The following is a 144,179-nucleotide window of genomic DNA, read 5'->3' as shown; positions in this document are numbered from 1 at the left end:
TCAAGAAAAATACCAGTAATGGTGGATGTGCTAGTGAGGGGTTCTGATTCATTACTGGCCGGTATTGTTAATGGGCTATTGAATGCTTCTGGAACATGGTCCATTATTATATCTTGATTGAGTATTTGTAAACCTAAATCAAATAACGTAGTGGTATTTTTGAGATGCTCAGAAATCCTTGAATTGATATAAAACCTCCATAAACTTGTTCTAATTCAATAGTATATCTGTAACAAGTTAATATAGATAATCCTTATAGCATGCGAAATTAAGTATGAAGTAACAATGTCCAAACCAAAGATACTATCAGACAAATTATATACTCTCTAAGTCTTGCACACTTTTTGATAAATCAATTTTATCTCTCCTTAAACTAACTTTTTCCTCTGATATTGCAAGTAGGAAAATTTTGTTTTTCTCGTTATGTACACATGTGTGAAATACTGAAATAATTAATATGTTTATATTGTCATTTTCTCTCTCTTACTTACTACCGTTTCTTTTCTTCTATTCGTCGCTCACTTCCATTTCTTTTATCCTGTTTGTCACTCACCATGGCCATCTCTTTTTACTGACTTCCATCTCTCTAATTCTGATGTGGGCGATTAAAAATGTGGAAGAGAGGAGATGAGGGGAAGAGATGGAGAAAGAGAGAGAGGAGATGTGGGCTATAGAAAAAGTGGAGAGAGGAGATGATGGGCAGAGTAGAGAAAGGGAGAAAGGAGATGTGGGTGATTAAAAATGTGGAAGAGAGGAGATGAGGGAAAGAGAGAGGAGATGTGGGCCATAGAAAAAGTGGAGAGAGGAGATGAGGGGTAGAGTAGAGAAAGAGAGAAAAGAGATGTAGGTAGAGACACAGTGAAAGAGAAAAGAGGCAAATGTCGAGCAAGAGAGAGGGTTGAGTTAGTAACGTTATTGATTTTGGAAAAAACCAATACCCTCAAAACGACAATTATAAAGAAAACGGAAGGAGTATATATCAAGACAAGAACACAAATGACGTGGTTCAGTCAATATACCAATGTTCACAGGGTGGTAATGTTGGTTTCAGATGAAACAAGAATGACAGAGCACTGTCACACACCCTTTCACTTGGATGCCATGTCGTTCTTTAATGTATGAAAGGGACAAGAAAACGTTCGTTAATGAAGATTACAATTTGTTCACATAGTCTCATTATTTTTTTGTCAATCATCCTCCACGGTACTCATCATAAGCCAACTTTTGATTTCAATCATATTTTAATTCAGCAAGAGTCCTTTCTATAAATGCTTGTGTCAGACACATTGAATATAATTCCAATGAAATTAAATCATTGGTGTCTGTCAATGTCAAATGTGTTAATCAACTCAACAGAAGCAAGAAATTTCAATTCAACTTCGAGTTGATTGTTGTGTAACTAAAAAGCAATATGGCTTCCAACAATTTCTTTTCTTTCTTGAGTGAATATAAATATATAATCAAAAGCAACCTTGCCAAGGTGAGCAGGAAAAACCACGATTCAAGTCTTTCACTATCACAAAAAATGGGAATACAAAGTCTTAACTAGAGGTATACAATCATCATAAACTTCACAAATCCAACACCAACAATCTCAGCAAAACTGGAAACAAAATATCACAAATTTGCATTCAGGATATGCTGTCCGAGAAGCAGATGCAGAAAGGGAGAGATACAGAAAGCTCAATGTCAAGTAGCTAGCTGAGTTTTGAGATAAGATACATTCTGACCATTTGAGACTTGTCTTGCTATAAATCTTAACTTTCATCCCATTTGACTCTCCATGTGCATGCTTTATTACCACTCTTTGGATTTATATCATTGCAAAACTAGGTTCCTGTCTATGCAGTAGATGTTGTTTGAGGAGTTCCCAGTAATAGAGTGATGAAAATTTGATAAAATAAAGGGGTTGGCATTGCTAAAATAACTCACCAAAAAATAAGCATTCAATTTGACTGAGCACAAGTTCCTGTCTATGTATTACATGTTGTTTCAAAACTGAAGTAATTGAGATTTGTCACGTCTTGTTGCCATATGGTAAATATCTCTTTCAGAAGATACCTTCTGTTCATGAGATAACATGACATAACTTTAGAAGGAGATTAACAATTATCATGACAGAAGAATCATAATATCTTGTATCTTAAGCAAAACAGTTTTTGCTCTTTTGGAAACATGATCTGAAATATGTCTACAGAAATGCAGACGTGAAATGGATTACTACTTTCAAACAAAGGACAACAAGGCTTCATTCTTTACATGAAACAGAATAATATGACTAACCAGTAAAACTTATAGAGCAAGTTTCTTGTCATAGATAACAGTAATTTCTCATAAAAGGAAGGTTTATGATCATTATTCATCAATATGTAGTGCAACAATGAAACCGAAGTACCTTTGGGCTGTGCAAAAGGATTCTGCCAAATAATCATTCATAGGACTCTTCATACAGGCAACCCTTGTTGATGATAGTTAGGCTGAAATTCTGGGCTGAGATGCTTAATTGGATAACACCATGATTGCATCCACAAAAGGCTGAACATATATAATGAGTACAAAACTAGAAAGAAGATGATAGAATCCAAAAAGACTAAAATATGTTTCCTTTTCCAACGGAGCAACATGAAATTTCATTCAAAAATTTCTCTACTAGTGAATTACAAATAACAACTAATTGCTTTACCTACTTTGCTTACCTGCTTCCAATTCTCCTATCTCATTCATGCTTCTGGACTCCATGGTTTGCCAGACTGTAACATCATGACCACAATTCACATAAATAACAGAAAACCTAAGTATGAATATATCAAGCATAGATATTCTTAAAGTAGAATTGACTGTCTCCAACTATGAGCAAAACGTTTGCGAGGAGAAATACCTAAACATGGTCAGGAAGTCATCGACAAGTCCTTTAATGCAGCCAGAACTCTAGATGTGAAATTCAGGGTTAAGATGCCTTGATAACTTGTTGATTGCATTATAGCTGCCCAAGAAATACAAGGACTAACTGTTTCAACAAATTTGGACAAGGCTGTCTTAATTTAATCTATAGCCTGCAACAAACAAAGAAAGAGAAAGGCTTAGCCATACTTACAGAACCAACACCTAATTATACGATAAAGCAATAGCCAGTGAAGTATAATACCTTTTGTTGCAAAGTAATGCAAAAAAAAAAAAAAAAAAAAAAATGCATTCAATTTGACTGAGCGTAAGCTCCTGTCTATGTAATACATGCTGTTTCAAAACTGAAGAAATGGAGACTTGTCACATCTTGTTGCCACATAGTATATATCTCCTTTAGAAGATACCTTGTGCTCATGAGATAACATGACATAACTTTAGAAGGAGATTAACGATTATCATGACAAGAATCATAAAATTTGTCATCTTAAGCAACACAGTTTTTGCTACTTTGGAAACATGATCTGAAATATGTCTACAGAAATGCAGGCATGAAATGGATTTCTACTTTTAAACAAAAGACTTGAAACCTTCATTCTTTACAGGAAACAGAAGAATATGACTAAATAATAAAACTTATAGGGCAAGTTTATTTGTCATATATTACAATGATTTCTCATAAAAGGAAGATTCATCAACATGTAGTACAACATTGAAAAAGAAGTACCTATGCAAAAAGATTCTACCAAATAATCATTCATAGGATTCTTCATACAGGCAACCCTTGTTGATGATAGGCTGAAATTCTGGGCTGAGATGCTTAATTGGATAAAACCATGGTTGCATCCACAAAAGGCTGAATATATATAATCAGTCAAAAACTAGAAAGAAGATGATATAATCCATAAAGATTAAAATACGTTTCTATTTCCAATGAGTAACATGAAATTTCATTAAAAAATTTCTCTACTAGTGAATTACAAATAACAACTAACTGCTTTAACCACTTCTCTTACCTGCTTGGAATTCTTCTATCTCATTCATGTTTCTGGACTCCATGGTCTGGTAGACTGTGACATCATGACTGCAATTCACATAAATAACAGAAAACCAGAGTATGAATATCTCAAGCATATGTATTCTTAAAGCAGATCGAATTAACTGTCCCTAACTATGAGTAAAACATTTGCAAGAAGAAATACCTAAACATGGCCAGGAAGTCATCGATAGATTTTTTTTACGCAGCCAGAACTCTAGATGTGAAATTCAAGGTTAAGATGCATTGATAACTTCTGGATTGCGTTTGTAGCTGCCCAACAAATACAAGGACTAATCATTTCAACAAATTTGGACTAGGCTGTCCTAATTTAATCTATAGCCTGCAACAATCAAAGAAAGAGAAGGCTTAGCCATACTTACAGAACCAGCACCTAAATATATGATAAAGCAATAGCCATTGAAATTTAATACCTTTAGTTGCCAAGTAATGGCCAAAGCAGTGAAACCTGTAAAGCCAATTTTGATACTTCATAGGAACAATGATTATGATCCATCAAAAGAACTCACCAGGAAAACTTCCCACAATGATTGAAAGGTCATTCTCAGCAGCGTGCAGACTCTACAAATAAATGTTATATTAAAAAGATTAAGCAGAATCTGGTGACCTACAGTTCCTCTGGAGTCTAGACAAATATTCAGCAGAAAATTAACACCAAAATGCCCTGTTTTTTTCTTCACTATCTCTATTCTTTGTAGTCCTCAGCATACAACAATCAACGGAATGGCCAAGTTGGTAAATAACATTGGAAAATGGAGAAGCTAGGCTTATAAGAGTGATGGACCCGCAAGGGGAAGACTAATGGATCAGAAGGAAATTCCCTGGAATGAAGGGTCAATTTTCAAAGTGTTACATATTGCTTGATAAGGTTTAAATAATTTATTAGTAAGTGTTATTACCATATATCTCCCTAGTTCCATTGTACATATTTTTAATGACGGCAAAGGAGATGCATTGTACTCCAACCTTGACATTTTCTTAATCAATGACAACTTTTGTTGCAAAAGAACTCAAGTGTGACAATTCATGAATAACTACTTGTGGAAACTAGTTTAGAATTTTAATTAAGAAACAGGTTGATATTAAAAGATAAAATAAAACAAGACAAGAGAGAATGTTTTATGTGCTTCGGTCAATAAGTCCACGAATGATGATGTTACTAGGTAAAACATATTTACAAGGCACACCCCCTGCAATAGCTTAGAGTCCCAAATATATCCAATCTCAAGCCACAATCAATCCTTTAGAGACTATGCATTTCTCCACATAAAATAAGCCAGCACTTTCATAAGCTTATAAAGAGGAAAAACCAACATGTCCTTAATGAAGAATTTGCCAAATTTGAGCCAATATTCAACCACTTCTTTGTTTCATGACACAATTTAAGCAGTATCTCTAAGTTAATGCTCCCTCTTCAGCAAATATTAATCACCACAAATTAATGCTGACATGCCTTGTTTTCTCTTTAAAATGTAATTCTTATCTTATCTTCAATAGACATCAAACTTCTTGATGACATACAACATTAATGTGGTCAAACTGAATAGTTAATTTTCAAGAAATCCTGTCACCGTGATGTAATTTTATGAATGACAACCAAAAAGTGGCTGAATAAGTCTTAAAAACAAACATCTTCTGTTTTCCAGATTAAAGAATGTTGGTTAGATTATAAATGACAGCCAAACCAGAAACAAATGACAAAGAAAGTACCTGTCGGATAGACACCATTGTGTAGACAAAAGGAAAAATGAGCTAATTCTACCAAGCTTGTGTGGTACACTATTGTCTGACATTAATTCTTGAAGAATATCATTACATGTTGAACTTGCTTTACTGCATCAAGTATGAGATATTATAAAGGTTTCAATGATAGGAAAAAAGCCTTCCAATAACTTAATAACCAAATGATATCTGGAACAAACCATCATCAGGATTAAGGAATTCTGCTTACTGGGAAAGAAGGAGCTATAGCTATCATAATCTGCAGAAATGTCAGCAATAAGCTGAAGGTCTAATTATAAAATGTTTATCATCTCAAAGTTGTTCTTAAAAAATGCTCTTTTCTCACTGATTTTCAAAAAAATTTAAATTCTCTACTATAAGCTGGTCCATACCTGCGATTTAGGAGTTATTTATGACTAAATTTAATAATTCATGAAACTAACGAGTTTGTGATGTAAAACATGCTGGTCAAGTAAATTAATTGAAGAAGAGCTGCTAAAGATCTTACTCTCACCTTTAAAAATTGACACCATCTAATCACTTGTTCTATTTTGTCTTTCATGTCACAAACATCTACATCAGTCAACAAATCAACTATCCACTCCTGTAACATTTAATTGTGATACATAGGAAGAATAAAAATGTAAAGAAAAATTAAATGCCGGTTATATAAAATACCATTAGCCTAATTACTTACACATCAACAAAATAAAGAGTCGCTTAAGAAAACCATGCATAGAGTTACTGGAGCTTTGTCACACCTGCTTGCATGAGATCCGAAAACAGATCATAGCATGAGATTATTTTCAAAGGATAATAAATTATGAAAGGAATGACGACTCCACAATAAAATAAATGTAATATGCTGTTAATGGAACTCAGTTTTTGTTTCAAAGTAGTCATATGGACAAAGATTTGGAAATTTTTTCCTGCAAACGAAGATTTATTCAATGAAAGAAGAATGCTTCTTAGAATTAAGTTTCAATCTAGTGCTGCCAGTTCGTAGCATGTTTTGTGCATCTCAAACATGCTACTTGGAATTTTCATACATAAAATCCATGTTAACAAACACAAAGACTGGTGTGAACATCTCAAACAAAGTACATACATGTATTCAATTTATTCATCTTGATAAATTTGGAAATCAAAATCTCTAAGACAATGTAATAACTATACAAGAATATCCTTGAAAAATGTTAAAACAGGATTTGATACAAACTAGAAGTTGATTTCTACTTCAAAATTTAAGACTTGATACATACTGAAGGCAACTTTTTGTCACATATGCAGTGATAACTCACAAATAAGTGCAATTTCGGAAAATAAAGTACCTGAACCAAGGGATTCTGGAAAGCATGGTAACTCTTGTTAGTGCAGGCAGCACTTGTTGATGATATTACTAAGTAGCTGAGATTCTTGGACAACTCATGAATTGCATTGGTACGAAGGTTGTAGTGATATATATTCAGTCAAAAACTAGAAGAATGATTATTGAAATTGAAAAGATTGAAAGTTGTTGCAAATTTCTAAGACAACATGGAAGTTTGATCAAAATTTTCTCCTCTAGCTAAATCACAAATAACAACTAACTAAAAATCGTAATATATAAATTACCTTTGCATCAGCAGCAACCCAGTATTCATGAGAATTCATCAACCTTATCAATTTCAGAGCCTTCATCAACTGTGATAAACATGTGCGCAAGTCTTTTGCATCATCACTTCTCCCACCTTCATACATTCTCCCCTCTCGTCATAGTCCGGAAGTCCAAAATATTCAGTTAAGCAACCTAAAGGAGGATAATGATAACATGGTCTCCTTCTGTTCTATTTTGGCATCATCCCTCATCATCCTGCAGGTTAGATGAACACACAGATTTTGTTTTAAATATATCTCCTACAAGCCATTTGCTCTTTACAATTTTGCAGTTAAGTAGGGTGACATCATCGCCTGAATCCGTGTTTAGGTAAGCTTATTAATTGCACCAAACTTTCAGGTCAAATTTCTTTTCAAGCAATGAAAAATGAAAATCCTCGTCCTTCTATAGTTGAGCAAGTAAATTATTAAATAATATATATATTATAATATTAATTTCTTGTCACATAGATTTTGTTTTAAATATATACAATTGGAATTGATTAAATCTCTTACTACAATAATTGATCAATTAAAGTAAAACTGTTGTATGGTCGGTTAGTTAGAAATATCATGAACAACTAATAAATGATAGAAAATATGTGTATGTATAACTAATTGATTGATATTATGCTTGTGCTAACTTCCATATTTTGAAGTTAAAAATCCAATAGTAAGTGCAAAGGATGTTAAAATTGATTTTTGAGTAACATTTTGACTTTATGTTGCTTCTATTATTTATTCAAAAAGTTGTAAAAATATTAACACCAAAGTATCTCATCCAAAATTTATTCATCATAAAAATGAAGCTAATCGGTAAGGAGAGGAGAAATTACCTGTGGATTGATCACGATTGTCCCTTTGCAGAATCAAAGTTGACGTTAAGACTTGAGAGATGCTGGTCAAAACTGGATGAGATGATGTTGATGAGCTATCAATTTACTCAAGTTCTTTCGGGAATATAACAACCACTAATTTCAGATTCTAGTAGTCATTTTCTTGTTATGTTCTTCACTTGAACAGAGACCCTACATTGGTTCAAATCCTATTATTTTGAGTAGATAAAATGAATTTGTTACGTTTACGAAAAACATAAAATATCAATGCAAACCAATCCTTAAATTACAAGCTTTATATTAATAGTATAATTAGATTCATTAAGATGATTAAAGAGTACAAAAATGGTGATTGATAATTAGGGTATTAAATATTATAAGATGTGAGTTATTCCCCCCCGCCCAAAAATGATAAAGAATGTAATACAACAAGTAAATTAAAAGGGAAAAGAGAGGAAATTATCTGTGGTTTGGAGAAAAATTAGTGTTGAATTCATAATTTCAGAGAACTTAATCAGTATCAGACGAAGATGACAATAAGCTATTGGTTCTCTGTTCTTAGGAGAAGAGAACAATTATCTATTTCCTTCTTCAATGTTGTCATCTGATGAAGGTGGTTTGGTAGAGACTTTAATTTGCAGTAGAAATGAAGTTTCAAGGTTCGAAGAGATGGCATGACTATAACATCTTCATCTCCTCTCTTTCTAATCCCGTAATTCCACTCTTCCCATTCTGCCATCCCCCAAAAGGAAAGATATTTCAATTTGGGAAACGCTATGATCGATGTAGAAGATGTCTTGGCATCGCTCTCTATTCCCAATAACTCATTACCCACTCTTTTCATACTCTTCATTCTATTTATCAAAAGAATTTCAAAGGATGATAACTTACCCAAAGGAGACAGATGCTCACAATTTATCCAATCGAAAAGACATAACTTTCTCAATTTGGTTAATGACATAATCCAATTAGGGAAAATTGTGTTGCCACTGTAAAATTGTAGCACAAATATCTCTAAATTTGGATGTGGTTGAAACTCCTCAAGAAGTTCTTGATTTTGCTCCATATTCATGCTCCCCTTAAAGTCTACCTATAAATCATGCAAGTTTTGTATTGTTCTGGTTTGAAACTTGGTGATTATATCATAATCATATAAGCATGAATGTGATCCCTATCAAGTTTTAGCATTGCTTGATAATTAATAAATCATTCATGTAATAGAGAAGTAAGTAAAAAATATATATCATATATATTATTGATTCCTTATCAACTCAAAACATAATTTCATATGAGAATATTAGTATGTTTATATGGGCTTTGGGCCCAAACCCAAAAAATTGGGTTGGTTTTGTTAATTGTAATTTAGTACCGCATATGAAAAACACATCATATGAGATGAGAATATGTGGATACTACTTGAACGGTGAAATATTGTCACAAAAAAATTCTTATCAGTTTTACAGTTATTCTCAAATACAAATCTAAGTTAACTTCAATTCTAGAACCAACCCCAAAATTCAATAGAATTCCCACAAGTAAATTCATGGAATCAATTGAAAATGATTAACCAATTAGTAATTTCTCTTTCATGTAACAGGTATTGGGCCATTATAAGGCTTTAGATTATTCAATCTCATGATTAAAATAAGTCAAAAATATCACCATTTACATATTATATATAAGCAATGTGATCTCACTTCCCCACTTAATCCATAAACAAATTTACGAGCTAACATAGAGATAAGTACTTAAAGAACACCGATACCTCCAGGTCCCTGCGAAATAAATGACGAAGATCAATGAGAATTGCTCAACTGTCAGATGAATGAAACCAAGAAAGTACCAGCTTATTCCATTTTCAGCATTATCGGAAGATAATAAATTTGCTTTCAATTTATACATAAGTTTTGTGACTCAAAATTCCCGGACTGTTCACTGAAAGGCAGCTAGCGGTTTAAAGAGACCTAGATGGATGAGCTTGAAATTGAAAGAGGCAGTTCACAGTTCAAGTCCACGGAACCATGTTTCACATCACCTAATAGAAAATGTTAGTAGATTATATACATAAACTTTGGTCCTTTATTAATAAATATATGTTTTGAAACTTCGAACCTGAGAAAGACAAAACTGACTGAAACAGAGCAGTTCCTTCATGTCATTGAGCTCTAGCATACCATGTGGCTGGCTAGCGTTACATGCACACAACTAATTAAAAACAGAACTCTGTGCCCTTAAACTGCAATACGTTATTATTTTTGTGAGCCCATGAGTTCTTTTTTCTTTTCTGAAACAGGGTATCCATTATCCAAACTAGCTTACGTGTACCTTGACTAATTTCTATAAGCAACTAACATATCATCTCATTGCCATGACCTATGAGTTCTTGAAAGTTCAACAAAGCTAATCTCTATCGACCTTTTTGCAAGTACTAAATAGATTTTATTTCTTATAATCTAGGAATAATGGAGAATTAAATTTCATTTCCAATGTCACTAAATAATGTATCCTATGATGTTGCAATAATTTTCCAACAAATTAATCTCCAAACACAATCCATATTCACACCATTTTTTCACCAAATCAATCAAAATTAACATAAAACAAAAATAGATGCTTGGCACATATAAAACTTTAAGGCTCTAGGTCCCGATTGAACCTAGAAGTCTTCTATTAAGAGTTGAAACCTCAATTTGGCTAAAATCAAATTGATTTGTTTTCGGTAATCATCAATTTGGGTTGAATTGATGTGAAGATTTTCAACTAAATGAGTTGAATCATCAAAGGGCTTTGTCCTCTCCATTACTTCCCATGGGCTGTGCTCTATGATGTGGTTTGTTGGACCACTAACATTTCTATCTACAACCAACCTTATGTGGGGCTCCTGCGTAATCACTTTGACATTTGGAGAAACTTGGCCCACTATGGGAAGACCAATTTCACCAAAAGAATTTTCATTAAGATAAACTATTTCGACCCCCACTTAATTTCTCTTAATGCTCCTCTTTTTGTTTCTTCCTCTTCAATCATAGTAACTATATTTGCATTCAAAGCATTTGGATTTTTTTTTGGACTTTACACAAATGTTTTTCAACTAAAGTGCATCTGCTAAGTTGAAAATACCCAAAACTTATATCCGGATCCTAATATTTTATTATGAATGTCAGATGTTGTAAGAAAAGTATAGAGAAAATATATTTTACTGACCCAAGATTGTTAATGATAATTAGGTAGTAAAATTTGAGGATTTTTGAGATATTTACCCTATTTTAGATAGTGAATTAACCTATCTATCATAGGTTTAGTGAAATTATTGATTTGGCATCCATGAATGATAATTAGGTAGTAAGTTAAGAAGTTGGCAATTTGAATTGTTCCCCTATGATTGAATTGATGTGAAGATTTTCAACAAACTGAGTTCAATTATCAAAGGGCTTTGTCCTCTCTATTACTTCTCATGGGCCATACTCTGTGATGTGGTTTATTGAAGCACTGTCTCTTTCTGTTAACCTTTCTATCTGCAGCCAACCAACCGTGTATGGGGCTCTTGCAACCTACTTAATCAGTTGGGCATGAGCATTTGGAGAAACTCGACCCACTATGAGTGATGTGACCCATAATGAGAAGACCAATTTCTCCAAAAGAATTTTCATGAAGATAAATTATATTTGACTCCCAATTATTGTTGTCTGTTGTAATTTAGGCATTGCTGGATTGACCATGGTTATGTTGTTGTGCTATGCATTTTCATTTGGTTACTCAATCTTAGTTCTAAAAATTTCAAGAAAAATACTAGTAATAGTGGATGTGCCATTGAGGATTATCTATGCTCCCTTTTCAGCAAAATTCATAGTGCGATACCTTAATTTTTGTTCAAAATTTATATTCTCTGGAAAGAGGCAACAAGAAGTTGATAATGTTTAGTTATTGCAGATAAAAATAAAGAACAGATAAAAAGAAAATGTTTCAAAAATTCACCAGTAGGTCACTTGCTCTGGTTATTCTCTCTTTCATGTCACAAAACGAATGAACAGTACACAGGTTCAATAGTAGAATGATACGTTTTCTTGAGCTCCGAAGGCAGCAGCTGAAAGATGAAGGGATTCCAAGAGATGCCTTTTCTTTGTTGAAAGCGCAAACACATTAAATACACTTCAGTTACTTCTAATGCAAGGTACGTACGAACTCTCTCTTAGGGTAATTTCTTTGTTCGGGCCATAACAGTAACACAAACGGCCCAGCCCGCGGGTCATGGATGACACACAGCACAAGTCTCAGTAGTACAACACTCGCTGTGTTGGGATAAGAATCAGTCCAAGTGTGGATCTCATCCTATCAAAGAAGAAGACAATAAGCATTAGATCTTTAATTCAGTGTTATGAAAATTCTCAAATGGGATGTCCACCGTTTTTTTATTTACTGAAATCTTGTTGTAAAGAAGTGCAGATAAACAAGAGAGTTGAATGGAGTGTGACCCGCTAATGCTGCAGAAGAATTGTTTAGATGATATTATGGAAGAGAGTAGAGAGAAAGTGGACAGGATATCTATGTTGCCAGAAGCGTTATTTCATCATATCAGGTCATTTCCCCCATTGAAGCAAGTTGTTCGAGCTAGTGTTTTCTCGAAAATTTTGGAATTTCATAAAATTTTCTTCAAGAAGTTTTAGCATTGCTTGATAATTAATAAATCATTCATATAATAGAGAAGCAAGTAAAAACTATATCATATATATTATTGATTCTTTATCAACACAAAAGGATATTATTTAAAAGGTGTAATATTATATTTTAAATGCAAATATCGTCTAAAAGGATTTAAGTTTTGTTTTCATGAAGTACAAGGACTTCTTAGTTCTAGATTTTTTTTTTTTTTTTTTCGGTTTATCGGTTTTAGAACAATACTACAAAATAATCAAAAAAAATTCTTACAATGTTATCTATGTTATCCTCTGAAGACAAATAAGCTATAGCAGATCCCACGAAATATAATTTCTGATTCTATGTTCTCATATTACAGTACTGGTCGAAGCATTATATTACTCAATCCTGAGCTTTTTAAGGTGTAATCAGCAGAATGTCTCAACTCTAACAAAATTGATCTTCCAATGTTTTTGTCTCAACATCATTCAGTAATTTAGTAAATCAAAAGAGTAATTGGGTCAGTTTTTAATGCGCAAGGAATGAAGGGATGGCATTACTGTGATATCTTCTCCTCCCCTATTTGTCATCTCGAAATTCCACTTTTCCCATTCTTCCATTTCCCCAAACATGAGAGATTTCAATTTGGGGATAACAATTAACAAAAACTCATTACCCACTCTTTTCACACACTTTATTGTACCTATCGAAAGAATTTCAAGGGATAATAACTTACCTATAGGAGGCTGATGCTTACAGATTATACAATTCCAAACACATAACTTTCTCAGCTTAATTATTCAGTTGTTGCCCCACTTTAACATACGTTTATTTTTGGATATTACATAATTTCCCTTTTCAAATAGAGTAATGCTACAGATACTGATGGGTGTGCACTGAATTTGTGCACCGAATAACGTGACAAAATTCTGACCGTTGATTCATTATAAGTTAATATTAATTAACGGTCAAGATTTTGCCATGTCATTCGGTGTGTAACTTTCGGTAACTCTATCATTTTCCTTTCAAATATTTCTGAACATACTTTTAGTTCATATATTTACACATTCCTTATTATTGTGTTTACTACATATTGAATTATGTTTGTTATAATATAAGCTCAGTCTTAAAATAGAAGGGAAATAGTAATCACACATAACACAATAATTTACGTGGTTCGGCTTTAAGCCTACATCCACGGACGAAGGCAAAAAAGGAATTTTACTAACAAAATGGAGTACAAAAATTTTGAAACAACTCTTAGCCCCAAACCCAAATACACCCTCTCATACTTTAAAACACTCTCTTATCTACAAACTTGAGTTTTGATCTGCTTGTGCTTGAACTGCTTCAGAAACTTAAGAGATTTCTTTGCACTAGTTATATTTATATTGATAACTATTGCATGTCAAAGTTTACAACACAAATGTCTTGCATTAAAGCTCCTACTACATCGAATGCCAGACGCTACTGATTGTGGAAAAAAGAAAAGGAAGAAAGAACACATTCTCCTGACTACTGAGCTTGTATCATGCATCACTACTGCTCAAGAAACCTTGATGCCTGACCCTAAGAATCACTTTCAGAACTCAGAAGATACCTTGTGTGCATGAGATAACAAAACAGAAAATTAAAAGAAATGATAGCACTATGAGAGTTTTTGCATTAAAGTGGTTTTTAACACAAGATTTAAAACAATTTGATGTTAATTCAATGAAACAAGAATAATTAAAACAGGGGAATTACCTTATTTCATAGTTTGTATGAACATCATTTCTTCAAAAAAGAATTTGATATCTAACTAAACAGCCCAAAAGAAAACAGAACTTCTATCATGAGATTGCTTTAAGTGGAAAATAAGAGAAGGAAACATAATTTGTTATTGAAACATTACAAACCTTCTTCTTCTAATCACTTCCCCTAAATTCTTGGTTCTCCTATTTCATCCTTGCTCCTTGAGTCCAATGTCTACCAGACTGTATCATGTTCTATTCACATAAACAACATAAATAACAAATATGAGCATCTCAAAATGAGATTATAAATATATTTACTTAATGACATAAGATTAATTAGACAAACAGAAACTAAAATACCATGTAATTTCTGAAGAAGGCAACTGTCCATCGCTTAAGAGCAAGTATTTTGCTTCATCACTTCTCCCACCTTCATACATTCTCTTTTCTTGTCATAGTCCTGAACATTTAATTCCTGACTCTTATGACTGCGATTCACATAAACGACCTAAAAGGCGAGAATGATTTTCTCAGAGGCAATTTTATTCAGTCAACTGATTTATGATGAATTAGGCAAACAAGAATATCATGTTCTCCCTATTCTACTTCGGCATCATCCCTCCAATGAACTGGATTTTAACTATCCCACAGTAATTAAGAAGTCTGCAGTTTGTTCAGAGTATCGAAAGGAAATATCAAATTAATGAAACTTAGAAGATACAGTTATATTCAACAATTAAATCGCAGCAAAAGCAATATCAGAACTGATGATGTCAACAACTTTGGACTAGGATCTGAATTTATTGTAGAGCCTGCAACATTCAGGAATGAAAAATCCTTAGCTAAAACTTAAAGAACCAACACATAATAACATAATCAAGCTTTAGCTAGAAAAATTTGATACCTTTGGGTGCAAAATAATGGCCAAATCATCTAAAGCTGCAAGCTCATTTTGACGCATCGTAGGAGCAAAAGATGTCAAACTCATCTGAAAAACTCACTACTCCGTATAAATCATCAGTGATTCTGCCCAAACTCCTCTTCATGTAAGAAAAGGCCCCTTTTTCCTGATTCTTGTCATTGCTCTATGCATCATATGGAAGATCATCTTCAATAATATGCATAATTATACAAACAATCAACCACTTGATAGATGGTGCAATTGAAGAAATACTAAACATCTCAAGACCTGAATTCCGTGTTGCAAGTACATTTAAAAACTCACCAAACAACTTCTGTACATAAGGCATCCGTAACTCTACCGAAACTCTGTTTTGTATGAGAACATGCAGCTGTTTCCCCTGATTCTGGTCATTTCGCTGCTCATAATGCTGGAAGGCCATCCTCAATGATATGCATACAATATAAACAAGCAGCCTCTTGACAAGATGAGGCAAAATAAGAAATACCAAACATCTCATGACTTATTTGGATACCATGTTGCTAGCATACGTGTATTATTTTGGCTTCATTCCTCCATTGGACTGCATTTTGTTGTGGCTGCAGCGTTTGAGAAGTCTGCAATTTTCACAAGGTAACAAAAAGAAATATGAAATTAAAAAAAAAAAAAAAAAAAAATTAGAATGACAAGCATTGGTTGCATAAACAGCTATAACTGATAAATGAAGATTAAGAAATAGCTCAATTTGCTAAACAAAGTACCTAAACATGGTTTGGAAATCATCCACAACTACAACAAAGCTAGTGTTCGTTCATCAAACTGATGTGAAACTTCGGTCTAAGATGCTTTAGAAACTCTCGTTTTTTCTCGCATTTATAGCTGCCCAAGATTTACAAGAACTGGTGATTTACAAGATTTACATGAACTTTACCATTAAGTTGAAGAGTCTCTGAAGCAACACCACCCCACACCATGGCTCCAAGTCCTCCATTAGCAATCGGAATCGCATCGGTCCAACAATTGGCTAGCCCACTAAACATGACCTTCAACGGCTTAGAACTCTCCCATCCATCTCCAATACTCGGGTTCCACAAGTTTCTCTCTATGGCTCGCCGCACCAGAACCCACTCTCCCTCCTCCATCACTAAACAAAAACATCCACCACCAAAATCTTAAACCAAACCCAGAAAAAAGGGAAAAATGACGATATCAACACCCATCACCAAATATTCTTCAGCGGAATTGTTGTGAAGAAAAACACAACAATTCCGTCGAAGAATACTGAAGACGATCGAACAAACAAAGCGAAGATTAGACTATTGAAAACGAAGAATGACGATTGAACTTCGAACACCGAAGAACACCATTCACGATTGAACATAGAAGAGAAGAATGAAGTTTAGTTAGAAACAGAGCAATAAATATTATTGTAAAATAAGATTTTGAATTACAAAAAGGGGAAGTGGAGGGAGATTTACCAATGGGTGAATAGCAATTGCAGCTATCTGAGAATGGAACAGCCATGTTTGTTACAGCTTTCATCTTCACTCCATGATTCCAATCAACGGATAGAGACTTTTGGAATGTGAGAGATCTCGCTCCTATCATCTCCTGTCTCCTTGTAAAGTTCTTCCAGAACAGGGCAATGAACAATCTCTAATTGCTGCAGTGTTGGTGTTTGAAGAATTTGTTCTGGCAGTGCCGTTAATTTATCACACCATTTAATTGACAAAGAATGAAGGCAGGGCATGATGGTAATATCTTTGTCTCTATTATTTGTAATATCATAATTCCACTCTTCCCATTCATTATGACTTTCTAAATTGAGGAATTTCAATTTGGGAAAGGCAACAATTGATGATGTGGTATCATTTTCTATTCCCAAAAATTCATTACCCACTCTTTTTATACTTTCCATCAATCTTATGTTTAGTGATTCAAGAGATGGTAGTTTTCCCAAAGGAGGTAAATGGTCACACTCGCAGCAACCATAAAGCTCTAACTCCGTCAACTTGGTTAATGATACCATCCAATCAAAAGACATGGATTTGCCTTCAAAGTATTCTATCCGTAATTTCTCTAAATTTGGAGGTGGTTGTAATGCTTCAATAATCATTACATTCTCCTCATTTCCTCTTCTCTCCTTACACTGAATACGAAATGATAAAGTCAAATGAAGGAGATTATTGGTACTCTGAAAATTTGCAAGTTTAAGTGCATTACTATCCCTCACATTTACCAACTCTAACTCTAAAGATGGGCCCAGTTTCAAGTTCTTCAAAGAATCAAGACTAGTGCATGCTTTGTTACCATCATCATAATCACCATTAATAACGAATTTATTTAATGTCTTTAGACAACTCAATCTCTCTACTCCTTTTGGAATGTACCTTAATGACCTTGTCCCACCAATTAATAGATGCCTCAAATTAACTAACTTTCCTATCCCTTGGGGTAGCTTTCTAAGTTTTCCACAATCAGTGACATCCAAGGTTTGTAGATTATATAAATCACACAATACCTCAGGCAATGTTTCTATATCATCATTCCAATTCAACTTAAGGTACCTCAAATGCACTAAATATTTTATTCCTTTTGGAATTTTATAAAAACCGTAACAATTACATAGATTTAATGTCCTCAGGCATGTTAATTGCTCAAAATATCTAGATAAGTCTGTTTCATAAAAGTATGCCCTCTCAACTACAAAGCTATGCAATTTTTTTGGATTAAGAATAGATCTAGGAATTGAACTACTACTTCTTGCGTATAAATGTCGAACCCTTTCATAAGAAATATCTGATTGAGGACTTGCACCACTCTCAACTTCTATTGCAAAACATTCATTCTTTGAAAGAAATTGAACTAAGTCATGCACTATATCATGCATCTTGCATCCTATAATACTACCATCATATTCACTTCTTTTAAAATCTTGAAACAAAGAACGCATTGCTAAGTTTTCAAAATATTCTTCACCAACTAACTCCATATCTTTGTTTGCCTTTGACTTTAGATAACCTTGAGCCATCCATAACTTGATCAATTCATCCTTCCATATTACATAGTCCTTTGGAAAAATAGCACAATATGAGAAACACTTCTTCAATATAGAGGACAAATCATAGTAGCTAAATAAAAGAGGTGGAAAAATCCTTTCTTCTACCACTTCTAATTCCCATATTTCACTATTTAAGACATTTTCCCACTCTTCAAATTTTCTTTTAAAGTGCAAAAGACTACCTAAAGTCTTTACAGCAAGAGGCAAACCTTTACACTTTTTAACAATTTTTTTACCGATTTCTTCAAACTCTTTATTGGTTGCTTCAAAAATTGCAAGTTGACTAAACAAAGACCAACATTCATCCTCCGATAGTACCCCTAGTGAGATTATTTTGGTGGTTCCAATGACATTTGCAACAATCTCCTTACGTGTGGTCACCAAAATTCTACTTTCTAGAGATCCACATTTGAGAGTGCGTTTTAAATTTTCCCAATTTTCATAATTTTCAGTCCATACATCATCTAAGACAAGAAGAAACTTTTTTCTTTCAATTTGTCTGCCTATTTTTTGCATTACAGTTTCTAATTCAACTAATTGTGATGGACTACTTGTGAGAGATTCAAGGATTGCTTTTGCAACCCTAAGCTCATTGAAAGGCTCAGAAACACACACCCATATTTTTTTATCAAAATGTGTGTTCACCTTATCATCATTAAAAGCTAATCGAGCAAGCGTTGTCTTGCCGATTCCTCCCATCCCTACTATCGAGATTATGGGGAGGACTTGTTGTTGACTACTTTGACTCAAGAGCAAATCGACTAGTGAATTCTTATCATTATCTCTTCCACGAACCTCTTCTAAATCAATAGCGGAGGTGGTGATTTGCCGTTCTACTTCTTTGCTACCCTCGGCGATTGGTCTAAAGTGGAATCTCTCTCTCTCCTCAACAACAATATCAAGTTTTCTACCAAGATATTTTATATTGATAACAATTTTACAACGCATAAGCAATGGCTTACCAACAAGATAATGGAGAACGACGGAACATACCTTTTTCAGAGGCTTAGAAGCATGTTCAGCTCTTTTAATTTGTAATTTCAGAAACTTCGTGTTCAACTCGTCCAAGACATCATCTATGTCATAGGACACGTCTTTGAGCTTGTCTAACCAATCTCTCACAGCGTTCTCCTTCACTTGGCGGATCTCAGCATCAGCCAGCACAGCTTGAATTGCCCGGAAATTGCTTTGAAGCTTCTCAACTTCTTGCTTAGCACCCACAAGCAAGCTTATCCCTTCTGTCGCCTGTTGATGAATGAATGAAGCCAGCTGTTCCAAGGCTATGGAAACAAGAGCTTCAGCCATATTGAATGATGGTAAGTGATTAAACAAAGATTGATCAGAAATCGAAATATTTGGTTTGCTTATGTTGTGATAATGCTGCAATTTACTTCAACTTTTATACACGTGGTGAGGACCCATGAGTGGAAAACGAGGAACGGTGATGACACATTAATGGCGGTGAAAAATTCAATTACTCCAGATTGCACCAAACTTTGAAATTCAAGAGGGGTGATATCATGGGTTTCGTAAGCTGATTGAAACATGAGAAATGGTCAATTTCTCCAAATTGAACCAAACTTTGAGAAAATCAAATGGATCGCATGGTGTCACGTTGTCTACATCATCTAAAAAATTATTTCCATTAAAAGTATTTTTACATGTTATAAATGAAAGAATCCTTGTTAAAATCATTTCCAAGTTCACACTCTTGTTTTAATGCTATATTAAAAATAAAATTGATAAATTTTCTACATTATAAAAAAATTTAAGGAAAAAAAAGGCTAAAAGCAAGGCTTAACTTTGTTGATTTATCCCCATAACATGGATTATTCTTAATTATTATTATTATTATCAAAATAGTGATATAACCAAAAAATAAGGTTTAAGGACTCAATATATTCACTAACCTAAGGTCTGAAAAGAAATGAAATAATCACTTAATTAACCCCTAAATCAAGCGGCTTCATAAACAATCAAACTATTATATAAACAAAGAAAATAAAGAAAAACGGATAAAAGTAATTAGTTGTACTCAACTATTAAGATGAGAAGAGAAACACACACAGCTAGCAAGTAGCAATAAAGAATATAGTTGAACGTTGCAATCAAATTCAAAACTCTCATCTGAAAACTCTAAACCAACTTTAATAAATTTCAATTTTCGCAAAGAGAAGATGACGAAATTGAGTTGAAATGTTAACCAAATGTAACCACCAATCCTAAGTCATAATTTTAGTGTTTTTTTAACTTCCTTCTTCACTGGTGATGAAAAACTCTTTATATAACTCAAACTTTTTATTATAAAGAGTTTATTCATAGAAACAAGAGTCCAACAAATTTTTTATTCTTTAAATATAAATTAAAGAGTGAATTATTTCACTCTCTATCTTAATTTTAAATAATAAATTACAAGTTTTTATGTATTTTATTTATAATGTATCTCTCCTATTTAGTTTCTTTCTTAAAAAAACATTTTCTCTTAAAACTTAAAGAATCTATTGGTTTTGAATAAAAAATTTATTCTTTATATTTAAAAATCAATTAAAATATTTTTGATTTTAAAAAACACCCCTGGAGGTACTCTTATCTTATGCTTCAGCCTTTTTTACTAGTCATATAATATCAAAACAAAATTATTATTTTAACGAGGGACACAAACACTTGGACAACTCTATTAAATACTAAGCGCACCTTTGTCGATTAGTACTTTTTCAACTGAGTTTGAGTGTTGCTTCACCAAAATATATATATATATATATAACGAACAATCATGCACAAATAACAAATCTGTAAAGAGAAAGGAACACGCACGATTTATAAATTCTTTTTTTTTTTTTTTTTGTTTTGTTTTGTTTTGTTTTGTTGCTTGTTAAACTTCCATAAAGTTGTCAAAAAGTCTCATTCACACTAACGGTGATTTGAGCTGTGAAGTGTGGCATTCATTTTCAAAGTTCATCCAACTCTATTTCTTCGTGTCACTAAGCAAATTAATCATCCCTTGTTCATCATCTTTGGACAATGCTGGAAATAGAATGAGTTATATATATTAGCATCACTTTTTCTATTACATTTTATCTCTCAAATAACCGAATTTCTCTCCAACTTCTACTACTTATTCTCAGAATTGCAGCTACAGTAAAAACAAGTCAGATTGTCTAAAACTTTTGTTGTTTCAGATCACTTTGAAGATTGTTTTTGGATGGGAATGACTAACTTAAAAAACATGTCTTATGATGGAACTTTATCTATTACCTTTACATATCGACTTCAAAACCCCACAAATATTTATTTTCTATTAACTTTGTGAGAAAGATTGTATCATTCTAGTCCTTCGATTAATAGTGAAAATTTTGTGTTATACCATTACCGTGAACGTAACCCAAATGGTGAACCATGCAAATCGTTGTGCCTCATTTACTTCTATCTGTTTTCTTTATTTTCTTTGCTTATATATAATTGATTGTTTACCAAGCCACTTGATCTAGAGGTTGATTGATTGATTATTTCATTTCTTTTTAGAACTTAGGTTATTCTCTTTTTTATATTTTTGTTTTAATTTTTAAACTTTAATTCTTACATAAACCCTAAATCTAATTTTTCTAAGTCATTGAAATATATATTTTTTTATTTCAAATATTCTTTGTTTGATGAAAATATGTTACTAATATTAATGAAAAAATAATCACACAATAGGATGAATTTGAATCTGAGTCTGAAGAAGTAAGTTTCAAATTTGAAATTGGAAAAAAAGAGGTATAAACAAAAAACCTATTTAAGAAATTGTGGAAAATTGGTGAAATCAAAAACCCTAATTAAGTTTGTGAAAAGTGGTCAATTTGATGAGGGCGAAAAATACACTTCCCTTAAGGTAAAGGTAAGGTAATTCCATTGAATTGGATCATTATCAACTCTATGTTCTAAATATGATGTTGTAATGAGGATCCCATCCATCCTAGATTTTACTATAAATTAACAAAATATTAAGCATATAATAAGAGGCCATGTTAATTTTAAATATGAATCTAAGTCAATTGAAATCAATCGATTAATTTATATGACTGTTATATTTCAGCCTCAATCAACAATTAAGACGAGTTAATTTGATCAACGCTCTAAAGTTAACTGGACAACAATGTCGATCTATATATTCATATTGAGTCTTAAAATTGATTAATAAATTAAATAAATAAATAAAACTTGCCGTTGCATGTAGCTGAGCTTTGAATGGCTATTGCCATGGTTTTGTTTATTTATTTTCTTACAATTGTTATATTAATCCACGTATAATAAATGCCAAAGTTCCAAACCAAACCGCATTGTATCCGTCAACTTGTCAATTTGTAAATTTTTTTTATATATATTAAGGAAATTAAATACTAAGCCTGCCTTTGTTGACTAATACTTTTTCTTTTGATTTTGATAATAATTTACTATAAAAAATTCTTTGTTTTCATTACATTCCAACTTAATTGATATGAGCGATTTCAATAATATTCATAATCAGTTCAACAAAGGGACAAGTTCGATGAAGCTTTCACCATTTGGAGTAAAGCAATTTCAATTCATAGTCATTTCAATTTCAATTTATGTATTGATTAGACAATCAGAGCTTAAGAGTTGCTTCACCAATATAAATTAGGATTTCAATGCTACAATTTAAAGTGAGAAAACATTATCGACATACTTAAATTTCAAGTTTAACAGGTTTACAGATGTTAGAATCCCATGAATACCTATTTTCTAATAATTTTGTGAGAAAGACGGTATCGTTCAATGTTTTTTATTCATTTATAGTGAAAAATCCATGTGGTATCGTTCAATGTTTTTTATTCATTTATAGTGAAAAATCCATGTGAAAGGTAGGGAGTAGGTAAGTAAAATAAGATATGGTGTTTTATTAGTGCTAGGTGATTAAATGCCAAAGTTTGGAAAAAAAAAGTGGTTTAAGCCTCACTTTCCCCAACCAAACCACATAATTATGGATCAACTTGCCAATTAGTTTATTTCTTAACAAATTAATTATAATCTAAGGGACACTTGACGTGATCAACTGTTAATTAAAGAAATTATCTACCCAGTGAGCCTACCTTTATTTTATATATTTATTTATTTTTTTTCTTGATGATCGGGGCTATTCGGACCAAGTTTACGTATACTTTAACTAATCCTCAAGACTCATTGAACATCTCATTAGTTCAATGTTTCAAGCTAAGTCACAAATGGATAGGTGACCTAAGATGATTTGAATCAAAAAAATCAATAAAAGGAGTAAACTTTTTTTACTGCGAACCTACCTTTATTTTATTTATTTATTTTTTTTTTCTTGATGATCGGGGTTGTTCGGACCAAGCTTACGTATACCTTAACTAATCCTCAAGACTCATTGAACATCTCATTAGTCCAATGTTTCAAGATAAGTCACAAATGTGATAGGTGACCTAAGATAATTTGAATCCAAAAAATTAATAAAAAGAGTAAACATTTTTTATTGCCGGCCAACGCCATGGGGTTTAGCCCACCTTTGTTAATGACTAGTACTTTTCTTCATTTTTGTCTATGTGAGAGGTGCTTTCGTCGGTCCTCTCCTAATTTTAGGCAAATATTTTATCTGAATAATATATATTAGCGTATTATTATTAATAATAAATTATGTCACCTCTATATACGAAAGTACCCTAAAATATCCATATATCATCCTCACAAGATGACACGGTCTCCCCTCTGTTCTATTTTGGCATCATCCCTCCAATGTATTGAATTTTAATGTGACCTAAGATGATTTGAATCCAAAAAATTAATAAAAAGAGTAAACATTTTTTATTGCCGGCCAACGCCGTGGGGTTTAGCCCACCTTCTAGTACTTTTCTTCCTTTTTGTCTTCTCTTACTGTAAGAGATTCTTTGTTTTCATTTTATTCCAACTTAGTTGATATAAGAGGTTCTATTCTCTCTTTATTTTAGGCAAATATTTTATCTGAATAATATATATTAGCGTGTTATTATTAATAATAAATTATGTCACCTTTATACATGAAAGTACCCTAAAAAATATCATCGTCACAAGATAACATGGTCTCCCCTCTGTTCTATTTTGGCATCATCCCTCCAACGTACTGAATTTTAATGTGTCTATAGTAATAACAAAGGAAAATATCAATTTTAAGAATTTTAAAAGAGCTAGTTAACAGTTGCACAAAACTACTACCTATACATTAAATATTAAGCCCACCTTTGTTGACTATTACTTTTTCTTTTGATTTTGATAATAATTTACTATAAAAGATTATTTGTTTTCATTACATTCCAACTTAATTGATATGAGAGATTTCAACTATAATATTCATATTCACAATCAGTTCAACAAAGGGACAAGTTCGATGAAGCTTTCACCATTTGGAGTAAAGCAATTTCAATTTCAATTTATGTCTTGATTAGACAATCGAGCTTAAGTGTTGTTTCACCAATATAAATTAGAATTTCAATGCTACAATTTAAAGTCAGAAAACATTGTCTACATAATTGAATTTCAAGTTCACCAGGTTTACAGATGTTAGAATCCCGTGAATACCTATTTTCTAATAACTTTGTGAGAGAGACTGTATCGTTCAATGTTTTTTATTCATTTATAGTGAAAAATCCATGTAAAACGTAGGGAGTAGGTAAGTAAAATAAGATAATGGTGTTTTATTAGTGTTAGGTGATTAAATGTCAAAGTTTGGAACAAAAGTGGTTTAAGTCTCACTTTCCCCAACCAAACCACATAATTATCGATCAACTTGCCAATTAGTTAATTTCTTAACAAATTAATTATATTCTAAGGGACACTTGACGTGATCAATTGTTTATTAAAGAAATTATCCACCTAGTGAGCTCACCTTTATTTTATTTATTTATTATTTTTTTCTTGATGATTAGGGGTGTTCGGACCAAATGTGGTAGGTGACTTTAAGATGATTTGAATCTAAAAAATCAATCAAAAGAGTAAACATATTTTACTGCCGGCCAACACTATGGGGTTTAGCCCACCTTTGTTAATAACTAGTACTTTTCTTCCTTTTTGTCTTCTTTTACTATAAAAGATTCTTTGTTTTCATTTTATTCCAACTCAATTGATGTGAGAGGTTCTTTCGTCGGTCCTCTCCTAATTTTAGACAAATATTTTATCTGAATAATATATATTAGCATGTTATTATTAATAATAAATGATGTCACCTCTATATATCAATACATGTTAACTGAAACTGATATCAAACCAATTAGATTTGTATTTAGAGACTAGTTGTTACATATTTTAAGACCATTCTACTCTGGTGTATATTGTATTAATTGGTTACGTCAGAGCAACGTCTTGCTTGGATTAGAGATGTGAAATATTAAAGCTTTGCAGAATATGTATCTGTCTTGCGGCCAAAAGTTATGTCACTGATTTCAGCTTGTGCCAATCACTTTGATGTCTTATAAAATAGCACCAAGAATAAAAGGGAAAACTGGGAATTTTTCAATTTCTATTCTATACGACATCCAAGAAAGAACAACTCATATTTTGCCCAAACCCTCTGCATCACATAAGGGTAGGCAATTATTTCCCCTGATTCTGGTCATCACTCTGCACCTCATGTTGAAAGGTCACTCTCAGCAGCATGCAGATTCTACAAATTAATGTCATCCTGAAAAGATGCGGCAATTTAAGCATAATCTGGTGACCTACAGTTCCCCTCGACTCTTGACAAATTTTTAGCACAAAATTAACAACAAAATATCAATTTTAAGAATTTTAAAAGAGCAAGTTAACAGTTGTACAAGACAACTGCATAAACATTTAAAGAAATTCCAAGACTGATGATTTCACCAACTTTGCACTTGGTATCTGCATTTATTCTAGATCCTGCAACATTCAGAGAATGAGAAAGCCTTAGCTAATATGTACAGAACCAACACACAAGTACAGACAATAGCTAGCAAAGTTTGAAACCTTTGGGCACCAATAAATGGCAAATAAATCCGTAAGAGCTGCTGTCCAGTGTTGACACTACACGAACCAAGGATTTTGTGACCTCATCTGAAACTCTCCTTCATATAAGAAAAGTACATGTTTCCCCTGTTTCTTGTAAATGCTTTGCACATCATATTGAAGGTCATCCTCAATAGGATGCAAATACTACAAAGTAACAGTGTCCTGAGTACAAACAATAAGCCCCTTGAGTACCAGTACCTGGTGTCTGTGCTTCATACTTATAAGACCATCATGATAACCCCCTTTCTATTGTGGCTATAGTGATTAAGGAGTCAGCAATTCTAAAAAGTAAATAAGGAAATATGAAATTAAGCATCAACACAATTTGGAAAATGAAGTACCAATACATGGTTTCAAAATCATTACAGCTATTCTGAATAAAGGCAGCACTCGTCCTTCATCCTAATATGAAACTCAATACTAAGATGCTTGGAAAGCTTCGTTGGTTGCATTAATAGCAGCCCAAGAAATATGAGAACTGATGATGTCAACAGCTTTGCACTAGGATCAATATCCAAAGTTATTCTACAGCGTGAAACATTCATAGAATCATAAAGCCTTGTCCAATGCCTACAGAACAACAACCAATTTCTATACTCAATTTCTCTAAACTTCGAGGTGGTTCTAAGGCTTCAAGAACTTCATCATCATATCTATCCATTCTATTAGACGTACTATCACTAAACTCCAAAGTCAACTTTCCTAATTCTTGTGGAAGTTGTTGAATTGTCCAACATTCACTGATATTTAAGTTTTCTAGATTGCATATTTTACACATTGTATCTCGCAATTCTCTTAAATTCCAACAGATACTTAAACTGAGGTATGTCAAACGTACTAACTTCCTTAATCCTTGTGGAAGTTTGGGTAAGAACGGTGACTAGTATCTAAGGTTTCTATATTGGACAATTCATACACTGTCTCTGGCAATTCTTTTAAACTCCAACAACGACATAAATTGAGAAACCTCAAATGCGTCAACTTTCCTGATCTTTATCTTTATGGAAGTTTGGTGAGTTGAAGGCAACTACTCACATCTAACGTTTCTAAGTTGGATAATGGAACCAATGCCTCTGGTAATTCTTTAACCTTCTTACAACAACTTAAATGGAGGCATCTCAAATGCACCAACTTTTCTATTCCCGGAGGAAGTTTATGAAGGCAATGAAAAATCAAAACAGATGAGATAAAAGTAATTAAAGAAGGAGAAAACAGTTATGGGTCACAGAAGAAGAAAATAAAGTGAAAACTCCAAAATATATGCAGTTTGTATAATTCTATTACAACGTAGGACACACATTCTACACATACAAAGCAACCTCACTAAAACTTCTACATACTAATTTCGATATGAGGTCTCTAAACCTCTTTCATTTTTTCTTGCAACAGCCATGGCTACCCAACGGTGGCTTGCCCAACTGCCTACACACATTCAAGAGATGGCAGTTTTCCCAAAGGAGGTAAATACTCACAAATGTCGCAATCATAAAGCTCTAGCTCCCTCAACTTGATTAATGATACCATCCAATCAAAAGACATGGATTTGCCTCAGAAGAAGAATTTATATAATTTCTCTAAATTTGGAGGTCGTTGTAATGCTTCAATAATCATTACACCCCCACCCACCGACAATGTCAGATTCTGGCCACCATCGTCGGAATCTGGCATTACGACGCAGACCGATCGCATATGGCTGAAAAAGACCAGATCTACGGTCAGATCTGGTCGTCGACGGCCGCAAAATGCTAGATCAACAAATTACTAGCTAGTTCTAATCGTTTGTACGCCGTTGTGACAAATTCCAGCTACCACTGATGGTGATTGTCGGAATCTGGCAATTATGGGTGGGTGGGGGTGTTTTTATTAATTTTTAAACATTTTTTTTATGGGAGTGTTTAATTAAATTAATAAACTTAAGGGACAGCAGCCATGACTTTACTTTAATTCCTTGTCCACAATTAATGCTTTCTACATCAATGGCGATAATTATAATTCTTGTAATTTAGGCATTGCTGGATCGCCATGATCATGTTGCTATTTGCTATGCTTTCTCATTTGGTACTTATAGTTGTTAAAATTTCAAGAAAATTACCAATAATGGTGGATGTGCTAGCGACGGGTTCTGTTACCTCATGGCCTAGCATTGTTTAGGGTTGTTGATGCTTGGCAATCATGGTTAAAAATTATTCTTGAATGAAAATTTTGTAAACCTAAATCATAGTTTAGTTTTCAAGAAAACCGAAAATATAAGTAAAAATGTCCAAATAAAAAACGATCAAACGTAGCTAAGGAAAAAAAAAAAGTCGGCGAAACACACAAAAAGCACAACGATTTACGTGGTTCGGCCAATATGCCTACTGTCCACGGGGGGGATGTTGGTTTCACACTATATGAGATAGAGCAGAATTACAAACACTCTCACCTTCCAATAGTTAGGATAAAAAAACCAACCTCACCCACAAATAAATCCTAAAGAGATTGTTCTATGTAAGAGCAAAAAATCCATGTGTTTCTCTCCCACATCTCTCTTGTTTCTAACTCCGCCCTTGTTATGAAACAAGATTATCTCAAGGCTTAATAAGTTTACAAAAAAAAACACCATATGCCCTTAATAATGAGTGGCCAAATTTGGCCAATATTCAACCATCTCTTGATTTCATGACACAATCAAACACATCAGAGGATTATGTATGCTCTCTTTGCATCTCTTGGTTTCATGCCAATTTCAACAACATCCGGAATTATGTTCAAAATTTTTCTTTCTCTCCATTGTCTTCAGAGCTCATCAAATTTTTTGATGATAACGTCAGCATAATCAAGACCATCCTATTCGAAACCTGTCAGGTGATGTACAATGTTAAGAAAACTCTAGTAGTTGAAAAAATAATAACCAAATTGATCAGATAATTCTCCGTAACAAACTTAGTATTTTTTTTAGACTAAAATTGTGAGAGACATTACCTTTTTGACAACAGTGATCTTGCAGATAAAAGAGCTCATTCTTCAAAGCATGACATTTGATATAGTGTTGAACTTTCTTTACTGCATCAAGAATGAGATATGAAAACAAGTATTACATAATGAATTGAATATATTAATAGCTAGAAGACAACAAAACAAACCTTCATGAGTTGTAAAAGATTTTGCTCACTAAATTTGGGAGATGGAAGAGCTAACTGACATAATCTACAGGGGCAACAAAAGTTGATAACGTTCAATAATTGCAAATAAAAAATAAGAAACAGTTAAAAAAATCTCTTCAAAAATTTCACTATTTTGGTCACTTGCTCTGCCTATTTTCTCTCTTCATATCGCATACACCAATGCAATTGACAAATCAAATATCTTCTCCTGTAACATGCAATTGTGATAGGAATTCACAAAAACTAATTGCAAATATATAATTTGCAATTTCTACTCATTGACAACAACAACATCCGTTGGTGACACATTTAGCAAATTAAAGTACCTGAATTTGGGATTCGGGAAGCATATTATATCACGATATGAAAGATCCTAAAGGAGCTTAACTATATGCCCTATTCCTTCCAACTTTGTGTCAAGAACCACTTTGAAACTATATTTGTCATTTTAACAGTTATAAAGTCAACTTTCACAGGACCGCAAGAAGGGTTTCATCAAGTAGCAGTTGGTTCTGAAGTCACTTTTACTATAGTAATTCTCTAGGTTCCACTCAGAAAATATAATCTAAATTTCATCAATGTGATTAGAAGCCCAAATTTTGAGAATGGGGTTGTAATTTCTGCATATGCTTTAATCTAGTTTGCATTTTTGAAGTTATAAGTCAACAAGAATTGAAATGAAATACATAGTCATAACTGTAATTTAGATTGAAGTCCTCAGGTGACCAGTGCATCAAATTGCATTCATAATTTAATTCGAGTTCACCAGCAACAACCTTAAGCCAAGTTGGTCAACAATTTAATAAATAAATACATATCAGAAAAGCTAATGAAAAATTTGATCAAAACCAAATTGAAACGGACAAATGTATCACAGTCAAGCAGCCATGGCTCATATGCCCCACCTTCAACTCAAAAATATGTGGAAACAAGAGTTCAAGAACTATTCAACCCGCTTGGATAAAGTTATATAAGTAAGTGGGCTGATGTGCAGCCTATTCTTATTGCTATGTAATAGCGGACACAGTAATTTAGAGCTTTACTACGATTTGGAATAATTCTGCACAGATTCATCCATAGTTAGCCTTACTATTTAATGTTTTTGGAAGTACTACTTTCATTCACATCTATAGTTAGCCGCATTCAAAAAAAAAAAATGTGTTCTTAAGCATGGCATCCTGACAATCATGAAACTGTGGTGTAGACTCTATTGGTGACAACTAAGCATGTCCAAAAGAACCCTATCATGTCACAAATCACTGCAAAATTAAAACGGCAAGCTGTTAATGCAAAAAAGTTCAAACCTATTGAGTCACTCATCACTGTAATTATGTTGTTAAACACCATAGTTAAACCAAACTCTTGATACCTATTTAAACCAAACTAAATGCATAAACAATTATATGGTCGGAACTCAAAATCCGCTGGAGGGGGCAAGGAAAGACCACCTAAAAAAAGAAAGCAATACCCTACATTAAGGAATTTGAGAGGCCTTCGATTCCAGTTTAGCATAGATACTCAAAGGCACATAAAGATTCATATGCCTTGTAGAAGTAAGAACACACTCTTCCGCATCAGCAGCCATGGCAGGAGCAATAGAACATTAGCTTTTGTCAGAATATTACGCCATAGGGATGGATGGCATATTCAAACCTAGGCAGTACATATAATTTATATAATTAAAGAAATGACTCCAAATAATAATAATGAAAATAACGAGAATAATGAGAATTAAGAAGGAAAATACAAGATAAATTCAACGTGTCAAACAGCCTCTTTCAAGTGTTTTTAAGTACCTGAAAATGACCACAAGATGTCTTATATTGCCCAAAGAGATACCCCTCTCGGGTGCCAACACCCATCTCTTCTGATGGAAGATCCTAAAATTGCACAAACAGTAAATCAGGCATGGAGAAGTGGGTCATACAACTCAGAGACTCCAAAACAGATTGAAGATGAAAAGAGATCTTCTTAAGTTACCTTGTCAGACCCAGATATCTATAGATCTCATTCATGAAACTTTGGCAAAAGCGCATGATCAGCCAGCATGAGTTTCACAAAGAACTGTAAGAGAAACTTCAGAATTTCTTAGAAGGTTCCACTGAAAACCATCTCAACATACAACAAACATCTTACCTCATTATCGCTTTTTCCTTTAGGATCATAATCACTTCCACCTGCTACCCCCAAGTTTGTATGGTGATAAAGCATTCTTTAATGTCTGTAAAACAAGGAACTAGAGATACTGTATAGCAGTTGAAGCACTTAAACAATTTTCATCATATTATAACTATGAAAGCTACTTTGTGTTTACAAAAGAATTGAAAACACCTCCGAAATCCAAAATTTGAGTTTTGATCAGCTCGCGCTTGAATTGCTTCAGAAACTTAGAGATCTTTGCACTAGTTTATATTATATTGATCACTATTGTATGAACAAAGTTTACAGCACAAATGTCTTGGTTGAAAGCCCCAACTACACTGAGGGCCTGTGAAAAATATGGAACAATAGGTGCAAGACATGCTCCCCCAAGCATGCGATTTATTAACCATCTAACGAAGTCAAAAAAGGAGAGAATGGTTTTCAGGCTTGTCACTCTGATCAAATATCAAAAATATGCCTCATTAATCACAATAATAAAAATCACATAACCAAAAGGAAAAAAAAAAAAATAAAAAAGGGAATCAAGATGAAAAATTACCTGATGGTGCAAAAAAGAACAGAAGAAGGAACACATTCTTTTGACTACTGAGCTTGTATCATGCGTCACTACTGCTCAAGAACCACAAGAGTTATGGGTCCTATTGGGTGTGTGACCCTTAATGCCTGACACTAAGAATCCCTTTCAGAACTCGAGAGATACCTTGTTCCATGAATAACAAAAACAAAAATTAAAAGAATGATGCATTATGAGAGTTTTTTTTTTTTTAAAGTGGTTTTTAACACAAGATTTAAAAAATTTGATGCAACCAATAAACAAGATAATTAAAACAGGGGAATTACCTATTTCATAGTCTGTAGACATCATTTATTGAAAAAGAATTTGAATCTAACTAAATGGCCCAAAAGAAAACAGAACTTCTATCATGATATGCTTAAGTGGAATAAGAGAAGAAACATAATTGTTATTGAAACATTAGAAACCTTTTCCTCTATCACATCTCCTAACTTCTTGGTTCTCCTATTTCATCCTGCTCCTCGAGTCCAATGTCTGCCAAACTGTATCGTGTTCTATTCACATGAAAAAACAAGTATGAGTATCTAGATGAGATTATAAATATATTTACTTAATACTTAGCTAATTAGACAAAAGAAACTAAATACCAGTGATTTCTAACAAGGCATCTGTCCATCCGTAAGAGCAGTATTTTGCTTCATCACTTCCCCCACCTTCGTACATTCTCGTTTCTTGTCATAGTCCTAAACATTTAAATTCCGACTATTTTGACTGATTCACATGAACGACCAAAAGGGCAGAATGATTTTCTGAGAGGAAATTTATTCAGTCAACTGATTTATGATGAATTAGGCAAACAAGAATATCTTTCTCCCTGTTCTGCTTTGGCATCATCCCTCCAATAAACTGGATTTTAACTATTCACAATATTAAGAAGTCTGTAGTTTCTTCAAGGTATGAAAGGAAATATCATATATGAACTTAGAAGAACTTTACAGTTATACAACAATTAAATCACAGCAAGCATATCAGAACTGATGTTGTCAACAACTTTGGACTAGGATCTGAATTTATTGTGGAGCCTGCAACTCAGGAAATGAGAAATCCTTAGCTAAAACTTAAAGAACCACAAATAATAACATAATCAAGCTATAGCAACAAAGTTTGATACCGTTGGTGCAAAATAATGGCAAATCATCTAAAGCTGCGATCTGATTTTGACGCATTGCAGGAGCAAAAGATATCAAAACTCTATCTGAAAACTCACTACTTCTCCAATATCATCAGTCGCTGCCAAACTCCTCTTCATGTAACAAAAAGCGCCTTTTTCCTGATTCTTGTCATTGCTCTGCGCATCTATGGAAGATCATCTTCATAATATGCATAATTATACAAACAATCAACCTCTTGATAAATGGCACAATTAAGAAATACTAAACATCTCAAGACTTGAATTCCGTGTTGCAAGATATTAAAACTCACCAAAAACTCCGTACAAAGGCATCCGCAACTCTACCAAAACCTCTTCGTATGAGAACATGCAGCTGTTTCCCCTGGTTCTGGTCATTTTGCTTCTCATAATGCTGGAAGGCCACTTCAATAGTATGCATACATATAAACAAGCAGCCTCTAGACAGATAGGCAAAATAAAAACACCAAACCTCCATGACTTATTTGGATACCATGTTGCTAGCATATTGTATATTTTGGCTTCATTCCTCCATTGGACTGCATTTTGTTGTGGCTGCAGCATTTGAGAAGTCTGCAATTTTCACGGTAACAAAAAGAAATATGAAATTAAAAAAAAAAAAAAAAATTAGAATACAAGCATTGGTTCCATAAACAGCTATAACTGATAAATAAAGATTAAGAAAAGCTCAATTTGCTAACAAGAACCTAAACATGGTTTGGAAATCATCCAACATATGCACACAAACCAGTATTCGTTCATCAAACTGATGTGAACGTGGTATAAGATGCTTTAGAAACCTCCTTTTTGATCGCATTTATAGCTCCCAAGATTTACAAAGACTGGTGATTTCAACAACATTGCAATGGGATCTCCAAAATTAATCTAGAGACTGCCAATTCATAGAACAAGAAAGTCTTAGCCCATACAAACAGAACAATACCCAATATATAATAAGGATTGCCATCCAAGTTTATACCTCCGATTGCAGAACAATAGCTAAAGTTGTGAGAGCTGTGATCAGATTTTCAATTAAGATCCCTGTTATCATACAAGAACGGATCATCTCAAGTTGCCAAAATCTAACTGAGAAAGTTTAGCAACCACCATCTGCAATGACTTTATATGGACATATAACACAAAGGTTTAATCAACCCTAGGCACCAGGTCATCAGTCAAATCTTCTTTCATTATCTGTCAAGAGAGATGGGAAAGCTGAATTACTTCCCAATGCCATAGTTTCCCAGACTTTCTGTCAGCAACACACAGTGAAAAGCGATTTCAACCTAAAAGAACAAGTGATGGCATCCTACCATTATTATCAGAAAAAACCACCAATTTAAACATTTGAAGCAGTTTAAATGACTCTTTGCCATCTACTTGATTAAAATAAGAAATTAAATTAAATTAAATATTCAGTCTTAATTTCTCACATTCTTTTTCTTTACAATAAGTGATAATGAACTAAATCAAACGTTACTATACTCTCAAAGTGTGTTTCTGCACTAAAAAAAAACAAGAACAACGGAAAGCAGGACGAAGCCAAACTTTCTTCAACAACACAAACGAAGATAACTTTACTTTCCCATTAGTGACAGTCTCTGAAGCAACATCACCCCACACCATGGCTCCAAGTCCTCCATTACCAATCGGAATCGCATAGGTACACACGGCTCATGAAGAGACTTTTGGAATGTGAGCGATCTGCTCCTATCATCTCCTGTCTCCTTGTAACGTTTCCGAGAAGGGCAATCAATCTCTAATTGCTGCAGTGTTGGTGTTTGAAGAATTTGATCTGGCAGTGCCTTTAATTTATCACGCATAATTTCAAGGAATGAAGAGTGGCATGATTGTAATATCTCTACTATTGTAATCTCATGATTCACTTCCTTTCCATTCTTAGCAAAAACAAATGGAGAATTTCAATTTGAAAGGCAACAATTGATTGATGGCATTATTTCTATTCCCAAAAATTCTTACCCACTCTTTTATATACTCATTACCATTTTTAGTAATTCAAGGGATGGTATTTTCCCAAGGAGGTAAATGCTCACACTCATCCAATAAAGCTCTAATCCTCAACTTGGTTAATGATACCATCCAATCAAAAGACATGGATTTGCCTCAAAATTCTATCCGTAATTTCTCTAAATTTGGAGGTGTGTTGTAATGCTTCAATAATCATTACATTCTCTCATTTCCGCTTCTCTCCTCTACTGAATAAAAATGATAAAGTCAAATGAAGGAGATTTTTGGTACTCTGAAATCTGCAAGTTTAAGTGCATTACTATCCCTCACATTACCACTCTAATCTAAAGATGGGCCATGTTCAAGTTCTTCAAGAATCAAGACTAGTGCATGCTTGTTACCATAATCATAATCACCATTAATAAAATTTTTTAATGTCTTTAGACAACTCAATCTCTCACTCTTTGGAATGTACCTTAATCTCTTGTCCCACCAATATAGATGCCTCAAATAACTAACTTTCCTATCCCTGGGGTAGCTTCTAAGTTCCTACAACCAGTGACATCCAAGTTTGTAGATTATATAATCACACACATACCTCAAGCAATTTTTTTATATAATAATTATCCTTCAACTTAAGGTACCTCAAATGCACTAATATTTTATGCCTTTTGGAATTTTATAATTATGCCACTCAAATTTAATGTCCTCAGACATGTAATGCTCAAAATGTCCATTAAGTTTTTCTGTATTGTTCTCAATACAAAGCTACGCAATTTTTTTAGATAGAATAGAGAAGGAATTCATCAAATCACTTCTTGCTATAAATGTCGAACCTTTATAAGAAATCTTAATTGAGAAATGCATCACTCTCAACTTCTATTGCAAAACATTCATTCTTTGAAACAAATTGAACAAAGTCATGCACTATCATGCATCTGTATCTTAAATACTACATCATATTCACTCTTTCAAATCTTGAAACAAAAACGCATTACTAAGTTTTCAAATATCTTCACCAACTAATTCCATTTCTTTGTTTCCTCTACCTTAAGAAAACCTTGAGCCATCCATAACTTGATCAATATATCTTTCTCTATCACTAGTCTTTGGAAATATGGCACAATAGAAAGCATTTTCTTAGTTTAGAAGACAAATCATAATAGCTCAAGAGGATGGGGGAGAGTGCTTTTTCTATCTCTTCTGATTCCATAAATCACTATCTAAGACACTTTGCCACTGTTCAGCCCTTTTTTTTAAATTCAAAGACTTCCTAAAGCTTTATAGCAAGAGGCAAGCCATCACACTTCCCTACAATCTTCTACCATATCTTTAATTTTCATATTCTGCGTGTCTTTCCATAATGCAACTGATAAATAATGACCATAGATTCCTCATCACCTAATCTTCCTATTTGGATGGTTTGGTGCTTCTCTATTTTTGCAGTATTTCTTTACGTGTGTCACCAAAATTCTACTCCTGAGAAGCAGACTGAAGAGCATTTTCACTTGTTCCCATTTCTAAAATTGTCAAGCACCATCATCTAAAACAAAAAATTTTCTTCCTTAATAGATTGACATATGTCTTTTCAACACAGTTTCTAATTCATCTGTCTTTTTTTCCACCTAAAAAGATTCAAGAATTGCTTTGGCAATCAAGCTCATGAAAGGATGAGAGACACACCCCAATTTTCTTGTCAAAATGGGTGTTGACCTTGTCATCATCAAAACCATTGAGCGAGAGTTGTTTTCCAATCCCTCCCATCCCTACATAGAAATGGTAGAGATGGTTGATCTTGACTACTCTCAGCTACAAGTAGTTTTATTAATGTATTCCTATCATGATATCTTCCATAGACCTCTAATAAATTAAAAGAGGTAGTCATTTCGTGCTGTGCTTGTCTAGTGCCGTAGTCAAGCTAAAATTGAAACTATTCTTTTGCATGGCAATAACACAAGTCCTTTTTAGATTTTATCTTGCTAGCAATTTCATGACGTAGGAAACATTCTTGAAAGGAACATACAGTTTTCCAAAGCTTGGAAGCATCATCAGCTTGTAATTTTTGCTCGCCGTGATCCACTCATCCAACACTCCTCGATGTCATATGAACGTCTTGAGCTTATCAACCAATCTCCCCCTTCTCCTTCCATTTGTCTACTCTACGCGTCTTCAACACAGCTTGAATGGCCTGGAAATTGCTGGTGAGCTTTCCCAGCTTGTCTGCAGACGCAAGAAGTTTCACCTCTTCACAGGGCTAGTGAAGCCAACTGACCCAGGATGTGGAGACAAGCGATTCAGCCATAGTCAAAAGATGGTATGATTCTTTAAATATTGAAATACTTGGGTTTAATTGTGTTGTGAAATTCTAGCCTTCCATTTGTTTTTTATAGACAGAAAAGACTACAGAATCTGACGCTTCATTATATAGATGAAATTAATGGCCACTCACATGGAGACGTGGAAGTTATGCTCCAGCCATATTGACTAGTAATATCAAAACAAATTATTGCTCTCAACAAAAAATTATTCCTTTCGTCTCTCTCTACAATATATTATAGGAAAATGATTTTAACCCCCCACCAAATTGAATATAATCCCCCACTGTTAATGTAATTTTACTTGACAAGTTTAACCCTAAATAATGACATAATTATTTATAAATACACGTAGTCTCTAGTTTATAACTTTGTTTTAATTTTTAAACTTAATTTCTTACATAAACCCTAAATCTAATTTTTCTCTAAGTCGGTGAAACTTTTTTTTTTAATTCCAAAATTCTTTGTTTGATAAAAATATATCACTATGATGCAATAGTGTTGATTGCTAAGCTAAATCATGCCATAATCAGCTAAAACATCAGTAATTGATTTTATTATGATTTCATGTAATTACAACCTTGATTATATTTCCTTAATTGTTTTTTTTCTCACTTGTATAAATAAATCATTGTAATACGATTAAAAAACTACAAGGTACGGATTCAATTGTTTGATTTTTATAGACCACAAGAAATTTGACTTCAAAGTTAACCAGTTAGTGTCTTGGTGCAACTCACCAATTCTGACGATTCAATTGTTAAGCTTACGTCAACACGGATTCAGCCAATGAATCATCACCGTTCAATTATTTTGGAAAAATTGACCACACAAGGTGATCCGTTCTTTCAAGGTTGTTTTAAAACGTATTTTTAATAAAAAAATATTTCTAATATTATCAAAATAATTTCAGAGTGAGAGAAATAGGATAGACAAAAAATAGGAAAAATAAATTTTTGACGTCACCCCCCACTTAATTGTAAAATTGTAAATGGTCTGTGATCTCACGCTTTGTGTTCCATTCAATGAATCATCACCGTTCATTACTTAGGAAAAAGCCAACGCATAAGATGTTTTCACTCAGTCGTCCACCACATTTCTCTTCAAAAATCTATTCTCTGTGGTCCTCAGCCTTCAGTGTGAACAGGAAGAGTGGCCTCCAAAGACACCATTTGCCTTGGCCTAATCAATTCAGTCAAGCTCTCCTCATCTCTTGTGCTTAAGCCTGTCAAATAACATTTTAATTTATCAGAAGAAATTAACTGTTGGACATTTTTGATGTGTAACCAGGAAAAAGTTGGTAATTGTGCCTAGATTATATACAATGCTATTAGTCCAATACTTGCACATCAACAGGACCAATGATTTCAGAAGAAACCATGGAGTTGATGTACGTTTGTCTCATCTGCTTGCATGAGATCAGAAAACGAACATAGATGAGATAATTGCTGCTTGCTTGCAACCTTTTTTGTGCAACTGAATTCTTATAAATAAAATCCACGTTTAAAACTCAAAAGAGGGTGTAAAACATCTCAAACAAGAGCAGAAGTACCCTGCCTGAAATATCCATATACCATCCTCACAAGGTAACATGGTCTCCCCTCTGTTCTATTTTGGCATCATCCCTCCAAGGTCCAACGAACTGAATTTTAATGTGTCTGATATTGAAAAGTCTGCAGTTTCTTTAGAATAACAAAAGAAGTATCTTTCCTTTAAACCCAACAATGACATAAGTTGAGAAACCTCAAATGCGTCAACATTCCTGATCTTTATCTTTGTGGAAGTTCAGTAAGTTGAAGACAATTACTCACATCTAATATTTCTAAGTTGGTAATGGAACCAATGCCTCTGGTAATTCTTAACCTTCTTACAGCAACCTAAATGAGGCATCTTAAAAGATTCTTTGTTTTTATTATATTCCAACTCAGTTGATGTGAGATTCTTTCGTCGTCCTCTCCTAATTTAAGCAAATATTTTATCTAAATATATAATGATGTCACCTCTATATACCAATACAAGTTAACTGAAACTGATATCAAACCAATTATATTATATTTAGAGACTAGTTATTACATATTTTAAGACCATTCTACTCTGTTTTAATTGTATTAATTGGCTACGTCCCAGCAACGTCTTGCTTGGATTATAGATGTGAAATTTTAAAGCTTGCAGAATATGTATCTGTCTTGCGGCCAAAGTTATGTCACTGATTTCAGCTTGTGCCAATCACTTTGAGTCCTATAAAATCCCCAAGAATGGCACAAGCAAGAAGTTTCATCTCTTCAGCGGCTAGTGAAGCCAATTGACCCAGGATTGTGGAGACAAGCGCTTCAGCCATAGTCAAAGATGGTAATTGATTTAAGATATTGAAATACTAGGTGTGTTTAATTGTGTTGTGAAAATTCTACCGTTCCATTTGTTATTTATAGACCAAAACCAGACCACAGAATCTTTCAGCAGATGACTCTAATCAACATGTTGCTTTGATGCTGGTTAAGGTACCAAACTTTTCTCCAAACAAAAGCGATTCTCATATTCTTTTCTTTCTTCATATCCAACAATGTTAGCTTTCTAAAAGCAATGCCACATTTATTCTTTTCTTTTAATACATTCTTTGCTTTCATTCTAGTTAAATTATAGAATGTTAGTATCGTTTTAGTTTATTAAATTCCCCCTGTTCTCTCTCTATTATTATAAAGTGAATGATTATGTGGAATAATAATGTATGATAGACTGTTACTTTGTTTAGCTTCTAAAAATCCAGAAGGAAATCCATCATAAAACAATTTGTAGTGCTTTATTGATTTAGAAATTGTAAAAAAAATTATTTATAGGACGCAAAGAATCCTTGTTGTTGCTTCGATGCTAGTAAAGGTATGTTGTTGCTTTCTAACAATCTAAAATGTTATATTCTTTTCTTCTTAAACAAGGGTCTTGATAAGATCATTTTGCTCCTAAATCTTCTCCCTAACATTTATCTAGTAATTGCCAAAGGAAAAATGTTTCTTCCCTTTATTTGAATCTCTCAACAGAAACACAGAACAAAATTGTTAAACATGATTTGTTTACTCATCATTTAAGAACCTGCTTTAATTTTAGTATAATTGCTTAATTTTTTTTCTGTTTGGAAAAGATAAAACATGTAAGAAGGGTCTATATAATGAAGAACAATCAAGCAGAGGTGAAGAATTATCCAAGGTCTTTCAGTAAAAAAATAATCTTTCTACTTTGCCCTCATATTTTAAAGTGGTATCATTCTCGTTTCGCATTTTAATAACTGAATGGGTTGAATGACTGATTAATCCCTTGTACCTACACCTTTGCATGTAATTTTTGTTCTTGATAAGATCAGATTTTCATGTTTTTCCTTTTTTAGTTGTTTATTTATATGCTGATCAGTCTTTATTGGATATATGTCGGAATAAGATCTTATCAATTAGCTGTGACAGATGTGCATTGCACTTGCAGTAAGAAATCAACAAGTCTTTCTTGATTTTGTTCAATGAAAATTTAATATTATGTTTTCTCTATATTTGATTAACTAATGCAATTCCAGGAATTTATCATCATTTGGTGACTGATATTATGTTTGAAGCACCAGAAACTACAAACCTCATGCTAGTCACTGAAAGTTTTTGTATATTCATTTTAAGACTTCCTTTGTTCCTCCATTTCCTCTTCATTCAATAATGTCTTCTCAATGCTTCTAACAAATGTTTCTGGTTACCATTTACTTGTTTTTCAGTTTGAGTTTTCATATAAGAAGGAGATAATTTATTAAGGAGAGATTCCACAGTGCTGCAAATCCCTTCCCTTTGCATGTTCGCATCAGTGCATTTTTTAAGGTGAAGATTGCTTTATGAGTGTCAAGGTTGCATAACAATAGGAAAACTGTCATTTGACATATTTTTCAGTTGAAGGCACTTATAGCATGAATTGGAATATTCTCCCCAACTTCTACTACTTATACCCAGAATAGCAGCAACAGCAGAAACAAGTCAGATTGTCTACTCTTGTTGTTTCACATCACTTTGAAGTTTGTTTTTGGATGGGAATGATTGAACTTTATCTATTACCTTTACATATCAGACTTCCAAACCCCACAAATACTGATTTTCTGTTAACTTTGTGAGAAAGATTGTATGGTCAATTTGGGTTGGATCGATGTTAAGATTTTCAACTAATTGGATTGAATTATTAAAGGGCTTTGTCATCTCTATTACTTCTCATGGGCCATGCTATAGGATGTGGTTTATTGGACCACTCTCTCTTGGGTTTAACATTTCTGTCTACAACCAACAATATGTGGAACTGTTGCTTGATCACTTGGCATTCGGAGAAACTTGGCCCACTATGAGAAGAACAATTTCTCTAAAAGAAGTTTCGTGAATAGTAACCACATTTGAGCCCCACTTTATTGTTTAGCCCTCCTGTTTTTTGTTTCTCCCCTTTCAATCATAGTAATTGTCTTTGAGTTCAAAGCATTCAAATTGGTTTTTTGAGTTTACACAAATGTTTTTAATCTGAAGAACGTCTACTAAGTTGAAAGAACCCAAAACTTATAATCATCCTAACATTTCACTATGAATGTTAAATGTTACACCGAAAATACGGAGAAAACATATTTTTAAATATAAAACCAATGGAAAATAATATAAGTTGTATAACACTACTATTCTCTTTAGACAACGAGAATCAATTTATTGTGTTGTGGGGCTGGTACATATGGGCAGTAATTTGAAGTGAAGAAGCCATGACTTTACTTTAATTCCTTGTCCACAATTAATGCTTTCTACATCAATGGCGATAATTATTAATGTCTATTGTAATTTAGGCATTGCTGGATCGACCATGATCATGTTGCTATTTGCTATGCTTTCTCATTTGGTTACTTATAGTTGTTAAAATTTCAAGAAAAATACCAATAATGGTGGATGTGCTAGCGACGGGTTCTGTTACCTCATTGGCCTAGCATTGTTAATGGGTTGTTGAATGCTTGCAGATCATGGTTAAAAATTATATCTTGAATGAACATTTGTAAACCTAAATCATAGTTTAGTTTTCAAGAAAACCGAAAATACTAAGTAAAAATGTCCAAATAAAAAACGATCAAACAGTAGCTAAGGAAAAAAAAAAAAGTCGAGGCGAAAACACAAAAAAGCACAACGATTTACGTGGTTCGGCCAATATGCCTACGTCCACGGGTGGGGATGTTGGTTTCACTATATGAGATAGAGCAAGAATTACAAAACACTCTCACACCTTCCAATAAGTTAAGGATCAAAAGTGAACTCAACCTCAAACCACAATAAATCCTAAAGAGATTGTTCTAATGTAAGAGCGAAAAATCCATGTGTTTCTCTCCACAATCTCTCTTATGTTTCTAACTCCGCCCTTGTTATGAAACAAGATTATCTCAAGGCTTATATAAGTTTACAAAGAAAAAACACCATTATGCCCTTAATAATGAGTGGCCAAATTTGGCCAATATTCAACCATCTCTTGATTTCATGACACAATTTCAACAACATCATGAGGATTATGTATGCTCTCTTTTGAGCATCTCTTGGTTTCATGACACAATTTCAACAACATCCGGAGGATTATGTTCAAAATTTATATTCTCTCCATTGTCTTCAGAGCTCATCAAATTTTTTGATGATAACGTCAGCATAATCAAGACCATCCTATTCGAAACCTGTCATTGTGATGTACAATGTTAAGAAAAACTCTAGTAGTTGAAAAAAATAATAACACAAATTGATCTAGATAATTCTCCGTAACAAACTTAGTAATTTTTTAGACTAAAAATTGTGGAGAAGACATTACCTTTTTGACAACAGTGATCTTGCAGATAAAAGAGCTCATTCTTCAAAGCATGACATTTGATATAGTGTTGAACTTTCTTTACTGCATCAAGAATGAGATATGAAAACAAAGTATTACATAATGTAATTGAATATATTAATAGCTAGAAGACAACAAAAACAAACCTTCATGAGTTGTAAAAGGATTTTGCTCACTAAATTTGGGGAGAATGGAAGAGCTAACTGACATAATCTGCACAAGGGGCAACAAGAAGTTGATAACGTTCAATAATTGCAGATAAAAATAAAGAACAGTTAAAAAGAATATGCTTCAAAAATTTCACTAGTTGGTCACTTGCTCTGCCTATTTTCTCTCTTTCATATCGCATACACCAATGCAATTGACAAATCAAATATCTTCTCCTGTAACATGCAATTGTGATAGGAATTCACAAAAACATAATTGCAAAATATATAATTTGCAATTTCTTACTCATTGACAAACAACAAGACATCCGTTGGTGACACAATTTAGCAAATTAAAGTACCTGAATTTGGGATTCTGGAAAGCATATTATATCACGATATGAAAGATCCTAAAGGAGCTTAACTATATGCACTATTTCCTTACCAACTTTGTGTCAAGAACCACTTTGAAACTAATATTTGTCATTTTAACAGTTATATAAGTCAACTTTCACAGGACCAGCAGAAAGGGTGGTCATCAAGTAGCAGTTGGTTCTGAAGTCACTTTTACTATAGTAAATTCTCTAGGTTCCACTCAGAAAAATATAATCTAAATTTCATCAATGTGATTAGAAGGCCCAAAATTTTGAGAAATGGGGTTGGTAATTTCTGCATATGCTTTAATCTAGTTGCATTTTTGAAGTTATAAGTCAACAAGAATTGAAATGAAATACATAGTCATAACTGTAATTTAGATTTGAAGTCCTCAGGTGACCAGTGCATCAAATTGCATTCATAATTTAATTCGAGTTCACCAGCAACAACCTTAAGCCAAGTTGGTCAACAATTTAATAAATAAATACATATCAGAAAAAGCTAATGAAAAAATTTGATCAAAACCAAAATTGAAACGGACAAATGTATCACAGTCAAGCAGCCATGGCTCATATGCCCCACCTTCAACTCAAAAATATGTGGAAACAAGAGTTCAAGAACATATTCAACCCGCTTGGATAAAGTTATATAAGTAAGTGGGCTGATGTGCAGCCTATTCTTATATGGCTATGTAATAGCGGACACAGTAATTTAGAGCATTTACTACGAATTTGGAATAATTCTGCACAGATTCATCCATAGTTAGCCTTACTATTTAATGGTTTTGGAATGTATCTACTTTCATTCACATCTATAGTTAGCCGCATTCAAAAAAAAAAAAATGTGTTCTTAAGCATGGCATCCTGACAATCAATGAAACTGTGGTGTAGAGACTCTATTTGGTGACAACTAAGCATGTCCAAAAGAACCCTATCATGTCACAAATCACTGCAAAATTAAAACGGCAAGCTGTTAATGCAGAAAAAGTTCCAAACCTATTGAGTCACTCATCACTGTAATTATGTTGTTAAACACCATAGTTAAACCAAACTCTTGATACCTATTTAAACCAAACTAAATGCATAAACAATTATATGGTCGGAACTCAAAATCCGCTGGAGGGAAGGGCAAGGAAAGACCACCTAAAAAAAAGAAAGCAATAACCCTACATTAAGGAATTTGAAGAGGCCTTCGATTCCATGTTAGCATAGATACTCAAAAGGCACATAAAGATTCATATGCCTTGTAGAAGTAAAGAACACACTCTTCCAGCATCAGCAGCCATGGCAGGAGCAATAAGAACATTAGCTTTTGTCAGAATATTAACCGCCATAGGGATGGATGGCATATTCAAACCTAGGCAGTACATAATAATTTATAATAATTAAAGAAATGACTCCAAAAATAATAATAATGAAAAATAACAGAGAATAATGAGAATATAAGAAGGAAAATACAAGATAAATTCAACGTGTCAAACAGCCTCTTTCAAGTGTTTTTAAGTACCTGAAAATGACCAGCAAGATGTCTATATTGCCCAAAGAGATACCCATCTCTCGGGTGCCAACACCCATCTCTTCTGATGGAAGATCCTAAAATTGCACAAAACAGTAAATCAGGCATGGAGAAGTGGGTCATACAACTCAGAGACTCCAAAACAGATTGAAGATGAAAAGGAGATCTTCTTAAGTTACCTTGTCAGGACCCAGATATCTATAGATCTCATTCATGAAACTTTGGCAAAAGCGCATGATCAGCCAGCATGGGTTTCACAAAGAACTGTAAGAGAAACTTTCAGAATTTCTTAGAAGGTTCTTACTGAAATACCATCTTAACAGAGAACAAACATCTTACCTCATTATCGCTTTTTCCTTTAGGATCATAATCACTTCCACCTGCTGCCCCTCCAAGTTTGTATGGTGATAAAGCATTCTTTAATGTCTGTAAAACAAAGAAACTATGATACTGTATAGCAGTTGAAGCACTTAAACAATTTTCAATCATATTATAAACTATGAAAGCTACTTTGTGTTTACAAAAGAATTGAAACAACTCCGAAATCCAAAAATTTGAGTTTTGATCAGCTCGCGCTTGAATTGCTTCAGAAACTTAGAGATCTTTGCACTAGTTATATTTATATTGATCACTATTGTATGACAAAAGTTTACAGCACAAATGTCTTGTGTGAAAGCCCCAACTACACTGAGGGCCTGTGAAAAAATATGGAACAATAGGTGCAAGACATGCTCCCCCAAGCATGGCATTTATTAACCATCTAACGAAGTCAAAAAAGGAGAGAATGGTTTTCAGGCTTGTCACTCTGATCAAGAATATCAAAAATATGCCTCATTAATCACAATAATAACAAATCACAACTAACCAAAAAGGAAAAAAAAAAAATAAGAAAGGGAAGTCAAGATGAAAAATTACCTGATGGTGCAAAAAAGAACAGGAAGAAGGAACACATTCTTTTGACTACTGAGCTTGTATCATGCGTCACTACTGCTCAAGAAAACCACAAAGAGTTATGGGTCCTATTGGAGTGTTGTGACACCTTAATGCCTGACACTAAGAATCCCTTTCAGAACTCAGAAGATACCTTGAGTCCATGAGATAACAAAACAAAAAATTAAAAGAACTGATGGCATTATGAGAGTTTTTTTTTTTTAAAGTGGTTTTTAACACAAGATTTAAAAAAATTTGATGCAAATCCAATAAACCAAGAATAATTAAAACAGGGGAATTACCTCATTTCATAGTCTGTATGAACATCATTTATTGGAAAAAGAATTTGATATCTAACTAAATGGCCCAAAAGAAAACAGAACTTCTATCATGATATTGCCTTAAGTGGAAAATAAGAGAAGAAAACATAATTTGTTATTGAAACATTAGAAACCTTTTCCTCTAATCACATCTCCTAACTTCTTGGTTCTCCTATTTCATCCTTGCTCCTCGAGTCCAATGTCTGCCAAACTGTATCGTGTTCTATTCACATGAATAACAAGTATGAGTATCTGAAGATGAGATTATAAATATATTTACTTAATAACTTATGCTTAATTAGACAAATAGAAACTAAAATACCATGTGATTTCTAAACAAGGCATCTGTCCATCGCTTAAGAGCAAGTATTTTGCTTCATCACTTCCCCCACCTTCGTACATTCTCGTTTCTTGTCATAGTCCTAAACATTTAAATTCCCGACTATTTTGACTGTGATTCACATGAACGACCGAAAAGGCGAGAATGATTTTCTGAGAGGAAAATTTATTCAGTCAACTGATTTATGATGAATTAGGCAAACAAGAATATCATTTTCTCCCTGTTCTGCTTTGGCATCATCCCTCCAATAAACTGGATTTTAACTATTCCACAATAATTAAGAAGTCTGTAGTTTCTTCAAGGTAATGAAAGGAAATATCAGATTAATGAACTTAGAAGAACAATTTTACAGTTATATACAACAATTAAATCACAGCAAAAGCAGTATCAGAACTGATGTTGTCAACAACTTTGGACTAGGATCTGAATTTATTGTGGAGCCTGCAACATTCAGGAAATGAGAAATCCTTAGCTAAAACTTAAAGAACCAATAAATAATAACATAATCAAGCTATAGCCAACAAAGTTTGATACCGTTGGGTGCAAAATAATGGCAAATCATCTAAAGCTGCGATCTGATTTTGACGCATTGCAGGAGCAAAAGATATCAAAACTCTATCTGAGAAACTCACTACTTCTCCACATAAATCATCAGAGATTCTGCCCAAACTCCTCTTCATGTAACAAAAAGCGCCTTTTTCCTGATTCTTGTCATTGCTCTGCGCATCATATTGGAAGATCATCTTCAGTAATATGCATAATTATACAAACAATCAACCTCTTGATAAATGGCACAATTAAAGAAATACTAAACATCTCAAGACTTGAATTCCGTGTTGCAAGTATATTAAAAAACTCACCAAAATGACTTCCGTACAAAAGGCATCCGCAACTCTACCAAAACTCTCTTTCGTATGAGAACATGCAGCTGTTTCCCCTGGTTCTGGTCATTTTGCTTCTCATAATGCTGGAAGGCCATCTTCAATAGTATGCATACAATATAAACAAGCAGCCTCTAGACAAGATGAGGCAAAATAAGAAACACCAAACATCCCATGACTTATTTGGATACCATGTTGCTAGCATATGTGTATTATTTTGGCTTCATTCCTCCATTGGACTGCATTTTGTTGTGGCTGCAGCATTTGAGAAGTCTGAAATTTTCACAAGGTAACAAAAAGAAATATGAAATTAAAAAAAAAAAAAAAAAATTGGAATGACAAGCATTGGTTGCATAAACAGCAATAACTGATAAATGAAGATTAAGAAAGAGCTCAATTTGCTAAACAAAGTACCTAAACATGGTTTGGAAATCATCCACAACTATATGTAACAAAGCCAGTATTCGTTCATCAAACTGATGTGAAACTTGGGGCTAAGATGCTTTAGAAACTCTCCTTTTTGATCGCATTTATAGCTGCCCAAGATTTACAAGAACTGGTGATTTCAACAACATTGCAATGGGATCTCCAAAATTAATCTAGAGCCTGCCAAATTCATAGAATGAGAAAGTCTTAGCCAATACAAACAGAACAAAACCCAAATATATAATAAAGGATTTGCCAGCCAAGTATAATACCTCTGATTGCAGAACAATAGCTAAAGTAGTGAGAGCTGTGATCTGATTTCAATTAAAGATCCCTGTTACTCCTATCAAGAACGGATCATCTCAAGTTGCCAGGATCTAACTGAGAAAGTTTAACAACCACCATCTGCAATGACTTATATGGATATATAACACAAAGGTTTAATCAACAGCCCAGGCACCAGGATCATCAGTCAAATTCTTCTTTCACTATCTGTCAAGAGAGATGGGAAAGCTGAAATTACTTCCCAATGCCATAGTTTCCCAGGGTTTCTGTCAGCAACACAGAGTGAAAAGCGATTTCAACCTAAAAAGAACAAGTGATAGCATTCCTACCATTATTATCAGAAAAATAATAACGCCACCAATCCAAACATTTGAAGCAGTTTAAATGACTCTTTGCAATCTACTTGATTAAAAATATAGAAAATTAAATTAAATTAAAATATTCAGTCTTTAATTTCTCACATTCTGTTTCTTTAACAATAAAGCGATAATGAACTAAATCAAACGTTACTAATACTCTCAAAGTGTGTTTCTTCACTGAAAATAAAAACAAGAACAACGGAAAGCATGACGAAGCCAAAATTTTCTTCAACAACGCAAACGAAGATAACTTTACTTTACCATTAAGTTGAAGAGTCTCTGAAGCAACATCACCCCACACCATGGCTCCAAGTCCTCCATTACCAATCGGAATCGCATAGGTCCAATGCCTGGCAAGCCCACTCAACGTAACCTTCAACGGCTTAGAACTCTCTCCTCCATCTCCAAATACTCGGGTTCCACAAGTCTCTCACTGTGGCTCGCCACACCAGAACCCACTAAACCAAACCCAGAAAAAGGGGAAAATGACGACATCAACACCCGTCACCAAATATTCTTGAATATTGAAGACGATCAGAAAAACAAAGCGAAGATTAGAATATTGAAGACGAAGAATGACGATTGAACACAGAAGAGAAGAATGAAGTTTAGTTGGGTTTAATCAATATTAGAAATATTATGAGAAATTTAATAATATTTGTTTTTAAGGCAATTTCAACCAAATTTTAATATTTTCGCATTTATATGTACCAAAACATAATTTTGCATTTATTTAAGTTATGTAAATAAACTTTTCATGCATAAAAATAAATTATAAATCATTTTTTCATGCATAAAAATAAATAAATTAAATTGATCTAACCAGATGAATACTACTCTTAAAGATAATGATACTTTGCATTTATTTCAGTTATCTAAATACTTTTATCAATTTTCTTTTATTATAATTTTGCATGTCTTTAAAAAATATTATAATAAATGCAAAATATCATGTTAGTGAAAATTCTAAATCAGTTTTTCATGCATAAAAATAAATAAATTAAATTGATCTAACAATTGGTTAAATAATCAATGTAATTCTCTAAATAAGAGTAATAAACAAAACATTATAATAAGAGTAATAACTTTTTAAGACATGATATAACCAATGTAATCCTCTAAATAAGAGTTCTACGGAAAATAATAAAAACAAAATATTCATCCATAAAAATAATAAACATTATTGTAATATAAGATTTTGAATTACAAAAAGGAGAAGGGGAATGAATTTACCAATGGGTGAATAGCAATTGCATCTCTCACATTCCAACAATCTACCAATGACCAATAGAGACTTTTGGAATGTGAGAGATCTTGCTCCTGTCATCTCCTGTCTCTTTGTAACGTTCTTCCAGAAAAGAGCACCAATGAGAAATCTTTAATTGCTGCAGTGTTGGTGTTTGAAGAATTTGTTCTGGAAGTGCCTTTAATTTAAAACAATATTTAATTGACAAAGAATGAAGACATGCATGATTGTAATATCTTTGTCTCTGCTATTTGTAATCTCATAATTCCACTCTTCCCATATATGCAGCTCAATGAAATGGAGGAATTTTAATTTGGGAAAGGCAACAATTGATGATGATGATGATGTGGCATCATTTTCTATTCCCAAAAATTCATTACCCACTCTTTCTATACCCTTACTCCCTTCTATAATTAGTGATTCAAGGGATGGTAGTTTTCCCAAAGGAGGTAAATGCTCACACTTGGAGCAATAAGAAAGCTCCAACTCCTTCAACTTGATTAATGATACCATCCAATCAAAAGACATGGATTTGCCTTCAAAGTATTCTATCCGTAATTTCTCTAAATTTGGAGGTGGTTGTAATGCTTCAATAATCATTACATTCTCCTCATTTCCGCTTCTCTCCTTAAATTGAATATGAAATGATAAAGTTAAATGAAGGAGATTTTTGATACTCTGAAAATCTGCAGGTTTAAGTGCATTACTATCCCTCACATTTACCAACTCTAACTCTAAAGATGGGCCCAGTTTCAAGTTCTTCAAAGAATCAAGACTAGTGCATGCTTTGTTACCATAATCATAATCACCATTAATAACGAATTTATTTAATGTCTTTAGACAACTCAATCTCTCTACTCCTTTTGGAATGTACCTTAATGACCATGTCTCACCAATTAATAGATGCCTCAAATTAACTAACTTTCCTATCCCTTGGGGTAGCTTTTTAATCCACCAACAACGAGTGACATCCAAGGTTTGTAGATTATATAAATCACACATTACCTCAGGCAATTTTTCTATAGCTCTATTATTCTCCAACCTAAGGTACCTCAAATGCACTAAATATTTTATTGCTTTTGGAATTTCACAATTATAGCCACTGAAACTTAATGTCCTTAGACATGTTAATTGATCAACATATCTAAGTAAGCCTCCTCTTTCAACTACAAAGCTACGTAATTTTTTAAGATTAAGATTAGAGTAAGGAATTGAACTACTTCTTCTTACATACAAATGCCGAACACTTTGAGGAATTGCATGACTCTCATCTTCTGTTGCAAAACATTCATTATTTGAAATAAATTGAACAAAGTCATGCACTATATCATGCATCTTGCATCTTAAAATACTACCATCATATTCACTTTTTTCAAAATCTTGAAACAAAGAACGCATTACTAAATTTTCAAAATATTCTTCACCAACTAATTCCATTTCCTTGTTTCCTTCTACCTTAAGAAAACCTTGAGCCATCCATAACTTAATCAATATATCTTTCTCTATCACATAGTCTTTAGGAAATATGGCACAATAAGAAAAACATTTTCTTAGTTTAGAAGACAAATCATAATAGCTCAAGAGGATAGGGGGGAAGAGTGCTTTTTCTATCTCTTCTAATTTCCATAAATCACTATCTAAGACACTTTGCCATTGCTCAACCTGTGTTTTTAAACTCAAGAGACTTCCTAAAGTCTTTATAGCAAGAGGCAAGCCATCACACTTTCCTACAATCTTTCGACCAATCTCTTTTAAATTTTCAAACTCTTCCTTTGTTTTTTCAAAAAATGCAACTTTTGTAAATAACAACCACGATTCTCCATCACCTAATTTTCCTATTGGGATAATATTGGTGCTTCTCATTATTTTTGCGGTACTCTCTTTACGTGTGGTCACCAGAATTTTACTCACTTGAGAAGCAGACGCAAGAGCACTCTTAACTTTTTCCCATTTCCTAAAATCATCAAGCCACACATCATCTAAAACAATAAGAATTTTCTTGTCCTTAATAGATTGACATATGTCTTTTAACACAGTTTCTAATTGATCTGCATCTTTTTTTCCACCTAAAAGAGATTCAAGAATTGCTTTAGCGATCGTAATCTCACTAAAAGGATCAGAGACACACACCCAAATTTTATTATCAAAATGGGTGTTGACTTTATCATCATTAAAAACTAATTGAGCCAGAGTTGTTTTTCCAATCCCTCCCATCCCTACTATAGAAATGGTAGAGATGGTTGATCCTTGGCTACTCTCCGCTACTAACAAGTTTGTTAATGTATTCCTATCATTATCTCTGCCATAGACATCTAGTACATCAATAAAAGAGGCAGTCATTTCGTGCTCTGGTTGTGTAGTGCCCCTAGTCAAGCTAAAATTGAAATTATCCTTTTCCTTGGCAATATCACCAAGTCTTTCATTTAGATCTTTTATCTTGATAGCAATTTCATGACGTAGGAAAACTTTCTTGCAACAAAAGCATTCAGAGGAGATGCAAGAACATACCTTTTTCCAAAGCTTGGAAGCATTTTCAGCTTCCTTCATTTGTGATTTTTTGTTCGCCGTGATCCACTCATCCAGCACGTCCTCGATGTCATATGAGACGTCTCTGAGCTGATCCAACCAAATTCGTACACCCCTCTCCTTCACTTCTCTGCACTCTGCGTCTTCAATCACAGCTTGAATGGCCATGAAATAGCTAGTGAGCTTTCTCAGTTCGTTACCAACACCCTGAAGAAGGGTCACCTCTTCAGTGGCTAGTGAAGCCAATTGACCCAGGATGGTGGAGACAAGTGATTCAGCCATAGCCAAAAGATGGTAATTGCCTTAAGATATTGAAATATTTTGTGTTTGGTTGTGTTGTGGAATTTCTAGCCTTCCATTTGTTATTTATAGCCCAAAAAAGACCACAAATCTTTCACCAGATGACTCTAATCAGCATGTTGCTTTGATGCTAGTTAAGGTACCAACTTTTCTCCAAGCAAAAGCGATTCTCATATTCTTTTCTTTCTTCATATCCAACAATGCTAGCACATTCTTTGCTTTCATGGTAGTTAAATTATAGAGTGTTGGTATCATTTTAGTTTATTAAATTCCCCTTGTTCTCTCTCTCTCTCTCTGTTATTATAAAGTGAATGATTTATGTGGAATAATAATGTATGATAGACCCACCATTTGTCAAAGCATATATTGATCTCTTCAAACAATCTAAAATGGTTATTAATTTATAAATTGTAAAAAAATTATTTCTTTCACTTTATATTTATAGGACGCAAAGAATCCTTGTTGTTGCTTTGATGCTATTGAATATATGTTGTTGCTTTCAAACAATCTAAAATGCTATATTCTTTTCTTCTTAAACAAGGTCTTGATAAGATCATTTTGCCCCTAAATCTTCTCCCTGACATTTGATAAGATCTAGTAATTGCCAAAGGAAAAATGCTTGTTCCCTTCATTCAAATTTCTCAACATAAACACACAAGAAGATTATTCAACCTGATTTGTTTATTGATCATTTAATAACCTGTTTTAATTTTAGCAGATTTACTTAATGTCGGGGATACTTTGTTTCTGTTTGGAAAAGATAAGCATCCAGTCTCTTCCAGTAAAAAATTAATCTTTGTGCTTCGCCCGCATATTTTAAAGTGATGTCATTCTCCTTCCCCATTTTAATAAGTGAATCGGTTGAATGATTGATTAATCCCTTATACCTACAGTTTTGCATGTAATTTTTGTTCCTGATAAGATAAGATTTTCATGTTTTTTCTTTTTCTGTTGTTTATTTATATAATGATCAGTCTTTACTGGATATGAGTCAGAAAAAGAGCTTATCAATTCGCTCTGGCAGGTGTGCATTGCACTTGCAGTAAGAAATCAACAAGTCTTTCTTCATGTTGTTCAATGAAAATTTAATATTATGTTTTCTCTGTATTTGATTAACTAATGCAATTCCAAGAATTTATCATCATTTGGTGACTGATATTATGTTTGAAGCACCAGAAACTACAAACCTCATGCTAGTCACTGAAAGTTTTTGTATATTCATTTTAAGACTTCCTTTGTTTCTCCATTTCCTTTTCATTCAATAATTTCTTTTCAATGCTTCTAACAAATGTTTCTGGTTACCATTTACTTGTTTTTCAGTTTGAGTTTTCATATAAGAAGGAGATAATTTATAAGGAGAGATTCCTCAGTGCTACAAATCCCTTCCCTTCGCATGTTGGCATCAGTGCGTTTTTGAAGGTGAAGATTGCTTTATGAGATGTCTCAAGGTTTTTACGTGTATAGTATAACAAGGGGAAAACTGTCATTTGACATGTTTCTCAGTTGAAGGCACTTAATAGTATGAATTGGAATAATATTACTTTCTACCAAAATTGACACCAAAATGCCCTGTTTTCTCTTCAAAATCGCATTCTCTGTTGTCCTCAGCCTTCAATTATCAACAGAATGGTCCCAAAGACACCATCTTTGCCTTGGCCTAATCAATTCAGTCAAGCTCTCCAGCATCTCTCCTGCATAAACCTGTCACAAAACATTGTATTTTATGAAAAGAAATTTCCTTTTGGACAGCTTTGAGACAGGCAGTTCACTTTTAATAACTCCTTAAAACCACCCTTTAACTGCACAATTGTTAACTGAATAATTGTCTTAACTGAATAATTGTGGCATGTGGCCACTTTAAGTCTGACAGATTTATGATAAATTAGGCAGACAAGAGCTATTTAAAGTACCGTGAAATATCCATTTATCTTCCTCACAAGATAACATGATCCTCCCTCAGTTTTATTCTCGCATAATATCATAAATTAGGCAACTTGATGTCGTATAACAGTGATAACTCATAAATAGGCACAATTTTGGAAAATAAAGTACCTGAAATAAGGGATTCTGTAAATCATTAGTAGCTATTGTTAGTGCAGGCAAAACTTGTTGATGATATTATAAATTACTGAATTCAGAGCTGAGATTCTCGGACAAATCATTGATCGCACTGATAAGAGGGTTGGAGTGATTATATATTCAGTCAAAAGCTACAAGGATGATTGTAGAAATTGAAAATTTTAAAAGTTGTTGCAAATTTCAAACAATCAAACAACTGCAATCAATCAAACTTCTTGTTGTTTGAGTTATGGACATTAATGGTCATTGCTAGACTATTTTCGTTGCATTTGGTACACGCTATACTACAAGCACATTGAGGCGAGGGACAACTATTTGTAATAGAAAGTGTAAGAGACTGCAAGCTCTATGTCAAGCAGTCGAGTTTCAGTACACACACGAGATAGGATGCATTGACCCCATTTGCAAATTGCTCTTGTTATGACTCTTCACTTTCCTTCCAGTTATCTGAATTTGCAAAACTAGATTCATGTCTTTGCAATACATGTTGTTTGATAAGTTCTATGTGCTCAGAACGATGAAGATTGATAAATTAAAGTGTATAGTTATCCTAAAATATCTCACCAAGACATGAGCAATCTGTTTGACACCATCCCTCAAACGAACTCAATTTTAATTTGTCTATAGTGATTGAAAAATATGCATATGCATAGTAACAAAAGAACATATCAAATAAGTGAATTTAAGAGAAAAAGTTAACATTTGCATCCAGGGCTGATGATTTCACCAACTTTGCAGTAGGTATCTGCATTTCTAGAGCCTGCAACATTCACAGTATGAGAAAGCCTTCGCTAATACTTACACAACCAACACAAAAGTACCTGCATAATAAAGCAAAAGCCAGCAAAGTAGTAATACCTTTGGGCACAAAATAATGGCATATCAGAGAGAGCTGCTATCCAATGTTGACACTCCATGGAAGCCAAGGGTATGGCGACCTTATATGAAACTCTTTACATAAGAAAAGCACATGTTTCCCCTGATTCCAGTCATTGCTCTGCACATCGTGTTGAAAGATCATTTTCAAATAATATGCATATTTTAGGAACAACAAACCTTTAACATACCAGACATCTCATGGCTTACTTGACGCTTCAGTATCATGTAGCTTGTGTCTGTGCATCATACTCATAAAAATATCACGATAACCACCAACCTAATGTGGCTGTAGTGATTGAAGAGTCTGCGAATTTTACATAGGAGATAAGGAAATATGAAATTAAGAAAACATAATATGACAAATCTTTGTTGCATAATGTAATTAAACATGAGCACAATTTGCAAAATGAAGTACCTAAAAATGGTTTTAAAATCATACTGCTAGTCTTGACAAAGGCAGCACACGTTCTGCATATTAATATGAAACTCAGGACTAAGATGCTTGGAAAACTTCGTTGGTTGCATTCATAGCTGCCAAAGGAATACTAGAATGGATGATGTCAACAACTTTGCACTAGGATGTCCAAAGTTATTCTAGAGCCTGAAACATTCATATAATGAGAAAGCCTTAGCCAATGTTTACAGAACAACACCCAAATATATAATAAAGCAATATCCAGAAAAGTTTTGTTCCTTCAAATGCAAAATATTGGCCAAAGTAGTATCTGACTTGAACACTCCGCAGGAGCCAAGGATATTGCAAACTCACAACAAAAACTTCCGTATGTAGCTGTTTCACAACAAAATATTGGCCAAAGTAGCTGTTTCCCCTGATTCTGGTTCTGGTCCTTTCTCTGCACATCATGTTGAAATGTCATCCTTAATATGATGCAAATAATACAAAATACAACCTCTTGAAAAGATGAAGAATTAAAAGAAAAATCTCATGACTTACTCTTCCTCCTTAAACATATTCAGCACAAAACTCAAACCAAGATGCCTGGTGTCTATTAGCCTCAGAGTTTTCAGCATGCATTTTGGATCAATTCAGTTCATCTTTCAAGCACCTCTACTGCATAAGCAATTAAAAAAAAAAAAACATCTTCATTTCGAGTAGAGTGATAGCAAAAACAGCGGAAGGAGGCAGCTAGAACTGATTTTTTAGTAAACTTTTGGATCAAAAGCGTTTGTATATATAGAGTTGTTATAAATAACAATTAGCTTAAAATGGAGGAGGAGCGGAAGTTACCTGTGGTGAAGAACTCGATTTTAACTTACAAAATTCATTCTGACCAAGTGGAGCCTGTCCTCTCATGCAACAATAGGTTGGTTCAGAATCATCAACCCTTTCCAGAGGATTTAAGAAACAACTGAAAGAGATCTTGGGCCATTCGTTTCAAAGCATCTTAAGATATTTACTTTCTGTAGTGTTGACATTTGAAGAATTTGATTTGGGCAGTTCCTTCAGTTGGCCGCAATCCCTGATTTTCAAATATTGAAGACATGGCATGATTGTAATATTTTATTTCTTCCCATTCTTATAAGTTGTCTCTAAGCAATTATCTTATTCTTTGTTTTCTTCATGCATATCCAACAATATTTAGCTTTGATGTTTGTGTAGCAATGCTCATATTCTTTCCTTTCTACATTATTTAAGCTTTAGTGTTCACAGCTTTTCTTCAATCTTATATTAATCTCACCATGAGAACTTTTTAATATTCTACATCCTTTATATAGAATATTGTCTTTGTCAAGGTTGAGTGTTATTTTAATTTAGAAGATATACCCTGGAAGATATGCAGATCATTCTTTCTATAAACTCCCCCGTTTTTTTCTGTGTTCTTTGTATAATGTATCAGAGATTGTCAATTCTGTTGCTTGCACAAATTCAGAAGAAAAATCCACGAGAAAACCACTTGGCAGAGCTATATAGCTAGTTTGACGACAACTGATTTTTTTAAATTTCAATCTGTATTCAAATTATACGCTTCATTTGTAACTTGAAACCTATGTTGTTCTTTTGTATATAAAAGGAACGACTAAGAAGGGTTTATCAATCTTTGAATAGAATTTCTTTTGCTCTACAATATGCTATTCATATTAATTTACAGTGCTGGGTTTCTATGACAACAAGCTCATGCAGAGACAAAATCAAGTAGTTTATTTTCAAGAACGTCTAGCCCATACCCCGTCACTCTAATGAACAATTGTCAAAGATATGCCTTGTTGATCGCAAGAATAATATATAACAATTAACCAAAAAGTGGAAAGACAAAATTACCATTAAGTCAGCCTATATCGTTTGGACAAAAGAGGAAAGGAAGAAGGAACTCATTGTGCCAAGCTCAATAGTCAAAAGATGACAGAAGCTGCTTAGGCAAGACAAAAAGGCGAAAGTCATTAATCCCATGTTAAATGTTTTACAAAAAATACTTTAATCTTAGTGTTTTCCAGCAGCCTGATGAAAAAAAATTTACCACCATAAGTTGATCCTTTCATGTGATATATTTGTTCAACAGTAGCTTTCTATGTTTGGATTTAATATGTATGCTTCACATACAAATCTTCTGGAATATGGGACTGTCAAATGGTTTAAGTTATTATTATGATTTTTAAAAAACTTGAAGATGGTTCATGGTTGCATATCTAACCTCCAATTCTTCTTCCATGCATCATCTTAATTACTTCAGAAACTCTGAAAATAAACTTCCAAGGTTCAGAGAAAAGAATTTGAATGTCTGATTAAATAGCCAAAAGAAGACAGAACTTTGCATTATCGCCAACATGATACGGGAATAGATATGTAGTATTCACAAATTCCTCCTTCATAAATCGGCTCCTTCTTATATGAAAACTCAAATTGCAACAACACAAGTAAAATGGCAATAAAAAAAAAAACAATTGTTTAAGCATGTAAAAGACATTAACAACTGATTAACTATGCAAAGAAAATAGAGAAGAAATCTAGTCTTAGAAGTGCACAAGCAAAAAGTTTCCATAACTAAGTAGAACTCTACTTGGTCTCAAAATAGCGTTAAAACCTTGGATTACAGAGTTAACCAACAACAAAGAAAGTTGATTGAGCTTCAAAATTGGTAGAGACATTAACAACTGATTAACTATGCAAAGAAAAAAGAGAAGAAATCTCAAAATAGCTCGCTCCTGGCGTCCAATGGTGGGCTGGGAAGCGTCTTGGATGGGTTGAACTCAAATGACTCGGGTTTAAAAAGTGTGCAAATGGGTGGTTTTGGGGGAGAGTTTTAATTCGGGTGGAAGTTTGGGTTGGGCATCCGAGTTGGATCTCTAGGGCGATAATGGTGGTGTGGTGGTGGTGAGAGTTATATTTTTCAAACCATAAGGGATGTTGATTAATGACCCAAAATTTGGGGACTGTCAAGATATTTACCCTCTTTTAGGTAGTAAATTAGCCAATTCATCATAGGTTTAGTGAAATTATTTTTTTGTTTAATAAGTATGGAGTGGGATTTCAAAATTGGTAGTTTTAAAAGATAAGTTGATGGAATGGGAGAAAGAATCATCAAAGGGCTCTGTTCTCTCTGTTACCTCTCATGGGTCGTGCTCTAAAATGTGGTTTATTGGACCACTCTCTGTGTGTTTACATTTCTATCTACAACCAACCATATGTGGGGCTCTTGCTTTGTCACTTGGGCATTTAGACAAACTTGGCCCATTATGAGTGATGTGACCCACAATAAGAAGACCAATTTCTTACTGGCCTAGTATTGTTAATGGGCGATCATGGTTAATAATTAAATCTTGAATGAATATTGGTGAAAAGACACAATCAAACAATAAGTTCAAAAAAAAAAAAAAAAAAGGTCAAGGCAAAAACACAAAAGGGCACAACTATTTACGTGGTTCGGTCAATATGCCTACGTCCACGGGTGGTGATATTGGTTTCACTATACGAGATGGAACAAGAATTACAAAACACTCTCACACCCCTTCCAATAAGTTTAGGATCAAAAGCAAACTCAACCTCAAACCACATTCAATCCTAGAGAGATTGTTCTAATGTAGGAGCAAAAAATCCATATGTTTTTCTGCATAATCTCTTATGTTTCTAGCTCCTACCGTGTTATGAAACAAAATTATCTCAAGGCTTGTATAGGTTTACAAGAGAAAACACCATTCTGCCCTTAATAAAGAGTGGCCAAATTGACCAATATTCAATCACCTCTTGGTTTCATGACACAATTTCAGCAACATCTTGAGGATTATGTATGCTTCCTTTTGATCAAAATTCATAGCGCGATGCCTTAATTTCTGTTCAAAATTTATACTCTCTATTGTCTTCAGAGCTCATCAAATTTTTTGACGATAATGTCAGCAAAATCAAGAACATCCTATTCAAACCCTGTCATTGTGATGTACAATGTTAAGAAAAACTCTGGTAGTTGAAAAAATAATAACACAAATTGATCTAGATAATTCTCCATGACAAACTTAGTCATTTTTCAAACTAAAAATTGTGGAGAAGTACATTACCTTTTCGACAACAGTGATCTTGCATATAAAAGAGCTAATTCTTCAAAGCTTGACATTTGATTGAGTGTTGAACTTTCTTTCCTGCATCAAGAAATGAGATATGAAAGCAAAGTATTACTAGTAAAAATGTAATTGAATATATTAATAGTCAGAAGACAACAAAATCAAACCTTTATGAGCTATAAAAGGATTTTCCTGACTAAATTTGGGGAGAATGGAAGAGCTAGCTAACATAGTCTACACAAAGGACAATAAGAAGTTGATAATGATCAATAATTACAGATAAAAATAAAGAATAGTTAAAAAGAATATGCTTCAAAAATTTAACCGGTTGGTCACTTGTTCTCGCTATTTTGTCTCTTTCATATCACAAAACACCAATGCAGTTGACAAATCAAATATCTTCTCCTGTAACATGTAATTGTGATATTTAGCAAGATAAGAATTCACAAAACATAATTGCAGATTGTATAATAACTTCCCATTTCTTACACATTGACAAACTAAAAGACATCCGTAGGTGACACAATTTAGCAAATTAAAGTACCTGAACTTGGGATTCTGGAAATCGTATGTAGCTGCTGTTGGTTATGCAAGTATTAAAAGATTCTTGGACAACTCATCAATTGCATTCATAAGAAGATTGAAATTGAAAATGTTAAAAGTTGTTAAATTTTTTCTTTCTTTTCAATCACAAAAAATAACAACCAACTAAAAGTGTTACCTGTACTTCAGTGGCCAAATACTTCAGAGAATTCGTCAATCGTATGAATAGCAGTACCTTCAAATACTGTGATAAACGTCTCCAAGATGAAGCCGAAATCATTTGTGAGAGCCTACAATGTAAAGGAAATGAGAAAACTGTCGCCAATACTTGGAAAATCAACACATGGTATGATACGTCACAATTTTAGATATATAGTGAGAAGTTTAATAATATTTGAAACTAGAGTAATCACATAATCAAACCAATGTGATCCTCAAATCACTATTTAACTTAAGAATAATACTGATCTTGTTTCTACAAAGTAAACATGGAACAGAGCAATAAACATTATTGTAATATAAGATTTTGATTTAAAAAAAGAGAAAGGGGAATGAATTACCAATGGGTGAATAGCAATTGTGGCTATCTGAGAATCGAACAGCCATGTTTGTTGCAGCTTTCATCTTCACTTCATGATTCAAAACGATAAGATAGAGATTTTTGGAATGTGAGAAATCTTGCTCCTGTCATCTCCTGTCTCCTTGTAACGTTCTTCTAGAGTAGAGCAATCATCAATCTCTAATTGCTGCAGTGTTGGTGTTTGAAGAATTTGATCTGGCAATTCCTTTAATCCATAACACGCTTCAATTGACAAAGAATGAAGACATGGCATGACTGTAATATCTTTGTCTATACTTTTAATCTCATGATTCCACTCTTCCCAGAGACCTAATTGTGAGAAATGGAGGAATTTTAATTTGGGAAAGGCAACAATTCTTGATGATGATGTGACATCATTTTCTATTCCCAAAAATTCATTACCCACTCTTTTTATTCTTGGCATATCACCTATGGCTAGTGATTCAAGGGATGGTAGTTTTCCCAAAGGAGGTAAATACTCACAATTGTTGAAATCATAAAGCTCTAACCTCTTCAGCTTGATTAATGATACCATCCAATCAAAAGACATAGATTTGCCTCCAAAGCAATATATCCCTAATTTCTCCAAATTCGGAGGTGGTTGTAATGCTTCAATAATCATTTTATTCTCCTCATTTTCTCTCTGAATACGAAATGATAAAGTCAAATCTAGGAGATTTTTGGTACTCTGAAAATCTGCAAGTTTAAGTGCATTACTATCCCTCACATTTCCCAACATTAACTCTAAAGATGGGCCAAGTTTCAAGTTCTTCAAAGAATCAAGACTAGTACATGCTTTGTTACGGTAATCATCACCACTAAAAACGAATTTATTTAATGTCTTTAGACAACTCAATCTCTCTACTCCTTTTGGAATGTACCTTAATGAATCAGTATCAACAAGTAATAGATGCCTCAAATTACCTAACCTTCCTATCCCTTGGGGTAGCTTCGTAAGATCACCACAACCAGTGAGATCCAAGGTTTGTAAATTATATAAATCACACAATGCCTCGGGCAATTTTTTTATTACAAGATTATACTTCAAATTAAGGTACCTCAAATGAACCAAATATTTTATTCCTTTTGGAATATTATAATTGCAATGACACAAACTTAATGTCCTCAGACATGTTAATTGCCCAAAATATCTTGATAAGCCTCCTCTTTCAAAGGCTGCCCACTCAACTACGAAGCTACGCCATTTTTTTATATTATGAATAGAGTAAGGCACTGAACTACTTCTTCTTATGAATACATGTCGAACACTTTCATAAGAAATCTCAAATTGAGGAATTACATGGCTCTCAACTTCCATTGCAAAACATTCATTCTTTGAAACAAATTGAACAAAGTCATGCACTATATCATGCATCTTGCATCTTATAATACTACCGTCATATTCACTTCTTTCAAAATCTTGAAACAAAGAACGCATTACTAAGTTTTCAAAATATTCCTCACCAACTAATTCCATTTCTTTATTCCCTTCCACCTTAAGAAAACCTTGGGCCATCCATAACTTGATCAATATATCTTTCTCTATCATATAGTCTTTTGGAAATATAGCACAATATGAAAAGCATTTTCTTAGTTTCGAGGACAAATCATAATAACTCAAGAGGATTGGGGGGAAGAGCTCTTTTTCTATCTCTTCTAATTTCCATAAATCACTATCTAAAACACTTTGCCATTGTTCAGCCTGTGTTTTTAAACTCAAAAGACTTCCTAAAGTCTTTATAGCAAAAGGCAAGCCATCACACTTCCCTACAATCTTTCTACCAATATCTTTTAAGTTTTCATATTCTGCCTGTGTCTTTTCATAAAATGCAACTTGATTAAATAATGACCAAGATTCCTCATCACCTAATCTTCCTATTTGGATGATTTTGGTGCTTCTCATTATTTTTGCAGTATTCTCTTTACGTGTGGTCACCAAAATTCTACTCCCTTGAGAAGCAAACTGAAGAGCATTCTTCACTTGTTCCCATTTTCTAGAATTGTCAATCCACACATCATCTAAAACAAGAAGAATTTTCTTGTCCTTAATAGACTGACATATGTGTTTTAACACGATTTCTAGTTCATCTTCATCTTTTTTTCCACCTAAAAGAGACTCAATAATTGCTTTGGCAATCCTAATCTCATCGAAAGGATCAGATACACACACCCAAATTTTCTTGTCAAAATGGTTGTTGACCTCATCATCATTAAAAACTAATCGAGCGAGAGTTGTTTTTCCAATCCCACCCATCCCTACTATAGAAGTAGTAGAGATGGTTGATTCTTGACTACTCTCAGTTAACAAAAAGTTTATTAATGTATTCTTATCATGATCTCTTCCATAGACCTCTAGTAAATTAATAAGAGAGGTAGTTATTTCGTGCTCTGGTTGCCTAGTTCCCCTACTCAAGCTAAAGTTGAAACTATTCTTTTCCATGGCAATAACACCCAATATTTCATTTAGATCTTTTATCTTGATAGCCATTTCATGGCGTAGGAAAAGTTTTTTGCAATAAAAGCAATCAGAGGAGATGCAGGAACATACTTTTTTCCAAAGATTGGAAGCATTTTCAGCTTCCCGCATTTGTAATCTTTTGCTCGTCGTGATCCACTCATCCAACACGTCTTCGATGTCATATGAGACATCTCTGAGCTGATCCAACCAAATTCGTACACTCCTCTCCTTCACTTGTCTCTGCTCCGCGTCTTCAATCACAGCTTGAATGGCCATGAAATAGTTAGTGAGCTTTCTCACTTCGTTATCAACACCCTGAAGGAGGGTCAGCTCTTGAATTGTTAGTGAAGCCAATTGATCCAGGATTGTGGAGAGAAGCGCTTCAGCCATGGTGAAAGATGGTAATTGATTTAAGATATTGAATTATTTGGTGTGTCAATTGTGTTGTGAATATTCTAGCCTTCCATTTGTTTTTTATAGACCAAAGAAAGACTACAGAATTCTGACGCTTCAATTATTGCAAATGAGAAAATTAATGGCCACTCACGTGGAGACGCCTCAATTGAAAGTTTCTGGATGATGCACAGCAGACGTAAGAGGCTGCTGGGCACTTTTTGAAGCAAATTTTCTCGAGTGTAGGGACAGTAATACGCTTGAACTTGCAATTATTGCTCTGAAGCCTGAACCAAAAATTATTCCTTTGGTTTTGGTCTCCTCTACAATAGAAAATATGATATGGTGTGCTATATTTTGGGCCTTCGACCCATTTATTAGTGTTTAAGGTAAGCAAAGTGACTTTCAATATTATCCCCCACTTTCAAATGTAATTTTTATTCGGCAAGTTTAACGCTAATGACATACTCTTATTCTCTGTTTTATATTTTTGTTTTAATTTTTAAACTTTAATTCTTACATAAACCCTAAATATAATTTTTCTAAATCATTGAAATATATATATTTTTTTATTTCCAATTTTCTTTGTTTGAAGAAAACATATTACTAATATTATGGACAAGGTAATCATACAATGGGATGAATCTGAATATGAAGAAGTAAGTTTCAAAGTTGAAATCAGATACCCTAAAGGCATCTTGGGAAAGCAATATTGAATATGAGGCACCATTGCAATGTGAAAACTGAAAGGGCTCCATCAAATCACCTTGGCCGCTTTCTCTTTTCAAGCGATTGATGTTTTTGGTGGTTGTTGGATGTTGATTGCACTAGCTTGGTAATGTGGCCATAGGTGTAAGATAATTCTTGTTGGTGTATGAGAAGACTTGGAATTAGATCTTGATTGCATTGAAACTAGGATATTGTAAGGTGGAAAGGAAGCCTGAGCCTAAAGTATTTTCTTTTGAATAAAGTCTGCTCCTTAAAAGAATCAATCAAATTCTTATATAAGATGCCATATGAAATTTAGAGATGAATCCAGGTCAATTGAAATCAATCGATTTATATCATTGTTATATTTCAACCTCAATCAATCAATTGATCGGCATGCAGGAACTACCCTGTTTCAAGAATTGAATTCTTTATCAGGTTCAAAGTTTAAGAAGATAATAATTTTTAATAAAGAACCAAATGTTACTAACGGTTCTCACTCAGGTGATTTGAGATGTTAAGTGTGGCATTAATTTTCGAAGTTCATCCAACTCTGTTTCTTGGTGTCACTTAAGCAAATTAATCATCCTTCGTTCATCATCTTTGGACAATGCTAGAAAAGGAATGAGTTACATATATTAGCATCACTTTCTTTGTGACATTTCGTCTCTTAAATAACCAAATTTTTCTCGAGCTCCTACTACTTATACCCAGAATTGCAACTGCAGCAGAAACAAGTCAGATTGTCTAAAACTCTTGTTATTTCAGATCACTTTGAAGTTTGTTTTTGGATGGAAATGACTAAGGTAACAAACATGTCTTATGATTGAACTTCAGCTATTACCTTTACATGTCAACTTCAAAACCCCACAAATACTGATTTTATATTAACTTTGTGAGAAAGATTGTATCATTATGCTCCATTGATTAATTGTGAAAATTTTGTGTTATACCATTACCATGAACATAACCCAAACGGTGAATCATGTAAATCGTTGTGCCTCATTACTTACATCCATATTCTTTATTTTTGTTGCTCATATATAGTTGATTGTTTATCAAGCTGCTTGATCTAGTGGCTGATTTAGTGATTATTTTGTTTCTTTTTAGAACTTAGGTTAATGATCATAATCGCTTAATTCAAAACCAGTGTCAGACATCTAAGTAAGCAATTATAAAAAGTTTAAGAAAGAAATTGACACGACACGTCTCGACTTTCCACATCCCGTAGGATCTGAGCACTCCCACAAGACTTGGATAACCGAGATGTTCCATGTGAGAAAACTGTGAAACCTGAAATCCTGTTTTTCTGAATACACTTTGCAGAAAATAATCTGTACGAAACATATTTAGAAAGTTTGCAAAACATAAGTGCATAAATCCATGAAATCCAAAAACAAAGTATTAAGTCTTGTATAATTACAGTGAAAACGTGCAACTATTATAGGAAACAGAAACTCATCCTTGAAGCATAAACCATAATACACATATGAGAAGATGTCAACAAGTGGCACATAAAACTATTACAGGAATCATACATGCATACGTGAATGGGATCGTTGCTTCCATTGCATATTAATAGAATCATATTGTTTTCAAGATTTGCGTAAGAATTGTTGTATGTTATCATTATTGCTTATTTTTTTTAAAAGAACTTTTACGATATACTGTATTTTGATTCACTTCCTTGAACTACATCTGATTCTGAATAAAATCTCAACATTTGGTATTAGAAATTCATACCACAACTAGTACACTAGGGAAATCTGTCATACCTGGTGGATGTCCCACATATTAAGGGACGTATCTGTCATACCCAACAAGATCTATCATCACACAGGCAAAGCCTCTGAAACTGTCATAGCTGGTGAACCACACAACACCCAGGCAAAGCATTGATAATTGTCATACGCATGCGCAGAGCCAAAATCTGAAACTGTCATACTCGATGGAATCTTGCATCGCTCGGGCAAAGCCCAAATCTGTATCATTGGAGGACGGGTACTTTGTAGGGTGGTTTTAGAACTACAATAATCTCATGCATATTCTTAACTGACATAACTCACGAACATATCAAATCTTGGCTTATAAATTATGCATATTGACATAATAATTAACATATCACATCCAGGGGTGAAACTGAAAACTTTTAAACATGTTGACAGTTTAACTCATATTCAAATTTACTACAACATCATATCACCATGCATAAATCCAACACAACCCATGGACAGTCACCCCTTTTTAAGCTGGTTAATAACCGATATTAAGACATTTCTACAATAACACAACGTTTTATCTACAAGTCTTTTTCCAACTCAAAGGGAATGAATCTTTATGTTGCATTTACATGACATGCAACATAAAGATTCATTCCCTTTTGAGTAAGACCTAATAAATTTTTACACAAAAACTTGTCCAGCCGTGACAAGCAAAGATAAGTTAAACAAGTTTTTCACTTCCAGCATTCAACCGAAACCATGCAGCAATATAAGCCACCAACTTTCATATAACAGCAAAATATTAAGCAAACAACACATCCTAACACACCAGCCGAACCCACATAAAGCAATATGTCACAAAACACATGCTTAGTAGAAATTTTACTCATAAACAGTAATCAGATCTCAACATGCAAAGGTATAAGTTTCAGCTTTTTAGGAAAACAATTTAGATCCACTCACAAATTCAGCTCAGCCGAAACTCAAATGAATTGTCAAGCACTCTTCTCTTCCGTACCTACACCCAAAAGCTCAAAATCAAACACTCACTCTTAAAGCAAAGAAGAAATAATTAAAGAAATTGCTTGCTAACCCCAATCCCAACGCAGATTTGGAGTGATCTGCTTCAAATTCTCTCCTCCTCCATTTTTGATCTACTTCACTCTCACTCCTCCACTCTCACTTTACCTCTCGGCCAGCTGTTCTTCTTTCTTACTCTCCTTTCTCTCTTTTGGCTCTCTTTTTTTCCTTTCTTCTCTTCTCCTCTCGTTTTTCCCTCTCCTCTCTCGTTTTCTTCTTCTTTCATCAACTGGGCGAAACCAGCCCTTCTTATATAATTCAACTTTTTTAAAATTTAAAAATTCCCCCAAATCCTCTTAACTCCACTATAACCCCGCCACATCAGCTTTTTTTTACAATAACCTCCAGATTTTACCCTCTTGTTAACTGCAAACTCAACAGAATTTATTTCTTTCGTTTTTACCCCTTAACACAAACTTTAAAAACTGACAAAAACGCCCTTTCTTACAACAATACCATAAAATCAATTTAAAAAAAAAAAAAAAATAGCATAATATAACTAAATTAGAAATGAGGTTTTACACAAATAGTTTGAAGTCAACAAATATGTAGTCATTCAATTAGAAATGAGATTTTTTTTTAATGAATTTGCGGTATAAGCAGCAGCTCTAGCCATCATAATCTGCATAAATGTCACCAATAAGTTGAAGTCAGATGATAAAATGTTTATCATCTCAAAGATTTTCTACAATATGAAAATTCTCCATTATAAGTTGGCCCATTAATGCGATTTAGCAGTTCTCTGTTACTAAATTGTATCTCACAATTCTCTTAAATTCCGACAAATTCTTAAATTGAGGTATCTCAAACGTACTAATTTCGTTAATCCTTGTGGAAGTTCGGTAAGACCATGACAATTTCTTTAAACTCCAACAATGACATAAATTGAGAAACCTCGAATGCACCAACTTTCCTGATCTTTATCTTTGCGGAAGTTATAATAAAATTATAATAAAAAGTAGTACTGTATAAGAAAGACCCAAATAATCAACATGAAACGCAATCAGATGATATGAAATTCATTAAAAGAGAAAACACTTATGGTTCTAAGAAGACGAAAAAGAAGAAACATTGTTATGAGGATAAAAATAAATATATGCAGCTTGTATAATTCTATTTCAATGTAGTACTTTTTGTATAATTTTATCGTTACTTTTTTGTTTATAAAAAAGTGGGGGCTAAATACATATAGGAAATTTTTGGAGAAACTTGGCTCAATGTGAGAAGACCAATTTCTCCAAAAGAATTTTCATGAAGAGTAACTATATTTGGCCCCCGCTTTATTGTTTAGCCCTCTTTTTTTTTTTTTTTTTTTTTTTTGGGGGGGGGGGGGGGGGGGTTGTTTCTTCCCTTTCAATCATAGTAATTATATTTGGGTTCAAAGCAATCGGATTCGTTTTTGGAGTTTATACAAATATTTTTAATATGAAGAGCGTTTATTAAGTTGAAAAAACCCAAAGCTTAAAATCAGATCTTAACATTTCACTAAGAATGTGAGATGTTATACGAAAAATACTGAGAAAACATAATTTTAAATATAACAACCAGTGGAAAACAGTATAAGAGTGTATATCGCTACTATTCTCTTTAGACAACAAGAATCAATTAATTGTGTTATGGGGCTGGTACAAATAGGCAGTAATTTGAAGAAAAGAAGCCATGACTTTGCTTTAATTCCTTGTCCAAAATTAATGCTTTCTACATCAATGGCAATAATTATTAATGTCTATTGTACTTTAGGCATTGCTGGATTGACCATGATTATGTTGCTATTTGCTATGCTTTCTCAGTTGGTTACTTATAGTTGTGAAAATTTCAAGGAAAATACCAATAATGGTGGATGTGCTAGTGAGGGTTTTTGCTACCTTACTGGCCTAATATTGTTAATAGGCTATTGAATGCTTGCGGATCATGGTTAATAAACTGAAAATACCAAGTAAAAATGTTCAAATGAAAAACAATCAAACAGCAAGGAAAAAACAAAAAAAAAAGTCTTAAAGGCAAAAACACAAAAAGGCACAACGATTTACGTGGTTCGGCCAATATGCCTACATCCACGGGTGGTGATGATGGTTTCACTATATGAGATGGAACAAGAATTACAAAACACTCTCACACCTCTTCCAATAAGTTTAGGATCAAAAGCAAACTCAACCTCAAAACACAATTAATCCTAAAGAGATTGTTCTAATGTGAGCGGAAAATCCATGTGTTCCTCTGCACAATCTCCCTTATGTTTTGAACTCCCCCCTTGTTACGAAACAAAGATTATCTCAAGGCTTATATAAGTTTACAAAGAAAAAAACCATTATGCCCTTAATAAAGAGTGGCCAAATTTGGCCAATATTCAACCACCTCTTGGTTTCATGACACAATTTCAACAACATCCTCAAGATTATGTATGCTCCCTTTTGAGCAAAATTAATAGCGCGATGCCTTAATTTTTGTTCAAAATTTATATTCTCTCTATTGTCTTCAGAGCACATCAAATTTTTTGATGATAACATCGGCATAATCAAGAACATCCTATTCAAACCCTGTCATTGTGACGTACAATGTTAAGAAAAACTCTGGTAGATGAAAAAAATAATAACACAAATTGATCTAGATAATTCTCCATAACAAACTTAAGTCATTTTTCAGACTAAAAATTGTGGATAAGACATTACCTTTTCGACAACAGTGATCTTGCAGATAACAGAGCTAAATCTTCAAAGCTTGACATTTGATTTAATGTTGAACTTTCTTTACTGCATCAAGAATGAGATATGAAAACAAAGTATTACATAATGTAATTGAATATATTAATAGCCCAAAGACAACAAAAACAAACCTTTATGAGCTGTAAAAGGATTTTGCTCACTAAATTTGGGGAGAATGGAAGAGCTAACTAACATAATCTGCACAAGGGGCAACAAGAAGTTGATAACATTCAGTAACTGCAGATAAAAATAAAAAACAATTAAAAAGAACATGCTTCAAAAATTTCACCAGTTGGTCACTTGCTCTGCCTATTTTCTCTAATGCAAACACCAATGCAATTGACAAATCAAATATCTTCTCCGGTAACATGTAATTTGTGATAAGAATTCACAAAAACATAATTGCAAAATATATAATTTCCAATTTTGTACATATTGACAAGCAAACATACATCCGTAGGTGACAAAATTTAGCAAATTAAAGTACCTGAGTTTGGGATTTTGGAAATCATACTATATCACTATATGAAAGACCCTAAAGGAGCTTAACTATATGCACTATTTCCTTACCAACTTTATGTCATGAGCCACTTTGAAACTTTGATATTTTAAGTCATTTTAACAGTTATATAAGTCAACTTTCACAGGACTAGCAGAAAGGGTGGTCATCAAGTAGCAGTTGGTTCTGTAGTCGCTTTCACTATAGTGAATTCTCTGGGTTCCACTAAGAAAAATTTAATCTAATATTTCATCAATGTGATTAAAAGGCCTGAAACATTGAGAAATGGGGTTGGTACTTTCTGCATATGCTTTAGTCTATTTGCATTTTTGAAGTTATAAGTCAACAAGAAATGAAATGAAATACATAGTTGTACCTGTAATTTAGATTCGAAGTTCGGGTGACCAGTGCATCAAATTGCATTCATGATTTAATTCGAGTTCACCAGCAACAACCTGTAGCCAAGTTGGTCAACAATTTAAAAAATAAATACATATCAGAAAAAGCTAATGAAAAAATTTGATCAAAACCAAAATTGAAATGGATAAATGTAACAGAGTCACGCAGCCATGGCTCATATGCCCCACCTTCAACTCAAAAAGATGTGGAAACAAGAGTTCCAGAACAAATTCAACCCGCTTGGATAAAGTTATATAAGTCAGTGGGTTGATGTGCGGCCTACTCTTATATGGCTATACATAATAGCATACACAATAATTCAGTGCATTTACTAATAATTTGGAAAAATTCTGCATAGATTCATCCATAGTTAGCCTCACTAATTAATGGTTTTGGAATGTATCTACTTTCATTCACATCTATAATTAGCCGCATTCTAAAACAAAAATGTGTTCTTAAGCATGGCATCCTGACAATCAATGAAACTATGGTGTAAAGCTTCTATTTGGTTACAACTAAGCATGTCCAAAATAACCCTATCATGTCACAAATCACTGCAAATTGAACATTGATCATTATCAGAAAGGGCAAGCTGTTAATGCAGAAAAAGGTTTCAAAACCTATTGAGTCAATCATCACTGTAATTATGTAGTTAAACACCATAGTTAAACACCATGGTATCGTAGATACTCAAAAGGCACATAAGATTCATATGCCTTGCAGAAGTAAAGAACACACCCTTCCAGCATCAGCAGCCATGGCAGGAGCAATAAAAACATTAGCTTTTCTCAGAATATTAACCACCTCAGGGGTAAATGGCATATTTGAACCTAGGCAGCACATAATAATATATAATAATATCAGTTCATATGAATACTCATTTTTTTCTTATCAAAATCAGGAATAGATACTAAAAGTCATTGCACCTCATATAGTGAATTACTACCTTCTACAAGTATACGACAACCTGAATTAACCAAATTAATGGCATCAGACTGATCTATTTCATTCCGGGAAGCACAAGGAAATGCAACATCAAACCTTTCACTCCAAGGTTTTGCTTCATCATAGTGCTTAGACCGAGAATAAGTCATTTAGTAGTCTCTGCAGATGCAACACATAGATAACATCAATCTAAGAGTATCAAAATTGACAATTTGATAATAGAAGATGCAAGATGAATTGAAAAAACAAAAAAAAAAAAAACACACCTCAAACTTCCCTGCTGAGCTTTGATATCCCTCAAAAAAGCTATTTTCATGTAATCAAATCCATCCTCATCCACCAAATATCCTTTTGAATCTGTGCAAGACGAGGGAAAATGACTTATTACAAGTAACTATACTGGTGCCTATTCACTGAAAAAGACAGTAAATAACTGATAATCAACAGTCTCGACAAACTTTTAAAGCCTAAGATTATTATCTAAAACAAATATGCCAATAGAGTTTTAATTGTTTGATTGGCAGTTTATGCGCATCCATTAATAAATACCCTCAGCTTAACTAGTCTGGTCTTGTTTATATCATAACAAGAAACTTTGCATGTATTGCAGAGGAGCAGCAAACATGCTCTGAGAAATTTTGGAGTAAAAGATGAAAAGAAATTTATAAACTTATGTTAATCTAGTTTCAAAACTAATCTTATATTAACATTCTAACTTCTACAATGTTCACCAAAAACAGAAAAGTACCTGACACTGTAATGGGGACAGCACTATAGGCAATAAGCTTTTGTAGAACATGCATTGCAATCTTTCCAGAATGACTTACAACACATCTTTCCAGAATGACTTAATATCAACAAACTTGAAATACAACTTTCAGCAATAAGTAATATTCTAAGTACTTATCAATCAAGCAACAGATAGATGTTACCAAATTGATGAACAAGAGACGCTCAGAAAGGTAACAGTACAACAATGTATAGATTCTATGAATTAGAAACACTACATCTTAAATGCAAGTCAATAAATCATCAAGTGAAAATTGAATTCAAATTTCAGTCTTATGGTCAATACAGTAAAATAAGTCTACATTAAGGTCATGAGTTATCAATTCTAGTGAACATAAAATGTAATAATAGGAAGTTGAGTGAGGAACCTCAGTCCCCTGAGTTCCTTATTCAGGTCTGCTTTCTGCAGGAATAAGCTGGGCAAAGAAAACCTACAAAAGAATTTGCCTTGATAAATTGCCAGATGTTTAAAACAACGGATTAAAAAAAAAAAAATCATTTGCCCATGATTGCAGAGTCAGAAAACAAATGTGAGCATTTTCAGATTTCTTCACTGTAGTTCCTACACGCCCACCCACACAAAAATGGAATCTAAATGTTGAAATAAACTATTAATTACCATCCCATAGCCAGTAACTTCAGTTCGAAGGCTAGAACCACAGCAAAATATCCTTGGCCCTTTAAGACTTCCCTGCATAAAGCATACATATGAAGCAAAGAGTGAAGTCTTAATCTTATGAAAGTGTCCATAGACTGAAAACAATGCAAACAAGCACTCATAATTAAACAAATGACTCCAAAAATAATATTAATGAAAAATAATAGAGAATAATGAAAATATAAGAAGAAAAATAGAAGATAAATTCAACGGGTCAAACAGTCTCTTTCAAGTGTTTTTAAGCACCTGAAAATGACCAGCAAGAAGTCTGTATTGCCCAAAGAGATACCCCATCTCTTGGATGCCAACACTATCTCTTCTCTGGAAGATCCTAAATTACACAAAACAGTAAATCAGGCATGGAGAAGTGGGTCATACAACTCAGAGACTTGACAACAGATTAAAGATGAAAAGGACAGCTTCTTAAGTTACCTTGTCAGGAGCCAGATATTTGTAGATCTCATTCATGAAACTTTGGCAAAAACACATGATCTACCAGCGTGGGTTTCACAAAGAACTGTAAGAGGAACTTTCGGAATTTCTTAGAAGGTTCTTACTAAAATACCATCTTAACATAGAACAAAGATCTTACACTTTTTTCCTTTAGGATCAGAATCACTTCCACCTGCTGCCCCTCCAAGTTTGTATGGTGATAAAGCATTCTTTAATGTCTGTAAAACGAAGAAACTATAATACTGTATAGCAGTTGAAGCACTTAAACAATTTGCAATGATATTATAAACAATGAAAGCTATTTTGTATTTGCATAAAAAAATTGAAACCACTCCGAACTCCAAAACCAAATACACCCTCTCATACTTTCTAACATTCTCTTATCTACAAACTTGAGTTTTGATCTGCTTGTGCTTGAATTGCTTCAGAAACTTAGAGATTTCTTTGCACTAGTTATATTTATATTGATCACTATTGCATGTCAAAAGTTTACAGCACAAATGTCTTGTGTGAAAGCCCCAACTACACTGAAGGCCTGTGAAAAAATATGGAACAATAGGCGCAAGACATGCTCCCTCAAGCATGGCATTTATTAACCATGTAACGAAGTCAAGAAAGGAGAGAATGGTTTTTAGTCTTGTCACTCTGATCAAGAATATCAAAAATATGCCTCGTTAATCACAATAATAAGAAATCACAACTAACCAAAAAGGAAAAAAAAGGGAAGTGAAGATGAAAAATTACCTGATGGTGGAAAAACGAAAAGGAAGAAGGAACACATTCTGCCAACTTCTGAGCTTGTATCATGCACCACAACTGCTCAAGAAAACCAGAGAGTTAAGGGGCCTATTGGAGTATTGTGACACCTTGATGTCTGAAACTAAGAATTGCTTTCAGAACTCACAAGATACATTGTGTGCACAAGATAACAAAACAGAAAATTAAAAGAACTGATAGCATTATGAGATTTTTTACTTTAAAGTGTTTTTCTACACAAGAATTAAAACAATTTGATATAAATCCAATGAACCAAGAATAATTAAAACAGGGGAATTACCTTATTTCATAGTTTATATGAACATCATTTCTTCAAAAAAGAATATGATATCTAACTAAACGGCCCAAAAGAAAACAGAACTTCTATCACGAGATTGCTTTAGGTGGAGAATAAGAGAAGGAAACATAATTTGTTATTGAATCATTACAAACCTTTTTCCTTTAATCACTCCTCGTAACTTCTTGGCTCTCCTATTTCATCCTTGCTCCTCAAGTCCAATGTCTGCCAGACCGTATCATGTTCTATTCACATAAACAACATAAATAACAAGTATGAGTATCACAAAATGAGATTATAAATATATTCACTTAAATTATGATTAATTAGACAAAAAGAAACTAAACTACCATGTAATTTCTGAACAAGGCATGTGTCCATTGCTTAAGAGCAAGTATTTTGCTTCATCACTTCCCCCACCTTCGTACATTCTCTTTTCTTGTCATAGTCCTGAACATTTAAATTCTCGACTCTTATGACTGTGATTCACATAAACGACCTAAAAGGCGAGAATGATTTTCTGAGAGGCAAATTTATTCAGTCAACTGATTTATGATGAATTAGGCAAACAAAAATATCATGTTCTCCCTGTTCTACTTTGGCGTCATCCCTCCAATGAACTGGATTTTAACTATTCCACGGTAATTAAGAAGTCTGCAGTTTCTTCAAAGTAACGAAAGGAAATATCAAATTAATGAAACTTAGAAGAACAATTTTACATTTATATACAACAATTAAATCACAGCAAAAGCAATATCGGAACTGATGATGTCAACAACTTTGGACTAGGATCTGAATTAATTTTAGAGCCTGCAACATTCAGGAAATGAGAAATCCTTACCTGAAGCTTAAAGAACCAACACATAATAACATAATCAAGCTATAGCCAGCAAAGTTTGATACCTTTAGGTGCAAAATAATGGCCAATTCATCTAAAGCAGCGATCTGATGTTGACACATTGCAGGAGCAAAAGATATCAAACTCATCTGACAAACTCACTACTTCTCCACATAAATCATCAGTGATTCTGCCCAAACTCCTCTTTATGTAAGAAAAAGGACCTTTTTCCTGATTCTTGTCATTGCTCTGCGCATCATATCGGAAGATCATCTTCAATAATACTAAACATCTTGATAAATGGCGCAATTAAAGAAATACTAAACATCTCAAGACTTGAATTCCGTGTTGCAAGTACATTAAAAAACTCACCAAAACGACTTCCGTACAAAAGGCATCCATAACTCTACCAAAACTCTCTTTCGTATGAGAATATGTAGCTGTTTCCCCTGATTCTGGTCATTTTGCTGCTCATAATGCTGGAAGGCCATCCTCAATAGCATGCATACAATATAAACAAGCAGCCTCTTGACAAGATGAGGCAAAATAAGATATACCAAACATCTCATGACTTATTTGGATACCATGTTGCTAGCATATATGTATTATTTTGGCTTCATTCCTCCATTGGACTGTATTTTGTTGTGGCTGCAGCATTTGAGAAGTCTGCAATTTTCACAGGGTAACAAAAAGAAATATGAAACTAAAAAAAAAAAAAAAAAAAGAAAATTAGAATGACAAGCATTGGTTGCATAAACAGCTATAACTGATAAATGAAGATTAAGAAAGAACTCAATTTGCTAAACAAAGTACCTAAACATGGTTTGGAAATCATCCATAACTATACGTAACAAAGCCAGTATTCGTTCATCAAACTGATGTGAAACTTGGGGCTAAGATGCTTTAGAAACTCTCCTTTTTGATCGCATTTATAGCTGCCCAAGATTTACAAGAACTGGTGATTTCAACAACGTTGCAATGGGATCTCCAAAATTAATCTAGAGCCTGCCAAATTCATAGAATGAGAAAGTCTTAGCCAATACAAACAGAACAAAACCCAAATATATAATAAAGGATTTGCCAGCCAAGTTTAATACCTCCGATTGCAGAACAATAGCCAAAGTAGTGAGAGCTGTGATCTGACTTCAATTAAAGATCCCTGTTACTCCTATCAAGAACGGATCATCTCAAGATGCCAGGATCTAACTGAGAAAGTTTAACAACCACCATCTGCAATGACTTATATGGATATATAACACAAAGCTTTAATCAACAGCCTAGGCACCAGGGTTATCAGTCAAATTCTTCTTTCATTATCTATCAAGAGAGATGGGAAAGCTGAAATTAGTTCCCAATGCCATAGTTTCCGAGGCTTCTGTCAGCAACGCACAGTGAAGAGCGATTTCAACCTAAAAAGAACAAGTGATAGCATTCCTACCATTATTATCCGAAAAAATAATAAAGCCACCAATCCAAACATTTGAAGCAGTTCAAATGACTCTTTGACATCTACTTGATTAAAAATATAGAAAATTAAATTAAATTAAAATATTCAGTCTTTAATTTCTCACATTCTATTTCTTTAACAATCAAGTGATAATGAACTAAATCAAAAGTTACTAATACTCTCAAAGTGTGTTTCTTCACTGAAAATAAAAACAAGAACAACAGAAAGCATGACGAAGCCAAAATTTTCTTCAACAACGCAAACGAATATAACTTTCCTTTACCATTAAGTTGAAGAGTCTCTGAAGCAACACCATCCCACGCCATGGCTCCAATTCCTCCATTACCAATCGGAATCGCATCGGCCCAATGCTTGGCGGGCCCACCAAACGTAACCTTCAACGTCTTAAAACTCTCTCCTCCATCTCCAAATACTCGGGTTCCACAAGTCTCTCTCTGTAGCTCGCCGCACCAGAACCCACTAAACCAAACCCAGAAAAAGGGAAAAATGACGATATCAACACCCATCAACAAATATTCTTGAATATTGAAGACGATCGAAAAAACAAAGCGAAGATTAGAATATTGAAGACGAAGAATGACGATTGAACACAGAAGAGAAGAATGACCATTTTGCATATATTTAAGTTATGTAAATCAATTTTTCATGCATAAGAATAAATAAATTAAATTGCTCTAACCAAGTAAATACTACTCTTAAAAACTGAATATTTTGCATTTATTTAAGTTATCTAAATACTTTTATCAATTTTTCTTTTATTATAATTTTGCATTAATTTTGCATGTCTTTAAAAAATATTATAATAAATGCAAAATATCATGTTTAAAAAAAATTATAAATCAGTTTTTCGTGCATAAAAATAAATAAATTAAATTGATTTAACAGTTGGTTAAATAACGAATGTAATCATCTAAATAAGAGTAATAAATAAAATATTATAATAACAGTAATAACCAGTTTTAAGACATTATATAATTAATGTAATCCTCTAAATAAGAGTTTTATGGAAAATAATAAAAACAAAATATTCATCCATAAAAATAAAAGATATTATTGTAATATAAGATTTTGAATTACAAAAAGGAGAAGGGGAAGGAATTTACCAATGGGTGAATAGCAATTGCATCTCTCACATTCCAACAATCTCTTAATGACCGATAGAGACCTTTGGAATGTGAGAGATCTTGCTCCTATCATCTCCTGTCTCCTTGTAACGTTCTTCCATAATAGAGCAATGAACAATCTCTAATTGCTGCAGTGTTGGTGTTTGAAGAATTTGTTCTGGCAGTGTCTTTAATTTAGGACACCATTTAATTGACAAAGAATGAAGACATGGCATGATTGTAATATCCTTGTCTCTACTATTTGTAATCTCATGATTCCACTCTTCCCATTCATTTAGTTCTCTTATATGGAGGAATTTCAATTTGGGAAAGGCAACAATTGATGATGTGGCATCATTTTCTATTCCCAAAAATTCATTACCCACTTTTTTTATACTTCTCATTCTCTTTATCTTTAGTGATTCAAGTGATGGTAGTTTTTCCAAATGATGTAAATGCTCACATTTGATGCAATAAAAAAGCTTTAACTCCTTCAACTTGATTAATGATACCATCCAATCAAAAGACATGGATTTGCCTTCAAACCATTCTATCCCTAATTTCTCTAAATTTGGAGGTGGTTGTAATGCTTCAATAATCATTACATTCTCCTCATTTCTGCTTCTCTTCTTATAGAAATTTTGAGTATCAAATGATAAAGTCAAATGAAGGAGATTTTTGGTACTCTGAAAATCTGCAAGTTTAAGTGCATTACTATCTCTCACATTTACCAACTGTAACTCTAAAGATGGGCCCAGTTTCAAGTTCTTCAAAGAATCAAGACTGGTGCATGCTTTGTTACCATAATCATAATCACCATTAATAACGAATTTATTTAATGTCTTTAGACAACTCAATCTCTCTACTCCTTTTGGAATGTACCTTAATCTCCATGTCCCACCAATTAATAGATGCCTCAAATTAACTAACTTTCCTATTCCTTGGGGTAGCTTTCTAAGTCCTCTACAATCAGTGAGATCCAAGGTTTGTAGATTATATAAATCACACAATACCTCAGGCAATGTTTTTGTATGATCACAACCCTTCAACTTAAGGTACCTCAAATGCATTGAATATTTTATTCCTTTTGGAATTTTATTATCATAGCCACTCAAATTTAATGTCCTTAGACATGTAAATTGCTCAAAATGTCCGGATAAGTCTTCTCCTATAAAGCTTACATTCTCAACCACAAAGCTACGCAATTTTTTTAGATTAAGAATGGATGAAGGAACTCTAAGAGAATTACTACTTCTTATGTATAAATGTCGAAAACTTTTAGAAGAAATCTCTAATTCAGGAATTGAATCACTCTCAACTTGTATTGCAAAACATTCATTCTTTGAAAGAAATTGAACAAAGTCATGCACTATATCATGCATCTTGCATCTTACAATACTACCATCATATTCACTCCTCTCAAAATCTTGAAACAAAGAACGCATTACTAAGTTTTCAAAATATTCTTCACCAACTAATTCCATTTCTTTGTTTTCTTCTTCCTTAAGAAAACCTTGAGCTATCCATAACTTAATCAATAGATCTTTCTCTATCACATAGTCTTTCAGAAATATGGCACAATATGAAAAGCATTTTCTTAGTTCAGAGGACAAATCATAATAGCTCAAGAGGATAGGGGGGAAGAGTGCTTTTTCTATATCTTTTAATCTCCACAAATCGCTGTCTAATATACTTTGCCATTGTTCAACATGTGTTTTTAAACTCAAAATATCATGTTTTTAAAAAATTCTAAATCAGTTTTGCATGCATAAAAATAAATAAATTAAATTTATCTAACAATTGGTTAAATAACCAATGTATTCCTCTAAATAAGAGTAATAAATAAAACATTATAAGAAAAGTAATAATCAGTTTTAAGACATAATATAACTAATGTAATCCTCTAAATAAGAGTCATAAAAACAAAATAATAATAAACATTATTGTAATATAAGATTTTGAATTACAAAAAGGAGAAGGGGAATGAATTTACCAATGGGTGACTAGCAACTGCATCTGTCACATTCCAACGATCTGTCACTGCCTGATGGAGACTTTTGAATGTGAGAGATCTTGCTCCATCATCTCCTGTCTCCTATCATCTCCTATCATCTCCTGTCTCCTATCATCTCCTTGTCTCCTATCATCTCCTATCATCTCCTGTCTCCTATCATCTCCTATCATCTCTCAATTCCAACGATCTGTCACTGCCTATGGAGACTTTTGAATGTGAGAGATCTTCCAGAAAGGGCAAGAAACAATCTCTAATTGCTGCAGTGTTGGTGTTTGAAGAATTTGTTCTGGCAGTGTCTTAATTTAGGACACCATTTAATTGACAAAGAATGAAGACATGGCATGATTGTAATATCCTTGTCTCTACTATTTGTAATCTCATGATTCCACTCTTCCCATGCATTTAGCTCACTGACATGGAGGAATTTCAATTTGGGAAAGGCAACAATTGTGATGTGGCATCATTTTCTATTCCCAAAAATTCATTACCCACTTTTTTTATACTTCTCATGCCTCTATCTTTAGTGATTCAAGGGATGGTAGTTTTCCCAAATGAAGTAAATGCTCACAGTTGAAGCATAAAAAAGCTCTACCTCCTTCAACTTGATTAATGATACCATCCAATCAAAAGACAGGGATTTGCCTTCAAACCATTCTATCCCTAATTTCTATAATTTGGAGGTGGTTGTAATGCTTCAATAATCATTACATTCTCCATTTCTGCTTCTCTTCTATAGAATTTTGAGTATCAAATGATAAATCAAATGAAGGAGATTTTTGGTACTCTGAAATCTGCAAGTTTAAGTGCATTACTATCTCTCACATTTACCAACTGTAACTCTAAAGATGGGCCCAGTTTCAAGTTCTTCAAAGAATCAAGACTGGTGCATGCTTTGTTACCATACATAATCACCATAATAACGAATTTATTTAATGTCTTTAGACAACTCAATCTCTCTACTCCTTTTGGAATGTACCTTAATCTCCATGTCCCACCAATTAATAGATGCCTCAAATTAACTAACTTTCCTATTCCTTGGGGTAGCTTTCTAAGTCCTCTACAATCAGTGAGATCCAAGGTTTGTAGATTATATAAATCACACAATACCTCAGCAATGTTTTTGTATGATCACAACCTTCAACTTAAGGTACCTCAAATGCATTGAATATTTTATTCCTTTTGGAATTTTATGATCATAGCCACTCAATTTAATGTCCTTAGACATGTAAATTGCTCAAATGTCCGGATAAGTCTTCTCCTATAAGCTTACATTCTCAACCACAAAGCTACGCAATTTTTTTAGATTAAGAATGGATGAAGGAACTCTAAGAGAATTACTACTTCTTATGTATAATGTCGAAAACTTTTAGAAGAATCTCTAATTCAGGAATTGAATCACTCTCAACTTGTATGGCAAAACATTCATTCTTTGAAAGAAATTGAACAAAGTCATGCACTATATCATGCATCTTGCTCTTACAATACTACCATCATATTCACTCCTCTCAAAATCTTGAAACAAAGAACGCATTACTAAGTTTCAAAATATTCTTAACCAACTAATCCATTTCTTTGTTCTCTTCCTTAAGAAAACCTTAGCTATCCATAACTTAATCAATAGATCTTTCTCTATCACATAGTCTTTCAGAAATATGGCACAATATGAAAAGCATTTTCTTAGTTCAAGGACAAATCATAATAGCTCAAGAGGATAGGGGGGAAGAGTGCTTTTTTCTATATCTTTAATCTCCACCAAATCGCTGTCTAATATACTTTGCCATTGTTCAACATGTGTTTTTAAACTCAAAATATCATGTTTTTAAAAATTCTAAATCATTTTGCATGCATAAAAATAAATAATTAAATTTTATCTAACAATTGGTTAAATAACCAAGTGTATTCCTCTAAATAGAGTAATAATAAAACATTATAAGAAAAGTAAAATCAGTTTTAAGACATAATATAACTAATGTAATCCTCTAAATAAGAGTCATAAAAACAAAATAATAATAACATTATTGTAATATAAGATTTTGAATTACAAAAAGGAGAAGGGGAATGAATTTACCAATGGGTGACTAGCAACTGCATCTGTCACATTCCAACGATCTGTCACTGCCTGATGGAGACTTTTGATGTGAGAGATCTTGCTCCTATCATCTCCTGTCTCCTATCATCTCCTACATCTCTCCTTCTCCTTCATCTCCTGTCTCCTATCATCTCCTACATTCTCTGTCTCCTATCATCTCTCTATCATCTCTCATCAATTCCAACGATCTGTCACTGCCTGATGGAGACTTTTGAATGTGAGAGATCTTCCAGAGAAGGGCAAGAAACAATCTCTAATTGCTGCAGTGTTGGTGTTTGAAGAATTTGTTCTGGCAGTGTCTTTAATTTAGGACACCATTTAATTGACAAAGAATGAAGACATGGCATGATTGTAATATCCTTGTCTCTACTATTTGTAATCTCATGATTCCACTCTTCCCATGCATTTAGCTCACTGACATGGGAGGAATTTCAATTTGGGAAAGGCAACAATTGATGATGTGGCATCATTTTCTATTCCCAAAAATTCATTACCCACTTTTTTATACTTCTCATGCCCTCTATCTTTAGTGATTCAAGGGATGGTAGTTTTTCCCAAATGAAGTAAATGCTCACAGTTGAAAATAAAAAGCTCTAACTCCTTCAACTTGATTAATGATACCATCCAATCAAAAGACATGGATTTGCCTTCAAACCATTCTATCCCTAATTTCTCTAAATTTGGAGGGGGTTGTAATGCTTCAATAATCATTACATTCTCCTCATTTCTGCTTCTCTTCTTATAGAAATTTTGAGTATCAAATGATAAAGTCAAATAGGAGATTTTTGGTACTCTGAAAATCTGCAAGTTTAAGTGCATTACTATCTCTCACATTTACCAACTGTAACTCTAAGATGGCCCAGTTTCAAGTTCTTCAAAGAATCAAGACTGGTGCATGCTTTGTTACCATAATCATAATCACCATTAATAACGAATTTATTTAATGTCTTTAGACAACTCAATCTCTCTACTCCTTTTGGAATGTACCTTAATCTCCATGTCCCACCAATTAATAGATGCCTCAAATTAACTAACTTTCCTATTCCTTGGGGTAGCTTTCTGTCCTCTACAATCAGTGAGATCCAGGTTTGTAGATATATAAATCACACAATACCTCAGGCAATGTTTTTTTGTATGATCACAACCCTTCAACTTAAGGTACCTCAAATGCATTGAATATTTATTCCTTTTGGAATTTTATGATCATAGCCACTCAAATTTAATGTCCTTAGACATGTAAATTGCTCAAAATGTCCGGATAAGTCTTCTCCTATAAAGCTTACTTCTCAACCACAAAGCTACGCAATTTTTTAGATTAAGAATGGATGAAGGAACTCTAAGAGAATTACTACTTCTATGTATAAATGTCGAAAACTTTTAGAAGAAATCTCTAATTCAGGAATTGAATCACTCTCAACTTGTATTGCAAAACATTCATTCTTTGAAAGAAATTGAACAAAGTCATGCACTATATCTGCATCTTGCATCTTACAATACTACCATCATATTCACTCCTCTCAAAATCTTGAAACAAAGAACGCATTACTAAGTTTTCAAAATATTCTCACCAACTAATTCCATTTCTTTGTTTTCTCTTCCTTAAGAAAACCTTGAGCATCCATAACTTAATCAATAGATCTTTCTCTATCACATAGTCTTTCAGAAATATGGCACAATATGAAAAGCATTTTCTTAGTTCAGAGGACAAATCATAATAGCTCAAGAGGATAGGGGGGAAGAGTGCTTTTTCTATATCTTTTAATCTCCACAAATCGCTGTCTAATATACTTTGCCATTGTTCAACATGTGTTTTTAAACTCAAAATATCATGTTTTTAAAAATTCTAAATCAGTTTGCATGCATAAAAATAAATAAATTAAATTTATCTAACATTGGTTAAATAACCAAGTATTCCTCTAAATAAGAGTAATAATAAAACATTATAAGAAAAGTAATATCAGTTTTAAGACATAATATACTAATGTAATCCTCTAAATAAGAGTCATAAAAAACAAATAATAAACATTATTGTAATATAAGATTTTGAATTACAAAAAGGAGAAGGGGAATGAATTTCCAATGGGTGACTAGCAACTGCATCTGTCACATTCCAACGATCTGTCACTGCCTGATGGAGACTTTTGAATGTGAGAGATCTGCTCCTATCATCTCCTGTCTCCTAATCTCCTATCATCTCCTGTCTCCTATCATCTCCTGTCTCCTATCATCTCCATCATCTCCTGTCTCCTATCTTCCTATCATCTCTCACATTCCAACGATCTGTCACTGCCTGATGAGACTTTTGAATGTGAGAGATCTTCCAGAGAAGGCAAGAAACAATCTCTAATTGCTGCAGTGTTGGTGTTGAAAATTTGTTCTGGCAGTTCTTTAATTTAGGACACCATTTAATTGACAAAGAATGAAGACAGGCATGATTGTAATATCCTTGTCTCTACTATTTGTAATCTCATGATTCCACTCTTCCCATGCATTAGCTCACTGACATGGAGGAATTTCAATTGGGAAAGGCAACAATGATGATGTGGCATCATTTCTTTCCCAAAAATTCATTACCCACTTTTTTTATACTTCCATGCCCTCTATCTTTAGGATTCAAGGGATGGTAGTTTTCCCAAATGAAGTAAATGCTCACAGTTGAAGCAATAAAAAGCTCTAACTCCTTCAACTTGATTAATGATACCATCCAATCAAAAGCATGGATTTGCCTTCAAACCATTCTATCCCTAATTTCTCTAAATTGGAGGTGGTTGTAAGGCTTCAATAATCATTACATTCTCCTCATTTCTGCTTCTCTTCTTATAGAAATTTTGAGTATCAAATGATAAAGTCAAATGAAGGAGATTTTTGGTACTCTGAAAATCTGCAAGTTTAAGTGCATTACTATCTCTCACATTTACCAACTGTAACTCTAAAGATGGGCCCAGTTTCAAGTTCTTCAAAGAATCAAGACTGGTGCATGCTTTGTTACCATAATCATAATCACCATTAATAACGAATTTATTTAATGTCTTTAGACAACTCAATCTCTCTACTCCTTTTGGAATGTACCTTAATCTCCATGTCCACCAATAATAGATGCCTCAAATTAACTAACTTTCCTATTCCTTGGGGTAGCTTTCTAAGCCCTCTACAATCAGTGAGATCCAAGGTTTGTAGATTATATAATCACACAATACCTCAGGCAATGTTTTTGTATGATCACAACCCTTCAACTTAAGGTACCTCAAATGCATTGAATTTATTCCTTTTGGAATTTTATATCATAGCCACTCAAATTTAATGTCCTTAGACATGTAAATTGCTCAAAATGTCCGAAAGTCTTCTCCTATAAAGCTTACATTCTCAACCACAAAGCTACGCAATTTTTTAGATTAAGAATGGATGAAGGAACTCTAAGAGAATTACTACTTCTTATGTATAAATGTCGAAAACTTTTAGAAGAAATCTCTAATTCAGGAATTGAATCACTCTCAACTTGTATTGCAAAACATTCATTCTTTGAAAGAAATTGAACAAAGCATGCACTATATGCATCTTGCATCTTACAATACTACCATTATATTCACTTCTTTCAAAATCTTGAAACAAAGAACGCATAGCTAAGTTTTCAAAATTTCTTCACCAATTAATTCCATTTCCTTGTTTCCTCACCTTAAGAAAACCTTGAGCCATCCATAACTTGATCAATATATCTTTTCTTCACATAGTCCTTTGGAAATACGGCACAATATGTAAAGCATTTTCTAAGTTTAGAAGACAAATCATAATAGCTCAAGAGGATTGGGGGGAAGAGCTCTTTTTCTATCTCTTCTAGTTTCCATAAATCACTATCTAGGACACTTTGCCATTGTTTAGCCATGTTTTTAGTCTCAAGAGACTTCCTAAAGTTTTTTATAGCAAGAGGAAAGCCATAGCACTTTCTACAATCTTTCCACCGATCTCTTTTAAATTTTCAACCTCTTCTTTTGTTTTTCCAAAAAATGCAACTCGACTAATAATGACCAAGATTCGTCATCACCTAATCTTCCTATTGGGATAGTTTTGTGCTTCCCATTATTATTGCAGTACTCTCTTTACGTGTGGTTACCAAAATTCTACTCCCTTGAGAAGCAAAATGAAGAGCACTTAACTTTTCCCATTTTGTAGAATTGTCAATCCACACATCATCTAAACAAAGAATTTTCTTGTCCTTAATAGACTGACGTAAGTCTTGTAACAGATTTTCTAGTTCATCTTTATCTTTTTTTTCACTAAAAGAGATTCAAGAATTGCTTTGGCAATCCTAATCTCATCGAAAGGATCAGAGACACACACCCAAATTTTCTTGTGAAAATGGGTGTTGACCTCATCTCATTAAAACTAATGAGCTAAAGTTTTTTCCAATCCCTCCCATCCCACTATAGAAATGGTAGGGACGTTGATTCTTGACTACTTTCAGCTACAGGAGCTTTTAATGTATTCCTATCATGATCTCTGCCATAGATCTCTGGTAAATTAATAAGAGAGGTAGTTATTTCGTGCTCTGGTTGTCCAGTGCCCCTACTCGAGCTAAATTTGAAACTATTCTTTTCCATGACAATAACATCAAGTCTTTCATTTAGATCTTTTATCTTGGTAGCAATTTCATGACGTAGGAAAACTTTCTTGCAACAAAAGCAATCAGACGAGATGCAGGAACATACCTTTTTCCAAAGCTTGGAAGCATTTTCAGCTTCCTTCATTTGTGATTTTTTGCTCACCGTGATCCACTCATCCAATGCATCCTCGATGTCATACGAAACGTCTTTGAGCTTCTCGAACCAGTCTCCCACCCTCTTATCCTTTATTTGTCTGCTCTCCGCATCTTCAAGCACAGCCTGAATGGCCTGGAAATTGCTGGTGAGCTTTCCCACAGCTTTGTCAGCACAAGCAAGAAGTTTCATCTCTTCAGCGGCTAGTGAAGCCAATTGACCCAGGATTGTGGAGACAAGCGCTTCAGCCATAGTCAAAGATGGTAATTGATTTAAGATATTGAAATACTAGGTGTGTTTAATTGTGTAGTGAAAATTCTACCGTTCCATTTGTTATTTATAGCCCAAAAACAGACCACAGAATCTTTCAGCAGATGACTCTAATCAACATGTTGCTTTGATGCTGGTTAAGGTACCAAACTTTTCTCCAAACAAAAGCGATTCTCATATTCATTTCTTTCTTCATATCCAACAATGTTAGCTTTCTAAAAGCAATGCATTTATTCTTTTCTTTTAATACATTCTTTGTTTTCATTCTAGTTAAATTATAGAATGTTAGTATCATTTTAGTTTATTAAATTCCCCCTGTTTTCTCTCTCTATTATTATAAAGTGAATGATCATGTGGAATAATAATGTATCATAGGCTGTTACTTTGTTTAGCTTCTAAAAATCCAGAAGGAAATCCATCATAAAACAATTCGTAGTGCTTTATTAATTTAGAAATTGTAAAAAAATTTATTTATAGGACGCAAAGAATCCTTATTGTTGCTTCGATGCTAGTAAAGGTATGTTGTTGCTTTCTAACAATCTAAAATGCTATATTCTTTTCTTCTTAAACAAGGGTCTTGATAAGATCATTTTGCTCCTAAATCTTCTCCCTAACATTTATCTAGTAATTGCCAAAGGAAAAATGTTTCTTCCCTTTATTTGAATCTCTCAACAGAAACACAGAACAAAATTGTTCAACATGATTTGTTTACTCATCATTTAAGAACCTGCTTTAATTTTAGTAGAATTGCTTAATTTTTTTTCTGTTTGGAAAAGATAAAACATGTAAGAAGGGTCTATATAATGAAGAACAATCAAGCAGAGGTGAAGAATTATCCAACCTCTTCCAGTAAAAAAATAATCTTTCTGCTTTGCCCTCATATTTTAAAGTGGTGTCATTCTCCTTTCACATTTTAATAACTGAATGGCTTGAATGATTGAGTAATCCCTTGTACCCACAGTTTTGTATGTAATTTTTGTTCCTGACAAGATCAGGTTTTCATGTTTTTCCTTTTTTAGTTGTTTATTTATATGCTGATCAGTCTTTATTGGATATAAGTCAGAATGAGATCTTATCAATTAGGGTGACAGATGTGCATTGCACTTGCAGTAAGAAATCAACAAGTCTTTCTTGATTTTGTTCAATGAAAATTTAATATTATGTTTTCTCTATATATGATTAACTAATGCAATTCCAAGAATTTATCATCATTTGGTGACTGATATTATGTTTGAAGCACCAGAAACTACAAACCTCATGCTAGTCACTGAAAGTTTTTGTATATTCATTTTAACACTTCCTTTGTTCCTCCATTTCCTTTTCATTCAATAATGTCTTTTCAATGCTTCTAACAAATGTTTCTGGTTACCATTTACTTGTTTTTCAGTTTGAGTTTTCGTATAAGAAGGAGATAATTTATTAAGGAGAGATTCCTCAGTGCTGCAAATCCCTTCCCTTTGCATGTTGGCATCAGTGCACTTTTTAAGGTGAAGATTGCTTTATGAGTGTCAAGGTTGCATAACAATAGGAAAACTGTCATTTGACATATTATTTTCTACCTTAGAATTTGCTGTTTATTATGTTTATTACCTGAAATTAGAGTTGAATAATTAGTGTAAAAAGTCAGATATGTCCTCTATCGGTAAATTTCACAATCTATCAAGTTGAAGGTGAATAATTACCCCACATTTCTATCAATCGTTGGTTATAAATATTGAACAATCTTCAATTTCCCTAACACAGCCATACAATGGATAGTTGAATTTTATTGCCAATGTCACTAAACAGGTATTCTACAGTGTTGCAATAAAAAATTGAGAGAGAGCTCTTACAGACTAACAAACAAAAATATTTCTGGAAACAAATCTAAAGACACTTCCTATTCTACTACTAACTAGACATTGTTTTAAATAAATCATGTGTATGATGATCAAATCTCCACATTTTTTTGGAAGAAACAATTACATTACATATATGTTACAAAGTATCTTCATCATAGAACTTCCCTGCCGCCGCGTAGCAAATGTCCAAGCTCGGTGATAGATGTTGATCAATAGAAATCGAATTAGGGGAGCATTTGTCTTCTATACGCACCCTTGGTCGGTCATAACTTGTGCAATAGTCAGAAAAGCTGAGATGACTGCTCCATGTACCAAAGCCCTGGCAAACAAGAGAAGAAAATAAGAATGCCAGACATCTCAAAGAACCACATATTGTCGCGACGATACAATATGATATCTGCTATATATAAGCTTGAAGGACTTTTGGGGTTTAGTTCACCGAAAAACATTATAGTTAAAGAACGCCATAGCAGAGTAAATCTCAGCCTCAGCAGTCACTCTGGACTCTCTTTCTGATAGCCAAAATCAGTTGCTGCTTTGAGGGCTCTCTGGTATGTCTGTTTCATTGCTTCCTGTAAGAATATGAAAAGAGTCCCCATCAAATATAACGATGTCTGTTTAGATTTATGAACTTAATTATGGTTAATACTACAGCACGATATGAAAGATCCTAAAGAAGCTTAACTATATGCACTATTTCCTTATCAACTTTATGTCAAGAGCCACTTTGAAACTTCGATATCTTAAGTCATTTTAACAGTTCTATCAGTCAACTTTCACAGGACTGGCAGAAGGGGTGGTCATCAAGTAGCAGTTTAGTTCTATAGTCACTTTCACTATAGTGAATTCTCTAGGTTCCACTCAGAAAAATTTGATCTATTATTTCATCAATGTGATTAAAAGGCCCAAAACATTGAGAAACCAGGTTGGTACTTTCTGCATATGCTTTAATCTATTTGCATTTTTGAAGTTATAAGTCAACAAGGATTGAAATTAAATACATATTCGTCTGTAACAACCTGTAGCCAAATACATAAGTCATGATTGCACTCATGATTTAATTCGAGTTCACCAGCAACAACCTGCAGCCAAGTTGGTCAACAGTTTAAAAAATAAATACATATAAGAAAAAACCAGCGAAAGAATTTGATCAAAACAAAAATTGAAATGGACGAATGTAAAACAGTCAAGCAGCCATTGCTCGTATGCCCCACCTTCAACTCAAAAACATGTGCGGCCTATTCTTATATGGCTACGTAATAGCGTACAAAATAATTCAGAGCATTTACTAATAGTTTGGAATAATTCTGCATAGATTTATCCACAGTTAGCCTTACTAATTAATGGTTTTGGAATGTATCTACTTTCATTCACATCTATAGTTAGCCGCATTCTAAAAGAAAAATGTGTTCTTGAGCATGGCATCCTGACAATCAATGAAACTGTAGTGCAGAGCCTCTATTTGGTGACAAATAAGCATGTCCACAAGAATCCTATCATGTCACAAATCACTTAAAAATTAAACATTGATCATTATCAAAAGGGCAAGCTGTTAATACAGAAAAAGTCTCAAAACCTATCGAGTCAATCATCACTATAATTATGTCGTTAAACACCATAGTTAAACCAAACTCTTGATACCTATTTTAACCAAATTAAAAGCATAAACAAATATTTCATGGTAGCATAGATACTCAAAAGGCACATTAAGATTCATATGCCTTGTAAAAGTAAAGAACAAACCCTTCCAGCATCAGCAGCCATGGCAGGAGCAATGAGAACATTAGCTTTTCTCAGAATATTAACAGCCTTAGGGGTAAATGACATATTCAAACCTAGGCAGCACATAATAATATATAATAATATCAGTTCATATAGAGGGTTTGTATCATTTTAATTTATTAAATTCCCCCTATTTTCCCTCTGTTATTATAAAGTGAATGATTATGTGGAATAATAATGTATGACTACAACGAAAATGAATAAAACCCACCATTTGTAAATAAATTGGTATATCGTACTCTAGTGTATTATATCAATGACAAAGGATATACTGATCTCTTCAAACAATCTAAAATGGTTATTAATTTAGAAATGGTAAAAAAAAAATTATTCCTTTCACTTTATATTTATATGACGCAAAGAATCCTTCTTGTTGCTTTGATGCTAGCAAAGGTATGTTGTTTTCTTTTGTCCTAGCTTTAATGTCATATTCTTTTCTTTAAACAAATATTCCCTTGGTTCTAATTAATTTAAAAAATCTTTTCAATATTGCTTTAATGTCATCTTCTTTTCTTTATGCAAATCTTATCCATTCCTTGTAATCTTTAAGATAATATTTCAGATTTTGTATAAAATTCACTAAATCTTGTATAGTGTGGCTATCCGACTGTCAATTTAGTAGATATCTTCTAGAAAATCTTCTGATTTTCTTTTTACTGACTCCCATTTTCTTCTTCTCTACTCTTAAAATTTGTACCTTAAATCAAAATTAAAATTAGACCATTTGCTTGTAACTTGAATGCCATGTCGTTCTCTAATGTATGAAACGAACGACAAGACCTTTTCTCAATATACATAATCATGAGGTTCTCAATATACATGCTTCACCATTAGGTACATATTGAACTTGTTTGTGTTACGGATATTAATGGTCGTTGCTCGACTATTTTCCTTGCACTTGGTACATGCTATACTACAAGCACATTGAGACGAGGGACAACGGTTTATGATAGAAAGCAAAAGATATTGCAAGCTCTATGTCTAGCAGTCGAGTTTCAGTACACACACGAGATAGGATGCATTGACCCCATTTGCAATTCATCTTGTTATGAATCTTCATTTTCCCTGCATTTGTCTGAGTTTGCATGTACTCAAAATGATGAAGATTGACAAATTAAAGTGTTTGGCCCTGCTAAAATTACTCACCAAGACATGAGCATTCTGTTTGACTGAGCACATTTTCTTTCTGTTTCAAAATTGAAGTTTCAAATTACTCACCATAATTGAGAATTCAATTACCCACTGCCGTAAGATTAAATCATGATAATTAGTAAGAACAACGAAATGTAAAATAGATAAACATAGTGATTATAATGATGGGAAATATATATATTAAAAAAAAAATAACTCTAATACAAAGTGAATTGTCAAGAATATAACTAGATGAATTAATTAAAAAAAAATTAATAAATACATATTAAATGATAATAAAGGATATGATAATGCAAAAATAGTGTCACGACACTTTATATAGATCACGTTGTATAAAATTCTTTGTTAATGTAGTATTACCCATATTAAAATAGGGGATAAAAATCAATTTTCTTAGTTGTCATGTCATGTAATCCAACCTTCCAAATTGTGATGCATATCTTCTCAATATTTCAATTCAAATTAATTATTAAAAAAAAAATACCCTTAATTTTGCCTTTATTTTGAATTCTACACTTGCTTTTTTATTCATATTTTTTTTTTTTATATTATATGAATAATACATTTTTGTTGTATTCTTTTTCCATATTTTAAATTTTCACGGGCCTGATAGGCCCAATCTTTTGGAAGGATGAGCCTCACAAGTTAAATTAACTTGAGCCCAATGGTGGATTAGCCTTAGCCATCAAGTCCATGAATTTTTGAAAGCTTAAATAAAGCTATTATCTATCGATCTTTTTGTAATTCTGGTTATTAGAATTAAGGAACCACAAAACCCATTGCCACAAACAAACTAAACCCATATCTCAAATCCCAACAATGATCATGCCAAATGAACTATAAAGACATGTTTGACACGCATCATGACATAGTATTAAGTAAATATGTATAGCATTATTTAGCATTGCATTGCATTCTATAATACTATACAAAATATTGTATAATGTTCAAAGTCGTTCAACAAAAGTCAAAACAAAACTTGAATAGACTTGTGGTCAATTTTGTTCAACAAAAGTCAAAGTAGTAGTCAAACATGGTCAACGCCAATCAAACACTGGTCACTATCGATCAACCTCTGATTAACTTCGATCAAACTCTAGTTAACGTTTGTCAATAGTGGTCAACGTCAATCAATGCATTTGCCACTATAAATTTAAATTTATAAATACTAATTAATATTAATTAACTAATACAATGGTTTTACAAGGCATTTTTTAATTTAGAATAGATTGCATTATTTTAATTTTTGTACTAGTTAGCACAATGCAAATTTGGTAACACTATATTGTATCTTTTAGTGTTATTCTTGTATCTAATGTTATGTTATGTCATGCACTAAATATTCTATTGGTTGAGCGAATTATAAAATTAATGGTTTCTAAATGTTGATTAGATATTAAGAGTCTGCTAGAAATGAAAGTTTGAGATAGACAATAGAAAGCATTATAAATATTCAATTTGTCATTCAAAAACTAATAATTCAAGCAAATATAATTCCATTCAGAAAATAAAATGCCTTCAACTAAGAACATATCAAATACACTTTTAACACTTATCAATCCATTGAAACCATAAAATAAAATCAGAAAATTAAGATGCATAACTCAAACATATCAAACAAAGTTTTCCCTTTTATTAATTCATCAAAACTCAAAAAATAAATTAACACAACCAACATAATAACCTTAAGATATCTTTTTACATTTCGTCAATTCTGTAAGACAATGTATTTTCGCCAACATGATGCGAGAATAGATTTGGAGCATTCACAAGTTCCTCCTTCAAAAATTGGCACCTTCTTATATGTAAACTCAAACTGCCGCACAAGTAATATGGCAATAAAAATACTTGTTTAAGCACGTAAAAAGACATTAATAACTGGAAAGAAAAAAGAGAAGAAATCTAGTCTTAGAAGTGCACAGGCAAAAAGATTTTATCTACCACTGAACTTGTATACGTGGCTCCCGTTAAATATAAGTAGACCTAACCAACCAAACTAATCTTGAAGACAATGTGTTTTGTTTTCACGTGGCGAAGAGGATTTTCCATCACTTAGGAAAGAAAAGTAATATTTTTTCTTGATGATGCAGACGTGGCACCATGAAGCTATCAGCAGATTTGGAGTAAATTCACCATTTCTGATGTCACCCCACTTAATTGCAAAATTGTAAATGCCTGTGATCTCAGCATTTAGTTGCTAAGTAATGGCCAAAGCAGTGAGAGCTGCAAGCCAATTTTGACACTCCACGGGAGCCATGGATATTATGAACTCATCAAAACAACTCAGCGGGAAAACTTCTGCACATAAGGCATATTCTGCCCAAACCCCCTGCATCACATAATAAGAGTAGGCAACTATTTCCCCTTATTCTGGTCATCACTCTGCACATCGTGTTTAAAGGTCATTCTCAGTAGCACGCAGATTGTACAAATAAATGTTATTCTGGTCATCACATAAGCCGGTGTCCTACAGTTCCCCTCGAGTCTTGACGAATTTTCAGCACAAAATTAACACCAAATGCCCTGTTTTCTCTTCAAAATCTCTGTTCTCTGTTGTCCTCAGCCTTCAATTATCAACAGAATGGCCCCCAAAGGCACCAGCTTTGCCTTGGCCTAATCAAATCAGTCAAGCTCTCCAGCATCTCTTATGCATAAGCCTGTCAAAAAACATTTTATTTTATCAAAAGAAATAACTGTTGGACAGTTTTGACTGTGTAGACGAAAGGAAAAAGGAGGTAATTGTGCCTAGATTATATGGAATGCTATTAGTCCAATTACTTGCACATCAACAGGACCAATGAGTTTCAGAAGAAACCATGGAGAGTTCATGTGCGGTTTGTCTCACCTGCCTGCATGAGATCAGAAAACAGAACATAGATGAGATAATTGCTGCTTGTTTGCAGCCTTTTTTGTGCAACTAAATTCTTATAAATAAAATCCATGTTAACAAACTCAAAGAGGGGTGTAAACATCTCAAACAAGAGCAGAAGTACCCTGAAATATCCATATACCATCCTCACAAGATAACATGGTCTCCCCTCTGTTCTATTTTGGCATCATCCCTCCAGGCTCCAACGAACTGAATTTTAATGTGTCTATAGTAATCGAAAAGTCTGCATTTCAATTTCTCAATCTCTATTCTGATATGGCTAAATCACTTGTTTCCATAGTCAACAAGTAATAAGCTTATGTCAACACGGATTCAGTCAATGATGTCACACCACTTAATTTCGCAAATAAGTACATAATAGTTGTAATCTCAGACTTTGTGCTCCAATGAATCATTGCCGTTCAATTATTTTGCAAAAAAACTGACCCTTGAGATAAACTCCACCACACATGACTCTTAATGCGTGTCTATATATAGACACATATGAAGACAAGCCTTTTATCAATAATAAATATCTCATTAGTCCTACCACGTGTATCAATTATATAAGGTGAATAGAAGGTATAGGTAGAGCCTTATCACAATTAGCATAAACATTAAAAACCTTGTGACTTCTTAATTTCTCTTTTTTTTAATCAATTCATTCAATATGGCTGAAGCACTTGTTTCCATAGTCTTGGATCAACTGGCTTCAATCGGCCATCAAAGAGTAGGAGGACGGATAAGGCTGATTGCTGGTGTTGAGCAAGAAGTTGAAAAGCTTCAAAGCAATTTCGTTGCCATTCAAGCTGTGGTTGCTGATGCTGAGAACCGACAATTGAAGGAGAATGTTGTGAGAGATTGGTTAGAGAAGCTCAAAAACATATCCTATGACATAGATGATGCGTTGGATGAGTGGAACACAAAGATTCTGCTTAAAGAAGCTGAAAACAAATATGCTTCTAAGCCTTTGAAAAAGGTACGTTATGTCATTCTTCACTATCTTAGTTGTGGTTCACTGGTTTTACGTCGTAAAATTGCTATCAAGATAAAAGATCTAGATGAAAAACTTATTATTATTGCTGTGGAGAAAGAGAGGTTCCACTTTAGATCTATCACTGAGGTTAGCAAAGAAGTAGAACGACCAGTGACAACCTCTGTAATTGATTTAACAGAGGTTTATGGAAGAGATGATGATAAGAATACAATACTAGATTTGTTGTTAAGTCATCAAAGCAATCAATAAGTCCTCCCCATTATCTCTATAGTAGGGATGGGAGGACTTGGCAAGACAACTCTGGCTCGATTAGTTTTTAATGACGATAAGGTGAACACTCATTTTGATAAAAAAATATGGGTGTGTGTTTCCGAGCCTTTCGATGAGCTTAGGATTGCCAAAGCAATCCTTGAATCTCTTACAAATAATGCACCAAACTTAAATGTGTTAGAAACAGTAGTGCAAAACATACGTTGACATATAGAGGGAAAGAAATCCCTTCTTGTCTTAGATGACATATGGACTGAAAATTCAAAAGATTGGGATCAATTGAAGCATCTTTTTCGATGTGGTTCTCTAGAGAGTAGAATTTTAGTGACCACACGTAAAGAGAATATTGCAAATGTCATAGGAACCACCAAAATGATCTCACTAGGGATACTACCTGACGAGAAATGTTGGTCATTATTTAGTCGCATTGCTGTTTTTGGAAAGACCAATGAAGAATCTAATAGATTTGTAGAAATTGGTAGAAAATTTGTTCAAAAGTGTAAAGGTTTGCTGCTTGCTGTAAGGACTTTAGCGAGTCTTTTGTGCTATAAAAGAACATTTGTCGAGTGGCAAAATATCTTAGAGAGTGAAATATGGGAATTAGAAGAGGTAGAACATGAGCTTTTTCGACCTCTACTACTGAGTTATTATGACTCATTCCCTCTTTTAAAAAAATGTTTCTCATTTTGTGCAATTTTTCCAAAGGATTATGAAATAAAGAGAGAACAATTAATTAGGTTATGGATGACTCAAGGTTATGTGAGGTCAAAACCAAATAAGGATATGGAGTTAGTTGGTGAAGAGTATTTTGAAACTTTAGCAATGCGTTCTTTCTTCCAAGATTTTCAAAAAGATGAAGAGGATATCAATATAAAGTCCTACAAGATGCATGATATAGTACATGATTTTGCTCAATTTCTTACCCAAAATGAATGTTATACAACAAAGGTTGATGGTACAAGAGAATTTGAATTACTATCTTCTTATGATAATGTTAAACATTGAATGATAAAGATTCAAGGAGGGGCCTCATTTCCTAGCTCTATTTAAACTAGAAATACAGTCTAAAACTCTTGTTGTTTCATATCACTTTGAAGTTTGTTTTTGGATTGGAATGATTGAACTTTATCTATTACCTTTACATATCGACTTCAAAACCCCACAAATACTGATTTTATATTAACTTTGTGAGAAATATTGTATGGTCAATTTGGGTTGGATCGATGTTAAGATTTTCAACTAAGTAAGTTGAATTATCAAAGGGCTCTGTCATCTCTATTGCTTCTCATGGGCCATGCTAGAGGACGTGGTTTATTGGACCACCCTCTCTTTGGTTTAACATTTCTGCCTACAACCGACAATATGTGGGACTGCTGCTTAATCACTTGGCATTTGGAGAAACTTGACCCACTATGAGAAGCCCAATTTCACCTAATGAATTTTCATGAGTAACTATATTTGAGCCCCACTTTATTGTTTACCCTCCTGTTTTTTGTTTCTTCCCTTTCAATCATAGTAATTGTACTTGGGTTCAAAGCATTCAAATTCGTTTTTGGAGTTTACACAAATGTTTTTAATCTGAAGAACGTCTACTAAGTTGTAAGAACCCAAAACTTATAATCAGATCCTAATATTTCACTATGAATGTGAAATGTTACATGAAATATACCAAGAAAACACATTTTTAAATATAAAACCAATAGAAAACGGTGTCAATTGTATAACACTATTATTCTCTTTAGACAACGAGAATCAATTTATTGTGTTGTGGGGCTGGTACAAATGGGCACTAATTTGAAGAGAAGAAGCCATGACTTTGCTTTAATTCCTTGTCCACAATTAATGCTTTTTACATCAACGATAATTATTAATGTCTTTTGTGATTTAGGCATTACCATTGCTGGATCAACCATGATCATGTTGCTACTCGCTATGCTTTCTCATTTGGTTACTTATAGTTGTGAAAATTTCAAGAAAAATACCAATAATGGTGGATGTGCTCGCGAGGGGTTCTGCTACCTTACCGGCCTAGTATTGTTAATGGGCTATTAAATGCTTGCAGATCATGGTTAATAATTATATCTTGAATGAATATTTATAAACTTAAATCATAGTTTAGTTTTCGAGAAAACTGAAAATACTAAGAAAAAATGTGCAAATGAAAAAAAATCAAACAGTAGCTAAGGGAAAAAAAAAAAAGTCAAGGCAAAAACACAAAAAAGCACAACGATTTACGTGGTTCGGCCAATATGCCTACGTCCACGGCTGGTGATGTTGGTTTCACTAAATGAGATGGAACAAGAATTACAAAACACTCTCACACCTCTTCCAATAAGTTTAGGATCAAAAGCCTCAAACCACAATAAATCCTAAAGAGATTGTTCTAATGTAAGAGCGGAAAATCCATGTGTTTCTCTCCACAATCTCTCTTATGTTTCTAGCTCCCCCCTTGTTATGAAACAAGATTATCTCAAGGTTTATATAAGTTTACAAAGAAAAAACACAATTATGCCCTTAATAAAGAGTGGCCAAATTTGGCCAATATTCAACCATCTCTTGGTTTCATGACACAATTTCAGCAACATAATGAGGATTATGTATGCTCCCTTTCGAGCATCTCTTGGTTTCATGACACAATTTCAACAACATCCGGAGGATTATGTATGCTCACTTTTGAGCAAAATTCATAGTGCGATGCCTTAATTTCTGTTCAAAATTTATATTCTCTCTATTGTCTTTAGAGCTCATCAAATTTTTTGATGATAACGTCGGCACAATCAAGAACATCCTATTCAAACCCTGTCATTGTGATATACAATGTTAAGAAAAGCTTCAATAGTTGAAGAAAACATAACACAAATTGATCTAGATAATTCTCCATAACAAACTTAGTCATTTTTTAGACTAAAAATTGTGGAGAAGACATTACCTTTTCGACAACAGTGATCTCGCATATAAAAGAGCTAGTTCTTCAAAGCATGACATTTGATATAGTGTTGAACTTTCTTTACTGCATCAAGAATGAGATATGAAAACAAAGTATTACATAATGTAATTGAATATATTAATAGCTAGAAGACAACAAAAACAAACCTCTATGAGTTATAAAAAGATTTTGCTTACTGAATTTGGGGAGGATGGAAGAGCTAACTGACGTAATCTGCAAAAGGGGCAACAAGAAGTTGATAACGTTCAATAATTGCATGTAAAAATAAAGAACAATTAAAAAAAATATGCTTCAAAAATTTCACTAGTTGGTCACTTGCTCAGCCTATTGTCTCTCTTTCATATCACAAACACCAATGCAATTGACAAATCAAATATCTTCTGCTGTAACATGTAATTGTGAAAAGAATTCACAAAAACATAATTGCAGAATATATAATTTCCAATTTCTTACTCATTGAAAAACAACAAGACATCCGTTGGTGACACAATTTTGCAAATTAAAGTACCTGAATTTGGGATTCTGGAAAACAGACTATATCACTATATGAAAGATCCTAAAGGAGCTTAACTATATGCACTATTCCCTTACCAACTTTATGTCAACAACCACTTTGAAAATTTGATATTTTAAGTCATTTTAACAGTTATATGTGTCAACTTTCACAGGACTAGTAGAAGGGGTGGTCATCAAGTAGCAGTTGGTTCGGAAGTCACTTTTACTACAGCAAATTCTCTAGGTTCCACTCAGAAAAATATAATCTAATATTTCATCAATGTGATTAAAAGGCCCGAAATATTGAGAAATGGGGTTGGTAATTTCTGCATATGCTTTAATCTATTTGCATTTTTGAAGTTATAAGTCAACAAGAATTGAAATGAAATACATAGTCGTAACTGTAATTTAGATTTGAAGTCCTAAGGTTGCACTCATGATTTAATTCGAGTTCACCAGCAACAACCTGTAGCCAAGTTGGTCAACAACTTAATAAATAAATACATATCAGACAAAGTTAATGAAAAAATTTGACAAAACCAAAATTGAAATGGACGAATGTAAGGCAGTCAAGCAGCCACGGCTAATATGCCCCACCTTCAACTCAAAAATATGTGGAAAGAGTTCAAGAACATATTCAACCCGCTTGGATAAAGTTATATAAGTAAGTGGGTTGATGTGCGGCCTATTCTTATATGGCTACATAGTAGCATACACAATAATTTAGAGCATTTACGAATAATTTGTAATAATTCTGCATAGATTCATCCATAGTTAGCCTTACTAATTAATGGTTTTGGAATGTATCTACTTTCATTCACATCTATAGTTAGCCGCATTCTAAAACAAAAATGTGTTCTTAAGCATGGCATCCTGACAATCAATGAAACTGTGGTGTAGAGACTCTATTTGGTGACAACTAAGCATGTCCAAAAGAACCCTATCATGTCACAAATCACTGCAAAATTAAAAGGGCAAGCTGTTGATGCAGAAAAAAGTTCCAAACCTATTGAGTCACTCATCACTGTAATTATGTTGTTAAACACCATAGTTAAACCAAACTCTTGATACCTATTTAAACCAACCAAACTAAATGCATAAACAATTATATGGTTGGGACTCAAAATCCGCCGGAGGGAAGGGCAAGGAAAGACCACCTAAAAATAAGAAAGCGACAACCCTACATTAAGGAAATTGAAGAGGCCTTCGATTCCATGTTAGCATAGATACTCAAAAGGCACATAAAGATTCATATGCCTTGTAGAAGTAAAGAACACACCCTTCCAGCATCAGCAGCCATGGCAGGAGCAATAAGAACATTAGCTTTTGTCAGAATATTAACCGCCATAGGGATAGATGGCATATTCAAACCTAGGCAGTACATAATAATTTATAATAATTAAAGAAATGACTTGAAAAATAATAATAATGAAAAATAACAGAGAATAATGAGAATATAAGAAGAAAAATACAAGATAAATTCAACGTGTCAAACAACCTCTTTCAAGTGTTTTTAAGTACCTGAAAATGACCAGCAAGACGTCTATATTGCCCAAAGAGATACTCCATCTCTCGGGTGCAAACACACATCTCTTCTGATGGAAGATCCTAAAATTGAACAAAACAGTAAATCGGGCATGGAGATGTGGGTCATACAACTCAGAGACTCCAAAACAGATTAAAGATGAAAAGGAGATCTTCTTAAGTTACCTTGTCAGGACCCAGATATATATAGATCTCATTTATGAAACTTTGGCAAAAGCGCATGATCTGCCATCATGGGTTTCACAAAGAACTGTAAGAGAAACTTTCAGAATTTCTTAGAAGATTCTTACTGAAATACCATCTTAACATAGAACAAACATATTACCTCATAATCACTTTTTCCTTCAGGATCATAATCACTTCCGCCTGCTGCCCCTCCAAGTTTGTATGGTGATTAAGCATTCTTTAATGTCTGTAAAACAAAGAAACTATGATACTGTATAGCAGTTGAAGCACTTAAACAATTTTCAATCATATTATAAACTATGAAAGCTATTTTGTGTTTATAAAAAAATTGAAACAACTCTGAACTCCAAAAATTTGAGTTTTGATCTGCTCGTGCTTGAATTGCTTCAGAAACTTAGAGATTTCTTTGCACTAGTTATATTTATATTGATCACTATTGTATGTCAAAAGTTTACAGCACAAGTGTCTTGTGTGAAAGCCCCGACTACACTGAGGGCCTATGAAAAAATATGGAACAATATGTGCAAGACATGCTCCCTCAAGCATGGCTTTTATTAACCATCTAACGAAGTCAAAAAAGGAGAGAATAGTTTTCAAGCTTGTCACTCTGGTCAAGAATATCAAAAATATGCCTCATTAATCACAATAATAAGAAATCACAACTAACCAAAAAAGGAAAAAAAAAAAAAAAAAAAAAAAAAAAAAAAAAAAAAAAAAAAAAAAAAAAAAAAAAGGGAAGTCAAGACGAAAAATTACCGCATCGTGCAAAAAAGAACAGGAAGAAGGAACACATTCTTTCGACTACTGAGCTTGTATCATGCATCACTACTGCTCAAGAAAACCACAGAAAATTATGGGTCCTATTGGAGTGTTGTGACACCTTGATGCCTGACACTAAGAATCACTTTCAGAACTCAAAAGATACCTTGTGTCCATGGGATAACAAAACAAAAAATTAAAAGAACTGATAGCATTATGAGAGTTTATTTTAAAGTGGTTTTTTACACAAGATTTAAAACAATTTGATGCAAATCCAATGAACCAAGAATAATTTAAACAGAGGAATTACCTCATTTCATAGTCTGTATGAACATCATTTCTTCAAAAAAGAATTTGATATCTAACTAAACGGCCCAAAAGAAAACAGAACTTCTATCATGAGATTGCTTTAAGTGGAAAATAAGAGAAGAAAACATAATTTGTTATTGAAACATTAGAAACCTTTTTCCTTTAATCACGTCTCCTAACTTTTTGGTTCTCCTATTTCATCCTTGCTCCTCGAGTCCAATGTCTGCCAAACTATTCCGTGTTCTATTCACATAAACAACACAAATAAAAAGTATGAGTATCTCAAAATGAGATTATAAATATATTTACTTAATGACGTATGCTTAATTAGACAAATAGAAACTAATGTACCATGTGATTTCTAAACAAGGCATCTGTCCATCGCTCAAGAGCAAGTATTTTGCTTCATCACTTCTCCCACCTTCATACATTCTCGTTTCTTGTCATAGTCCTAAGCATTTAAATTCCCAACTATTTTGACTGTGATTCACATAAACGACCGAAAAGGCGAGCATGATTTTCTGAGAGGCAAATTTATTCAGTCAACTGATTTATGATGAATTAGGCAAACAAGAATATCATTTTCTCCCTGTTCTGCTTTGGCATCATCCCTTTAATAAACTGGATTTTAACTATTCCACAATAATTAAGAAGTCTGCAGTTTCTTCAAAGTAATGAAAGGAAATATCAGATTAATGAAACTTAGAAGAACAATTTTACAGTTATATACAACAGTTAAATCACAGCAAAAGCAGTATCAGAACTGATGATGTCAACAACTTTGGACTATGATCTGAATTTATTGTGGAGCCTGCAACATTCAGGAAAGAGAAATCCTTAGCTAAAACTTAAAGAACCAATACATAATAACATAATCAAGCTATAGCCAACAAAGTTTGATACCGTTGGGTGCAAAATAATGGCCAAATCATCTAAAGCTGCGATCTGATTTTGACGCATTGCCGGAGCAAAAGATATCAAAACTCATCTGAGAAACTCACTACTTCTCCACATAAATCATCAGTGATTCTGCCCAAACTCCTCTTCATGTAAGAAAAAGCGCATTTTTCCTGATTCTTGTCATTGCTCTGCGCATCATATTGGAAGATCATCTTCAATAATATGCATAATTATCCAAACAATCAACCTCTTGATAAATGGCACAATTAAAGAAATACTAAACATCTCAAGACTTGAATTCCGTGTTACAAGTATATTAAAAAACTCACCAAAACGACTTCCATACAAAAGGCATCCGTAACTCTACCAAAACTCTCTTTCGTATGAGAACATGCAGCCGTTTCCCCTGATTCTGGTCATTTTGCTGCTCATAATGCTGGAAGGCCATCTTCAATAGCATGCATACAATATAAACAAGCAGCCTGTAGACAAGATGAGGCAAAATAAGAAACACCAAACATCTCATGACTTATTTGGATACCATGTTGCTAGCATATGTGTATTATTTTGGCTTCATTCGTCCATTGGACTGTATTTTGTTGTGGCTGCAGCGTTTGAGAAGTCTGCAATTTTCACAAGGTAACAAAAAAGAAATATGAAATTGAAAAAAAAAAAAAATAGAATGACAAGCATTGGTTGCATAAACAGCTATAACTGATAAATGAAGATTAAGAAAGAGCTCAATTGGCTAAACAAAGTACCTAAAAATGGTTTGGAAATCATCCACAACTATATGTAACAAAGCCAGTATTTGTTCATCAAACTTATGTGAAACTTGCGGCTAAGATGCTTTAGAAACTCTCCTTTTTTATCGCATTTATAGGTGCCCAAGATTTACAAGAACTGACGATTTCAACAACGTTGCAATGGGATCTCCAAAAGTAATCTAGAGCCTGCCAAATTCATAGAATGAGAAAGTCTTAGCCAATACAAACAGAACAAAACCCAAATATATAATGAAGGATTTGCCAGCCAAGTTTAATACCTCCGATTGCAGCACAATAGCTGAAGTAGTGAGAGCTGTGATCTGATTTTAATTAAAGATCTCTGTTACTCCTATCAAGAACAGATCATCTCAAGATGCCAGGATCTAACTGAGAAAGTTTAACAACCACCATCTGCAATGACTTATATGGATATATAACACAAAGGTTTAATCAACAGCCTAGGCACCAGGGTCATCAGTCAAATTCTTCTTTCATTATCTGTCAAGAGAGATGGGAAAGCTGAAATTACTTCCCAATGCCATAGTTTCCCAGGCTTTCTGTCACCAACATAGAGTGAAAAGCGATTTCAACCTAAAAAGAACAAGTGATAGCATTCTTACCATTATTATCAGAAAAATAATAAAGCCACCAATCCAAACATTTGAAGCAGTTCAAATGACTCTTTGACATCTACTTGATTAAAAATATAGAAAATTAAATTAAATTAAATTATTCAGTCTTTAACTTCTCACATTCTGTTTCTTTAACAATAAAGTGATAATGAACTAAATCAAATGTTACTAATACTCTCAATGTGTGTTTCTTCACTAAAAATAAAAACAAGAACAACGGAAAGCATGACGAAGCCAAAATTTTCTTCAACAACGCACACGAAGATAACTTTACTTTACCATTAAGTTGAAGAGTCTCTGAAGCAACATCACCCCACACCATGGCTCCAAGTCCTCCATTATCAATCGGAATCGCATAGGTCGTCCAATGCTTGGCGAGCCCACTCAACGTAACCTTCAACGGCTTAGAACTCTCTCCTCCATCTCCAAATACTCGGGTTCCACAAGTCTATCTCTTAGCTCCCCGCACCAGAACCCACTAAACCAAACCCAGAAAAAGGGCAAAATGACGATATCAACACCCATCACCAAATATTCTTGAATATTGAAGACGATCGAAAAAACAAAGCGAAGATTAGAATATTAAAGACGAAGAATGACGATTGAACACAGAAGAGAAGAATGAAGTTTAGTTGGGTTTAATCAATATTATAAGAATTTTAATAATATTTGTTTTTAAGACAATTTTTAACCAAATTTTGCATTTATTTAAGTTATGTAAATCAACTTTTCATGCATAAAAATAAATAAATTAAATTGATCTAACCAAATAAATACTAATCTTAAAGACATGATATTTTGCATTTATTTAAGTTATCTAAATACTTTTATAAATTTTCTTTTATTATAATTTTGCATGTCTTTAAAAAATATTATAATAAATGCAAAATATCATGTTTTTAAAAAATTCTAAATCAGTTTTGCATGCACAAAAATAAATAAATTAAATTTATCTAACAATTGGTTAAATGGAAAATGATAGACTTACCGACTGGTGTGTACCGATTTTGTGCACCGAATGACGTGACAAAATCCTGGCCGTTGATTAATATTAATTGATAATAAATAAACGGTCAGGATTGTGCCACGTCATTCGGTGCACAAAATCGGTACACACCAGTCGGTAACTGTAGCATTACTCTTGGTTAAATAACCAATGTATTCCTCTAAATAAGAGTAATAAATAAAACATTATAAGAAGAGTAATAATCAGTTTTAAGACATAATATAACTAATGTAATCCTCTAAATAAGAGTCCTACTGAAAATAATAAAAAACATTATTGTAATATAAGATTTTGAATTACAAAAAGGAGAAGGGGAATGAATTTACCAATGGGTGAATAGCAATTGCATCTCTCACATAGAGAATTTTGGAATGTGAGAGATCTTGCTCCTATCATCTCCTGTCTCCTTGTAACGTTCTTCCAGAAAACGGCAACCACCAATCTCTACTTGCTGCAGTGTTGGTGTTTGAAGAATTTGTTCTGGCAGTGCCTTCAAATTCGAACATAGTTTAATTTCCAAAAAATGAAGAGATGGCATGATTGTAATATCTTTGTCTCTATTATTTGTAATCTCATGATTCCACTCTTCCCATGCATATAGCCATGTGAAATGAAGGAATTTCAATTTGGGAAAGGTAACAATTGATGATGATGATGATGATGTGACATCATTTTCTATTCCCAAAAATTCATTACCCACTCTTTTTATACAACCCATCCACTTTATCTTTAGTGATTCAAGGGATGGTAGTTTTCCCAAAGGAGGTAAATACTCACAATTGTTGAAATCATAAAGCTCTAACTCCTTCAACTTGGTTAATGATACCATCCAATCAAAAGACATGGATTTGCCTTCAAAGTATTCTATCCGTAATTTCTCTAAATTTGGAGGTGGTTGTAATGCTTCAATAATCATTACATTCTCCTCATTTCCTCTTCTCTCATCACACTGAATACGAAATGATAAAGTCAAATGAAGGAGATTATCGGTACTCTGAAAATTTGCAAGTTTAAGTGCATTACTATCCCTCACATTTACCAACTCTAACTCTAAAGATGGGCCCAGTTTCAAGTTCTTCAAAGAATCAAGACTAGTGCATGCTTTGTTACCATCATCATAATCACCATTAATAACGAATTTATTTAATGTCTTTAGACAACTCAATCTCTCTACTCCTTTTGGAATGTACCTTAATCTCCATGTCCTACCAATTAATAGATGCCTCAAATTAACTAACTTTCCTATCCCTTGGGGTAGCTTTTTAATCATGTAACAACCAGTGACATCCAAGGTTTGTAGATTATATAAATCACATAATACCTCAGGCAATTTTTCTATATTATAATTATCCGTCAACTTAAGGTACCTCAAATGCACTAGATATTTTATTCCTTTTGGAATTTTTGCATGACAATCACATAGATTTAATGTCCTCAGACATGTTAATTGCTCAAAATATCGGGATAGGTCTCCTTCATAAAAGTGTGCCCTCTCAACTACAAAACTACGCAATTTTTTTAGATTAAGAATAAATCTAGGAACTGAACTATTACTTCTTACGTATAAATGTCGAACACTTTGATAAGAAATCTCTAATTGAGGAATTGAATCACTCTCAACTTCTATCGCAAGACATTCATTATTTGAAACAAATTGAACAAAGTCATGCACTATATCATGCATCTTGCATCTTAAAATACTACCATCATATTCACTTCTTTCAAAATCTTGAAACAAAGAACGCATTGCTAAGTTTTCAAAATATTCTTCACCAACTAATTCCATTTCCTTGTTTCCTTTTACCTTAAGAAAACCTTGAGCCATCCATAACTTGATTAATAAATCTTTCTCTATCACATAGTCCTTTGGAAATACGGCACAATATGAGAAACACTTTTTTAGTATAGAGGACAAATCATAGTAGCTAAATAATAGAGGTGGAAAAATCCTTTGTTCTACCACTTCTAATTCCCATATTTCACTATTTAAAACATTTTCCCACTCTTCAAATTTTCTTTTAAAGCGCAAAAGACTACCTAAAGTCTTTATAGCAAGAGGCAAACCTTTACACTTTTTGACAATTTTTTTGCCGATTTCTTCAAACTCTTTATTAGTTGTTTCAAAAATTGCAAGTTGACTAAACAAAGACCAACTTTCATCCTCCGACAGTACCCCTAGTGAAATTATTTTGGTGCTTTCAATGACATTTGCAACAGTCTCCTTACGTGTGGTCACTAAAATTCTACTTTCTGGAGATCCATACTGTAGAGTATCTTTTAACTTTTTCCACTTTTCATGATTTTCAGTCCATACATCATCTAAGACAAGAAGAAACTTATTTCGTTCAATTTTTTGAACTATGTTTTGCATTATAGTTTCTAATTCAACTAACTCTGATGGACTATTTGTGAGAGATTCAAGGATTGCTCTGGCAATCCTAATCTCATCGAAAGGATCAGAGACACACACCCAAATTTTCTTGTCAAAATGGGTGTTGATGTTATCATTATTAAAAACTGATTGAGCAAGAGTTGTCTTGCCGATTCCTCCCATCCCTACTACAGAAATGGTAGAGATGGTTGATCCTTGACTACTCTCAGCTAACAACAAGTTTATTAATTTGTTCCTATCATGATCTCTTCCATATACCTCTTTTAAATTAATAAGAGAGGTAGTTATTTCATGCCCTTCTTGTCTAGTGCCCCTAGTCAAGCTAAAATTGAAATTAACCTTTTCCTCGGCAATATCACCAAGTCTTTCATTTAGATCTTTTATCTTGATAGCAATTTCATGACGTAGGAAAACTTTCTTGCAACAAAAGCAATCAGAGGAGATGCAGGAACATACCTTTTTCCAAAGCTTGGAAGCATTTTCAGCTTCCTTCATTTGTAATTTTCTACTTGCAGTGATCCACTCATCCAACACATCCTCAATGTCATATGAAACATCTTTGAGCTTATTTAACCAATCTCCCACCCTCTTCTCCTTCATTTGCCTGCTCTCCGCATCTTCAAGCACAGCTTGAATGGCCTGGAAATTGCTGGTGAGCTTTCCCACTGCTTTGTCGGCACAAGCAAGAAGTTTCACCTCTTCAGCGGCTAGTGAAGCCAATTGCCTTAGGATTGTGGAGACAAGCGCTTCAGCCATGATCAAAGATGGTAATTGCTTTAAGATATTGAAATATTTGGAGTGTTTAATTGTGTTGTGAAAATTCTAGCCTTCCATTTGTTATTTATAGCCCAAAAAAAGACCACAGAATCTTTCGCCAGATGACTCTAATCAACATGTTGCTTTGATGCTAGTAAAGGTACCAAACTTATCTCCAAGCAAAAGCAATTCTCATATTCTTTTCTTTCTTCATATCCAACAATGTTAGCTTTCTAAAAGCAATGCCACATTTATTCTTTTATTTTAATACATTCTTTGCTTTCATTCTAGTTAAAATATAGAGTGCTAGTATCGTTTTAGTTTATTAGACTTATACCAATGACAAAGCATATATTAATCTCTGCAAACAATCTAAAATGGTTATTCCTTTCACTTTACATATATATATATATATAACGCAAAGAATCCTTATCGTTGCTTTGATGCTAGTCAAGGTATGTTGTTTTCTTTTGTCATGGCTGTAATGCTATATTCTTTTCTTTATACAAATCTTCTCTTGGTGCTAATTAATTTAAAAAATCTTTACAATATATCTGATCCATTCCTTGTAATCTTTAGATTCTTTTCTTTATACAGATCTTCTCCATGGTGCTGATTGTCTTTTTATTGACTCCCCTATTTGTTCTCTATTTTCATGAAGAATATTTATGTCATAATGTATAAAAATTACAATGAAAAACCCATTTGCAAGAGTGAAAACAATGGTAATTTTTAGCTTCAATCAAAATTAAAATTAGACCTTTTGCTTGTAACTTGAATGCCATTCTCTAATGTATGAAAGGAACGAATAGTCATTTCTCAATATACATAATCATAAGGTTCTCAATATACATTTTTCACTACTAGGTACATGTGGAACTTGCTTTTGTTATGGACATTAATGGTCATTGCTCGACAATTTTCCCTTGCATTTGGTACACACTATACTACACGCACATTGAGACGAGGGACAACGATTTATGCACACATTTTGAATGCTTCAAACCACAATTGAGAAATCAATTATCCACTGCAGTGACATTAAATCATGATAATTAGTAAGAAAATCAAATATACAAAAGATAAATATAGTGATTATATTGGTGGGAAATGGCTAATTACCATCAAAATAATACACCAATTATTTTATATTTGTAAGAAGGAGATAATTTATGAAGGAGAGATTCCTCAGTGCTGCAAATATGGATTTGCTTTCAGAATTAAAAACATGCTAAATTGCTTTATGAGATGTCTCAAGGTTTTTACGTGTATTGTATAACAAGGGGAAAACTGTATTTGATATGTTTCTTACTTCTTAGTTGAAGAAAATTGTTTTATGAATTGAACGATATCTTCCTGCCCCTAGAATTTACCTTAAATTAGAGTTGAATAATTAGTGACGAAAAGTCATATACGCCCTCTACCAGTAAATTTCACCACCTATCAAGTTGAAGGACCTTTTTGTTGGTAAAAAGAGGTGAATATACATGAAGCCTATTTCTATCAATCTTTGGTTATAAATAATGAACAATCTTCAATTTCCCTAAAAGTACCATACAATGGATAGTTGAATTTTATTTCCAATGTCACTAAACAGGTATTTTACAATATTGGAATAAAAAATTGAGAGAGAGCTCTTACAGACTAACAAACAAAAATATTTCTGGAAACAAATCTAAAGACACTTCCTATTCTACTACTAACTAGACATTGTTTTAAATAAATCATGTGTATGATGATCAAATCTCCACATTTTTTTGGAAGAAACAATTACATTACATATATGTTACAAAGTATTTTGATCATAGAACTTTTCCTGCCGGTCATAGCTTGTGTGATCGTCAGAAAAGTTCTTTGCTTTCATGCTAGTTAAATTATAGAGTGTTAGTTAGTATCATATTAGTTTATTAGACTTTTATTTTTCATTGTACAAATTCCCCTTGTTTTGTCTCTGTTATTATAAAGTGAATAATTATTTATATGATGCAAAGAATCTTTTTCGTTGCTTTGATGCTAGTAAAGGTATGTCGTTTTCTTTTATCCTATAATGCTATATTCTTTTCTTTATACACATCTTCCCTTGGTGCTAATTAATGAAAAAAAACATTTACAATATATCTTATCCATTCCTTTCCTTGTAATCCTTAGATAATATTTGAGATTTTGTATAAAATTCACTATATCTTGTATAGTGTGGCTCTATGACTGCCTTTCCTAGAAGATCTGTTGATTTTCTTTTTATTGACTCCCTTGTTTTGATAAACTATATTTATGTCATAATGTATAAAATTTACCATATTCTTTTAATGAGATATAAATGCATGAAAGACCCATTTGCAATAGTGAAAACAATGGTAATTTTTAGCTTCAATCAAATTTAAAATTAGACCATGCTTGTAACTTGAATGCCATGTTCTCAAATTGAGAAATTAATTATCCACTGAAGTGACATCAAATCATTATAATTAGTAAGAACAATCAATGTCCAAAAGATAAACATAGTGATTATATTGATATTGGTGGGAAATATAGATATTAAAAGAATAATACTATTATTACAAAAACTATACAAAGTGACATGTTAAGGTATGACCGGATGAATTAACAAAAAAGAATCAAGTTAATAAATGCATATTAAATTATAGTAAATGATATGGCAATGCAAGGAATGTCACATTACTCTATATAGGTCATATTGTATAGAATCTTTGTAAGTATAGTATTATTTATATTAATATATGGGCTAAAAATCACTTCTCCTATTTGTCATGTCATGTAATCCAACCTTCCATATTATGATGCATATTTTTTCAATATTTCAATTTGGAAATTCCGGTTATTATAATTAAGGAACAATGGAGAATTAAATTTTATTTCCAATTTCACTAAATAATGTTGCAATAAATAATGTATTTTTACAACAAGCATTTCTCATAAACCACATCCATGTACAAGACCAAACCACAATGGTAATTTTTAGCTTCAATCAAAATTAAAATTAAACTCTTTGCTTGGAACTTGAATGCCATATCATTCTCTAATGTATGAAAGCTACAAGAAGTTGTTTCTCAATATACATAATCATGAGGTTCTTAATATACATGCTTCACCACTAGGTACATGTTGAACTTCTTCTTGTTTGAGTTATGGACATTAATGGTCATTGCTAGACTATTTTCCTTGCATTTGGTACACGCTATACTACAAGCACATTGAGGCGAGGGACAACGATTTATAATAGAAAGTGTAAGAGACTGCAAGCTCTATGTCAAGCAGTCGAGTTTCAGTACACACACAAGATAGGATGCATTGACCCCATTTGCAAATTGCTCTTGTTATGAATCTTTCACTTTCCTTCCATTTGTCTGAATTTGCAAGACTAGATTCATGTCTTTGCAATACATGTTGTTTGATAAGTTCTATGTGCTCAGAACGATGAAGATTGATAAATTAAAGTGTATCGTTCTGCTAAAATAACTCACCAAGACATGAGCATTCTGTTTGACTGAGCACATTTTCTTTCTCTTTCAAAATTGAAGTTTCAGCCATGCACCCATTTTCAATGCTTGAAACCATAATCGAGAAATCATTATAATTAGTAAGAACAAACAAATGTACAAAAGTTGAACATAAAATTAACACCAAAATGCCCTGTTTTCGCTTCAAAATCGCTATTCTCTGTTGTCCTCAGCCTTCAATTATCAATAGAATAGCCCCAAAGACACCAACTTTGCCTTGGCCTAATCAATTCAGTCAAAGCTCTCCAGCATCTCTCGTGCATAAACCTGTCACAAAATATTGTATTTTATGAAAAGAAATTACCTTTTGGACAGCTTTGAGACAGGCAGTTTACTTTTAATAACTCCTTAAAACCACCCTCTAACTGAAAAATTGTCGTAACTGAATAATTGTGGCTTGTGGCCACTTTTAAGTCTTACAGATTTATGATAACTTAGGCAAACAAGAGCTATTTAAAGTACCGTGAAGTATCCATTTATCTTCCTCACAAGATAACATGATTTTCCCTCAGTTTTATTCTGGCATAATATGATAAATTAGGCAACTTTATGTCGTATATAACAGTGATAACTCATAAATAAAGTACCTGAAATAAGGGATTCGGGAAATCATTAGTAGCTGTTGTTATAAATTACTGAATTCAGAGCTGAGATTCTCGGACAACTCATTGATCGCATTGATAAGAGGGTAGGAGTGATTATATATTCAGTCAAAAACTAGAAGGATGATCATAGAAATTGAAAATTTTAAAAGTTGTTGCAAATTTCAAACAATCAAACAACTGCAATACACGCGTGCCCAAGACTTTTGCATCAGCATTTGTCTCACCTTCATGCATTCTCCTCTCTCATCACAGCCCTGAAGTTCAATAGCTGCTAGCTTGTAACATATTATATTCCAGAATTATGTGACCGCAATTCAGTTAAGCAACCTAAAAGGGGAGACTGATAATCTTAGATGAAAATTTATTCACTCAACTGATCTATGATTTATTAGGCAAATAAGAGGTGAAGTACAATGAAATATCCATGTATAATCCTCTGTTTTATTTTGGCACCATCCCTCAAACGAACTCAATTTTAATTTGTCTATAGTGATTGAAAAATATGCATAGTAACAAAAGAACATATCAAATAAGTGAATTTAAGAGAAAAAGTTAACATTTGCATCCAGGAATGATGATTTCACCAACTTTGCAGTAGGTATCTGCATTTCTAGAGCCTGCAACATTCACAATATGAGAAAGCCTTCGCTAATACTTACACAACCAACACAAAAGTACCTGCATAATAAAGCAAAAGCCAGCAAAGTAGTAATACCTTTGGGCACAAAATAATGGCATATCAGAGAGAGCTGCTATCCAATGTTGACACTCCATGGAAGCCAAGGGTATGGCGACCTTATATGAAACTCTTTACATAAGAAAAGCACATGTTTCCCCTGATTCCAGTCATTGCTCTGCACATCGTGTTGAAAGATCATTTTCAAATAATATGCATATTTTAGGAACAACAAACCTTTAACATACCAGACATCTCATGGCTTACTTGACGCTTCAGTACCATGTAGCTTGTGTCTGTGCATCATACTCATAAAAATATCACGATAACCACCGACCTAATGTGGCTGTAGTGATTGAAGCGTCTGCAATTTTTATAGAGTAGATAAGGAAATATGAAATTAAGAAAACATAATATGACAAATCTTTGTTGCATAACGTAATTAAAGATGAGCACAACTTGCAAAATGAAGTAACTAAAAATGGTTTTAAAATCATACTGCTAGTCTTGACAAAGGCAGCACTCGTTCTGCATATTAATATGAAACTCAGGACTAAGATGCTTGGAAAACTTCGTTGGTTGCATTTATAGCTGCCAAAGGGATGATGTCAACAACTTTGCACTAGGATGATGGATTTGTAGTATGGAGTGGGATTTCAGAATTGGTAGTTTTAAAAGATAAGTTGATGGAATGGGAGAAAGATATCGTAAATCCGAAGTCCATAGTTCAACCAATAAATAGATGCTTGGCACATATAAAACTTCAAGGTTCCATGACCCAATTAAATTTAGTAGTCTTCTATTACGAGTTGAAACCTTAATTTGCAAAGAACGCGATTTTGACGTTACAGAATTCATTCTGACCGTGTCTCAAGCCTGATTCCTGAACAACTGACCAAGTGGAGCCAGTCCTCTCATACAACAATAGGTTGGTTCGGAATCATCAGCCCTTTCCAGTGGATTTAAGAAATAACTGAAAGAGATCTTCGGCCATTCGTTTCAAAGCATCTTAAGATATTTACTTTCTGTAGTGTCGACGTTTGAAGAATTTGATTTGGGCAGTTCCTTCAGTTGGCCGGAAGCCCTAATTTTCAAATAATTGAAAATTAGCTTATATTTTTATTCTTCCCATTCTTATAAGTTGTTTCCAAGCAATTATCTTATTCTTTCTTTTCTTCATGCATATCCAACAATATTTAGCTTTGATGTTTGTCTAGCAATGCTCTTATTCTTTCCTTTTGTACATTATTTAAGCTTTAGTGTTCACAACTTTTCTTTAATCTTATATTAATCTCACCGTGAGAACTTTTTAATATTCTACATCCTTTATATAAAATATTGTCTTTGTCAAGGTTGAGTGTTATTTTAATTTAGAAGATATCCCCTGGAAGATATGCAGATCATTCTTTCTATAAACTCCCCTGTTTTTTCCTCTGTTCTTTGTATAACATTAGTAATGTATCAAAGATTGTCAATTCTGTTGCTTCCACAAATTGAGAAGAAAAATCCATGAGAAAACCACTTTGGCAGAGCTATACAGCTAGTTTGAGGACAATTGATTTTTTTCAATTTCAATCTGTATTCAAATTATACCCTTCATTTGTAACTTGAAACCTATGTTGTTCTTTGGTATATAAAAGGAACGACTAAGAAGGGTTTATCAAATCTTTGAATAGAATTTCTTTTGCTCTAGAATATGCTATTCATATTCATTTACAGTGATGGGTTTTCTATGACAACAAGCTCATGCAGAGACAAAATCAAGTAGTTTATTTTCAAGAACGTCTAGCCCATACCCTGTCATTCTAATGAACAATTGTCAAAGATATGCCTTGTTGATCGCAAGAATAATTTATAACAATTAAACAAAAAGTGGAAAGACAAAATTACCTTTAAGCCAGCATATATTGTGTCAAGCTCAATAGTCAAAAGATAACAGAAGCTGCTAAGGCAAAACAAAAAGGCGAAAGTCATTAATCCCATGTTAAGTGTTTTACAAAAATGCTTTGATCTTCTTGTTTTCCAACAGCCTGATGAAAAAAATTTACCACCATAAGTTGATCCTTTCATGTGATAATCAACAGTAGCTTTCTATGTTTGGACTTAATCTGTTATGCAAAAGCACAGATAATATATATAAATTCTTAAAATGGGAGATGAGATGAAAATAATGACACGTTAGTCATGTTAAATATGCTTGCATGAATGATAATCGGTTGATCCCCCTAAAAATGGAGATGAGGTCTCCCTTTTATACACATTGTCTGACAGTGGTTGGGGGTTGGTATGATGGGGCTAATTACACGCATAATCCCCGTAATTTGGATCTGAGTTAACCCTCTCCCATGCTTAAGTTTGAACACCTATACTTAGCTTTGATGAACTTGTTTGTAAAGTCATCTCTTATGGGAGTGACACGTGGGACGATATTAATAGTTAGATCTCAGTATAGTTTCTAGATAGGTGGCACAAATCTTACTGTCGAAAAATCATGCACAACATTATGCAAATAACGTATAAATTCTTAAAATGGAAAATGGGAGCTAACATGAAAATAATGGCACATTAGTGATGTTAAATATGGTAATTCAGTACACTAGTTACAGAATGTCCAAGGATATATTTCAGAAAGTTTTACCAGCTACTCACGACTTGCTATTTCTCTTTTTCTTGCCAAAAGCAACAGAATCGGTTGAGAAATCAAATGTCTTCCCTCCTAACATTAACATGAATACAATATTTACGTGGTCAATTACCAGATCAACATGTATAAGACATAATATATATTTCTCAAAAAAACCGCAGAGAATTATGGAACTCTGTCACACCATTCTGCCAAATGGTAAAGATAGCTTTCAAAAGATACCTTGTACATGCATGAGATTAAAGAACTGAACATCACACGAGATTACTCTAAAAATGAGAGTAATCAAAAGAAATGATAACATTTTGATAGAGAGATCATAAAGTGTTTTTTGCTTTAACATGGTTTTTACTTTTTAGACTATTTGAAGCAAATCAATGAAAGAAGAATTGCCTTTTAGTCAATATTTGCTAGTCCGCATCAAACAGTAATCAATCAAATTTCTCGAAAGCTGTATTTTGGGAGGGAATCTCACCAAGCACTCAGCATTTTGTTATATTGAGCCCATATTCTCTATTTCTAAATTGAAATTTCTGCCATACATATGCTCCATGAATTTGTTAAGCTACGACAGAGTTTCAAATTTCTTTCAATTAGCTATCATGGCTAGTGAATTATGAATAAATTTTTAAAATCATGACTTTGAAAGAGATAAGGAAGGAGTTACAAGGATAACTAATCATTATGATCTTTGGGGCATGAAGTAGTATACCAATTGGTTCCTCTTCTCAATGTATGCTTCACATACAGATCTTTTGGAATAGGGGACTGTCAAATGGTTTAAGTTATTATTATGTTTTTTTTTTTTAAACTTGTAGATGGTTCATGGTTGCATATCTAACCTCCAACTATTCTTCCATGCATCATCTTAATTACTTCAGAAACTCTGACAATAAACTTCCAAGGTTCAGAAATGTTATAACCTAAGCCTAATAAACAAATCCGCAACACAAACAACACACAAGATTAAGGATCAAGAAAATCACACACAAATACACAAGGCACAATTTTACCGTGGTTCGTCTATCCAATCTTGGATAGACTACGTCCACGTTGAGCTCCGAAAATAGGGAAGCCCACTGCACTAATGAGACAGTCAAAGAATACAAGAAGAACACAGTTACAAGTCTGCCTCAAACAGACTACCACCCACTATGGCCTAATCACTCAAGAACCTCTCAACAATCTGCAAGAACCAGAGGACAAACCAGCCTCTAGAAGGAAACTCAACCCTCTCTCACTCAAGACAGATTAACCCAGAAAGATTCAACAGAAGAAACCCTAGCCCGAGTGTTTTCCCCTTTTTGCAAACCCTAATGCCCTGATTAACGAAAATACGCGTTCTCTCAAGTATCACTGTTGATCTTCTTTATATACGATTTCATCAGCGGTTCTCATCCCTTGGATCTGTCTTGATCTGATGGCTGAAACTTGGTAGTGGCTTTAAACAAAACGACCCCGTTTTGACTCAAGTGCAACGGCTCCGTTTTTGGCTTCACAAAACTTTCAGTCTCCACCTTGAAGCCAACTTCATTCCCTTTAGTACAGTGAGCTATCCTGTATTTCTTCTCAGCTCTTTCAGGACAGTACTTACTTAATATGAAGCAGGTTCAAGCAATGCTTGAACTTGGCTGTGGTCACCACTTTTGTTCCCATGTCTGCTGGATTGTCTTCAGTGGGTACTTTCAGCAGATTTAACTCTCCCTTTGCAATCAAGTCTCTGACATAGTGGTGCCTTACATCCACATGTTTAGTTCGTTCGTGATACACTGGGTTCTTGCTTAAGTGGATGGCACTTTGACTATCAGAGTAGACTGTTGCTGTGCCATTCAGCAGATCAGCTTCTTTAAGGATTCCTTGCAACCATGTTGCTTCCTTGAATGCATCTGAAACTGCTACATACTCAGCTTCAGTAGTGGATAATGCAACCAGAGGTTGCAACTGAGCTTTCCAACTAACACAGTTGCCTCCCAGTGTGAAGTAATAGGCAGTTGTGGACTTCCTAGAGTCTCTATCACCTGCAAAATCCGCATCTACATACCCCACCAGATCAAGTGATGCATATCTTTTACAGAACATTAAACCAATTTGAACAGTACCATTAATATATCTCATCAACCATTTTAATGCATTCCAGTGTTCATTTCCAGGGTTTGACATGAATCTGCTTAATAGTGATATTGCATATGCTAAATCAGGTCTGGTGGATATCATGGAATACATTACAGAACCTATGGCATTAGAGTAAGGGACATTCTCCATTTTCAATCTTTCTGACTCTGTTTTTGGGGACTGTGACTTACTAAGTATGAAATGGTTTGCTAAGGGCATTGTCACTGCCTTGGATTCATTCAGTCCAAATTTTAACACTAGTTTTTGTAAGTATGAGGACTGATGCAGTTTAAGAGTATGTGCACTTCTATTTCTATCAATCATCATTCCTAGTATTTTCTTTGCCTTCCCTAAGTCCTTCATATCAAATTCAGTATTCAATTTGGCCTTTAATGCATTAATTTGAGACATGGACTTGCTAATTATTAACATGTCATCTACATATAACAAAAGGTAGATTGGCATGTTATTCATACAGGCAAAGTAGAAACAGTTATCATACATGCTTCTAGTGAATCCATTTCCTATTATGAATGCATCAAATCTCTTGTACCACTGTCTAGGGGACTGTTTAAGTCCATACAGAGATTTATTAAGCAAGCATACATAATCAGGCAGTTTTCTGTCTTTAAAACCTACAGGTTGACTCATGAATATTTTCTCATCCAACTCACCATGCAAGAAAGCAGTTTTAACATCCAATTGTTCTATCTCTAAATCATGTTGAACTACAATTGCTAGCATGAGTCTAATTGTTTTAAATTTAACTACTGGAGAGAATATTTCAGTGAAATCAATACCTGCTCTTTGAGTGTAGCCCTTAGCCACTAACCTTGCTTTGAATCTTGGTGGGTCAGACTCATTTATCCCTTCTTTCAGTTTATACAACCATCTGCATTCAACCAATTTCTGATTCTTTGGCTTTGGAACCAGTGTCCAGGTTTTGTTTGAGTGCAATGACTCCATCTCTTCCTCCATAGCAGCCATCCAATCTCTTCTATCCCTTGAGCTCATTGCTTCATCATAGGTATTTGGTTCTGATCGATGTGTTTCTGCCCCAGCTAGGAGTGCTGTATAAATCAGGTCAGCATAGCTGTACCTTGCAGGGGGTCTGATTTCCCTTCTGACTCTGTCCCTGGCTAACTGATATTGGGCCAGGTTGTCCTGCTGATCCTCTTCAGCATTGTCAGTAGGGTAATCTGCACCCTCCTGCTCTTGATTTTGTTGTGGTTGATCTTCAACAGGGTCAGGATCATTTATTTGGGTGTATTGATCAGGGTTAGTCTCAGGCTCCACCTCAAACTGAGTTGTCCCAGTTTGTCCTAAGGTTTCAGACTCTTCTTTTGAGCTACCTGCACTGTTAGTACCAGATTTACAAGGAAAAACTGTTTCATTGAAAATCACATCCCTACTAACAATTACCCTAACCCCTGGGGCATCCCTTTGCCACATCCTATAGCCCTTTGTTCCCTCTTGGTATCCTAAGAAGACACACTTGAGGGATCTTGGTTCTAACTTTCCATCTCTGGTATGTGCATATGCTGCACATCCAAAGACTCTTAGGTGTTCAAGAGATGGTCTCCTTTCAGACCACTTCTCTTTAGGGCACTTAAAGTCTATTGAGCTAGAAGGACTTCTATTTATAAGGTAAGCTGCTGTGCCTAAGGCTTCCCCCCAAAAAGTTTTTGGTAGACCAGTTGTGAATAAAAGACATCTAACCCTTTCAAGAAGGGTTCTGTTCATTCTCTCAGCAACTCCATTTTGCTGAGGGGTTCCCCTAACTGTCCTATGCCTTAAGATTCCCTCTTCTACACAATAAGAGTCAAAATCCTGATTACAGAATTCCAGGCCATTATCAGTCCTAAGGGTTTTTACCTTCCTGTTAACTTGGTTTTCAACCAATTTTTTCCAGCCTTTAAACTTGGTTAAGGCTTCATCTTTAGACCTAAGTAGGTACACCCATACCTTTCTGCTATAGTCATCCACAATGGAGAGAAAATAACAATTCCCTCCATGTGTTCTAACCCTTTCAGGACCCCACAAGTCTGCATGAACATAGTCTAACCCTTTTTCAGCCAGATGAGTCCCCTTTTGGAAACTCATTCTGTGCTGTTTTCCTAACACACACACTTCACAGAAAGTTAAATCAGATATTGATTCCTTACCAAAGTACCCATGTTGGCTTAACACTGTCATACCTTTTTGGCCTATGTGGCCAAGTCTCAGATGCCATTTCTCTGCGGCAGTTAGATTTGTAGATGATAGTGCAGACTTTACAGTGAGTGCACAATGTTGACCACACAGAATGTATAGCCCATTTTGTTTGACCCATTCAAGTAGTATTTCATTATTCTTGTACACCACTATGGATCCTTTTTCTGCCTTATAACTACATCCAGCTTCATCCAAAGTTCCCAAGGAGACCAGGTTTCTTTTGAGGTCAGGTATATACCTCACTTTGGTCAGCATTATGATTTTGCCATTATTCAACCTAATGGTTATGTTTCCTATGCCTTGAACCTTACAAGAGTGATTATTGCCCATGAAGACAGTTTCTAACTCTCCCTTCTTAAAGTTCTGGAACCATTGGATGTTGGGACTCATATGAAANACCAGGTTTCTTTTGAGGTCAGGTATATACCTCACTTTGGTTAGCATTATGATTTTGCCATTGTTCAACCTAATGGTTATGTTTCCTATGCCTTGAACCTTACAAGAGTGATTATTGCCCATGAAGACAGTTTCTAGCTCTCCCTTCTTAAAGTTCTGGAACCACTGGATGTTGGGACTCATATGAAACGTGCATCCTGAATCTAGGACCCATTCCTTACTGCTAGCATAGTCTGAGATAGTGAGGGCTTCTGTAACTTCAATGCCAGTGCTAGTGCTAGCTAGGTTACTTTCTGTATTTTGCTGTTTTTGTTTCTTTATCCAATCATAGCAGTTCTTCTTAAGGTGGCCAGGTTTATTACAGTGGAAGCACTTCCTAGTTTCTCCCTTAGACTTGTTATTCTTCCCCTTTTTCTTAGCCCTAGGGTTTATGTGTTGTTGAAAGATCTTATTGCTATCCTTTCCTGATTGTCCTGGATTTGATCTACCTTTGACAAACAGATTATTTCCATTCATTTTCTGTATCTTCAACTCCAACTCCCTAGATTTAAGACCTGCTATGATCAGGTCAACACTGGGAACTGTCCCAGTGTATTGTAGGGCATTCTTAACCACCAAGTACTCATCAGGTAGAGAATTTAACAATATCATTGCCAGACTGGAGTCTCCCAACTCCTGATCTGTGCCTTTCAATACTAATGTCATCTTAAGAAACTCATCAAGGTTTTCTTCTACAGACTTAGTAACATCCATCTTATACGAAAATAGGGCTCCTTTCAGAAATGCTAAATTAGGTGCAGACTGTAAGGAATAAAGGGATTCGAGTTTACCCCAAAGTGTGAGCGGTGTTTCCATGCCATCAACCTTTCGCATGACTGCATCGGATAGATTCATTATGATAAGATTGTAGGCCTCCTCATCCACTTCAGCCTTTTTTTTCAGTTTCTCTTCAGACCACTTCGAGGTATCTCTTTCTAAAGCAAGCCCAACTTTATTGTGCGAAAGAAGGGCTTTCATCTTCTTTTTCCATGTATTAAAGTCGATCTTCCCATCATATTGGGAGATCTCCATACGAGTAGTACTCATTGAATTTTAGTAGCAAGACAGAACAGTCAAGGGTACGTGGCGTTGTTATACCAGAATTCGCCAATTACTGCCAGGCAGTTTTTAAGGCAGTTACTGGTGTTCCAGCCTAAACACCCTTAAACTGTATCACACAAGGCAAGACACAAAAAGACTGAAGTGACAAGACTTACTACAGCCCCTTAGACAATACCCAGACTTCTCTCGACTTGTGTTTGTGACTCAGACTAACCAATTCGACTTGATTCAAGGACTATTCGACAACCCTAAAGCCTATAAGCCTTTAATCAAACCCCCAATCTGACAAACCCTATTTGAATTTGTACGAATTTCGTCGATCCCTTTGTTTGTAACTTAATCTCACGAATTAGCCCAAGACTTAGCAAGATCTGAAGTCCTAACGGTCTAGAATCTTGAAACGAAAAACCCCAAATCTTACAAACCCTAATTTAGAATTGTACGAACCAAACGATTTCTAACCCTAAATCCCTTAGACTTGAGCTCTGTACCACTGTTAACCTAAGCCTAATAAATATCCACACAAACAACACACAAGTTAAAGATCAGAATCACCACACAAATACACAAGCACAATTTTACGTGGTTCGTCTATCAATCTTGGATAGACTACGTCCACGTTGAGCTCCGAAAATAGGAAGCCCACTGCACTTGAGACAGTCAAAATACAAGAAGAACACAGTTACAATCTGCCTAAACAGACTACACACCACTGCCTAACCACTCAAGAACCTCTCAAAATCTGCAAGAACCAGGACAAACCAGCCTCTAGAAGGAAACCAACCCTCTCTCACTCAACAGATTAACCCAGAAATTCAACAGAAAACCCTAGCCCGAGTGTTTTCCCTTTTGAAACCCTAATCCCTGATTAACGAATACGCGTTCTCTAAGTACACTGTTGTCTTCTTTATATACGATTTCATCACGCTTCTCAGCCCTTGATCTTTCTTGATTGATGGCTGAAACTTGGTAGTGGCTTAAACAAAACGACCCCGTTTGACTGAACAGTGAACGGCTCCGTTTTTGGCTTCACAACTTTCACAATTTTATATAATGTCGGTGTATATGGATCTATTCTAAGTTCTTCTTTCGTGTATTTGTGAATGTGACTATTAGACTAAATATTGATGTTGAATCACTACATACTTTTTTTTATTTATAAAGTTATAATTAACACTTTAAATTCAGGTATAAATGATTTTATTAAATTACTTTCATTAGTTTGTTAAAGAAATTTAAGCTTACTCATTGCATACACCTATACTATATCAAATATATTAAGATGGTATAAGACAGTTAATTATGGATTTTATCTTTTATATAGGAAGTGGGAGAAACTTGTGCCGCGATTACAAAGAGGAAAAAAATTCTAAAGGAGAAACTCCACGAATGGTATTTATGGAAGAACATAAAGGACTTGCCAAAGAAGGTGAGAAATGGATGAAAGATTCTGCAACCTCATTCTCACTTGCTGCAGCACTCATTGCAACTATAGTATCTGCAGCAGCCATCACAGTACCAATGACTACAAGCGATGATGGTCGAACCAACTTTTCACAAACGGGCATCCTTCAAGATATTTGCCGTTTCAGATTCATTTCTCTGTTCCATCAGTTGCTGCCATCATATATTTTTTTCCTGCTCACTGCGCGGTATTCCGAACATGATTTTCTTTACTCTTTTCCAACAAAGTTTATGTGGGGTCTTGTTATGTTGTTCCTCTCTCTAACAGCGCTATGGTAGCTTTTTGTTCCACAGTTTATCTGGTGTTTGGTCACAGAAGGATTTTATCCTTTATTTATGTAGACATCAGCTTCAGTGCCTCTGTTCTTGTTTTTGTCTTGGCAGTATCCCCTCCTACGCGACTTGCTTTTTCCACATACGGACCCGAAATTTCCCGCATGATAAGAAGATGTCTTCTAGCTCATTTCCGAAAAGCAAGAGCGTGGTACAGAAAAGTAAGAAATAATATTGAAATTATCTCTTGCTTTGCTGCCCGTTGCCATTGCTGTTGGTGTTGCCGTTACCGTACTGATATTGCTCCCCAATCTAGGAAAAAAAATATTGTTTGATGGTCCTGTTCTAGCTGCCTTCGCCTTCAAAATGAATTTGCATCACTAATCATTTGTATTGTATTGTATTGTCAATTGATGATAGGAAAAACCCTACAAACATTGCTACGTTGCAATTTTTTGATGGATTAGGATCATTTCCTGACCTAAGTTTTACTTGAACTTTTTACATTCCTTTGACATGTGGCGCTAATAAATTCTACAGCTAAGATTTACTGTTAATGGTTTTTTTCTCTTTCATCCACAATCAAAATGCAATTTTCTACATTCCCCTACCAAAACAGTAACAAAAAAAGGTTTCGGTTCCCCCAAAATATGTAGGATATCTAGAACCGCTTACCCCTAATGCTTAATCTTAGGGCCAAAAAATGTCCTCGGCCCAAATAGATAACGCGTCTGACAATGAAGAAAAGCCCAGACCCAATCCCGATGCAGCCCAAGCCAGAACTCCCCGAATAAGGCCCATTCGGTACGAAGTACAATCGGTCCAAACTATCTGGACCCAAGCCTCTTAATCCCAATACACCTCCTAGGCCTATGGTCAAATTAAGAGCCCACGGTCATCTACAGATCACATTCCTACTCAAACACTGATAAGGTAGTCCATTACCATCCCAATTCCTCCAAGGTCCATGTCAGAGTCATACTTGGACTCCCTTTCATGCCAAGATAAGGGGTCAAAGGATATATCCTTAGAGGAAACGGATTACTATGAGAACTCCTAATCCCACTAGGATTGGGAGGCCAGACAGTCACTATTTAAATAGAGGTCAGCCCTCTCACAAGGGAGATCACATTACACCTTCAGACCCTGAAGTTCCCGCTTAAGAACTTTGCATTACAGTCGTAGTCATAGTCCCAGACTAGACTTCTGGTAATCTCTCTACTTCCTAACTCTCACTAAATCAGCCTCTTTCAGCTTTGCTAACTTTGAGCGTCAGAGTGCCTATGGCAAACACCACTCTAGTGTTTTCCGTCGCTTCACGTTTGTTTCTCTATGTGTGCAGGTACAGCAGATTGCTAGTGGTCTCAACCTCACGGGATCTGTCTCTCCTTCAGTACAGATAGATTTTTACATCTACACTTAATAAATTTTATTTCTACATTTCTTATGCTTTTTTCTGGATTAATTTGTATAAATTATTGGGTGCTAGCATGCCAATGTTTTTCAAGAGTAATACTACACAGTACACATCCCAAAATCTACATCACAAATGATGTGTTATTTTATTTGGTAATGTAAAACGTCATTCACCTACTCACCATTCCATTTAACTCTTAATAAGACATTGGATTACACAACACTTGGAATGAAAATTTTGGGATGAATAGTATTATTATTTTTACCATGGTTTGTATGCTTACTTCCTAAAATGGGCATAATTTTATTTTATTAATGCTTATGTTGGCAGAAAGCTTAATATTTTGATGGCTAGTATTTTGGGATTTTAAATAAAGGGTAAAAAACCGGTTTTACAAAGAAATATTCAATTTTCAGTTAAATATGTACTAATATAACCTCATAGCCAGGGGCAGAACCACGTTATAGTGCAATTACATAAGGTCTACCTAAAATTTTAAGCATTTTCTTTAATTAGACCGTGCCCCCCTAAAACATAATTATTCCCAAAAAATCTGATATAGCAGATTTTTTCTACCTTTCCATCTAAGTTTATTTCATATTAATTTTTTTATTTTATTTGTTAACTTATTTTTGTTTCTATTACTTTCAATTTAACAATTTTATATACTCATTAAACTTAATTTGACAACCTAATCTATTTCAATAATTGACAGCTCAACTGTTCCAGATAATATAAATAGAAGTATTATGGTAAACCTTAATATTTTTTTTTATCTATATTTGGAATTTTATTGTGGTATGGTTGGATGCGTATTTAAGGAATTAACCCTAATGAATAGACATCAAAATTCTAACCATTCGTAGTGTGTATTAACTATTAAGAAGTAACTTTTAGAAAATCTTTTAGATTACAAGATCAAATATTGTCATTGACACTAGTGGACCAGAATTATAAACAAAGACTTGGTGACATTGGGGACGAACGTAATTTAAAAAAAAAAAAAAAATTTAACTAAATTTTGTAGTTGAGAGCGCAACATATATTAAACCAATAGATCTTCTCATGTTCAATTTGAATTTTTTTTTTCATTTTTCTTTATTTGTGTATGTGGAGATTCGAACTTAAGACCCTTGGTCTTGATATAATGTGAGTTGTCAGACCAAGAATTACAACAACAACAACAAAAAAAAAAAAAAAAAGACTTTTAACTTTTTAATTCTCTTTATGAGTCTTTTCAAAATATAAACTAAAAAGTAAGGTTGAGATACTGCAACTTAAATTTTTTTTGACTCAATTTAGATACTTTATATAAACCTTTCATCTTTGTTAATCCATTGATGATAGAAAGAAGTTTAAGACAGGGCATTTAATGTTAACCTCATCATATCTTATAATTGTTGGATCATTATAAAAACGGTTCACAAAAAGTATCAAAAATTAAGTCCAAAAATTAAGTAACATATCATGACCCATTAAGTAAAATCCAAGATTAAGTCGTGAGGGGGTTGGCTAGCTTGATGAGATCAATGTCATGTTGGATGATCTATTAGTTGATTAAGACTATACTAATTTAGAGAACAGTTATTCTTGCCAATAATCCGGTGAGTGAACAAGAAGTTGAAATTTAATTAAACACAAGATTAGCCAATATAATATCTTAAGTATTTTTTTACCTCAAAGTTTATATTTAAATATAGGATTTCTTTACGTAAAAATAATAATATCATAAATTAATAATGGTAGGTGAGAGCAAGTCAGTCTTTAATTAAACCCATTAGCCAACATAATATTTCTGTTTTTGATATCTAACTTTAAATTAAAATAATAAATATAACAATAATAACTCATTCATTTTTCTTGTAACCTTGCATTGTTAGTGATAAAATGAACAGTAGAGGAGCTTCTTGTATTGTGTTTTTACTAATCTGTACGGTGTCGTTTTGCTCTTGGTGCTTTACATTGGTTGTAACGACAACTAAGTCAGATTTAATCTTCTTCTTCACTTGTTTGTATCTCTTCTCTTCAACTCGTCTCTGCTTAAGCTCAGCCTTGGTATAAAGCATGAGCTGATTGTAACTGTTTTAGTTAATGAAAAATCAATAGCTCTTCTTCTCTCTTTCGTTGTCTATTCTCTTTGAGATTAAAATGGTATCAGAAGCCACGACTAACGTCAATGCTAGAGTTCCTGGCAACGATCTGTCAAACAGAACAGAGAAGATGCTTAACAGCTCAACCAGTGCTCACGCTTCATCTTTAGTTCCAGTCTTCAGGTCATCACTCCAAAATTACTAGAGATAACTACCGAGACAATTATCTTTTTGAGGTCTCAAGTTCTCTCTAATAGTAGGGACTCACGATCTTGAGAACACCTAACAGGTTTATTCCATGTCCAGAACCTCTTATTACTTGTGATGATTTTGAAAGAGATAACTCATTGGAATTAGGAAACCCTAGGAAAAGAAAAGATTAATCCAGAGTACATAGTCTGGAAAAAGACTGATAAGTTTCTTGTAACCTGGCTCCTTGCATCAATTAGTGAATGTATGTTTAGTCAGGTGTGAAATGCAAGTTGCTACTGATACTAGTTCACTCTTGAAAATGAGTTCTTGGCTATTCTAAAGCTAGAGCTTCGATTTGAAAAACCTGCTTCAAACCACACAAAGGCAATCTGAGCGTGAGTGAGTAGGTGAAGAAAAAAAGGGATTGCTGAGAGTTTATCTTCCAGTGGTCAGATTGTTTCAGATGAGGAAGTGTTACAATATGTCTTGATGGATTAGGTCCAGAGTTTATGCAGTTGTCGTCAATCTAACCTCTAGATTGAATCCAAGTTTGGATTCAATTCTTTACAAGAGGCTCAATTCCTGCTGCAAAAATATACGCAACTTGAGAAATTTAATTTCTCTTGATTTTTCAAATTGTTCAGTGAATGTGGCCTCACTCAGTCCCAATTTAACTAAGTCTCATAACTCAGCATTAGGAACATTTAAACTCTGTTGAAAGTCCTTCTAAGTACTGGATTTGGACATTTTGGATTAGTCAACCATATGGTTCCACTGCAGATGTGCATCTGTACCTTCATAGAGTTATTCGTTGACTGTTGGCAGTCTGCCAATAAGTCAAATGCTCATATCTCTTATCTGAGGTTATAAATCAGCTTTCAAATTTACGTGCCTATCGACCTTTTGGATAGTTGGAAATGGCAGAGGTTAGGGTAGACACATGGGAGAGGAAAACCGATTTGTCAAGTGTTAGTAAAATGGGACACACAGCAATTCGTGTTATCATCGTTACAACACCAGCTATAATGGCTCTTCGTTCAACTATAATGGTTCTTCTCCTCATTAATACCAGTTATACTGGCACTGGGTTACCTCGGCTCACTTCAATTCACCATAGAGGTTTAGTGGTTTTTTCTCAAGAACTTGGTGTTGGTGCTGGTCCTGGCAGTGTTAATACTAATTCATTTGGTCAGATGTTTGCTCCTGGAAATAGTTCGTATGACCATCATTCAATATCATGGAAGCACAATCACACCAGTTTCAACAATATCTACTGATCAGCAAAAGCAGCCTTCTTACTCAACTCAATAGCCAGACTTCAAGGTTCTCAATCACAAATGCTCCTCACAAATGCAACCCCCAACCAGCCTTCTTGCTGCCCACTCAGCTACATCCTTTCCAAACATGAACTCATTTAAGCCTACTACTATCACTTCCACTCACCACCTGACCCAGCCTGGTATATGGACTCTGGTGCAACTGATCATGTTGCATCAGATCCAAACATTTACAATCAGCCGCAACTATGATGGTAATGATCAACTACAAGTAGGCAATGGTGAGTCTCTAAACATTTCTCATGTTGGTTTTGCTTGGCTTCCTAGTTCCTTGAAATCCAATGTGTTTACTTAAATAAGTACTTTGTGTGCCTAGGATTACAAGAATTTACTTAGTATCTCAAACTTACCAAAAATAATGTTGTTGTTAATTTGATTGTGATTATTCACTGTAAAGGACAAAGCTTCTAGACAGTTCTGTTGTAGGGAGGACTTAAGGCTGGGCTGTATCAGTTGCAAATACCTTCTAACCCGTCACCACATACTTCCTCCTTCCCGCTATCATCTGCTGTTACATTCTAGTAGTCATTTTATTTCTGTTCCTCAAACTTATGTTCTGCTGTTGAAAAAACCAGTTTTAGGACCTACTTTACATGAAGAAATAAAGCTGTTCGATTAATAACCGTCATAATATGACTAAAATATAGTCTTCTAATAACAGTTGTAAGTCAGGTCACTGACTCAAATCTTGTAAACAATATCTGCCTTGTAATGTGTCCTCATCTACCTGTAATGTTCCTCTTTAAATAAAACTCAGTTGCTATTACCTTGCTTATTGTCTCAGCAATGTGATAAGTTGAATGAAATCACCAGTAATGCATCTTTTTTTACATATGCAACTCCATTTCATGATACTTTTTTAGTGAACATACATCATGTGCCCTTCAATTAGTATAGTTCAGAAAATCAACTATCACTTTGGCATAATAGACTAGGACACCGCATGCTGAATCATTACATAAGATCCATCTTCTATGCAAAAAAATCTGCTGGACAATGTCACAGTTACCCTTTTTGATGCTTGTAAATTAGGTAACCTTTATAGGAATACCTTTCCGATTTCTCACTTTAAAGCTACTCATCCTTTGAAATAGTTCATAGTGATGTTTGGGGTCCATCTCCAGTTATTTCCTTAGAAGGATATAGATATTATGTCCATTTTATAGAGTTATAGTCGTTTACTTGGTTATTTCCCTAAGACAAAAGCTGAAGTTTATTCTTGTTTATCAAGTTTCATCACTTGGTCAAAAGGCATTTAATTGCAAGCTAAAATGCTTGCAATCTGATCAAGGTGGGGAATATAGGTCTCATTTCTTACTCACCACTGTAGGAATTCAATTTAGCATTTGTGTGCATAGTTTCATCAACAAAATGGTCGAAGTGAAGAAACTAGACATATTGCTGAAAATGGTCTAACTGTTAGCCATGCATCCATGCCTTTGCATTATTGGTGCTTGCATTTGAAACACGTGTTCCTTATAACAGAATGCCTACCTCTGTATTGAATTTTCTGTCACCATATGAAGTCTTGTTGCTCAAAACCACTTATTCTTCTCTTAAAACATTGGATGTGCTTGCTTCCTTATCTTAGAGATTTAATAAACACAAATTGAGTTTTCATTCTTCCAAATGTGTGTTTGTTGGTTATGTCTTATTCACAAAGGATATAAGTGTGTCAATTCTGAAGGAAAAATGTTTATCACTCCAAATGTCCACTTTAATGAGTCGAATTTCCTTTTAAAAGGGGTTTTGAGTCTCACTTTCCTGGTATGTCCTCTTCAAAAACATCCTTAGAAACAATCAACCAATCAATTCTGATGATCCAGTGACACATTTTCCTTCACTGTATGCCTACTGCAACTTATCACAGCTCCAGCAGCAACATACTCATTGCATCATGATTGTTTCTACAGCTGATCCTTGCAATGATAATCCAACAAATCAACATTCCAATCCAGATAATATCAATTCAAAGTAGACAGGTCTCAATCTTACCCACTCTCAAATGTTTACACACTTCTCCATCTGCCCTTCATAATCACCCACAAACTGTTCTTTTGCAATGATCTCACCTATTACAAACCAGCAAATATTTCCAATTTTTAGTCAACCAATCCAGGACTTCATCCTCTTGTCCGCTGTAGTTGATCAACTCATCACAGCTTCACTATAAACACATTAGTATGATACTTTGTCCCTAATTTACAAAACTACATAATCAGCCACCCTCAATGAAAAATCAAAACCAGCCTACTCTCCCAATATCAAACAAAACCATCCCTTCTCACTCACATCAAACTGAACCACCTCCTTTCACCAACATCAACCCTCCCTCCCAATCACAACTAATCAGATTCAATCTTCCACCCTCATCCTATGCTCCACTTCCAAAGACTGCTAACCAAACAACCATAGCTTCCTTCTTCCAAATCATCACCCTTACCCATACAACCAAACCTAATTCCATACCTGAAGCTTTGGCTAGATTGTGGAAAAGTGCTATGCAAGATGAGTTTGATGCTCTTTTTGGAAACAATACTTGGACTCTTGTTCCTAAAACTCCTATATAATGTTGTTGGAAAAGTAGGTGTTTAGAACCAATTTCATGCTGATGGGACTTTACAAAATATAAAGCTAGGTTGGTAGCAAAAGGGTTTCAGCAAACCCTGGGTTAGATTTTTGAAACCTTTAGTCCGTCATTAAACCAGTACATTCGATTATTTTTACGCTTGTTGTTTCCTTGGCTGGGACTACAGCAATTGATGTAAACAATGCTTTTCTGAATGGGACGTTGAGTGAAATTGTTTACATGCAACAACCTGCTGGGTTTTGAGAGTTCTACCCTGCCCTTTGCATGTTGTAAGCTTAATAAAGCATTGTATGGCCTGAAACAAGCTCCAAGGGCCTGGTTTGACAGATTAAAACAAGCATTACTGGAAAAAGGTTTCCACAATTCAGTTTCTGATTCCAGTTTGTTTATCCTCAAAGAACCAGGTCAAGTTCTTTATGTGCTCATCTATGTTGATGATATTTTGATAACTGGATCCAACAACTCTTCCATTAGCAAGTTGGTTCTTGATTTGAATGATTAATTTGCACTAAAAACCTTGGGATCAGTCACATATTTCTTGGGGTTGGAAGCTACAAGAACAGATGAAGGAAGTCACTTAAGGCAGTCCAAATATGTCACTGATTTGCTTATCAAGACAAAAATGCAAGACGCTCATTCTTGTCCTACTCCCATGGCTGTTGGGACAAAACTTTTTGTTGGTGATAGTGAATTATTTAAGGAGCCTAGTCTCTATCGTAGCACCATTGAAGCATTACAGTATTTAACGTTAACAAGGCCTAACATTAGCTTTACAGTCAATAAGCTAAGCCAATTCCTTCAAGCTCCAATAGAATTTCAGTGGCAAGCTTGTAAACGTGTGTTGAGATACATTAAAGGCACTTCCTTCCATGGTTTTCTTTTCAAACCAATTGCCTCATTGTGTGTTGAATGTTTGCTTATGTGGATTGGGGTAGTAATTTGGATGATAGAAGATCCACAAGTGGGTATTGCGTGTATCTTGGTCCCAATCTAGTGCAATAGAGTTCTCGTAAGCAAAAGGTGGTTGCACTATCATCCACCGAAGCTGAATATAAGGCTTTAGCTCAAACAGCAACTGAATTAGCATGGCTGAATAGCTTATTTTCTGAATTAGATGTGAAATTGAACTCCATTCCCATAATTTGGTGCGATAAAATAAGTGCAGGAGCTTTGGCAGCCAATCCGGTTTTTCATGCTAGAACAAAGCATATCGAGATAGATGCCCACTATATAAGGGATCAAGTATTAGCCAAAAAGGCTCTGGTGCAATATGTTCCGTCCAATTTACAAATTGCTGATGTTTTGATAAAGGCTCTTTCGATCTCACAGTTTCAGGAATTAAAACAAAAGCTTACAGTGGTTTCAGTACACTTGGCAACTGAGTCATGAAGTGCACTGTTTTTTTTTTTTTTTTGCTAAAAACCTGTCCACTGATCTGACTGCTATTATGGTTGGTTTGTTGAGTTGCTGATGTTGTGTAGTTGTTGTAGCTTGAAGCTCAGTGCAGGAATTAAAATGGCATGGTTATATAAATTACTCAGTTCAGATGGTGTGATATAGATTTGGTTGATGTGGTTGATGATGACTGATTTTGCTGTTGAATGTTGCTGAAGTAATGTTTGATATTTTTTTTTTGGTTGATGTGGTTGATGCTGGTTGATACTGGTTGATTGTTACTGTAGTGCTACTGGTTGATGATGCTGTTGATGCTAGGATGAGAACATGCTGAACTGCATAATTTGAGTGCAGGAACCTTGTTCTAGCAGTCTGCTGAACACGTTTACTGAAATAAGAATAGAATAGTGCATAATCTACATAAAGAAAAGTCTGTTCATTGTTGGTTATTGCTGTTTTAATACAGAGCAGTTTGTCCATGGTTATTGAACTAAGCAGGAACTCAGTTGGTATAACTGCATAAGTTGAAGTGCAGGAATTTTTCCTTTGAAGTGCTAAGTTGTAATTGTATTGTGAAGATGATTGATTAAAGAATGTTGTTGTTATGTTGAAAGATAAAGTTGATGAGTTGGAGTGGAGTAGAACTGAATTGAAGATGAGCAGTTGTGCAGGATAAGCTTTTTTTTGAAAGTACAAATTATGAAATGTTAAGTTGTAGTTGATGATTGTGAAATGCTGAGTTGTAGTTGCAGTTTGAAAGCTTGCAGATTGTTTGCTATACCGAATCTGCCTAAAGAAGTTTACTGGTTTGGAGTTAGTAAGTTTACTGGTTTGGAGCTAGTATCAGTTGCTGTGTTTACTAGTTTTTGAATCTGCCTAAAGAAGAAGTTTACTGGTTTGAAGTTAGTAAGTTTATTGGTTTGGAGTTAGTATCAGTTGCTGTGTTTACTGGTTTTTGAAGAATTTTATCAGTTTACTGATTTGAGATCAGCTGGGTTTCAGTTCATCAGTTTATGCAACCTTGTTTGCTCAAATTTTGCCTGGATCTGCTTGGGTTTAGTTTACTGTAATTCAATTTGCAGTCTGCATATTTGTAGTCCTTATGCTGAAACTGTGCTGAAACTTTGGTTTAGTTCAGATCAGAGTATTGTAGAATCTGTATGAAGAACTGAGCAGGTTCTAAGTAAGAACCAAATGAAGAGCAGCTAAGTACAGAAACAGAATGCAGAACAGAGCAAAATTTACTGGAACAAGGCCAGTGGTTTGGTCTACGAGGGGATGTTAGTGATAAAATGAATAGTAGAGGAGCTTCTTGTAATTTGTGTTTTTACTAATCTTGTACGGTGTCGTTTTGCTCTTGGTGCTTTACATTGGTTATAACGACAGCTAAGTCAGATTTGAATCTTCTTCTTCAGCTTGTTTGTATCTTCTTCTTCAACTCGTCTCTGCTTAAGCTCAGCCTTGAGTATAAAAGCATGAGCTGATTGTAACTGTTTTAGTTAATGAAAAATCAATAGCTCTTCTTCTCTCTTTCGTTGTCTATTCTTCTTTGAGGTTTTTATGGTATCAGAGCCACATGACTAACGTCAATGGCTAGAGTTCTTGGCAACCATCTGTCAAACAAGAGTACAGAGAAGATGCTTAACAGCTCAACCAGTGCTCACGCTTCGATCTTTAGTTCCAGTCTTCAGGTCATCACTCCAAAATTGACTAGAGATAACTACCGAGACAATTATCTTTTTGGAGGTCTCAAGTTCTCTCTATAGTAGGAGCTCACGATCTTGAAGAACACCTAACAGGTTTGATTCCATGTCCAGAACCTCTTATTTTTTTTGATGATGATTTGAAAGAGTTTTGCTCAATTGGAATTAAGGAAACCCTAGGAAAAGAAAAGATTAATCCAGAGTACATAGTCTGGAAAAAGACTGATAAGTTTCTTGTAACCTGGCTCCTTGCATCAATTAGTGAATGTATGTTTAGTCAAGTGTTGAAATGCAAGTTGTCTACTGATATCTAGTTCACTCTTGAAAATGAGTTCTTGGCTGATTCTAAAGCTAGAGCTTTGAATTTGAAAAACCTGCTTCAAACCACACAAAAAGGCAATCTGAGTGTGAGTGAGTATGTGAAGAAAATGAAAGGGATTGCTGAGAGTTTATCTTCCAGTGGTCAGATTGTTTCAGATGAGGAAGTGTTACAATATGTCTTAGATGGATTAGGTCCAGAGTTTGATGCAGTTGTCGTCAATCTAACCTCTAGGATTGAATCCAAGTTTGATTCAATTACTTTACAAGAGGCTCAATTCCTGCTGCAGAAATATGAACTGCAACTTGAGAAATTTAATTCTCTTGATTTTTCAAATTGTTCAGTGAATGTGGCCTCACTCAGTCCCAATTTAACTAAGTCTCACAACTCAGCATCAGGACATTTAAACTCTGTTGAAAGTCCTTCTAGAAGTACTGGATTTGGACATTTTGGATTAGTCAACCATATGGTTCCACTGCAGAATGTTGCATCTGTACCTTCATAGAGTTATTCGTTGACTGTTGGCAGTCTGCCAATAAGTCAGAATGCTCATAATCTCTTATCTGAGGTTATAAATCAGCTTTCAAATTTACCTGCCTATCGACCTTTTGGATATGTTGGAAATGGCAGAGGTAGGGGTAGAAACAATGGGAGAGGAAAACCGATTTGTCAAGTGTGTGGTAAAATGGGACACACAGCAATTCAGTGTTATCATCGTTACAACACCAGCTATAATGGCTCTTCGTTCAACTATAATGGTTCTTCTCCTCAATTTAATACCAGTTATANATAAAGCATTGTATGGCCTGAAACAAGCTCCAAGGGCCTGGTTTGACAGATTAAAACAAGCATTACTGGAAAAAGGTTTCCACAATTCAGTTTCTGATTCCAGTTTGTTTATCCTCAAAGAACCAGGTCAAGTTCTTTATGTGCTCATCTATGTTGATGATATTTTGATAACTGGATCCAACAACTCTTCCATTAGCAAGTTGGTTCTTGATTTGAATGATTAATTTGCACTAAAAACCTTGGGATCAGTCACATATTTCTTGGGGTTGGAAGCTACAAGAACAGATGAAGGAAGTCACTTAAGGCAGTCCAAATATGTCACTGATTTGCTTATCAAGACAAAAATGCAAGACGCTCATTCTTGTCCTACTCCCATGGCTGTTGGGACAAAACTTTTTGTTGGTGATAGTGAATTATTTAAGGAGCCTAGTCTCTATCGTAGCACCATTGAAGCATTACAGTATTTAACGTTAACAAGGCCTAACATTAGCTTTACAGTCAATAAGCTAAGCCAATTCCTTCAAGCTCCAATAGAATTTCAGTGGCAAGCTTGTAAACGTGTGTTGAGATACATTAAAGGCACTTCCTTCCATGGTTTTCTTTTCAAACCAATTGCCTCATTGTGTGTTGAATGTTTGCTTATGTGGATTGGGGTAGTAATTTGGATGATAGAAGATCCACAAGTGGGTATTGCGTGTATCTTGGTCCCAATCTAGTGCAATAGAGTTCTCGTAAGCAAAAGGTGGTTGCACTATCATCCACCGAAGCTGAATATAGGGCTTTAGCTCAAACAGCAACTGAATTAGCATGGCTGAATAGCTTATTTTCTGAATTAGATGTGAAATTGAACTCCATTCCCATAATTTGGTGCGATAAAATAAGTGCAGGAGCTTTGGCAGCCAATCCGGTTTTTCATGCTAGAACAAAGCATATCGAGATAGATGCCCACTATATAAGGGATCAAGTATTAGCCAAAAAGGTTCTGGTGCAATATGTTCCGTCCAATTTACAAATTGCTGATGTTTTGATAAAGGCTCTTTCGATCTCACAGTTTCAGGAATTAAAACAAAAGCTTACAGTGGTTTCAGTACACTTGGCAACTGAGTCATGAAGTGCACTGTTTTTTTTTTTTTTTTTTGCTAAAAACCTGTCCACTGATCTGACTGCTATTATGGTTGGTTTGTTGAGTTGCTGATGTTGTGTAGTTGTTGTAGCTTGAAGCTCAGTGCAGGAATTAAAATGGCATGGTTATATAAATTACTCAGTTCAGATGGTGTGATATAGATTTGGTTGATGTGGTTGATGATGACTGATTTTGCTGTTGAATGTTGCTGAAGTAATGTTTGATATTTTTTTTTTGGTTGATGTGGTTGATGCTGGTTGATACTGGTTGATTGTTACTGTAGTGCTACTGGTTGATGATGCTGTTGATGCTAGGATGAGAACATGCTGAACTGCATAATTTGAGTGCAGGAACCTTGTTCTAGCAGTCTGCTGAACACGTTTACTGAAATAAGAATAGAATAGTGCATAATCTACATAAAGAAAAGTCTGTTCATTGTTGGTTATTGCTGTTTTAATACAGAGCAGTTTGTCCATGGTTATTGAACTAAGCAGGAACTCAGTTGGTATAACTGCATAAGTTGAAGTGCAGGAATTTTTCCTTTGAAGTGCTAAGTTGTAATTGTATTGTGAAGATGATTGATTAAAGAATGTTGTTGTTATGTTGAAAGATAAAGTTGATGAGTTGGAGTGGAGTAGAACTGAATTGAAGATGAGCAGTTGTGCAGGATAAGCTTTTTTTTGAAAGTACAAATTATGAAATGTTAAGTTGTAGTTGATGATTGTGAAATGCTGAGTTGTAGTTGCAGTTTGAAAGCTTGCAGATTGTTTGCTATACCGAATCTGCCTAAAGAAGTTTACTGGTTTGGAGTTAGTAAGTTTACTGGTTTGGAGCTAGTATCAGTTGCTGTGTTTACTAGTTTTTGAATCTGCCTAAAGAAGAAGTTTACTGGTTTGAAGTTAGTAAGTTTATTGGTTTGGAGTTAGTATCAGTTGCTGTGTTTACTGGTTTTTGAAGAATTTTATCAGTTTACTAATTTGAGTTCAGCTGGGTTTCAGTTCATCAGTTTATGCAACCTTGTTTGCTCAAATTTTGCCTGGATCTGCTTGGGTTTAGTTTACTGTAATTCAATTTGCAGTCTGCATATTTGTAGTTCTTATGCTGAAACTGTGCTGAAACTTTGGTTTAGTTCAGATCAGAGTATTGTAGAATCTGTATGAAGAACTGAGCAGGTTCTAAGTAAGAACCAAATGAAGAGCAGCTAAGTACAGAAACAGAATGCAGAACAGAGCAAATTTACTGGAACAAGGCCAGTGGTTTGGTCTACAAGGGGATGTTAGTGATAAAATGAATAGTAGAGGAGCTTCTTGTAATTTGTGCTTTTACTAATCTTGTACGGTGTCGTTTTGCTCTTGGTGCTTTACATTGGTTATAACGACAGCTAAGTCAGATTTGAATCTTCTTCTTCAGCTTGTTTGTATCTTCTTCTTCAACTCGTCTCTGCTTAAGCTCAGCCTTGAGTATAAAAACATGAGCTGATTGTAACTGTTTTAGTTAATGAAAAATCAATAGCTCTTCTTCTCTCTTTCGTTGTCGATTCTTCTTTGAGATTAATAGCATTAACCACATAACTCTGTTACATAAGCAAACTTACATTTATTTATCATACCATTCGTCTACATTTATTAAATATTTATTGAATTAAATTCTTATTTATATAATGATTCATTCACCTTATGTCAAGTTAGTCCGTACAAAGTTTATATATTAATATTATTCTTGTTAAATTCTTTGGGTGATGAAAAGAATATTAGCGACAAATTTCTAATCTATATTAGTCCCTGCAGATCAATTTCTCAAGCCCATAACAAAAACTATTCAAGGCTAGACGTAGAGGTCCATGATCTGGTAGATATAGCAAATTGGCTTCTTTATAGTACCTAAGCTTGTAAAACTTTATAGGTTTACGATTTGAATAGCTGTGAGATTTAAATCTCTACTTGAAAATTAATTATGGAGTAACTCTGTGAGGCTATCTGTACGCTTTGCAGTTCGTAGACCTTAAGATTTCTTGGTTCTTCAAGGCTTAAGAAGTTATCTAATAATATGCCAAACATGATTAGGCTTAAGTGAGGCCAAGTGCCCAGAAAAAGTCCAGGTATTTTAAAACTATATTAGACAAGGTTATTGAGAAAGTATTGAAACAATAAACACTTTATAAACATATCAAAATAAATGTAATCATGCAATGCTCAAAGGTCATATTGTGACATAAACTAAAATTAAAATATTTTAATTTGATTTAGATTAATCAGCCTTAATTTACAGTATTAAAAGATCATAAAATTAAAGCACAAAGGAAAACCAAACGTTCATATACATAATTGTTGATGTCAAGAAACTATATCATTAGAATTTATATATAATCAAAATTTGATGAATTTAATTAGAAAGATGAATTGTATTACGAAGGTGGAGCCAAATCTGTTGCATATATAGCAGCCCGGATCCTGAATGCTTTGCGAAATGCTGTAATCGTAATGTTTTTAAGAAGATACTTCTAAAGTCATAATTGTATGAATATATGCTTTATGATTGTACTTCCAGATATGACATGAATTGGTGCACCAACAGGCAGGATATGATTATGATGAGGGGACATTTGAGAAGATATTTAAACGCATATACGCATCCTTTGTTCATCTGCACCATATAATATCTTCCCAGACTCTCAACCATTCTTAAATTGGGATTATTAGCAATGTAGAGTACCGTTATCAGGATTTAATTCTTCCAGCTTTGGGTTTGATCCAAGTAAAATTGTTATTATATATCTTTTTCAAAAATTATTTGACATGCAAGCACATCTCTTTGTAGGTTTTCTTTATGAATAATATTACACATACATAATTTTTATATAATATTTTTCATACAATATTATATTACAAGATATAATTGGATAATTAAAATTTCATCACATCATATCTTATCGCATAATATTGTATAAAAATGATATATGTATAATATTACTCTTTCCTCGTTGTAATGGTAATGTTCACTAGCTCACTTCTAAAGATATCTGATTCTAATGGTATTAGTACTATTCTCGCTTTTTTTTTTTTCAAGGAATTAAACAATTGAATAACACAAACAACAAACATTACACAAAATTTATATAAAATAATTATTCTATTATTTGTTTTTTATTTATTTGTATAATTCAGCTATATAACTTAACTGTAAGCATGACATTATCAGTTGTATAGTTTTTTGTCCGTGTGAAGGGGAGCTTGGTGACTACTATTGCATGGCAGCCAAAGCTGTTGGACTGCCGTGCCCTGCCTACAAACGTATGCATGAGGGCTTTCTTTTGACTCCTTTGGTCAAACTCATTTACTCCAAGAAAGTGAAACTAGAGTGAGAAACCGCAGCACCGCTTGATTCAGTTGCTCTGTTTGTTTCGAATTTTGCTATTCCAAAAAATAAAAACACTTTATTGGCAACATTTTGTAACCATTTGAAGTGCACGCTACCTGTTTGATAAAAATCCTCTTTGAAACTCATCGTTCTGCTTTCAACTTTTGTTTTAGAGTAAAACATGAGCTGAAATGCCAACCCTTTTCGTTTTTATTTAATATTACTGCCTGGTTCATGGAATGAGCCTTGTTATGGACTGATTTCAAGTTTTCGCCATGTGGGTTTATTTAAATAACTTCGTATTGTTTCATTTTTTTGCTTGGTTTCAAGTTTATGATGGATTAAATGTTTTTGTTTGTGATTAAACAGTAAATGTAATAACGGAGAATGAGAAGAGAGCTGAGCTAGTGAGCTTTTTGAAAGTTGTTTACTCTGTAGAATTCTGCTGTATTTATGGTTCCAGTTTGCATCCAAACAATTAAGACAAGTTTTCACTTTGTTTTACTTTTGCGTCATGTTGAATTTTTTATTGTCGCATTCATTTTACTTTAAAAGTTTGTGGTTTTATCTTTTGACATATGAGTTTATGTTTATGCAGTCAGCCATGGTAGACTATATTCTTGGAGTGTTAGATCCTCTACAATGGCATTCTCAGGTGTGATAATGTATAATATAGTGTGTTTGTTGATTAAAATTGATTTCTGTTAGGAAAGTATGCTATTTGAATTTCTAATAAATCTTATTTGGTTCGTTGTGCGACCTATAATCTGAAAACGAATGTAGATTAGGGGTGTTAACGAGCTGAGCCAAGCCAAGCCGAGTTTTCAGCTTAACGAGCTCGGCTCGTGAGAGAGAATTATTAATCGAGCCGAGATCGAGCCAAGCCAAGTTGTAGATTTTATGGCTCGACTCGGCTTGGGAAAGAGTTAGGAATATTTCGAGCCGGCTCGCGAGCCAACTCTCAAAAATTCAATTTTTTAAAGAAAAAATCAATTTTTTTCGAGCCAGGCTCGGCTCGCGAGCGTAAAGAGCCGAGCCAAGCATGGCTTGAACTCGGCTTGTTCTGTCTCACGAACTGAGTCGAGCTGGCTCGTTATCTGACGAGCCGAGCCGTTAACGAGCCAGACTCGAGCCGGCTCGCAAGTGGCTTGGCCTATTAAGCACCCCTAATGCAGATCATTATGCTTCATGGTTGAGGTTGCTTGGTGAGGCAAAGCCGGTGTTTCTCTCTCTCCCTATTTCTCTTCCTATCTCTTAACTCTCTGGCACACTCCTAACAGATGTTGAAATTTCATTTTCTTACACTTAGACTAAAATTTGGTTGGTTGTCTTGTCATAGATTACACAAATTGCAGATGAAATAGGTGTAGGAGTACACTTCAACCCTTTTGTTACCTGGAATGATAAGGTACTGACTTTTCAGAAACTTAAATCTGATGACTTAAATACAAGGACTATATGTGTGTGTGTCCACATTGTGTGGCATTGGTTCCAACTTATCATCTATGAACTAAGAGATCTGTATTTAGGCTTTAAATGTACCTCCAATCATTTTCTTGCATTTATTTCTCTGATGAATTAAAATTTTCGTGTATTTTCATGCATGAAACGGTTATGGGCAAATGTTGAAGTATGGGGTTGTTCGAATGGATGACTTGGTTCACAACATACTGAACTGGGACAGATTCTATTTAAGTGTTCGTCTACAAAAAAAAGTATGCCTTTCTTTTTTTTTTTTTTTTTTAAAAAAAAAATTATCATCTCTTCTTAATTGTAATATGCATCAACATTTCTTCCCTGGGAACTAGTGTCATAATTTCAGTAAAGGGACTAGGAAATCAGTCCTAGGTTCCTGAGCAATCATACCTTCAGGAGAGCTTCAAAGGTGGCTGAAGATCTTGTTTATTTTGTTTGTTTTCAAATTGAAAGTTTTACAGGAGTTTAGACATAGGTAACTGTTAATCTGAACCAAAAGTCGTTGTGCTACAACTATCCTGTCTTTCCTTAATCATGTAGTGCTCAGTCCCTGACAAATTCAGCCCTGGATTTAAACTTTTTTATTTTTTTATTTTATTTTAATAATCTGATAGTTTTCTCTTAATTTTGTAGGAATAGTCCAATAACATCTCCATGGATAAAATACAAGATGTCATGCTAACTAGTCAATGTAAACCCCTGAAACCAATCATTGCTTGTAGCTAAGATGTTGTAGGCTGACAAGCTGCCAAGTATAATGTTACTAAAATGCGCATGACTGACGAGCGTGTATGGTCCTTATGTTGCTTAGATGTCATTTGACATGTGATCATATCAATAATAGAAGATCTTATGTTTAGCTGATTTTCCTTAATTCCTCTTCTCCTGAACTGTGTTTTTCATTAGCTATCTTCTACCTTTTTTTTGCACTGATTTTGGTTCTTAATCATGACCTGGGATCTGAAAATTGAGTTTGTCGTCTCATATATTCGTATTATTTACCAATCTCGGGGAGCTTGGTGTTGCTTATGCAGGTACACATACTTGTGGATAATCTAGATGTTGCAAATTCAAACTCTCTTAATTTGAGGGCTGCATTGTCTGCTGCTCTTCCTCTCTTGCCCTCCAAGTACACACAGGTTTGCTGCTATGTTACTGCTTATTCATTTTAGAGTTGCTAGAGTCATGATTAGGTCTTTGATTGTGCAGGAAGATCTGTTTGCCAAAATATGTAGCCTTGCCTATATGGGAGATCTGCGGATGCATTTTGCTGAGGACAAAACAAGGTGCAGCTTGATCACACCTATATAAAATATTGAGAAAATTGATTTGTGGCTTTCAATAGTATTTTTTTTATTTTTGAATGAATCAACTAAAATGGAATAATCTTTAACTTGTGTCCTTAGGATATATGTTAAAGATCTCCTTTTAACATATTGGAATCAGATATGGTTCGATCCCATTTGGAGATTCAACCTCTCCCCGGTTGGTTAATCGGGATGGGGATGGT

At 34.0% G+C, this 144,179-nt stretch overlaps 4 protein-coding genes and 7 long non-coding RNA genes across 49 annotated transcripts; 1 reads left to right on the top strand and 10 right to left on the bottom strand.

Annotated features, from left to right (window-relative positions):
* Positions 1 to 2,925: 2,925 nt before the first annotated feature.
* On the bottom strand, positions 2,926 to 4,582 carry LOC116106018. Its single transcript, XR_004124199.1, has 5 exons — positions 4,468 to 4,582; positions 4,104 to 4,210; positions 3,918 to 3,985; positions 3,648 to 3,757; positions 2,926 to 3,053 (listed from the first exon to the last, which is right to left on the bottom strand). It is a non-coding gene; the product is annotated as an uncharacterized LOC116106018 (long non-coding RNA).
* An 11,301-nt stretch (positions 4,583 to 15,883) lies between these two features.
* LOC116106017 lies at positions 15,884 to 17,089 on the bottom strand. The gene is made up of 3 exons (XR_004124198.1): positions 16,902 to 17,089; positions 16,185 to 16,567; positions 15,884 to 16,040 (listed from the first exon to the last, which is right to left on the bottom strand). It is a non-coding gene; the product is annotated as an uncharacterized LOC116106017 (long non-coding RNA).
* Positions 17,090 to 17,315: 226 nt separating this feature from the next.
* LOC116106027 (putative disease resistance protein RGA3) lies at positions 17,316 to 19,789 on the bottom strand. The gene is made up of 2 exons (XM_031392385.1): positions 17,450 to 19,789; positions 17,316 to 17,345 (listed from the first exon to the last, which is right to left on the bottom strand). The coding sequence occupies exons 1-2, from the start codon at positions 19,787 to 19,789 to the stop codon at positions 17,316 to 17,318; spliced, it is 2,370 nt and encodes a 789-aa protein (XP_031248245.1).
* Positions 19,790 to 35,086: 15,297 nt separating this feature from the next.
* On the bottom strand, positions 35,087 to 109,923 carry LOC116106026 (disease resistance protein RGA2-like). The gene is made up of 2 exons (XM_031392384.1): positions 109,579 to 109,923; positions 35,087 to 35,314 (listed from the first exon to the last, which is right to left on the bottom strand). The coding sequence occupies exons 1-2, from the start codon at positions 109,876 to 109,878 to the stop codon at positions 35,087 to 35,089; spliced, it is 528 nt and encodes a 175-aa protein (XP_031248244.1). The 5' UTR covers positions 109,879 to 109,923.
* Positions 43,640 to 74,893, bottom strand: LOC116106029 (NAD(P)-specific glutamate dehydrogenase-like). Of its 9 annotated transcripts, XR_004124202.1 has the most exons (7): positions 46,908 to 46,937; positions 46,591 to 46,662; positions 46,015 to 46,101; positions 45,855 to 45,939; positions 45,667 to 45,752; positions 44,531 to 44,610; positions 43,657 to 44,022 (listed from the first exon to the last, which is right to left on the bottom strand). XR_004124202.1 is itself a non-coding variant. In XM_031392387.1 (5 exons), exons 2-5 carry the CDS (start codon positions 45,884 to 45,886, stop codon positions 43,839 to 43,841), a joined length of 369 nt encoding a protein of 122 aa, XP_031248247.1. In that variant the 5' UTR covers positions 45,887 to 45,939; positions 46,015 to 46,251; the 3' UTR covers positions 43,650 to 43,838. The 9 variants fall into 9 exon arrangements, 4 of the variants coding, with proteins under 4 accessions (XP_031248247.1, XP_031248249.1, XP_031248248.1 ...); XR_004124203.1 differs by lacking the exon at positions 46,591 to 46,662 and having other exon boundaries at positions 43,656 to 44,022; positions 46,908 to 46,954; XR_004124201.1 differs by lacking the exon at positions 46,908 to 46,937 and having other exon boundaries at positions 43,658 to 44,022; positions 46,591 to 46,756.
* On the bottom strand, positions 47,894 to 49,730 carry LOC116106034. Of its 6 annotated transcripts, XR_004124233.1 has the most exons (6): positions 49,478 to 49,728; positions 48,845 to 49,157; positions 48,561 to 48,752; positions 48,338 to 48,419; positions 48,126 to 48,244; positions 47,894 to 48,008 (listed from the first exon to the last, which is right to left on the bottom strand). It is a non-coding gene; the product is annotated as an uncharacterized LOC116106034 (long non-coding RNA). The 6 variants fall into 6 exon arrangements; XR_004124231.1 differs by having other exon boundaries at positions 48,126 to 48,401; positions 49,478 to 49,730; XR_004124232.1 differs by having other exon boundaries at positions 48,126 to 48,419; positions 49,473 to 49,729.
* Positions 60,113 to 61,577, bottom strand: LOC116106036. Its single transcript, XR_004124237.1, has 5 exons — positions 61,303 to 61,577; positions 61,084 to 61,163; positions 60,926 to 60,992; positions 60,756 to 60,836; positions 60,113 to 60,624 (listed from the first exon to the last, which is right to left on the bottom strand). It is a non-coding gene; the product is annotated as an uncharacterized LOC116106036 (long non-coding RNA).
* Positions 70,244 to 72,941, bottom strand: LOC116106035. 2 transcript variants are annotated; one of them, XR_004124235.1, is made up of 6 exons: positions 72,788 to 72,941; positions 72,580 to 72,671; positions 71,819 to 71,897; positions 71,075 to 71,141; positions 70,911 to 70,991; positions 70,244 to 70,778 (listed from the first exon to the last, which is right to left on the bottom strand). It is a non-coding gene; the product is annotated as an uncharacterized LOC116106035 (long non-coding RNA). The 2 variants fall into 2 exon arrangements; XR_004124236.1 differs by lacking the exons at positions 71,819 to 71,897; positions 72,580 to 72,671; positions 72,788 to 72,941 and adding an exon at positions 71,233 to 71,263.
* LOC116106037 lies at positions 74,915 to 76,554 on the bottom strand. The gene is made up of 4 exons (XR_004124238.1): positions 76,091 to 76,554; positions 75,896 to 75,985; positions 75,431 to 75,502; positions 74,915 to 75,331 (listed from the first exon to the last, which is right to left on the bottom strand). It is a non-coding gene; the product is annotated as an uncharacterized LOC116106037 (long non-coding RNA).
* LOC116106031 (putative disease resistance protein RGA1) lies at positions 96,534 to 101,018 on the top strand. Of its 2 annotated transcripts, none has more exons than XM_031392393.1 (2): positions 96,534 to 96,896; positions 100,800 to 101,018. In XM_031392393.1, the coding sequence occupies exons 1-2, from the start codon at positions 96,588 to 96,590 to the stop codon at positions 100,803 to 100,805; spliced, it is 315 nt and encodes a 104-aa protein (XP_031248253.1). In that variant the 5' UTR covers positions 96,534 to 96,587; the 3' UTR covers positions 100,806 to 101,018. The 2 variants fall into 2 exon arrangements, with proteins under 2 accessions (XP_031248253.1, XP_031248252.1); XM_031392392.1 differs by lacking the exon at positions 100,800 to 101,018 and adding an exon at positions 99,073 to 99,627.
* LOC116106032 lies at positions 99,796 to 106,380 on the bottom strand. Of its 24 annotated transcripts, none has more exons than XR_004124209.1 (17): positions 106,004 to 106,380; positions 105,371 to 105,683; positions 105,087 to 105,278; positions 104,655 to 104,948; positions 104,329 to 104,513; positions 103,777 to 104,236; positions 103,579 to 103,668; positions 103,427 to 103,481; positions 103,114 to 103,282; positions 102,497 to 102,583; positions 102,337 to 102,396; positions 102,148 to 102,234; positions 101,906 to 101,997; positions 101,029 to 101,092; positions 100,278 to 100,344; positions 100,114 to 100,194; positions 99,796 to 99,983 (listed from the first exon to the last, which is right to left on the bottom strand). It is a non-coding gene; the product is annotated as an uncharacterized LOC116106032 (long non-coding RNA). The 24 variants fall into 24 exon arrangements; XR_004124207.1 differs by having other exon boundaries at positions 100,308 to 100,344; XR_004124216.1 differs by having other exon boundaries at positions 100,308 to 100,344; positions 102,148 to 102,221.
* Positions 109,924 to 144,179: the final 34,256 nt, after the last annotated feature.

Source organism: Pistacia vera, unplaced genomic scaffold (assembly GCF_008641045.1).
Source record: "Pistacia vera cultivar Batoury unplaced genomic scaffold, PisVer_v2 Contig508, whole genome shotgun sequence".
In the NCBI taxonomy this organism is placed as follows: domain Eukaryota; kingdom Viridiplantae; phylum Streptophyta; class Magnoliopsida; order Sapindales; family Anacardiaceae; genus Pistacia; species Pistacia vera.
This window is presented reverse-complemented; position numbering and strand designations above follow the sequence as displayed.

Coding starts and splice junctions, on each gene's coding strand:
- LOC116106027 (XM_031392385.1), bottom strand. CDS start 19,789: ATGGCTGAAGCTCTTGTTTCCATAGCCTTGGAACAGCTGGCTTCATTC. Junction 17,346..17,449: donor CCATGTCTTTTGATTGGATG/GTATCATTAACC, acceptor ACTAAACATAAG/ATTGATGGAAAGTATAAAAA.
- LOC116106029 (XM_031392387.1), bottom strand. CDS start 45,886: ATGAGATCTATAGATATCTGGGTCCTGACAAG. Junction 44,611..45,666: donor ATCTTGCTGGTCATTTTCAG/GTACTTAAAAAC, acceptor ACTTGGCTTAAG/GTTGTTGCTGGTGAACTCGA. Junction 44,023..44,530: donor GACTTCAAATCTAAATTACA/GTTATGACTATG, acceptor TGCATGTTACAG/GAGAAGATATTTGATTTGTC.
- LOC116106031 (XM_031392392.1), top strand. CDS start 96,588: ATGGCTGAAGCACTTGTTTCCATAGTCTTGGATCAACTGGCTTCAATC. Junction 96,897..99,072: donor CTTCTAAGCCTTTGAAAAAG/GTACGTTATGTC, acceptor TTTGTGATTTAG/GCATTACCATTGCTGGATCA.
- LOC116106026 (XM_031392384.1), bottom strand. CDS start 109,878: ATGGCTGAAGCGCTTGTCTCCACAATCCTAAGGCAATTGGCTTCACTA. Junction 35,315..109,578: donor CTTCCAAGCTTTGGAAAAAG/GTATGTTCCTGC, acceptor GATAAATTAAAG/GCACTGCCAGATCAAATTCT.